The following is a 124,462-nucleotide window of genomic DNA, read 5'->3' as shown; positions in this document are numbered from 1 at the left end:
GAAGCCTACTCTGAAGTAAGTCCCACAGAGTTCAATGGAACTTACTCTCAGGTAAGTAGAATTAGGATTCCAGCCCTATAGGGAAAACATTTTGAGGAAAAGCACAACAGCTGAGGGAAAGGGGGAGAGGAAGGAGAGAGCTATTTGAGAATCTGAAGGATCACAGTGCAAACCCAAAGAGGCCTACTCTGAGGTAAGTCCCACAGAGTTCAATGGAACTTACTCTCAGGTAAGTGAAGGAAAGCATAGCAAATCAGGGAAGGGGGGAGAGTTCAGCAAGTGAAGGATGACAATGCAAGCCAGAGAGGTCTGCTCTGAAGTAAGTCCCACAGAGTTCAATGGCACTTACTCTCAGGTAAGTAGAATTAGGAATTAGGCAAGACATGCTGCACAGGGGAGAAGAAAAATGTTAATTGTGTGCTTCACAACTGAAGTTCATGTAACACCCATGACCCACAGAACAGTCAGTGCCATTATTCCACAGTTGTTTATGGAGCTTTTTTTTCAGTGTTGCAAAGTGTTGCTGTACTTCACATATTCACAGAAACACAAGCAAAAGAAAATGATTTACTATAGGAAACTTCACTAAAATTGCAAAGTAAATCGAACATAATTCTTCCAAGCCACACAGGAAGTGGATTGGACTGTGAAAGACCAACCTAAATTGTGTTTGCACTTTGACAAATTTGTAGGGCAGGACAATATCTCAGGAGGTCAGGTCTCCTGGTCCCCTGGTGCATTCACTATAGCTGCCCAATTTCCCTGCTTTTTAAAGTTTGATAGCAGTATCAACTGGCTATAGGTATATTCTTAAACTGCAAGGTTTTTTGCCTATTAGTGAATATAAGAAATAAAATAAGTAATAAAGAAACTCTGAGGAGAGGATCAAAATTGGAGGGATGTGTGCCATGAGGTTAAAAAAATATTCCTTCCCACACTATTTGGCAGGTTTTGGAAGGAAAAATAAAAAGGATATTGTTGCGCACACCCCAGCCTCCAAGCAGTGAGAGATTTCCAGGGGTTCCAGGGCTTACCCAGGGTTCGGTTTCCTTGGAATGACATACACATATATACAACCTGAACACAAGATGGAAGGGTTCACAACATTAACACTGCAACAGATCTTGCTTCCTTATTAGGCTTCCAGGGGGTACCCCATAGCCATGGCTTTCTCTGTGTCTTCCCAGCTCCATTCATACTCAAAAACATACAGGTATCTCTTGCCCAACCTATACTCTGGACAAGAGGCTACTTGTGGACAGTGATAAAAGCTACTGTAAACACAGATTATGGAGAAATTGATTGGTTTCCCATCGGAAAGGGTGTGAGACTGGTGTATTTTATCACCCTATTTGTTTAATCTATACGCAGAACATATCATACGAAAAGTGGGATTGGACCAAGATGAAGGAGGTGTGAAAATTGGAGGGAGAAATATCAATAATTTAAGATAAGCAGATGATACCATACTCTTAGCAGAAACCAGTAATGATTTGAAACGAATGCTGCTGAAAGTTAAAGAGAAAAGCACAAAAGCAGGACTATAGCTGAAAGTCAAGAAGACTAAAGTAATGACAACAGAAGATTTATGTAACTTTAAAGTTGATAATGACATTGAACTTGTCAAGGATTATAAATACCAATTATCAATTAACCAAATATCAATTAACCAAAATGGAGACAATAGTCAAGAAATCAGAAGGCAGCTAGGACTGGGGATGGGCAGCTATGAGAGAACTAGCAAAGGTCCTCAAATGCAAGGATGTATCACTGAACACTGAAGTCAGGATCATTCAGACCATGGTATTCCTGATCTCTGTGTATGGATATGAAAGTTGGACAGTGATAAAAGCAAGTAAGAGAAAAATCAACTCATTTGAAATGTGGTGTTGGAGGAGAGCTTTGCGCATACCATGGACCGGAAAGATGACAAATAATTGGGTGTTAGAGCAAATTAAACCAGAACTATCACTAGAAGCTAAAATGATGAAACTGAGGTTATCATACTTTGGACACATCATAAGAAGACATGATTTGCTAGAAAAGACAATAATGCTGGGAAAAACAGAAGGGAGTAGAAAAAGAGGAAGGCCAAACAAGAGATGGATTGATTCCATAAAGGAAGCCACAGACCTGAATTTACAAGATCTGAACAGGGTGGTTCATGACAGATGCTATTGGAGGTCACCGATTCATAGGGTCGCCATAAGTCATATTTTCTTGACCAAGTCTTTAGACATGTAGATTGGGCACTTGACAGATCCATTAACTTAACAAAGAAACTGGCTTGACCAGTATAGCAGGTTTCTGTCATGAGCCATGCAGGAAGGAGGTGGATAGATGAGGGCAAAACAGAGCATGAGGATTTGGACTTGGATCCTGGGGTGGACTCACAGGACGCCCCAGCTCCTGTCTTTGACAGCTCAGCCCCCTCAGCTCCTCACCCCCCTGTGGAAGCGCCACCTGGTGCATCTGACACTCTCCAGCTGGACACGCCGATGACAGAGATTCAACCTTGCATGTCAGATGTTTTCCAGCCGAGCGCTACCCAGCTTCCCACACCCGAACTGACAGCTAGCAGCCCCCCTTTGTTGGAGGGGGAGGCTGAGATGAAACCACCTTCACCCCGTGCTCAGAGGCGCTTGAGGCGGGAAGTTCAACAGACTGAGCTGAGGCGGAGTCTCGGTTTGTGGGCACGATCCAAGCCTACTTAAGGGAATTTGGGGGAGAGGACCCAGTTGCTGAGTCAACGACTTAGAGTCATGAGGTCATGCTTAGTCAGTGTTAGAGTAGTGTGCAGTTCCTAGAAAGAGTAGTTAGGTTAATGAGGCAAACTGCTTTGGATGTATCTATTACTTTAATAAAAAGAGAAAAAGGCAGAGCTGAGCCTGATTTCCTCGACTTTGGGCAGGACAGTTTGTTTGCTACTACTCCATCTATACAGATTCATGCTGGAAGGGAACCCAAACACATCATCTAAATCAACCCCTACCCCCTAATCTTGCAACAATATGCTTTTTCTTTCTCACTCTCCAAATCCCCCCATGTCCAATTATACAGCCACAAGAGTGGCTGTATACTATAGCCAGCATGGATTTTTCACATTCTGCCATATTAAATTGAAAATACCCCCATGCCATTCTGTTGCTTCCCATAAGCTCATTTCAAAACAAAATCACTTATAGTCCTGAACTCAGAAATGCTTGCTAACAACCCTCTTAAGTTTTCATGGCGATACACAAAACATTCAAAGAGAATCCAGACTTCAAATTCTGAAACACAAGAAAAAAAATCCAGACCTCTGTTGAATTTTTTTCTGTCAGTGGTATCAGAATTTATTGAAATTAATTAAAAATCAGCCATGTTCACAGAGTATGTGTAATACTATCACTAGCCTTGCCCCATACTATGACCTTCATCTTCTGCAGCTTAAAAGTTAAAAAAAATGCATGGCTGATTTTTAATTAATTTAAGAAAGTTAACATTGGAGTCTATGACAGCGCAGGCATGCTTAGTAAGAACCAACTGTCAGTGTTCTAAAAGCTGCTTGGTTAATCAGAGTGCCACACACCCACATCAGACAGTCATGGCTTCCCCCAAAGAATCCTGGGAATCGTAGTTTGTGAAGGGTACTGAGAGTTGTTAGGAGACTCCTATTCGCCTGACAGAACTCCAGTGGCCAGTCGGCCCGTTCCCAGAGAATTCTGGTGATTATAGCTCTGTGACGGTAATAGGGTGTCTCCTAACAACTCTCAGCAGCCTTCACTAACTGCACTTCCCAGGATACTCTTGGGAAAGCCATGACTACATAAAAGTGGAATAAATGTTTGGTGTGGATGTGGCTAGGGACAGTTTTGGTTTAAATTTGGGTAGGAGACTACTTGTGTCTGCTGTAGAATAAAAAGGTGGGAGAAACCTCCCAAAATAATGATACTGTTAACAGTGTTTTCCTTTTGGAAAGGGAAGGGGCTTTCTCTCTCCCCAGTGCCCACCTAACCAATCTCCTCCCCACCCTTTCACCTTCATCTTCCCTTCCTCCCTCCCTCCCAGATTCCTGTGTTACTACTGTTTCTACAGGAATTTTAACCTAGAAATTATATTTCTCTCATTATTCACCCTAGAAATCTGTGTCAAATTTAATTTCAAAGCCTTTCTATTGGTCAGTGCATATAATGAAGATAGCCTATTGCATTTCAAACTGGAGATTATAGTCTATTTCTATTTTTGTGCATTAACAGTTGAATCTGAAACTGCAGCACCGATGTAAAATTAGACTGATTATAATATGTTGCTATATAAGCAATTAATCTAGCTGTTGGAAAAAACAAACTTGGCCTGTCGAAGATGCATGTATTCAGCCTACTATGCTTAAACCACTCCACTTAAGGAAGGGTGAGTGTGACGTCCTTCCCTGGCTCTCCCTGTCAGGTTCCTACCTGCTTGTGGCTACTACCTTTCACTAGGCACCACCAGGGACTCCACCAGTCCGGACTGTCCTTTTTTATGGTTTCTCTCTCCGCTCTAGCATAGATCTCACTAGATCCCCCTGCTAGGCAGCACCACCAGTCACATCCTATAACCAATGTTCCCAGAGACTTTGCCTGAGTCTCTCTCTATCTGGTTACTTTTGTGACTTCGTGCTTATGCTGTTCCCAACCCCTTTGTATCTATATAGATAACTCATATAACTTGGGGTTGCTCTGGATACTTGTAATATTATTCTTCTCTTCACCGCTGCCACCATTCGTTACTGTTGCCCTTCAGCCTTGGTAATTACCTTGCCCTCCCTTCTGGTCTGTGAAAACCCCAGCCAAGGATCAGGCCTTCGGTAAACCAAAATAGTATTTATTAAATATCAGAAATAACAAGATTACTTTTATAATGGTACATAAGCATATGGTTTCATCTATCCCTGTGATACTTGACTTATTATTAACTAGAACTCCAATTCCCTCTTTCTCCACACTCTCCTAACATCCACTACCAAACACCTTCTTTCCCTCTCATTCACCACCTCTCCCACCTACTAACATCCGCCTCTATTAACATCCACCTCTATTAACATCCACCCAGATTCAACTGTCATTCTTCCATTTATACTCTCAGCCATTCAAACCCTCAGCCAATCATCCAGCATTCTACTGCTCATCTACTCCCCCCTCCTCTTTCAATCCACTTACCATGTATCTTCTATACAAACAGCACTTACCATATTTACATTAATACAGGAACATCACAGTGAGCATGGTCAATTAAAAACATAGAGCACACCTAGAAATTTGCTAGAATATATTTTACCCAGAGCTTGGAAAAGTTACTTTTTTGAACTACAACTCCCATCAGCCCAATCCAGTAGCCATTTTACCTCCCAGTGTTTTATCTTGTGCAAACTGCAATAGTCCTTGTGTCCATTGGAGACTGTTTTGTAGAATAGTCAGTGCCATTATTCCGCAATTGTTTTTGGAGTTTTTTAGTATGAATTATGCAAAGTGTTGCTGTACTTCACATATTCATAGAAACAGAAGCACTTCACAGAAGAGGCTTCACTAAACTTGCATAGTAAAGCAAACATATTACAAGTAAATATCTGAATTACACCAACTGTCTTAATATTGTTGCTTCCTCCCTGGTAAAACAAGATCAGCACAGCACATTTCTGTTATTTGGGCAGATATCAGGTGTTGCCATCACTCATCATATGCTCAGAGGCACATGTATCCAAATCCAAGCTACACAGGAAGTGATTGGACTGTGAAGGACCGACCCAAATTGTGTTTGCATTTTTACAAATTTATAGGGCAGTACAATATCTCAGATATGAAGTCAGGCCTCTTGTTTCCCTCGTGCATTCATTATAACTGCCCAATTTCCCTGCTTTTTAAAGTTTGATAGAAATATATATTGGCCAGCATATGCTGGGGGGTAAAGAAAGGCCAGGGATGGAACTGGCAATCCCACCCCATATATACGGTCTGCCTTGTAAACGTCGCAAGACGTCACCCTAAGAGTCGGAAAAGACTCGCACTGTAAGTGCGGGGTGTGACGTCCTTCCCTGGCTCTCCCTGTCAGGTTCCCACCTGCTTGTGGCTACTGCCTTTCACTAGGCACCACCAGGGACACCACCAGTCAGGACCGTCCTTTATATGTTTTCTCACTTCGCTCTAGCACAGATCTCACTAGATCCCACTGCTAGGCAACACCACCAGTCGCGTCCTGTAACCAATACTCCCAGAGACTTTGCCTGAGTCTCTTTGTGACTGCGTGCTTATGCTGTTCCCAACCCCCTTGTATCTGTCTCTATACTATACAACTCTGGGTTGCTCTGGATACTTGTCTTTGTTACAATATCTCCCTTCACCGCTGCCACCATTAGATACTGTTTCTGTTCAGCCTTGGTAATTACCTTGCCCTCCCTTCTGGTATGTATATTCCCCAGCCAAGGATCAGGCCTTTGGTAACCAAATAAGTATTTATTCAATAATACCAGGAAATAACAAGATTACTTACGATTGTTTAACAAGCGTATGGTTTCATTTAGTGTCACTCTTTATGTTGATGTTCATTTATATACTCTCTAAATATCAGCCAAATATAATCCAAACTTCCCTCAGAACTCTGCCAACCAACCCTCACCCAACGACCTCACTCCAACCAACTCAGCAACTTCTCCCCCCTCATCACTCACAAACCTCCATTTATACCTTCAGCCAGCCAGCCACTCAGCCAATCATCATCCAGCATACTTCAGCTTCTCACCCATGTACTCCCCCTTTCTCTTTCAGTCAATTACCATACATCACCTAATAGACACGCACTTACCATATTTACAGATGCTTAACCTACAGGAACATCACACGGGGACACCTTTACCTTTTTATATGTATGTTCTTAAACCGCAAGGGGTTTTTGCCTGTTGGTTGTAAAGCAATAAAGAAGAAAGTTTCTTGTTTTGCAAGAAAACATTGTTAATTCTATAACCCTGGAGCTACTTAGGGCCTATCTAGATAAGGCAACAAATTCCCCTACAGGAGCATTAGTTTCCCCCTAACAGCGCATATAGCAGCTTGGAGTGTGGTGAGGCCTTTTTTCACTGGGAAAATGGTATTGGCAGAAAACATTAAAACTCCCTTATTCACTGCTGTAGTCCTGATATAGATCATGGCCTCATAGCTGCTATTTGCTAAAGAGATAGGAGATCTGATCACGGATCTCCAATGTCTAGTCTGGTTTGGACCTCCATGTCAGATACAGAGCACAGATTTTGCTCTCACCGCAACATGATCTTTTTCTCACTGGGATGGCAGTATATTGACAACATTGGATGGGAGGCAAATGCTTTTCCTTGCTCTTAGTGACCCCCGCCATTAATAATCAAGCCTGCTTCTCTCTGCAATGTCCTATCCTGGGTGTATTTTCCCAATCATGATGGGCTTGTCCACATCGGAGTTTACTGCAGTGAAATGTGTCTTAAAGTTAGATACAGAGTAAAGAAATAGTTAACTTTCTCTAGAGGGTATTACACACCCTAGGGGGTGCTAAACTGATTTAGTTAGTGTTGTGTGTGCTGGATGAGGCCTAGTACAGAAGAAGTCCAGATGTCTTATTGTTTAAGAATTGTCAAATAAAGAAGCTCTATTTTATTGTTGGCCTCATCCTGATCAATATAACATGGTGTCAGAAGTTAAGAAATCCTCATAGTTTCTCCTGGCACAACTGAAACAAAAAGAAAAACAAAGGAAAGCAATGGCAAGATTTTCCACACCAGAGGCCTTTGATTTCCCCAGGCCCGTGGCATGGCCAGATAGAAAGCAGATGCATTCCAGATACTGCATTGCTACAAAAGTAAAAAAATTCAGGTATGCTCCTTGATTTATGCCATGGGCCAAAAAGCAGAATATATACTTTAATCATTTGAGTTTGCTACTGTAGAAGACCAGGATGACTATCTCCTAGTCCTGAGGAAATTTGAAGAATATTTTGTGCCAAAAAAAAATCACATTCATGAGAGGGCATGCTTCCACCAGAGAAATCAGAAACCAAGGGAATCTGCAGAGGCCTACATAAGATGGCTGCATAAGAAAGCTGATAAATGTGCTTTTGGGGACACCAGGAGTGAAATGCTCAGAGTCCGATTGGTAGTGGAAATTTTGGATAAAGACCTGTCCCAGAAGCTGCAGATGGAATCCAATCTCACTTTGGAGAGGGCTGTGGAGATGATAAGAAACTCAGAGCTTATAAAGGCCAGGTCCAAGATCAGGGTTTTTTAAAAAGGCTGCAAGAAATAGCCAAAAAAACCCCTGCAGAAATGGAAACCCCAAACTCCAAAATACCAGAAACAAATATACAGCCAAACATCTAATGCTCAAATAGAGGCCCTTAGATGCACAAGAAGTGGGAAAGGGCATACACAAAGAGCTGTCTGTCCTGCAAAGGCTGCAGAATGCCACAAATGTAAGGAGATAGGTCGTTTTGTAGCCGGGTGCTGCACTAGAATGGTGAGCGAAACTGTGGAGCAGCACAAAACTCAAGAACAAGTTTTTCTGGGTCCAGTCACATGGCTGGAAAATTCCACAGATCCTTGGGAAATATCACTACAAATCAGTGGGCTCTCTATAAAGTTTAAAATAGACGTTGGTGTAGATGTCTGCATAATTTCTGAGTCTCTTTACAAATCTTTTTCCTGTCTCTAGCAGGCAACAGCAGTTTTAACTGGTCCTGGAGGACAGAATCTAAATTGCATGGGATACTTCATAGCAAGAACCTGTTACAGAGACAATGTCTATGACTTTAAGGTCTATGTGATCTGTGCAAAGACCAATAACCTCCTAAACTGAGATGTTGCAACTATGATGGGGCTGGTGCAATGTTTAGATGAGCTTTCCACAGAAATTCCCAACACAGTTGGAACTTTGAAGGCACCACTAGTACAGATAAGGCTCAAAGAAGTGGCTGTACCTTATGCTATGCACACTACCAGAACAATATCAGTTCCACTGCTACCCAAAATAAAAGCAGAACTGGATAGAATGGTTTGCTGTGGAGTCAGAACCTATCACAGAATCTACTGATTGGTGTGTGCCAATGGTTCCAGTACCAAAGAAGGACAGAATAGTACGCATATGTGTGGATCTGAAACAGCTAAATAAAGCTGTCAAGAGGGAAAAGCACATTCTTCATACTATGGATGATATCCTGCCACAGTTAGCAGATGCCTGCATATTTTCACTGTTTGATGCTGCAAGTGGATTCTGGCAGATCCGCCTAGCTGCCAACACTGCTAAATTAACTATGTTCATCACTCAGTTTGGTAGATACTTCTTCAAGAGATTGCCATTTGGAATTTCAAGTGCACCTGAGCTGTTTCAGAGAGAAATGTCAGAGCTGTTACAATACCTGGAAGGCGTTTCAGTGTTCATGGACAATGTGTTGGTTTATAGTGCCACAAAAGCAGAACATGATGAAAGATTGGCCAAAGTTTTAGCAACAGTAAAGATAGCAGGGTTAAGACTCAATAACAACAAATGCATCTTATGCCAGAAAGAGCTTACATATCTTGGACAATGCATAAATGAGGATGGTGTGAATCTAGATCCTAAGAAAGTAAAAGCCATTTCCACAATTAAGCCTCCAGACTCTATCACAGGACTGAAAATATTTTTGGGCATGGTACATTATTTAGGATGCTTCTCACCAAATTTGGCAGAGAAACTACACCCATTAAATATACTTTTGAAAGTACACAGCACATTGTGCTGGGGTCCAAGCCAAGAAAAGGTGTTCTCAACAGTGAAAAAACTCTTAACCGAGGCTCCAGTACTCGCTTACTACGAAGTTAACCAGCAGACTATAGTGAGTGTTGATGCCAGCAGTTATGACCTGGAAGGTGTACTACTCTAAAATCATGATGGAGAGTTGAAGCCAGTGGCCTATTGCTCAAGAATGCTAACAGAAGCTGAGACCCGGTACACTCAGATAGAAAAGGAATGTCTAGCTGCTGTTTGGGCTTGTGAAAAATTCTCAAAATATCTCTATGGGCTAGAATCATTTATACACTATACAGACCATAAACCCTTGGTACCACTGATAAATTGCAAAGACCTGGATCAAATACCAGTACAATGTCAGTGACTCCTTTTCTGCATGACGAGGTACAATCCTCAAGCAGAATACAGACAAGGCAAGACTCTTGTTGTAGCAGGCACACTGTCAAGAACTCCACTGGGAAACTCCAGACCCCAAAACAGCCTAGTTAGTTGAGGAAATCAAAGTCTATGTAAATCTTCTACAAGCTTCTAAACCAATATCTGCCACACACCTACAACACATTCAAGCAGCTACCAGCACTGACCCAGACCTTTCAACAGTACTGAAATTGATCAGAACTGGTTGGCCATTGTACATGTCTGAAATGTCAACTAACCTTAAACCTTTCTTTGCAGAAAAGGGAAGCCTTACAGAGTTGGAACAGTTCTATTTGGTGATAGAATTGTCATTCCTGCTACAATGCGACAGGCAATATTGGAAAAATTCCATGAAGGTTGTCAAGGAATCACTAAGTGCAGAGAACGTGAGATAATGACTGTTTGGTGGCCACAAATAGGGCAAGACCTCAAGGCAATAATAGCAAACTGTGAGTTTTGCCAGTCAAATAAACCTTCACAACGGAAGGAACCACTCATTATCACTCCATTGCCAGATAGACCATGGAAGAGAGTGACAGGAGGCATCTGTGAGTTACAAGGACAAAAATACTTAGTCTCTATTGAGACTATTATTTCTCCAGATACTTAGAGACAGCATACATGCCTGATTCAAAAGCTCTACTGTTATCAGTTATCTGAAGAACATCTTTGCCAGATGGGGATGCCAGATGGAACTGGTAACAGATAATGGACTGCAATTTGCAGGGAGTTTACTTTGTTCACAAAGAAATATGACTTTTGTCACATTATAGCCAGTCCCTACTACCCACAAGCCAATGGGGAAGCAGAGAGAGCAGTCCAAACAGCAAAGCGAGTCTTGTAGGGAAGATCCCTTCCTAGCACTGCTAAGCTTCAGAGCAACACCTATCAATGCAACGAAGTGCAGTCCTGCACAACTGATAATGGGAAGACAATTAAAAACACCAATTCCAACCTTAGAAGCACATTTGTATCCTAAGTGGCCTGATTTAGGAAAAGTGTATGTCACAGACAACATGGCTAAAAGAAACTACAGATATTACTATGACAGACATTATGGAGTGAAGACACTTCCAAAATTACAATCTGGTTCACAAGTAAGACTGAAACTACATGACCAGAAAGGATGGTCTGAATCCCAATTCCACTCGTAGACCTGCAGTTCCAGGAGTTTCCTGGGAAAAGGGATTATTAAACCACTCAAGGAATTGTTGCTCTCTGAGGTGAACAGAGGCCTCCTAACAACTCTCAGCACCCTTCACAAACTACAGTTCCACTGTTTAAAGTGGAATGATAGTGGAATAAGTGTATGATGTGAATGTGGCCTTTGTTTAGTATTTTGGGTTTTTTTTGTGATCTTGCTAGAGAGAGAAAACAAACAACAGTGAGTCTCTTTGTATAATAAATACCTATTTTTTATTTATTCATTCTGCATTTACTTTTGTTAATTGGGGAACTGGGAGGAGAAATAGTGGGTGGTTTGTGTTGCAACAGACTGCATTGACTGTTTCCCTACATTCACTCATTAAAAGCTGGGTGGAGCAAGGCAGGTTACTCTGAGTCACTTGCAGTTCCAAAATATTTTTTAGCATACTTCCAGAAAACTTGCGTGGATCTGGGTGCAACAAGCCCCTCACCTAGCTTAAGTTCAGAATATTTTCAATGCAGAGTAATGGAGGGAAATGCTGGTGCTATTATTTCTAGCTGTGTGAGTTTTGTCAGTAATTTTTAAATTAAAAATTTTGAGCTCTGTGCCTGTCTGGATATGACTCCACATCCCCCCCCCAAACTTGGAAGATATTCTTCCTAATCTCAGATGTAACAGAGGCTAATTATGATTAGTATGGTGGGATGTACTCTCTGCACATGAGCAGAGACATTTTCAGGCTGAGCCATGCATTGCAAATATGTTCTGCTGTGCTCTGGTGTGCCCTGGCTCAAATGAAACATGTTTTTGTCTATTTGTTGGAATACTTTGTTCTTTTAATGTCGAGGAAAGTGTTTAGGCTACTGAAAAGTTAAATTGATTTGGGGGGAGGAAAACTTCATTTATTTATTTTATTTATTTAATTCAATTTTTATACCGCCCATAGCAAAGCTCTCTGGGCGGTGTACAACAATAAAAATATAAATTTACATTTCAATTTTAAAACCACATAATCATCAAATCAACAATTAAACAAACAGATGAAACATGTAACTGACATATACAACAATAATACAGATACTACAATACTAAAATATTAAAAATATTAAAATGCCTGGGCAAAGAGGAAGGTTTTCTGGCTCTTTCAGCAGGCCTTCGGGGTATCCGGGGAGGGTTAATTGTTATAACTGTAATGCCTCCTGCCCAGTTTTAATATTGTTGCTGCAGATGTATTGTTTTTATATTGTATTATTGTATTTTATCAATTGTATTCTAACAAATTTGTAAGTCGCCTAGAGTGGCCATTGGCCAGATAGGCGACGAAGAAATTAAATTTATTATTATTATTATTATTATTATTATTATTCACCTGGCGCCGAAAGGATAGTAAAGTAGGCACCAGGCGTACCTTGTCAGGAAGGGTGTTCCATAGTTCGGGGGCCACTACCGAGAAGGCCCTCTTTCTTGTAGTCGCCTTCCGGGAGTCTTTCTGAGTAGAAACCCGGAGGAGGGCCTTCGATGTTGAGCGTAGTGCACGGGTGGGTTCGTATCGGGAGAGACGATCCACCAGGTATTGTGGGCCCATGCCGTGTAAGGCTTTATAGGTCAAAACCAGCACCTTGAATTGGGCCCGGAAACGTATAGGCAGCCAGTGCAAGCGGGCCAGAATTGGTGTCACATGTTCCGACTGCTTGGTCCCGGTTATTAATCTAGCCGCTGCATTCTGCACAAGCTGCAGTTTCCGAACCGTCTTCAAGGGCAGCCCCACGTATAGTGCGTTGGAGTAGTCCAATCTTGAGGTTACCAGAGCATGGATAACTGAGGTAAGATGTTCCCTGTCCAGATACGGGCGTAGCTGGGTGTGATGCGTCCTTCTCTGGCTCTCCCTGTCAGGTTCCTACCTGCACGTGGCTACTGCCTGTCACTAGGCACCACCAGGGACTCCACCAGTCCGGACCGCTCTCTCTTATGGTTTCTCTCCCTGCTCTAGCACAGATCTCAACAGATCCCCCTGCTAGGCAACCACCAGTAACGTCCCAATACTAGTATTCCCAGAGACTCTGAATACTGGTATTGTTATTCTCTTCACCGCTGCCACCATTTGTTACAGTTCCCCTTCAGCCTTGGTCATTACCTTACCCTCCCTTCTGGTCTGTGAAACCCCAGCCAAGGATCAGGCCTTTGGTAAACCAAATTAAGTATGTATTACAGATAACAAAGCTAACAAGATTAACAAGATTTCTTCTTAAGGCACATAAGCATATGGTTTTACTCAATACTAATCTGAACTCCACCCCCCTCCTTCTTCACTCTCTCCTGGCAAACAACTCTCTCAAACCCCACCAAGCAATCCACTCTTTCTCTTCTCCCCCCAGATTCCACAATTCACCACCTCACATTCACCCAGATTTACCTGTCATCCTTTCATTTATACTGTCAGCCATTTTCAACATTCAATCAAGCATTCTATTGCCCATTCACTCCCCCTCCTCTTTCACTACTTACCATGTATACTCTAAACAACCAGCACTTACCATATATACACTAATATATAGGAACATCACATTTCCCCCCCCTTAAACAACGGCAGAGTATTATTCCTGTTCCAGGATTTATACGTCGCGTTAACAAATAAAAGTCTCTATGGGGAAAATGTCTTTCTTTGTTCCTCTGTCTGGTCACGTCACTGCAGTCCCAGCCACTTGCCTGGAAAGTCCATCGGCCAGTACATTGTCCTTGCCTTTGATGAACTGGAAGTCCACTTGATAGTCCTGTAGGGCCCAGGACAACCTCTGCAGCATAGTGTTATGGTTTTTCATAGTCTGCAACCATAACAAGGCCCGATGATCCGTAGTCACTGTGAATCTTCGTCCCCACACGTATGGGCGCAACTTGTTCAGTCCCCACACGACCGCTAGGCACTCCTTCTGGACCGACGAATAGTTTTTCTCCCTCGACGTCAGCTTGCGACTCAGATACGCCACTGGATGTCTGGTGCCTTCTCTCTCCTGCAGCAAGACGACTCCCAGCGCGAGGTCTGACGCATCTGTAGCCACGATGAATGGTTGCTCATAGTCTGGTGCTATTAATATGGGTCCTTGGCACAAGGCTTGCTTCAGTAGATCAAAAGCCTTCTGACATTCATCCGTCCATACCACCCGCTCAGAACACTTCTTCTTGGTCAATTCATGCAAGGGGGTTGCTATTTCCCCAAAATTTCTCACAAACTTCCTATAAAAACCAGCCACACCCAGAAATGCCCTTACTTGTTTTTTGGTTAAGGGGATCGGCCACGCTTGTATTGCCTCTACCTTGCTCCATAAGGGGGTGATTTTTCCACTCCCCACCTTATGTCCTAAATAGATTACTTCCTTTAGTCCAAACTGGTATTTCTTAGCTTTTATTGTGAGGCCTGCTTTTCTTAAGGCCTCCAATACTGTTGTCAGGTGTTGGACATGCTCAGGCACCGACTTGCTAAAAATGGCCACGTCATCGATATAGGCCACTGCAAAATCTGACATGCCTCGCAACACAGTATTGATTAGCCTCTGAAATGAACTTGGTGAGTTCCTTAGTCCCATGGGTAAGGTCACAAACTCATATAACCCATCTGGTGTACTGAAGGCAGTTTTGGCTCTGGATTGCTCGTCTAGTTCCATTTGCCAAAATCCTTTACAGAGATCTAGTGTAGAGATAATGGTTGCTGCCCCCAATAACTCTAACATTGCGTCTACCCTAGGCATAGGATACGCATCTGGGACAGTAATTTTATTGATTAGCCGATAATCAATGCAAAACCTTGTCGTTCCATCTTTTTTCGGAACCAGGACAATACTTGAGGCCCAGGGACTGATGGATTCCCTGATCACTCCTAATTCCAGCATATCTTCCACCTCCTTTTTGATCTCATTCAAAACTTTCCCATTCGCACGGTACGGAACAGATCTGATTGGGGCATGATCTCCAGTATCAATGGAATGTATAACTATACTGGTTCGGCCAGGTTTGTTGCTAAAGAGATTCCTATAGGTTTTCAAAACTCTCAGAATCTCTTCTTTTACTTCCTCCTCTACCTCCTCTGACCATTCCACTTGATCTACCCCTCCTTTGTCTTTGCTTTCCTGTACCAAATCTGGAAGTTCAGGCCCACTTCCCTCAGGGAATAAGGTAACTTGCAACACCTTTGCATCCCTGGTATGGTAAGGCTTTAACATATTTACATGAACCACTTTGCTTTTGTTTAATTGGTCTGTGGTGATTACATATGTCACTGTGTCAAGCCTTTCTCTGATGGTATATGGTCCTTCCCAGTTAGCCTGTAATTTGTCATGTTTCCTGGGTATGAACGCCATAACCATATCTCCCACATTATACACACGTTCTCTGGCTGTTCTGTCATACCAGTAACTTTGCTTCTGCTGAGCTTGACTCAAATTCTCTTTCACCACTTCCATCATTTGTTTCACTGGTTCACATTCACCCTTTCTCTCAGCAGGCATCCACAGTCTATATAAAATCCCATTCTCACACACAACTTGATTCCTCAGTTTGTCAGTGAAAGGAATCTGTTGGGTCAGGGCTTGTTCCTTTACCTGCTTCAAACTGATATCTTTATGCAGCTCTTCCCTGAATTGCTCTGCTTCTTCCCCAGAGACCACTTGATACAGTTTGTCTTCTTCAGCAGGCCTGCTAGTGGTTGCTATGGTGACCTGAGGCTGGTTAACAGATTCCACCCTGTTTGTTTCAGCCCCCCTTAATATGGCTTCTTTTTCTCTGCCAATTTGCTGTCTGGTCACTACATAGATCTTTCCTTGGGCGCCCATTACATCCCTTCCCAGTATTACTGGTTCTTGTTGCTGGGCATTAATGCCTACTTTATATCGGCCCTCTCGGCCTCTCCAAGTCATTTCCACCAGGGCCACAGGCAAACTTTCTGGTTGACCCCTCACTCCTTGGATAGTCACAGTTTCCTGAGGTAATATTACCTCAGATTTTATTAAATCTGGCCTCAGTAATGTCTGAGCGGCACCAGTATCAAGCAATGCCCAATAATTTGCCCCTTGTACTCTCACTTCCTCTCTCAGACTTGAATCAAGGTCTGTTACTTCTGTCCAGTTTATCTGGCAAAACTGAACCTTTTTCGCTGCTTCTAAAGCCTTGGGCTCTGTTTTCACTGCCCTTGTCTGAGCAGGATTACTAATGGGGTTGGCAACCTCACATTGAAAACGTAGGTGCCCTGGTCTACCACATTTATAGCATAATTTCTCCTCACTTTTAGGGTACACAGATCCACTCTGGGGTGTCCTGTGCCCTTCAGATTTTAATGGAGGACTCACTCGCTGTGGTACCACATCCCTTCTGCCAGCACTATATGGTCTGGGTTTAAACTCTCTTGATGTTTTCCCCACCCAGCCAGTTCTATTAGAGGCGAAGTGATCTGCCATCTCTGCGGCCTCCTGCACAGATGTAGGGGAACGGTCTTTGACCAGGAGCCTTATTTCTGGTGGTAACTGATGGTATAATTGATCCAGTATCATGAGGCTTTTCACCTCTTCCACTGACTGAGCTTTGGCACTACTCATCCACTTTCCAAATATATCCATCAACTTTGCTCCCAGTTCCACAAAAGACCTCCCTGTCTGTATCTGGCAGTTTCTGAAAAGCTTTCTAAAATAATCAGGCCCCAGTCTGAATCTTTTAAACACTGCTTCTTTGAATTCAGCATAGGTGACGGGCTTGTCTGAGGGGAAATATTGGTATACCTCAGCCAATTCCCCTTTAATCAGGTTTGATAAATACTGCATGTATTTATCTTCAGGTAGCCCCCACAACTGAGCTGCTTTTTCAAAGGTGCTGAGGTAAATTTGAGGATCTTGACCAGGCTCATAGACAGCAAAGTCCTTTGGAGTAATTTTTATTTTTGCTCCATCTCTCTCTTTCCTTGTCTCCTCAGAGTGAAATTTCTCTCTATCAAATTTTAACTTTTCTACTTGTAATTCAGCATCCAATGCTCGTTGCTTCTCCCTCTCCTCAAACCCCAATCTCATTCTCTCAATTTCCAACTCCCTCTGTTTTTCCTTCTCTGCACCTTCCATCCTCAATCTCTCAGCTTCCAACTCCCGCTGTTTATCTTTTTCCTCAGCCTCCATCCTCAATCTCTCAGCTTCCAACTCTCTCTGCTTGTCTTTTTCCTCAGCCTCCATCCTCAATCTCTCAGCTTCCAACTCTCTCTGTTTTTCCTTCTCTGCACCTTCCATCCTCAACTTCTCTCTCAAGTACTCTATATAAGCGGGATTGCTTAAATATCCTTCTGGGGTCTCTTCTCTGACAGGTTGTTTTTGCTGGGCAGTTGCAAATCCTATAAGTGCTACCCTCAATTCATCTACCCCTTTACCCTCATGAGGTAAATTGGATGTTATGCACTTCTCCACCAGCTCCTCTCTTTTCATTTTTATGTATACAGCCATGGTGTTTGAGTTCATTCACTCTTTGCCACACATTCTTTGCCAGTCACTCTCACAAGAAATCTTGTTTTGTTATTTCTGTTTGCCACACAACTATTAGGGATTGTCTAGTATTCGTATCTCACTGCTACAGCCAACACCTGTGACGTAGTCTCCTTTGTCACCATGTGTCTTTGGGACTCTCTTTGGTTCGTATCTGGATTCTCTGTTGTTCGTATCCCACCGCTACTGACACCACATGTGATGCGTCCTTCTCTGGCTCTCCCTGTCAGGTTCCTACCTGCACGTGGCTACTGCCTGTCACTAGGCACCACCAAGGACTCCACCAGTCCGGACCGCTCTCTCTTATGGTTTCTCTCCCTGTTCTAGCACAGATCTCAACAGATCCCCCTGCTAGGCAACCACCAGTAATGTCCCAATACTAGTATTCCCAGAGACTCTGAATACTGGTATTGTTATTCTCTTCACCGCTGCCACCATTTGTTACAGTTCCCCTTCAGCCTTGGTCATTACCTTACCCTCCCTTCTGGTCTGTGAAACCCCAGCCAAGGATCAGGCCTTTGGTAAACCAAATTAAGTATTTATTACAGATAACAAAGCTAACAAGATTAACAAGATTTCTTCTTAAGGCACATAAGCATATGGTTTTACTCAATACTAATCCGAACTCCACCCCCCTCCTTCTTCACTCTCTCCTGGCAAACAACTCTCTCAAACCCCACCAAGCAATCCACTCTTTCTCTTCTCCCCCCAGATTTACCAATTCACCACCTCACATTCACCCAGATTTACTTGTCATCCTTTCATTTATACTGTCAGCCATTTTAAACATTCAGCCAACCATCAAGCATTCTATTGCCCATTCACTCCCCCTCCTCTTTCACTACTTACCATGTATACTCTAAACAACCAGCACTTACCATATATACACTAATATATAGGAACATCACACTGGGCCACCAGCCTAAGTTGGTAAAAAGCACTCCATGCCACCAAGGCCACCTGTGCCTCAAGTGACAAGGACGGGTCCAAAAGGACTCCCAAGCTACGCACCTGCTCCTTCAGGGGGAGTGTAACCTCATCCAGAACAGGTCAAACATCCAGCTGGTCAGGGGATCCATTTACTAACAGCATCTCAGTCTTGTCTGGATTGAGCTTCAATTTGTTCGCTCTCATCCAGTCCATTATCACGGCCAAGCATCGGTTTAGGACCTTGACAGCCTCACCTGAAGAAGATGAAAAGGAGAAGTAGAGCTGCGTATAATCAGCATACTGATGAGAGCGTAGTCCAAAACTCCTGATGACCGTACCCAGCAGCTTCATATAGATGTTAAAGAGCATGGGGGACAGAACTGATCCCTGCGGGACTCCATATTGGAGCACCCAGGGTATCGAGTAATGCTCCCCAAGCACTACTTTCTGGAGACGGCCTGCCAGATAGGAGCGGAACCACTGCCAGGCAGTACCTCCAACTCCCAAATCCGCAAGCCTCTCCAGAAGGATACCATGGTCGATGGTATCAAAAGCCACTGAGAGATCAAGGAGAATCAACAGAGTTACACTCCCTCTGTCTTTCTCTCGACACAGGTCATCATACAGGGTGACCAAGGCTGTCTCCGTACCAAAACCGGGCCTGAAACCCGATTGAAATGGATCCAGATAATCGGTTTCATCCAAGAGTGCCTGGAGCTGGGATGCAACCACCCTCTCTAGAACCTTGCCCAGGAATGGCACATTTGCTACCGGCCTATAGTTATTCAAATTATCTGGGTCCAGGAAAGATTTCTTCAAAAGCGGTCTCACCACCGCCGCCTTAAGGCAGTGCGGGACCACTCCCTCACCTAGTGAGGCATTAATCACTTCCTTGGCCCAACTGGCAGTGCCCACCCTTCTAGCTTTTATTAGCCAGGAGGGGCAAGGATCTAACACAGAAGTGGTTGCACGCACCAGTCCAAGCACCTTGTCAATGTCCTCAAGCTGTACCAATTGAAACTCATCCAACAAAATATGACCAGACTGTGCTCCGGAGACCTCAGTTGATTCCACTGCTATAACTTTGGAGTCTAAGTCTTGGCGAATGCAAGAGATCTTATTCTGGAAGTGCTTTGCAAATTCGTCACATCGAGCTTTAGAAGATTCCATCACGTCCTTAGGGCCAGAATGTAGAAGCCCTCTGATGGTTTGAAACAGCTCCGCCAGACGGGAAATAGAGGCTTGAATAGAGGCAGTGATATGTTGTTTCTTTGCTGCCCGTACCGCCCCAAAGTACGTCTTATTATAAGCACTCACCAGTGCAAAGTTGCATTCGTCAGGAGTCCGTCTCCATCTGCACTCAAGCCGTCTCCTACATTGTTTCATCGCCCTCAGCTCCGGAGTATACCATGGAGCTGTATGAGCTCTACAAAGGAGAGGGCGCACAGGTGCGATCATGTCAGCTGCCCGGGTCATCTCCGCATTCCACAGATCGACCAGGGTGTCGACATGAGCGCCAGCCTTATCAGCCGGAAAATTCCCCAGGGTTTTTTGAAAACCATCAGGATCCAGCAGCCTCCGGGGGCGGACCATCTTAATAGGTCCCCCACCCTTGCAGAGGGGGAGAGTCGTTGTGAGTCTAAACCTCAACAAGCAGTGATCTGTCCATGACAAGGGAGTTGATGTAAGGCTCCCTATACGCAGATCATTATCATCATGTCCCGTAACAAAAATCAGGTCCAGAGTGTGACCTGCCACATGAGTTGGGCCGGTGGTATATTGGGACAGCCCCATGGTCGTCATGGAGACCATGAAGTCCTGAGCCGCCCCAGATAAGGTGGCCTCGGCATGGATGTTGACATCACCCAGAACCAACAGTCTAGGGGACCTCAGCAAAACCTCCGAGACCACCTCCGTCAGCTCAGTCAGGGAGTCTGTTAGGCAGCTGGGTGGGCGGTACACTAACAGAATCCCCAATCTGTCCCTCTGGCCCAACTCGAGGTGCAAACACTCAAGGCCCGTAGTTACGTGGACATGGTGCTTGAAGAGGGGGATGGAACTCCTATAGACCACAGCAATCCCCCCTCCCCGGCCCTCAGATCTACTGTGATGCTGCACTGAGTATCCAGGTGGGCATAGCTGAGAGAGACCAACACCTCCCCGCTCTCCCACCCAGGTCTAAGTTATGCATGCCAGATCGGCTGCCTCATCCACAATTAAGTCATGGATGAGGGCAGTCTTATTATGTACCAATCTGGCATTAAAAAGCAGCATCCGGAGATCAGACAGCTGGCTGATAGGACATCCCGCATACCTGTGGGTGTGTGGAGGACCGGAACACGGGACAGCCGTCAGTTGTCTGGGCCGCGTTCCCCTCACCTGGCCTGTCTTCCACACAGTGTGATATCTCCCTTTACCCGTCACTACGCCTATTGGGGCCCCCGCACATTCCTCCTGATTATAATTCCTCTCCCAAGCACATAATAAAACGTCCACACACACTTACAGCACACAACGAACATTAGACAAACACTCACCACATACACACACAGTCAGCAACAGAACAACCAAAAGCCAGTCTGCAGCTAAGAAGCCCTCAGTGATGGAAAGATGAATCAAGCAGCGTCGTCTCAGCTATCCCTCTCTCCGTCCAGAGTAGTACCAGCCGGTCAACATCGAAGACAAACGCCAGCCGAAACTCCTGCTCGCAGACCACAGTAGCGGATGTAAACAGCTCATAAATCCACGTCCACGCCAGCAGACAGGGTAGTAACAACTGTGAGCTTTAAAGTGTGCTTCCAATTGTTCATAAGCAAGAAAGGTTTGCTGTCACTGCCAATCACAGACTGATGCATTGTGGATTGCTGTCTCCAGGCACTGACTATTTTTTTGAGGCCAGATGGATCCTATGCATCTGCTATTATTTGTACTGGTGATGTTTTTTGGGACTTTCCTGATTCTTGATAAACCATGAGATGTTCAGCTCAGTTGCTACAATGCATGCCTTGATATTGCCATGAGGTGTAACTGTAAGTAAGTGTTCCTCACATTTTAAAGGTTTTTGTATGTGTTTTTAGTTTTTTTGGCAATGGATGTGCAGGTGTAATCAGTACCTGAATTAAAAATGCCATGTGGTATGGCTTAATTTCTAAATCAGAGGTGTGGAGTCAATCTTGTCTGAAAATCATACTTGGCCCTCTTACATGGAAGCTCTTCCATCGTCCATAGATGGGTAAAGAATTGATATATATTTTAGTGAGGAGACAGTGGCATTCTGCACAAGACACACTTTTCTAAATAAGTGCTGTACAAGTCTTACTGTGATGACAACAGCAAGGTTATCAATTGCAGCCCTACCAAGTCAAAATATTACCAGTTGCCCCTGAGTGGAGATATTCAGGTGGGCAGAGGGAGCATTGAACTGAGGGGGCAAATTGTTCCCCAAGCTTTCTACAACAATAACTGGGAGGGGGGCATCCCCCCTGTAATTTGTGAGCTGTGGTGAGTTGAAACGTTTCAGGGACTTTGCATCCTAGTAGTAGAAGGCTGTGTGCCAGAGAACAAGTTCAGAAGTCGGGGTGAGATGGGAGCAGTGGCCTTGAGTCCCCATCACTTCTCTTGTAAATAGCAGCATCCCCCAAATGGTGCCTTCCTAATGTTGTTGGACTCCTATCAGCGCTAGCCAGCATAGCCAATGGTTAGGCATAGCGGAGCTATAGTCTAATTATCTGGAGGGCACCAGTTCAGGGAGGGCTGGTGTTAAATTAAGGTGAAGAATTTTTTTAAAAGGTTACTGGCGGGTGCAGAGCAACTACCTGAAGATGGGTTGTGAAGAAGGGCGTGTTTTGCAAGGCGGTATTTGCTGGGGGCGGGGCGGGCAGGATGGGGAGGCGCGTTCATGAAAGGCCTTTGAAAAGCAGAGCCGATCCTTCCTTGAGTTTCTTCTCGCGCCGTCGCAAGGGGCAGCAGCGGTGTTTACAAGGGCCCGCAAGCGGGGCGGAAGCAACAGGCCGCTCATTCCCGCCCACCACTGTTCAACGGAGGCGAGGGCCTGGCGCAGCTGCTCTTACTTCCATGTCTCTGGGGTTCGGTTCCCCGGAGCTGAGATGGCCCAGGTGAGCGGTCTGTGGCAGCCGCGGGGAGAGACTACCGAGGCGTCCCCGGAGCAGCCCGAGACCTACCAACTTCGCCAGGAGAACGAGCTGCAAGTGCTGGAATCTATCTACGGGCGGGACTTCCAAGATTTGCGGCTCGGCCAGCCGTGGAAGGTAAAGTGACGTACACTGGCCTCTCATCGGCAATTTCCTGCAGATGATGACTTGAGTGTGTGGAGTTGGAAATTTAAGGGAGCTTCTCAAATGGGAATTGGGGGCGGGGGAGGTAAAGCCCCATTACCAGATTGCCTGGCTAGTCCTTATTTTCTCATAGCGTTTCTTGTGGTTGTCTATTCGAGTTTATTCTGTAACTTAACCTGTTTTAAACACCTGGCCCTTTTGCATTCACAACGGGGAAGGTTAAAAGAGTGATTGTATTTAACTTTTCGACGTATACGTTTGGGTACGTTGTGAAATTTAAAATCTATGTTCCACTGCATGCAGAACAGCCAGCCTGTGTTTGCTGGGAATTACACTCATATGGGAGGTATGCCAAGGGCGGGAAAGAAGTTTCACGTATTACCATTCATTTCATATGAAATGGATCATAAGCATTGTGTTGGAGGTGACAATCATTACAAGTTAGCTGTCACAGAGTAAAAAAACAAATTGTGTGTGTCATGTAAGGTTTAGGAATACTGCCTTATATCAAATTAGCTGCCTTATATCAAGTTAGACCATTGGTCCATCTAGCTCAGTTGATGGCCAAGGGCTCTCCATAATTTCAGACTGGATTCCTTCCCACTTGGAGAGACGCATGTAAAGCTTGCACTGTACCACTAAGGTAAGGGCCTTCCCTAGTTGTTTTCTGATTTTGTTAGATGACTTATTCTTCATATTATTTTTGTAAACTTCCCTGGGAATCCCCTGGGATCATTTATCTATTGCGCTCTGGCAATCACAAATTTTAACTGGCTACCAAAACCAGACAAAACTTGTGGACCACTGGTCATATGCCTTACATTTTAAAAACATTGTAAATAGCATAGGAAATTGTGTGTGTTTTACCGCAAATCCTTTTTTTATTATACTGTCTTGTTTTAGCAATGTTCTAAAATATTTGACAGCTTTTGACTTACCAGTGTACTGCCAATTACTCTGTTTGGAGATATCTAGCCACATCACATAGTCAATATATGCACATGTTCAACATTAGAGTTTCTTTCAGATACTTCTCAAAACTCAGATTTATCACAAGGTTGCATAATCTGTGATCTACCAAGTTGAATGTAGTTAACCAGTCACCTATTGTACTTTAGGATAATTATCACCTAGAAAGCCTATTTGCTCTCATAGGCAGACAGCAAAAGCAGGAAATTAACTGAAATCCTAGTTGACCATTTGGAGTTAGTTGATGGGCTGTGTTCAAATTGGTGGATCACAAGTTGTGAAGACCTAGAGTAAAACAGGTTTTGGAACCTGCCTGTTCCAGAACATTTACCATGAGTAAGTACTGTTAAATGTTACAAAATTCCAAGAAGATGAGGCCTCTTGGACAAAAGTCTGTACGCAAAAGAATGATCTTCACAAAAAGTTTCCACAGATATAGCCATCTGAACCATCTTTGTAACTTTTTGTTAGGGGTGACCACTTTCTTCTAGATGTTTGCATCGCTCATTGCTGAGCCTGACGATACTAAACAACAGTACTCTAGGATTATCATCGTTAGGGTCTCTTGTTTTGCAGAATTGATTATACAATGATAACTTTATCTAAAATTGTCTAGTGTGCAGAGCCGAGCATCTTCTTTCTTTTCCTTCTTGCTTGAGATACTCCAATGTATGGCTATTTCTAGATGTCATTTCCTTTCTCCCAGAGTGAGTAGTGAGATAATAAGAATCCAAGGGAATTGCTCTTTTTTCTTCTCCCAAGTGCTGCTGCTAAACTGTGAAGCATCTTGTATGTATTAAAAATGAATATCAGTAATTTCTCTTGCATGCTGTGATGTTAGGAATAATTAGCAGGTTTGTTATTGATGCTAGTTTCCCCAAAGACTATGCTGCCTGCCCCAAGACATTTATGTGTGACACTTGAGACATGTGCTGTTTAACATGATCTGCCCATGATCTCCCTTGAATGTAAACTCCAAGTTATTAAACAACTCCTATATGTGTGTGTCAGGAAATCGTGTTGCATCCTATAAAGAAAATTCTAATGTTTCCAAGACCACCTGCTAATAATAACCTAATTCTGAAGCACTGTAATTCGACATAACTTGTCCCTTCCATGAAAAGAAATGGCGTAAGGAAAAAATAATTTGGAACCTGAACTTAATGAGCACCTATTTATAGGGACATCAACCAGTTTAAAAAATCTGTCAAATTTTTTGGATTGGTTGAAAAAAACTTGGGAGACAGTATTAATGATAAAAATGACTTATAATAGAAATGCAATGAATTATAACCATCAAAATAAATTTGTAGAGAAATGGGCTTTATTTATACAATTCTGGAATGATAAAGTGATAGGTGAAATAGTTCCATTTAATTTATTTACCTCTATACAGGAAACTGTTGTATTATATTATTACGCATAAATATGAAGGGGTAAGAAGTTAACCTTAATAATTACCTATTATTACTTTTGTTCATTTCATATTTTGTTTTTGTTGTGGTTTTCCAATCGAATTGGAACATTTTGTACTTTTACTTTATCTTGAATAAAATTTTTTTAAAAATCTGTCAGACTTTTAAATGATTGATTAATTGCTTCAATTTATGTATTTCATATCCTCAATGAAGATATGCTTTTGAGCCACATGAATGATGAGGATAATTTATTTTAGGGCATATCCTTCCTCCCTTTATGCCCTACGTGTCATAATGACAGACATTTTACTAGTTAATCATAATTTGCTGCTTTCATTGGCATGGACTGAGTATATCTGTACCTGTAACACATGGCTCAATCCCCAAATCAGTTAAAACACTCAGATTATAGAACTTTCAGAGTGGTTAGTCTCTTCCAGCAGAAACAATCAAAGTGTCTCAAGGCGCACCTTAAAGACTAATTTATAATGGTTTTCCCCTGGCACCAGTGGGATAAACAAACTAATGATCATTAGCCAATTTTAAGCCATGGTTTGTTATCTTGCAGATTATGGCTTCAGGGAGCAACAAACCATGATGCCTGTTCACTTCTCCCCCCTGGAAGTAGCAGGATAAACAAACCAGGAAGCCTTGTCTTCTTTTTACATATGAAGTGGGAGCACTTATTCACTGTGTACAAGCATGCTGCTCATTCACAGTAAGCCACAATAAATTTATCTGATGTCAGACTGCTGGCAAGTTCTACCTGTGGGCGATTCTTTCAGAGAGAGAATACTTCTTGATGCTGCCTTTGAATACTTCTTGACGCTGCCTTTGCCACATTAAACCACCTTAATGTGATGATTCTGGAAGTTGCGTATGACCTGCCCTGATTTTTGGCGTGTCTTCTAACTGTACATAGATCCCTGGTTGGCAGCTAATTTTTTACGAGTTATATTTTGCATTGAACAAAGGCTGAAAAACTAACAACACAGACAATGCTTGCTGACCCATCCATCTCTCTTGGTTAAAGGAGTTCTTTAATGACAACTTCCTTGGTGTGACCAAAAACAGAGACTTTGGCAGAGCCCTTCCTTTGTTATGTTCCTCCAACATTCTTTACCTAGAAACAGGCAAAGGCCTGACATGCATTTTAAAAAGGAGGACTCTGTCAAAGTCTCTGTTGTTGTTCCTACTGGGGAAGGAGGAATTAAATCCCTGTGTCTCTGGATCAATCAACACATGAAGGGCAATAGGTGGACAAACAGCATGTAGGGAAATGCTTGAGCAGCCTGTCCCACTATCTATTCCCAGTTTCAGCCTCTTATGGCTGCTTTTCGGGCAAATTTGCCTATCATGTGTAGCTTAGCTTTCTGTGTTGAAGAAAGCAGCTGAGGCTGATTAACAAGAAAGCAAGAGACTTGGTATCTCTTCTGGGAACCATGAAGGCTTCACTGAACCCCCAGGCTGCCGACTGGTTTTGCCTAATGTAATTGCTAATTTTATTTATTTATTTTTAAATGCTTCAGGTACAACAGGCTCCAGAAATCACTCTAATTTTGCGACCTCAGGGCTTGACTGGTGACCATGAAGTCCATGCCAAAGTTGACTTGTGGGTAAAGTGTCCCCAAACCTACCCTGATGTGTAAGTATTTAGCAAATCTATTCTGTACTTTCAGTAATAATAATTTTGTTGTAACTTAATCAGACATTTGTTATGACTACTAGAATGAGAGGTGAAGGTTGGCTTTATCTGCAATTTTAAAAATGATTCTGAGCTTCATATGCAGGTTGCAAGTCAAAGTGACTGAGGGCATTGAGATTACAACAGTGCTTTGTGTCAAACACATGCTCAAAACCCTACATGCAATAGTACAGTAACTAGTATGTAGTGACAAACAGAACTATTACAATAGTTATTATATAGAAATAGAAGAGGATAACAAAAAAGATAGAACAAGAGCCCTATTCCAAAAGATTAGAGAAATTAAGGGAAACTTAAACCAAGAGTAGGGATGTTGACTAATCAACAGGGGAACACACTGACTGATCGAGATGAAATAAAAGGAAGATGGAAGCAATACACTGAAGAACTCTATAAAAGAGATGCCAGGATGACAGATTCATTCATGGAGGAACCGTATGATGAAGAACCAGAAATTTTAAAAAGAGAGGTGAAAGCTGCTCTTAAAATACTTGGAAGAAACAAATCACCAGGAACAAATGGCTTACCAATAGAGTTGCTAGAAGTTACTGAGACTGAATCTGTCCAAATTTTGTCGACAAATATGGAAAACTAAACAATGGCCCACAGATTGGAAGTGTTCGATATATATCCCAATTCCAAAGAAAGGGGATCCCAGGGCATGCAGTAATTATCAAACTATTGCCTTAATATCCCATGCAAGTAAAGTAATGCTCAAGATTCTACAACAAAGGCTCTTACCATATATGGAAAGAGAACTGCCAGATGTCCAAGCTGGATGTAGAAAAGGAAGAGGTACCAGAAATCATATCACAAACATACGTTGGATAATGGAACGGACCAAGAAATTTCAGAAGAAAATCACCCTGTGCTTTATAGATTACAGCAAAGCCTTTGATTGTGTAGACCATGAAAAACTATGGAATGCTTTAAAAGAAATGGGGGTGCCACAGCATCTGATTGTCCTGATGCGCAACCTGTACTCTGGACAAGAGGTTAGTGTAAGGACAGAATATGGAGAAACTGATTGGTTCCCCATCGGGAAGGGGGTGAGACGGGTGTATTTTATCACCCTATTTGTTTAATCTATATGCAGAAAACATATATGCAAAGCAGTATTGAACCAAGATGAAGGTGTGAAAATTGGAGGGAGAAATATGAATAATTTAAGATATGCAGATGATTCCATACTACTAGCAGAAATCAGTAGTGATTTGAAACGAATGCTGATGAAAGTTAAAGCACCATAAAAGCAGGACTACAGCTGAACATCAAGAAGACTAAAGTAATGACAAGAGAAGATTTATGTAACTTTAAAGTTAACAGTGAGGACATTAAACTTGTCAAGGATTATCAATAACTTATTTATTATTTGATTTATATCCCACCCTTTTTCCCAGCAGGAGCCATGGCACAGTCATTAACCAAAATGGAGACAATAGTCAAGAAATCAGAAGAAGGCTAGGACTGGGGAGGGCAGCTATGAGAGAACTAGAAAAGGTCCTCAAATGCAAAGATGTATCACTGAACACTAAAGTCAGAATCATTTAAACCATGGTATTCCTGATCTCTATGTATGGATGTGAAAGTTGGATAGTGAAAAAGACAAATAATTGGGTGTTAGAACAAATTAAACCAGAACTATCAGTAGAAGCTAAAATGATGAAACTGAGGTTATCGTACTTTGGACACATCATGAGAAGACATGATTCACTAGACAATAATGCTGGGGAAAAAAGAAGGGAGGAGAAAAAGAGGAAGGCCAAAGAAGAGATGGATTGACTCTATAAAGGAAGCCACAGGCCTGAACTTACAAGATCTGAACAAGGTGATTTATAACAGATGCTATTGGAGGTCGCTGATTCATAGGGTCACTGTAAGTTGTAACTGATGTGAAGGCACACAACAACAAAGAAGTGTACAGGCTCTAATAGCATCTCTTCTGTTGGGACTTGCACTCCACTTCTCTAGAATCCCATCCTGTATCCTCTCTGAGTTGTTTTATCACTTTTGCTGCAGTTTATACTTAGGAATGCAACATGCATTGGTAGCCAATATGGTGGAAGTAAAACTAATCTTGTTTGAGTGTGTGTATTACTAATAGAATGCCAGGGTAAGTTCTTTTAATATGTCAAGACATGCATACAAAACTATACACTTTCAGATTATGATTTGTTATTTGGATGATATACAGTGATAGAACGGTACAATGCAATAACTGAACTTCTGCTAGCATTTGTAAATCTCATCTCTTGCAACTCTTTTATCTCTTCTAGTGTTCCAGAAATTCAGCTAAAAAATGCAAAGGGTTTGTCAAATGAAAACATTAACTTGTTAAAATCCAGGCTAGAAGAATTAGCAAAAGAGAATTGTGGGGAGGTAAGCATGTTAATTTTGCACTAGCTATCAAGCAAAATTATCACTATAACGAATGTCTTTTCAGTTGGAATGCGGCATGTGGGGTATGTGTGTGTGTATGTCTTTATTTGTTTGGTACTGATGCACGCTTCTAGCCATTTTGGTAGTATTCACATGTTCACACTTGCAAAGCATGAAAATAATAATTTTCTCTCCCTGTGATTTGTCTTAGCTAAAACATATCTGCCTGAATCATTCAGAAGAAATGTCACAGGTTATGGGGTGGTGGTGCTTCAAGAAATATGTAGGCCTCTCTTTATCCTCGCTCACCAACCTTTTTGGGGCTGTGGGCACATTTGCAAACCAGAAAAACTGTTGTGGCCACCATTTGTGAACTACACCCATGCACTTATTCTCTCTACTCCCTCCCATCAGCAACTGGGCTGGGGAAAAACTGTTTTCACTGTTGTTTTTAAGCCTAATTGGGAGCAGGGGAATGACCTTCCTGGAAGAGTGCAGCCGGAAAGGCAAGACATAACTTTCCCTGTTGGTATGCCATCTGTTCTTGGTGCTTTGTTTCTTCCAAGTATTTTAAGAGCAGCTTTCACCTCACATTCTAAAATTTCTGGTTCTTCATCATACAGTTCCTCTGTGAATGAATCTGTCATCCTCGCATCTCTTTAATATAGTTCTTCAGTGTGTTGCTTCCATTTTCCTTTTATTTCATCTCAATCAGTGTTCCCCTGTTGATTATTCAACATTCCTACTCTTGGTTTAAATTTCCCTTCATTTCTCTAATCTTTTGGAATAGGACTCTTGTTCTTCCCTTTTTGTTGTCCTCTTCTATTTCTATACAATAACTATTGTGATAGTTCTCTCTGTCCCTATGTACTAGTCGCTGTATTATTCCATGTAGGATTCTGACCATGTTTCTGTCTCCTTTTGCTTTTGCTTTCCTTCTTTCTTTAACCATTTTAACAGTTTCTTTACTCATCCATTGAGGCCTTTCTCTCTTTTTAACTAGAGGTATTGTGTTTTTGCATTCTTCCCTGATAATGTCTCTGACTTCAATCCATAGTTCTTCTGGTTCTCTTTCAGTTGGGTTTAAAGCCTGTTCCTTATTTGATCATTATATTCTTCTGGGGTGTTATTTAAATTGTATTCCGGTTTTATGATTGCTTTGTTGTTGTTCTTTAACTTTACTTTGATTTTTGATATGACCAGTTCATGATCTGTACTGCAGTCTGCTCCTGGTCTTGTTTTTGAAGGAAGTATGGAACTTCTCCATCTTCTGCTCCCAATTATATAATCAATTTGATTCTTATATTGACCATTTGGTAATGTTCAGGTGTACAGTTGTCTTTTCAGTTGCTCAAAAATTGTGTTTGCAAGAAACAAATCATTGGCTTCACAGAATTCAATAAGTCTTTCTCCTGTTTAATTTTTCTCTCCTAGGCCCCATTTCCCCACAATTCCTAATTCTTCTCTGTTCCCTACTTTTGCATTCCAGTCCCCCAAGATTATCAGCACATCTTGTTTTGGTGTGTGATCAATTTCTTCCTGTACTTCTGCATAAAATCTCTCCAATTCCTCTTCTGTGTTTGCCGTTGGAGCATAGACTTGGATGATGGTTATGTTAATAGGTTTCCCATTTAATCTCATTGATATCACTCGCTCAGACCCTGTGTTATAGCTCCTAATTGCTTTTGCTACATCTCACTATTAAAGCAACCCCATTTCTTCCTAATTTCTCATTTCTTGCATAACATATTTTGTAGTTGCCTGATTGAAAAAGTCCCATTTCTGTCCATTTTACTTCACTCACGCCAAGTACAGGCATACCCCGCTTTAATGTACACAATGGGACCGGAGAGTGTACTTTAAGTGAAAATGTACTTAAAGTGAAGCAATTATCTTCACTTGTACTGCACGCAATCACCACTAGATGGCAGCGGTGTCATGCCAATAAAGTGTCCATTATTGCGAAGCGCATGTACTTTAAGCGGGGTATTGTGGAGTTTGGAGCATGTACTTTATAGCGAGGCTACTTTAAGTGAAGCTACTTTAAGCGGGGTATGCCTGTATTGTAATGTTGATGCGTTTTATTTCTTCTTCCATTTCTTACTTGCCTTGGTTCATACTTCTCACATTCCATGTTCCTATTGTGTATGTTGTACAACTCTGGACTCTCCTTTCGCATCTGTGCGCATCAGCCTCTGAGCTTCCATTTGGCTTTGACTCAGTGGCGACATTAGTCACAGCGCTACTCATACTTGTCCTTTGTTCTTCCCCAGTAGCTTGATGAGTGCCTTCTGACCTGGGGGTCTCATCTTCCAGCACCATCTCGTGTTTGTTTATTTATTTATTTATTTATTTATTTATTTATTTCGTTTCATTTTTAGACCGCCCATAGCTAATAGCTCTCTGGGCGGTGTACAAACAGGATTAAAATACAATAGTATAATAAAATCAATAACACATAACAGCAAATTAACTAACAACGTTAAACATGAAAACATTAAACATTAAAATGCCTGGGAGTATAGCCAGGTCTTAACCTGGCGCCTAAAAGAAAGTACCGTAGGTGCCAGGCGTATCTCCTCAGGTAAGCTGTTCCAGAGTTCGGGGGCCACCACAGAAAAGGCCCTAGATCTAACAACAATCCTCCGAGCTTCCTGATGAGTTGGTACCCGGAGGAGGGCCTTAGATACTGAACGAAGTAGACGGGTAGGTTCATAGCGGGAGAGGCGTTCCACAAGGTATTGCGGTCCCACACCGTATAAGGCTTTATAGGTCAAAACCAGCACCTTGAATCTAGCTCGGAAACAGATGGGTAGCCAGTGCAGGCGGGCCAGGACAGGTGTTATATGCACAGACGGATGGGTTCTCGTCAACAGCCTGGCTGCCGCATTTTGCACTAGCTGGAGTTTCCGAACAGTCTTCAAGGGCAGCCCTACGTAGAGCGCATTACAGTAGTCCAATCTAGAAGTTACCAGAGCGTGAACAACTGAGGCGAGATCGTCACTGTCCAGATAGGGGCGTAGTTGGGCTACTAGACGAAGATGGTAAAACGCATTCCGTGCCACCGAGGCCACCTGAGCCTCAAGCGACAAGGAAGGGTCAAAAAGGACCCCCAAGCTACAAACCTGTTCCTTCAAGGGGAGTGTAACCCCATCTAGAACAGGATGAACATCCATCATCTGGGCAGGTAAAGGGCTCACCAACAGTGCCTCGGTCTTGTCTGGATTGTTTCAGTTTATTAGCTCTCATCCAGTCCATTATCGCGGTCAAGCAACGGTTCAGCACATCAACAGCCTCACCTGAAGAAGGTGAAAAGGAGAAGTAGAGCTGCGTGTCATCAGCATACTGATGACAACGCACTCCAAAACTCCTGATGACCGCACCCAGAGGCTGCATGTAGATGTTAAAAAGCATGGGGGACAGAACCGACCCCTGAGGGACTCCACAATGGAGAGTCCAGGGTGTCGAGCAGTGTTCCCCGTAGTGGGGGGGGGGCAAAAACAGACGGGCTGAGAGACGGGCTGAGAACAGCACCAGTCGCAAATACAGACGATGGCACAAACCACAGCGGCAGGCAGACAGGGCAGACAGGCAGCGAAGGGCGGAAGCCCAACCACAACGGCACCGAAAGAGCGGGTCGACCCCAACGGCGACAACGGCCTCAGGTATGCAATAGCCCGTAATAACAAACAACAACAGGCAGGCAGGCAGGCAGGCAGATGAAATGATGTATTCAATAATATGTGATAGTATTTGATGGCATTAAAGTATATTTTAAAGATTGAACACGGAGCTCCCTTATATTTTGCTCTAGGCAAAATATAAAATATTGAATATAAAATGGATTGAGACTAGGTTAATCCCATTACTAATTTAGCATGAATCCAACCCATTATGTGGCGTTTGTCTTGAGAGGGTTAGAACAGCAGGTATTATGTCAGTGAGATAGTAGACCTACATAGTTTTCCACTGTTTGTAAGGGTGAGTCTGGGAAAGTTAGAGGAAGTGAAGCAGAGCTTTCTCCTTTGTTACCCTAATGTTGTTGCACTGTCTTTCCAATAAAACCTGTCTATACCAATTGCCATTTTAACTTAATTTGGATGCTTTGTAATTTGGTATTCTTATATTTTAGAACTGTGAGGTGTTTAGTGGTTTTGCATTGCTCTGCTAACTCCCTTCATCACATGGGTGGAAAAATGATATATAAATGTGTGGTATAAATTGTCACAAAGTAATAACTGGATATTGTTGCTGGAAGTATATTGCTTTATGAAATAAGCAAGTGGTACTAGCTTTCCTCATGTTAGGGCAGGAGAGGAAAATGCAACTTTTTTTGCTACTGCAAATTTTTTCACCGTCTCCATCCTACCTTTTTAGGATACAAAAATCAATTAAAAAATCAAAAGGTACACATTGGGGCCGATCTTTCTTGCAAGCAACTGCTTGATCATTGCTATAGCATGTGAAAGAAGCCTTCCCTATTAACAGCCATCTGGATTGTATTTAATCTGCTAAATTAGAAAATCAATTTTTATTGCTAGAGGAAATAAGCATTGTACCAGCTGAATGTTACTTTCCATAGCTAAGCAGAATCCTTGTCTTGGATCACCTGGATGCCCAGTTCATCTAAATGTTTTCAGGCAGTCAAAACCAAGGTCAGACGCTCACCTTACACTTAAAGGACATGGCTTCCCCCAAAGAATCCTGGGAACTGTAGTTTAAAGGTGCTGGGAATTACAGCTTTGTGAGGGGGAAACTGCAGGTCCCAGGATTCTTTGGAATAAACCATGTCCTTTAAATGTATGTAGATGTGACCCAAAGTAGTTCTCTACAGTTATAAATACAATCCGGTCAAAGAGAATGATAGTGGGATTTTAATGTCTACAATTACTATTTAGAGTGTTATATCTTCTACAGGAGAAAATGCTGACATTGACCTTGTACCTGGAAATTTTTTATTATCTATTCAAAGCACTTCAATACTATACGTAGATGAAGATGAATGCATGTTGAGATCATATTCACAAGTCAGACTGCATAATTTGTAAGGAATTTAATTACTGTGATTGAGATACAAAATTATCTCCTTTACTGATATGATTAGTGTTTATAGTGTCATTTTTAATTGCTGTCAGTCTGACAGAATATCATTGATAGTGTTCCACATACATTATCTAATATTAACATGAATGTTGTCAAGTGGTGATTGCTGATTAGATTAAAAAAGAGAGAGAACAATAGATGTGGCTTTTTTTCTATAGTGCCATTCTAAAACACACTGCTGAGAAATTATTGTGATGCTGCTACTTTACTGGAATAATTTAGGCATATATAAATGTAATGCCAGAGTGGTTTGTATGCATGTCTGTTTTCATTGCCAAGGTATGCTTTCAGCAGAAGCAGTTTGCATTTTCAGCACCTAAAATACATGAAAAAAAAGATGTGGGGGCTGTTTTGGTTGGTTTATAAGTTTGCTTTTGGCTGTTTCGCAGAGATTTTCTGTTGCTAATATTGAGTTACACTGAAATCATTAGTATTTGCTCACACGTAATTGAAAATAGTATTGGAACTTATGAAGACTTTGCTAAAACCAGACTTTGCGTTTGCCTTTCTTTCCCAGGTGATGATATTTGAACTAGCAGCTTACGTGCAGTCATTTCTCAGTGACTACAATAAGCCACCTTTAAAATCTTTCCATGAAGAAATGCTAAAGAATCAACAAAAGGAACAAGAAAGGCTAGCCAAGGAAGAAGAGTGTCGAATTCAAGACCTTAGAAGAAAAGAAGAACAGATGGTGAGAGCATGAATATATCTGTCCTGCCTTCCCATTTTATATAAATACTCAGACAGCCGAAGTCTGCAATCATGATCTATTAAAATCAGTTTTGTAGCTGAAATCAGCAGGGTGAAGATTGTACATCTCATTCACTGAGTACCTTTATTTAAATATTTTGGGTTTGTTGTGTTTCCAAAACAGCAACATATCTGAAGCTGCTTTTGAATCCACCAAGATTCAAAAATGGCTTGTTGGGGAAGATGGATGGTAGTGGTCCTGTTTGTTTTTAAAATGACAGCTGTGGCCTACTGTACCTGTAGATCTAGCCCACATCGTCTACATTCCTCTCTGCTGATGTAAGGAAATTAAACTTCAACTGACTTTCTGAACTTCATTAACATTTTGGGCCTAGTACTGTGTGTTGTTTTTGCAGTAGCCTGCCTTTTGCCTCTAAACTTAGAACTTATTTTTGTTATGAATCTCTGCTCTCTTAGTAATTTTTTTCCTTCCACTGTCTTGGCAGAGCAATTTTTTTTATTAGGAGCGTCTGTATCTGCAGTGGTTCAGCTGTTTAAAAATGTACAATATCTTTTTTCTATAATCTCTTTAATGAAGCAAGAATAAAGATAAATTCACTGCTGTATCATTTCAGCAACGTGAAATTCTTGATGAGATTCAGAGAAGGGAAGAAGAAAAGAAAGAGGAAAGAAAAAGGAAAGAAATAGCAAAACAGGTACTTTAAGCCTTCTTTTGTTGCAATGGTAGGTTATAAGGAGTATGTGTATTGTGCTTTTGTAATCATTGGAATTTTTTACAAATGACTTCAAAATACCTTGTTGGCAGTTTCATTTTGGAGCTTGCAGACACCAAAATAAACCATGTATTTCTCTGTATCAGAAGGGGAGAGCAATGGGATCTCCACGTTTTGTAGACATGACTCTCATTCCCCTACCCCCAAAGTTTTTGTAAAACAAAACAATTCATTCAGTTGATTTAAAAACCTCCAAAAAGGGGCGGTGGAGTGTGTGCATGTGCAACTGTCTTGTGGCATGATGTCATCTGCTTTGCATCTTTTGGAAATTCTCAGAAGTGCTCATGTGCAGGTGAGTGATTCTTGCTCTGGTGTTTGGGGGTTTGTGTTGACAGACAGAATGCAAGTAGCGTGACCTTTTCTACCCTTCCTCCCCCCCCCAATATGCTGCAGAAACAGAGTGTGTATCGGGATTGCGGGGGAGAGGAACAATGTTGTTCCTAGTCCCTATTGAGCACTACCTGTTACTTTACTTTAAATATACGACTTAATTGAGTAGATATTGCACAGTGTAGATTCTGCATCTATCTATCCATTGCTTCAAGTCCCCAAATGTTTCTGGTGTGCATTGCTCTCATGCTGCATTCTCGAGTGTTACACAATACTGTTACTTATATGATCCCCTATGCTGCTGCTGCTGTTATTTATTAATTGCCTTCCACATATATCCCAAGATGAAGTACAAAAATATAATAAAAACAGTTTGAAATAGCAGAAGATGAATTTAAAACCAATACAAAATGGACACCCATGGCAGAGACCCATTCGTCCAGCTGGAGAAGCTTGTTGGAACAAAAATGTCTTCAGTTGTTTCCGGAAAGTGCTGATAGTGGACATCTGTCATACCTCAACAGGAATGCTGTTCCACAGAACAGGGGCAACCACCCTGAAGGTCCTGCTCCAAGATAACCCACATCTATGTCAGCTCTGCAAATATGCTTCCACATCAATCTGCATCATCTCCCGTTTCTTTCAGTCTACAATGTAGCAATACAGGAACATTCCTCACAGTATCCATCCGGACATCATGAGCAATATTGCAGGGGAAATATTGCTTTAAGTAGGTGCTGACCAACCTGTGCTCCCAGCAAACCCAAAGTGGAGGTTCACAGGGACACTGTATGCTTTATTTTAAGGATTGGGGTGCACTTAAGAGCTTCTTCCCCCTTCTGTCTTTCCAGGAGCGTTTGGGAAGTGCTGCTTTAACAAGCCAGGAAATCTCTACCAGCAGAGATGCTATAGGGAACAAAATAATTTCCAGTTTAAATGAAGGTGCTACAGAACATGGAGGGAACAATAAATATCGTACAAATTCCACAGGGCGTTCAAAGTATGTATTGGTGTTCCTCTGAATGGGATTGGGAGTGTTTTAGTAAAAGTGTGTGTCTGTGGCACTGTTACAGGCACACATACATAGTTACCAGGTATAATTTACTTTTGATTTGCACTGTCTTCTTTATAACTTGTTAAGTAGTAATATTGTAACAAGTATAGGTAGGAAATGTGAACTCGTATTTGCTTTACAAATAGTTTGTTTGAATTTGTATCAGGTAGGGTTTTTACTGAGAACACGCAGCAGATCAAACTGCTGTCTTGAAGGGCAAAAAATACTGTAATTTTAAAATTAGGTTTCCCCTTTTAAGATAGGGGTCAGGAGTCTCAGGACCTAATGAAGAGGTTCTGAGGCTCCAGCTAGTATCAGCACAGGTACGTCAAAGGGGTTTGCATAATTCACATCCTGCCTGGTGGAATATAAAATTGGAAGCAGTGTCTCTGGCATTCTAACCCCAAGCCATTTAATTACTGCCTTTGCAAACCTTTAATAAAAGGCAAAATGTCATTGTGACTTTTTTTAACGGCTTCTGTTCTGAATTTTTAAAATAATAATTGTAATTGCTACTGAACGAAAAGCTGTTGAAAGCACATGGACTTGCTATTAAGACTGCTCACTTGTACTACTACAAGTTGTCCCAAGTGAATTAAAGGGCTTTCACTTGAGCATATATGAGCACTTCAGAACAAAATTCTGTTTGATTGTTTTGTAGGAGAGAGTGCCAGCTTTCTGCTTGCAGTAATGAAGATTCTCCAGGAACTTCTGAAGTCTTATATTTCAATATCAGTAGTATTGGTCAACTTAAGGTACACAAAGGAAAGTGTATAGGTAAGCAGAACCACTGCCATGCATTGAGAACTTTTAGTGCATTCGCATTTTTTCTGTATAGAAACGATGGAGCAATGAAAACTATATTTAGTTTATTCAATGGTAATAGGGAGTAAAAGCGGGTCAGGTATGTGAAACAGCATGTAAATAGTAGGATTACATGCTTTTGTTGATTTTTTAGAAATCAGCTAAACATTTAATTGATTTAATCAGTAAGAGCACATACTTTTGTCATACTGTTTTTGAATTTGGGCTCTGTTGTCTTGCTGTAATCCAGTAAAACAAATATTAAGTTGCAATTTAAAAAACTACTACTTCAGTTCCTTCAGTGATTTGTATCCAGCAGTGTTTTTGCAACGCCCTCCATTTCGGCCAATCCACCGCATTGTCAGCACCAAGTTAGGGCAATAGGGCTGTGATCTTTCCCCAGGATCCTGTGGTTCACAATACATCAAAATATATGTGCCAAGAGTACAGAGAAGGGAATGTAAGCAAGGGAAAGAGCATCTCATGTAGCCAGTGCTTTGCTGCTGCTGAAGTGACAAATCATTTAAAAATGAATAAATAGTGGCTTGTCCCTTCTGCATGGAAACATTGGCAATAATAGCCAGCAAAGCCTGGTGGTAGTTTTCTCTCTCCCTCTCTCTCCCCCCCCCTCTCTCTCAGAAAGAGAGTGAACATTAAGATCACTCCATGCAAGATTGTCATACATCTTTGCCCAAAGCATCTTAATTCTACCACTGGCATTATTGTTGAAACTCATACAAATGTTAACTAACCTCCTCTTTTTGTGTGGCTTTTTAACTATTTGAATGATTGTTGAAAGGGTGAACATAGAAGTTTACAACTAGACTTATTATAATGATCATAGGGAGTTTGCCTCAGGAGCTGATATTTTCCCCTTCATCTTTCTGTGTGCAGGCAAGGATGAGCAACTTGGTAAATCAGTCTACAATGCTTTGGAGATGTGCACTGGTAATTTTGTCCTGGTGCATGAATGGGTACTTCAGTGGCAAAAGAAAATGGGAAAATTTCTCACAAGCCAAGAACAGGAAAAAGTTGAAAAATGCAAGAAACAGGTAATAGCACGTGTGAGTGAGTGAGAGTGAAGTGAGGGGGAGAGAGAAAGAAAGAGAGAGAGAGATGGTCTCACTTGTCATCATTCAGTGCAAGTTGGGCACTTCTTAACCCTGAAAACTGAAATAGTTTTGCTTCATTGAGGAGTTAAAATGATGACCTCAATGAAAATGGTACATTGTTTGGCTGTCAAGCAGTTTATCTAGAAACCTGCATGGATAGGTTTGGAAATAATCTGGAGAGATGTAGGCATATGTTCTTGGTACTGGGTAGAACATCTGTACACCATACAAGTCCTGTGTCTCCATGGCAGTCACTCTAATTCTACCTTTCCTTCCACCATTCAGTTCCTGTTGAAGCGCTCTGCACAGAGGTGGGAAAGTCAACTGGGCTAAATGTTGAAGTATATCCAGAGCAACATGTGGCTTTTGATTTGCTTTCAGCAAATTGGCTCAGTTGACCCTGTACACTGCAATCTTGTATGGAATTCCTCTTCATGAATAAAACTTAAAAAGCTTACAAAAAGACATCTGGGGACATTTTAGTACCCCAAGCAAAATTCCCATGTATCTCTGGGTAGTAAAATACTTCAAAACAAATCATGTGTGTGATGTCTGAAGAAGGGCACATATATCTGCTTCCATGGCTCAGTTTTTGTTTGAAAAATTCTGTGGGGCTTTTTTTGTCCCAGTACATTACATTGGCTGAGACAAAAAGGCACCCCAGTGGCAAAAGTCAATATACTGCTTTGGATTTCTCCCCCAAAGTTCTTTGGGGGGGAGAAGAGACTCAGAAAGAAACCTCTGTGTATGGACACTTAAATCTGCTGCTCTGGATCAGTTTTTGCTGTAAAATATTCCCCAACTTGTTAAGATGGCTAAGAGAAAAAAAGTTCCCCAAATACAAAATCAGTTGGGATCTTTTTTTGGGCCCCAGGTGCTTTTTGTGTACAGAAGGAAAACCATAAATGGTAAGTGGCTGAAATGTGGGGACATCGTCTTCTGCACAACAGTAAACAATGTCCTAGAAGGACTACATTGTAGGTCTGCTACTTCTGTGTAAGTGAATTTTGCAGTGAAAAGTACACTTGGGATAGGGTTTTGCCCACTATCGACCAGCAAGGTAAATGAGAGGTGATACAATGTATTTGGCCAGTGCTCACTGATATTGTTTCTTTTGAACAGATTCAAGGAGGAGAAGCAGAGTTCAGTTCTCTAATGAAGTTAAACCATCCCAACATAGTCCGTTACCTATCTATGACCTTTAAAGAGCACAACGACTCAATTGTGGTAGACATCTTGGTGGAATATATTAGTGGATCCAGCCTTTCTATGTACTTGGACAAAGAGATTCCCCTTCCTATGGATCAGCTGCGCCATTACACAACCCAGCTTTTGTCAGCTCTTGACTACTTACACAGTAATTCAGTGGTACACAAGGTCCTAACCGCATCCAGCATTCTGGTGGATAGTGAAGGAAAAATCAAAGTGACAGATTATAGTATTTCCAAACGCTTGGCGGATATCTGTAAGGAGGATGTTTTTGAACAAACCAAAGTTCGATTTAGTGAGGATGCCCTGCCGAACAAACCAGGGAAAAAAGGAGATGTGTGGCAATTGGGGTTGTTGCTTCTTGCTCTCAGCCAAGGGCAAATAACTAAGGAATATCCAGTCATAATTCCAAATGATTTGCCTGCTGATTTTCAAGACTTTCTGAAAAAGTACGTACACATCTAATTATTTTACACCCTTTGCTATCAAATATAAATATATATTTCACAAAAAGTCTTACAATTCAGAATTAATTAGTACAGGGATCCTGAGTGTTTTGTTCATAAGGTTTTAAACATGGACCCAAACATCTCAAACCAAAGGAACTGTTTCAGCGTCTAGGTCAGTGCTGGGGAACCTCTGGCCCATGGCCTAATGAGGCCTGCCCCATTTGGCCAAGCCATGCCCACCTGCCACAAACCTAACATGTAGGACACCAAGAGTGGGGCCGGTAAAGATGCAGCTGAACCAAAAGGGGATTTGTAGCACCTGCAAAGTCCTGATGGTGACACCTACAGAGCCCCATGAACAATGCTTTGTAAGCGCTGATGATCAGTAGACCATTGAGGCTTCTGTGCACAATGCTGTGTGAAGACAGCTGACCAGCTGATTGTTGAGGCTTGCAGAATGCATTCCACAGAGTTTCTCAAGCCCCAACAATCAGTTGATCATAGGGCTTTTATGCACAATGTAATCCTAAAAAGTTATGTCAAGTGACTGACAGATGAGCAGCCCACCCACCTGTATCAAACTTGGCCCACGGCAGGGGAGGGAGATAAGAATCTGGCAACTAGCCATATCCAGTTCCCCATCTCTGGTCTAGTGGAGACAGTACATCCAGGAACACATTCTTGGAAGATTTCTCCATAGAAACAGAAGACAGCTGAAGAGGCTGATTTGCTGCCTTTGAAATTGAATACTGCTTCTGTCAGTGGGAGCTCTGATGAATATTTCAAGGATTTTCTGCTAGCACTCTTGCTTTCTGTCCATATACTTGTAGAATTTCTGTTGATCGCAGCTATAAAAGAAATGTCTTTTATTGTCCAAGTTTTTGCTTGGTTGGGGGAAACTAATATGCAGTAATCCTACACTTCTCTTAGTTGTTCTTGCTCACTGCTTCAACTTGTTTGTACTCACATATGTAAGTCAGGGTTGCGGAACCTCCAGCTCACAGGCGAAATTTGGCCTGCCAGGGTTCCCTATTTGGCCGGTGAGGTCATTGTCCCCAAATCACACCCATCCTCCCCACATCTGACATCATATGTCAGGTGAGTGGCGGGTACTGACATGGCTTCAAAGGAACAATCGGGAGCTCAAAGTGAGCTCCTGATGGTTCCTTTGCTGGAACAAGGCATGCTCCCACTTTGGGTACACCTTGCTCCAAGAGGAGGAAGAAGTTTCCTTTTGCAAACAGCCCTGCACGGGGCTTTGAAGTCCTAACAATTGAGTCTTCAAAGAACAGCATCATCTGATATCATAATGACACCAGGTGATTGGCAACCCTACCCACCAGGCAAATGTGGCCCATTGGGGGTCAGGGGGGGAAAAGGATACTGGCCAGAAAAGATTACCCACACCTGATGTAAGTATTTCAGTGTACATTACCTTTTCTGTAAGTAGCATCACAGAGGGCTATAGTTTTGAATTCTGAGTCATTACACTCATATTCAATGTATACTGGGATGTTAAGGCACTCAAAATTTTGTGATTGGGCCACTGTCTGGATAAAGTGACACATTTTGACATTGTTGTCTAACTTTGCTCTTTCCAGAATACTGTAACCTTATTCTTGATAACAAAATCTGCATTGCTTAAATATTTGCATGCAGCTGAACTAACAGAGAGTGATATCCAACAATAGTCACGGTCAGTGTAGAACCTTTGAAATAAATGGATTGTAGTTCATTGATTTTCAGTAAGACTCCTTGCCTATTTATTTGTTAGAACCCAAATACTAATTTGTTGAACAATACTAGTATTAAACATATATTATTTTGGATTATATTCAGGTGTGTTTGCTTGGAAGACAAAGAACGATGGAGCCCTCAGCAGCTATCACAACATAATTTTATAAACCTACCACCACAAGTACCGGTAATGGAAGAAACCCCAGAAGGTAAATAGTCACTGGTTTCCAATATGCTTGTATTCTGCGTGTCACATTAAAAACACAAATGTCAATGTAAAAATGCACTGAGATAGCTCATACTGTGCTAAAGTATTAATCAAATTAATAAAATGCCTGTCAAGATTATTCAGAGCCAGTGTGGTGTAGGGGTTAAGATGCTGGACTACGACCTGGGAGACCAAGGTTCGAATCCCCACACAGCCATGAAGCTCACTGGGTGACCTTGGGCCAGTCACTGCCTCTCAGCCTCAGAGGAAGGCAATGGGAAACCACCTCTGAATACCGCTTACCATGAAAACCCTATTCATAGGGGCGCCATAAGTCGGAATCAACTTGAAGGTAGTCCATTTTCCCCCCAAGATTGTGAGGCAGTTTTTAAAGTCCTTTTGAAGTTTTTCTTCAATGGTGGCAACATTAAAATGTTCCCAGAGGCAGAAAGTAAAGCCCTAGGGATAGATAAGTCACCAAAGAAAATATATTACATGCATAAATAAGAATCAAAATATGTTTGTGGAATTACAACAGATAACATCTGAATATAGCTTGCTGTTGCACATAATCATCCCACGAAGTGGGAATCAGTGAAAGCTTGTGCTGTTTCAATGCAATCATTTTGGTTAGTATTAAAGGGTGCAATTAGATTCTCTTTAAGAAGTTTTCCAAAAATATTGGGCAGCATTTACAACACGCAAGCACTCAGGTACTGGAGGTTGCCATAGCAAATTTCGGTCGTTTTATGGAATTTGTTCACAAACAGTATTTGTTTCAATGGATTGCTACTCCTAGCACTTTTACCTTTTTGCCCTTGAGGATAATCTTTCTTCTTTTGTTTGATTAACTTGAAAATGTTGCCAGGCCACTGTGACAAAAACAGGATGGCCCATTTTGAGCCCTGAGTATGGAAATGTCTTAACCAGATAATGTTATATATTGTTGGAGCTTAAATATTCTTTAGATCTGCAAGTTTAATACAGCTGAGTTAAATTTAAACAACTTATACACAGAGCTAAGGAGGCTATAAAATATAAACCTCTACTTGGTTCTTACTGTTTCTTTTCACATACTCGTTTTGACTTGCCTTTTTTATTTTGATTGAAGTAGTTTGAGACATCTGCTAATGATTGGAACTCCAAACAGAGCATATGGAAAAGAGTAGACCTGCATTTCAACAGAGATTCTTTATGTCCCACATTATGCATGATACATACTCTTGATTATTATCATTTAACATTAAATTGCTTATTCGTTCTTCCTTTCTCATTGAGTATTTTTTGGTTTCAGATTCAGCAGGAATAGATGATATTGAAACTGTTATTCCCAGCAGTCAGATTGCTGGTGATGTATTCTTCACAGAAAAGCAGAGGCAATTTTCTCGTTATTACAATGAGTTTGAAGAGTTACAGTTGCTTGGTAAAGGGGCCTTTGGAGCTGTCATCAAGGTACATACAGTACATGGCTTGAGGCTAATTTTCTTTGGTGGAGTGTTCAATTGGGTGAGGGGATGAGGGGTTTCTCAGAAGTAACTTTTATGATTCTGATTGAAATAAGCTACAATCTATCTTGTACTTTTTATTGGGCAGGTCCAGAACAAACTGGATGGCTGCTGTTATGCAGTAAAGCGCATTCACATAAATCCCACAAGCAAGCAATTTCGAAGAATTAAAGGGGAAGTGACGTTGCTATCACGACTGAACCATGAGAACATTGTGCGGTATTACAACGCATGGATAGAGAAATACGAGAGGCCTTTGCTTAGTACTCCAGCATCGGAAACCACAGAAGGGAAAAAAGTAGCTGACAAGCTGACTCTGAATGGGAAGGGCGAAGAGGAGTCTATGGATGACATAGAAGCAAATGCTCCTCCTCCTGTTCTGACCAGTTCAGTGGAATGGAGCACCTCATGTGAGAGGTCATCAAGTGCCAGGTTCAGTGGAGGTGATCAGGAATCCAGTGATGATGACGACGATGACGACTGTGAAGGGGTATTTTCACAGTCATTCTTGTGAGTGGGGTGTTTTTTTTCCTTTGGGGCATTTATTGTCAATAGATTGGATCCTGAGTTGCCCTTGCATGAATGGAGGGCTCCTTCTGTTTTGCAGAAGGGACAGCAATCCACTGGAGACTCCTGCTGAAGGAAGGAGCAAGAAGAGCTTTGTGGATTTCCCCCAAACCTCTTCTGCAGATTTACAGGGTGTTGCAGGGGAAAGAATGAATCAGATTGATTCACCGCCTGTCTTCCACACATGAGAAAGATTTATTCACCCCGTTTTCCACCCATGGGAGTATCCAATGAGTGGAATTCCACTCACGGGAACTCTGGATCCAAGCTAACATATCCTACTCTGCAAGACTTGGATACTGGCTTGCTTATTCTATTAGCATAAATCTACCAATCTTTGAAATATATCAGAAGTCTCCTTAAGGTTAATTGACACACCTCTTGCTACCTAATCACTCAGTACCTTACCAGCTGTATTCTCTTATAAAGGATTGGGTTTTGAGGTGATATGAAAGTTGTGTCTGTAATGTTTTATTCCTAATGGATATTTCTGCACATACAATTATTCATTTGATGGTGAAGTCATTGAGTTACAAACATACACATGTTAACAGGCTTTGAAGGGGGGGACTTAAATGTAATTCTGCTTAATGTTGGAATGACACTCGGCAGAATCAGCACACCCTATTAGGGCAGGGAAGGCTTCATCCTCATTATAGCAGGACCCACCCTAGTTTTTGTGATGGTGTGATTTTAAGTTGTGTTTATTTTTTTTAATGATGTATTTTAAATTGTTGTAGCCTGCCCTGGGACCTCAGGGTGAAGGGTGGGTAATAAATTAAAATAGTAATAGCAATAATAATAACAATAACATCGACAACAATGGGAAGTGTGTGTTTGGATTTGGGGTTTGGTACACAAAGGAGGTGATCAAAAGTGTACTAACATATGGAAATGCTGTAACTACAACATTTATGTGTTAAAAAATGGATGAGGATTTTTTTTATTAATGACTTCTGGGAAGAGAAACATCACTTACTCTAATAAGGTAGAGCAAATGTAAAATTATGTCATCTTAATGAAGAAAAATTGCAGAGGTTTGTAATCTACCATAGTGGTGTGTGACCTCAATACTTGATTTTGATAGTTTAGTATTAAGGGGAGAATTATACAGCCACAAGAGTGACTGTATACTATAGTCAGCGGGGATTTTTCACATTCCGCAATGTTAAATGGAAAATATCCCCCCATGACATTCTGAGGCTTTCCATAAGCTCATTTCAAAACAAAACCTTACAAAACTTACAGTCCTGAACTCAGAAACTCTTGCTTAACAACCCTCTCTTTTCATGGCGATACACAAAACAGTCAGAGAGTATCGAGAGTTCAAAGTCTAAAAAGAGAAAAAAACCTCAGAGCCCTTTTGGACTTTTTTCTGCGAGTTCTCATAATCTGTTGAAATTCATTAAAAAACAGCCATGTTCACAGAGTACCTGTAATCCTAATACTGACCTTGTCCCATAATCTGACCTTCATCTACTGCAGTTTAAAAGTTAAAAAAATGCCTGGTTGATTTTTAATTAATTTAAGAAATTTTGGCTGGAAGCCTATTATAACGCGGGGCATGCTCAGTAAGGACCAACTGTCAGTGTTCTAAAAGCCTCACAGCTGCTGGGCTTGGCTAATAAGAGGGCCACACCCACACCAGACTTGATTTCTCTTGAGACAGTCATGGCTTCCCTCAAAGAATCCTGGGAAGTGTAGTTTGTGAAGGGTGCTGAGAGGAGACTCCTATTCCCCTGAGAGAATGGTTAACAGTCAGCCACTGTGATTGAAGGTCTGTGAGAGGAACAGGGTGTCTCCTAGCAACTCTCAGCACCCTTCACTAACTACACTTCCCAGGATTCTTTGAGAGAAGCCATGATTGGCTTTGAGCCATGGCTTTGAGAGAAGCCATGATAAATTCTTTTAAATTGTTTTTAAAAGATGTGTTTTTAAATGTGTATATTTGTTTTTAATGTTTGTAGTTATTGTAAACCGCCTAGAGAGCTTCGGCTATGGGGCGGTTGTGACGCCCTTCCCTGGCTCTCCCTGTCAGGTTCCTGCCTGCTCGTGGTTACTGCCTGTCACTAGGCACCACCAGGGACCCCACCAGTCCGGACTGTCCGTTTTTATGGTTTCTCTCCCCACTCTAGCATAGACCTCACCAGATCCCCCTGCTAGGCAGCACCACCAGTCACGTCCTATAACCCATATTCCCAGAGACTCTGCCTGAGTCTCTCTATCAGGTTACCTCTGTGTGTCGGGAGGATGAGCTGGGCTCCTGGGGGGTTGTCAGAAGAGGATTCAAATGGCTGGCAGAGGGAGGAGGGAGGAACTTACCCTCTGTGGAGCGAAGCCGAAACAGAGGACATGCCAGAGATAGGGTCGCCTAGCAACGGGGAGCCTGAGAGCCTTGAAGTTTTAGAATCCCCCCCAGACATTCCCAGGCCCTCCCTTCTCCGCAGCTCAGAGCAAGAGGGAAGGCTGATCACAGCAGAAAGGCGGAGAGATGATTTACCCTCAGCTCCTCCTTTATCACCCATAGGGAAATCGGACACTTCAGAAGAGGAGGAGGTGATGCCTCCCCCCTCACCACGCACACGCAGACGGTTGAAAAGACAGGAGAGAAGGGGGGGAAGGCGGACAGTACCTGAGGGGGAGTTAAGGAGGAGCGAAAGGTTGCGTGCCCGTTTAGCCCCTTCTTAAAGAACAGGCGGGAAGCAGCCCCTTGCTCTGTCAACTTTCTCCCAATGTCGCAGGACCTGTATCCCTGTATTGCTTCATGAGAAAGCGCAGTCTTTGTTGGACATTACTCTAATAAAACACGAATTAATTACAACCTCTGGTCTGGTTCCTGAGTCGCATCCTGGGCCTGACAGCTTGACAGAGCCACCTAAATCACCCTCAACGCTCTCTTCACTTGACTGGGACAAGATGTCAAAGGGAGCAGCGGGGGGGACGAACCCCACTTCTGAGACGGAAGAAGTGAAACTCTTGAGGACTAAGGTAGCTGAATTGCAGACGGATGTCCAAGCCCTGCTAGCAGCAGTCAAGGCGCTGAAGACGGATAATCAAACCTTGAAGGCCACGATAGACCAGATGCAAACAGCCCCTCCAGCTGCCGCAGTAAAGGTTCCCATTGGATTGCCCCCAAAATACGCGGGACAAAGTGATCAGTTGGCAACTTTCGTGGCTCAATGTGAGTTATATCTGGATGTCAGGCACATGGAGTTTCCAGACGATGGGGCTAAAGTGGCCTTCGTGATTAGCCTCCTGGAGGGAGAAGCTGCAAAATGGGTGACTCCGTATCTCGTGAGAAAAGATACTGTCTTAAGAAGGTACAGAGGATTTATACAGGAGATGACCGAGATGTTCCAAGACCCGCAAAGAGCTGAAACAGTAGCGCGGCAACTAGGCGCTCTGAAGCAAGCTAAAGGGACTGTTTCCGAGTACACTAACCCTTGTAAAATTCTGTCCCAGGAAACTGTTTACAATGATGCCGCCCTGAAGTTTATGTACCGGAGTGGATTAAATGCTGAAATCCTGGATGAGTTGGCCAGGACCTCCCCCCCCCCGCTGACCTACCAGGGCTCATCCGGCTATGCCTACAGATAGATCACCGGATGGAAGGAAGGCGCCTGGAAAGGAAGCAGGAGGTCCCGAGATACTCAGCCACGGCATCTCGCAGCAAGACCCTTCCCTCTGCAGGAATGGCAGGTAATGCAGCTGAGGGACAGGGAGGGGCTAGGCCAAGAGTGTCGGAAGAAGAAAAGGAAAGACGCCGCCGAGAACGTTTATGCTTTTATTGTTCAAAGCCGGGCCACGTGGCCAGAGACTGTGGACTAAAAGGGGGGAAAGCTGAGCCGTCGGGAAACTAGAACACCCAGTCCACGTGCAGGCCATGGACTGGGGGCAGCGTTGTATAAAGGCCCCCCAATGATCCAACCTCCCTCAAAGGGGGTGTTGGTCTTGCCTATTCGGATTACAACTTCCAGAGGAGTGGTGTTTAATTCCACTGCCTTAATTGACAGTGAAGCCTCCACAAATTTTATTGATGTAAAGTTAGTCAAGCGTCATGGAATTTCCCGGTGGAAACTGAACGCTCCCCTAGCTGTGGAGACTACCGATGGGAGACCCCTGAAGTCAGGAGGGGTGACACAAGCCATGGAGGAAGTGAAACTTCAAATCCCCGGGCATGAAGAGTTCATTTCGCTATACGTGTCAGATCTCTCGAACTTTGAGGTGATTCTGGGAATGCCCTGGCTAGCAAAGCATGAACCCACAATAAGTTGGAAGGAGGCGGTGGTGTGGTTCACCTCACAGTATTGCCAGGAGAACTGTCAACCTGAAGGAATCAAGAACACCTTAGCGGGGGCAGTGCAAGAGATCGAGCAAGTGACCCTGCCGCCAAAGTATGAAGAATTCAAAGATGTGTTTGATGAAAAGGAGGCAGAGACTTTACCCCCCCACCGCCCTTACGACTGTGCGATTGATCTAGTGCCAGGAGCCAGCATCCCATCAGGGAGAATCTACTCTCTCACAGAGATTGAGAGGGAGGCCCTGAAGGAATTCCTGGATAAAAACCTGAGACGAGGATTCATACGCCCCTCACAATCCCCTGCTGGAGCGCCACTATTGTTTGTGAAAAAGAAGGGGGGGAACTCAGACCCTGTAACGACTATCGCGCATTGAACCAGATCACCATCCCCAACAGCTACCCGCTGCCCCTGATCTCAGAGTTGTTGGACCGACTGCGCTCTGCAAAAATCTTCACGAAGTTGGATTTGAGAGGAGCATACAATCTGATCAGGATGAAGCAGGGAGATGAATGGAAAACAGGGTTCTTGAACGCTTACGGACAGTATGAATACCTGGTCATGCCGTTCGGGCTTTGTGGAAGTCCAGGAATTTTTCAAAAATTCATGAACGACGTGTTTAGAGACTTGTTGGACACGTATGTAATCTGTTACTTAGATGATATCCTGGTGTTCTCAAAGAACCAGGAAGACCACGACCAGCATGTGAAGACGGTGTTGCAGAGGCTGAGAGAAAATCACCTGTATGCTAAATTAGAGAAATGTGGATTTGACCTCAAGTCTCTAGACTTCCTTGGATATCGAATCTCAGCGGAAGGCGTGGAGATGGACCCAGGGAAAGTAAGCTGTATATTGGACTGGGGCCAACCTGTCACCAAAAAGGATGTACAACGGTTTTTGGGGTTTGCCAATTATTACAGAAAGTTCATTCCAGGGTTTTCCAAATTGACAGCTCCTCTGACTGTTTAAGGGGAAAGAAGAAGTTTGAATGGACAGAGAATGCCACCCAGGCCTTTGAGGAGCTGAAGAGAAGGTTCGCTTCCGAGCCCATTCTGCACTTTGCTGACCCGACCCGCCCTTTCATCGTGGAAGCAGATGCTTCAGATTTTGCTATCGGGGGGATCCTTCTGCAATTAGACCAAGAAGGAAAGGAGCTGCACCCCTGTGCGTACTTCTCTCAGAAGTTAAAGCCTGCAGAGAAGAATTACACAGTTTGGGAGAAGGAGCTGCTGGCCATCAAGGACTCTTTTGAAAACTGGAGACAATACCTAGAGGGGGCCCCTCATCAGATCGAAGTGCGCTCCGACCACAAGAACCTGGAAAGCCTCCAAACTGCCAGAAAGCTGAACCAGAGACAAATAAGATGGTCCCAGTTCTTCACCAGGTTTAACTTCAAGATCACTTACCAAGCCCAAGCCAAAAACCAGAGAGCTGATGCCTTATCCAGCCAGCCACAGTACAAAGAAAGTGAATCCGAGGACCAGCCTCAGTACGTGATCCCGCCAGATAAATTAATGTTGGGATCATGCCAGTCTTCGTGGGAAGAGGAACTCAAAAAGGCACAACAAGAAGATGCAGACGTACTAAAATATGGGCAGGAGACGGGACAAAGTCAAGACTCAGAAGTAACCTTTCACTGGAGGAATGGACTATTATGGTTCAAAACAGCCAGATATGTGCCAGAAGGAGAATTAAGGCTCAGAATCCTACGCCAGTGCCATGATTCCATCACAGCGGGACACTTTGGGATTTACAAGACCATTCAGAACGTGGCCAAGGACTTCTGGTGGCCTAAAATGCGTAGGGATATTGAAAGCTATGTAAAGTCCTGTTCTGTCTGTCTGCGGACAAAAACACAAACAGGAAAACCAGCAGGACTGTTACAACCGCTATCTGTCCCACATGAACCCTGGAAGGATCTCTTCATGGATTTTATAACTGATCTACCCAAATCCCAAGGAATGACAGCCATTTTAGTCATGGTAGATCTACTCACCAAAATGGCACATTTCCTCCCTTGTGCAGGGGCCTTAGAGGCTAAGGAAACGGCCAAGTTATTCATCAAAGAAGTCTACCGACTGCATGGGTTGCCAAACAGTGTAGTCTCAGACCGAGGAACTCAGTTCACAGCCAAATTTTGGAGAGCAATGTGGAAACAGTTGCAGACGGAATTAAAACTCTCCTCCGCCCATCACCCCCAGACAGATGGGCAGACGGAACGCTTGAACGCCGTTTTGGAAAGATATTTAAGAAGTTATGTGTCCTATCAACAGACTGACTGGGTATCATATTTGCATTTTGCAGAGTTCACCTACAACAATTCTCTACACTCCAGCACTCAACAAACCCCATTCTTCGCGAATTATGGATTCCATCCTAAAGTCTTTCCAAGCAGCTGAGAAGGAATGCTGGTACCGGCAGCTGAGGACTTCCTAAAAGAATTGCAAGCGGCGCAACAAACACTGAAACAGCAGTTAAACGAAGCCAAAACAGAGTACAAGCGAGTTGCTGACCTGCACAGGAAGGAGGGGGCCCCCCTTCAACCAGGAGACCAGGTATGGCTGTCCACCCGTTTCCTCCAGATGCCGGGCAAATGTAGAAAATTACAAGACAAAAGGGTGGGTCCTTTTGAAATAGAAACTCAAATTAATCCCGTGGCGTACCGGCTGAAGCTACCTGACACGTTTAAAATACATCCTGTGTTTCATCTATCCCTCTTGACGAAAGCTGCCCCTCCCAGTGAGCTGCGGCCGGAGGAGCCTCCTGGGTCCCCACTCCTGATAAATGAGCAGCTTGAGTTTGAAGTTGAGGAAATCTTGGATTCCAGGATCAGACGCCACAAGCTGCAGTATTTGATTCACTGGAAGGGCTATGGAGTGGCTGACAGATCATGGGAAAATGCAGATGATGTGCATGCTCCAGAGTTAGTAAAACTTTTCCATCAATGTTTTCCTCACCGCCCCAAGCCAGACAGGGGGAGGGGGGCACAGCTTGAGAAGGGGGATGGTGTCGGGAGGATGAGCTGGGCTCCTGGGGGGTTGTCAGAAGAGGATTCAAATGGCTGGCAGAGGGAGGAGGGAGGAACTTACCCTCTGTGGAACGAAGCCGAAACAGAGGACATGCCAGAGATAGGGTCGCCTAGCAACGGGGAGCCTGAGAGCCTTGAAGTTTTAGAATCCCCCCCAGACATTCCCAGGCCCTCCCTTCTCCGCAGCTCAGAGCAAGAGGGAGGGCTGATCACAGCAGAAAGGCGGAGAGATGGTTTACCCTCAGCTCCTCCTTTATCACCCATAGAGGAATCGGACACTTCAGAAGAGGAGGTGGTGATGCCTCCCCCCTCACCACGCACACGCAGACGGTTGAAAAGACAGGAGAGAAGGGGGAGAAGGCAGGCAGTACCTGAGGGGGAGTTAAGGAGGAGCGTGCCCGTTTAGCCCCTTCTTAAAGAACAGGCGGGAAGCAGCCCCTTGCTCTGTCAACTTTCTCCTAATGTCGCAGGACCTGTATCCCTGTATTGCTTCATGAGAAAGCGCAGTCTTTGTTAGAAATTACTCAAAAAAACCACGAATTAACTACAACCTCTGGTCTGGTTCCTGAGTCGCATCCTGGGCCTGACACTGTGACTGCGTGCTTAAGCTGTCCCAATCCCTTTGTATCAATGCAGATAATCCTGGTTTGCTCTGAATACTTGTGGTGTTATTCTCTTCACCGCTGCCACCATTTGTTACCCTTCAGCCTTGGTATTTACCTTACCCTCCCTTCTAGTCTGTGGAACCCCAGCCAAGGATCAGGCCTTTGGTAAACCAAATATATTTATTAAATAACAGAGATAACAAGATTACTTTATAAAGGCACTTAAGCATATGGTTTCATCTATTCCTGAGGTACTGGTCTTAGTATTAATCCGAACTCCACACTCTCCTCACATCCACCAACTCTCCACACAATCTCCTCTCAAAAACCCACCAAAACAACCCACTCACGTTCACCGTCCACCCAGATTTAACTGTCATCCTTCCATTTATACCCTCAGCCATTCTAAACACTCAGCCAATCATCCAGCATTCTACTGCCCATTCACTCCCCCCTCCTCTTTCATTCCACTTACCATGTATCTCCTATACAAACTGCACTTACCATATATACACTAATACATGAACATCACAGCGGTATATAAATACACTAAATAAATAGATAAATAAATAATGATTGTCCAAAGTGTAATAGAGGCCTGGTGTGGATGTGGCCAGGGACAGCTTTGTTTAAAATTTGGGTGGGAGGTAGGGTTGCCAGGTTCAGGGCCTGACACTGATCCTGTATCTAGGAGAAGAGAAAGTCAGCCAAGTGCTGGTGTTCTTGCAACATTGTAATGGAAAAAACCACAAGGTAGAATTGTCCCTTTCCCCTGCCCAACTTTGAAAGATACAGAAGACGTCTTGGTTGGCAGGCCCAGCCTGGTCAGTTTTACCTATCCTAATCATGATTGCATAGGAGTATATCCGATTCAACTCAATAATCACACAAATGATCAGACCTGCCTTTTCCCTCCTTCCCCTTTCCTCTCCCTTTCTCCTCCCCTCTTCCTTCTTCCGCCTTCCCTGCCCACTCCAGCCCTCCGTCCCTCCCCCCCAGTCAGTTTTACCTATCCTAAGCATGATTGCACGGGAGTAAATCCCACTGAACTCAGTAAACATGCAAACGACCACATCTGTTTTTCTCCCCTCCCCCTCCTGCTTGCTCCCCTCCCAGTCCTCCCCTCTGCCTTTCCACCCCTCCCTTCTCCCCCTCCTCCGTTCCCCATCCCGTGTGGTCAGTTTCACCTATCCTAAGCATGATTGCCTGGTGTGTGTGTGTAAATCCCACTTAACTCAATAAGCATGCAAATGATCAATCCGTTCTCAGCAAACTTGCACAGGATCCCATTTCTTACCTCCCAGATTAAAAAGCAGGGAAATTCACTAATAGGCAAAAAACCTTGCGGTTTAAGAATGTATCTATAGCCCACAGATATTTCTACCAAACTTTAAAAAGCAGGGAAACTGGGCAGCTATAGTGAATGCACCAGGGGAGCAGGAGACCTGAACTCCTCTCTGAGATCTTGTACTGCCCTACAAAGTTGTCAAAATGCAAACACCATTTGGGTTGGTCTTTCACAGTCCAATCCACTTGCTGTGTAGCTTGGAAGAATTTGGTAACGTGCCTCTGAGCATATGGTGAGTGGTGGCAACAATCAGCCCAAATAATAGAAAGAAGATATGTCCTGTGCTGATCTTGTTTTAGCCGGGAGGAAGCAACATTATTAAGACAGTTGATATAGTTCAGATGGTCACTTTAAATATGTCTGATTTACTTTGCAATTTTAGTGAAGTTTTCTATAGGAAATCATTTTCTTTTGCTTTTGTTTCTATGAATATGTGAAGTACAGCAACACTTTGTAAAATTTATACTAAAAAAACTCCAGACATAATTGTGGGATAATGGCACTGACTTCTGCAAAATAGTCTCCAGTGGACCTCAGAAGTGTCTCAATTTGCACAAGATAAAACAGTGGGAGGTGAAATACATTCTAGCAAAATTCTAGGTGTGCTCTATGTTTTTAATTGATCGTGAACACCTTGCCTTAAATAAAGTGGTTTAAACATAGCAGGCTGAAAACATGCACCCTCTTTTTTCCAACTAGAGTCATTGCTAAAGTAGCAGCATATTGTAATCAGTCTGATTTTACATTAAACTGCAGTTTCAGGTCCAACTGTTAATGCATCCAAAATAGAAATAGACCATAACCTCCAGTTTGAAACAAAAAAGGCTATCTTCACCATCATATGACATTGACCAATAAAAAGGCTTTGAAATTAATAAAAATAAATTTGACACAGATTTCTAGGATGAATAATGAGGGAAATAAAATTTTCTAGTTTAGATTCTCTGTAGAAACATTAGTAACACAGGAAAGAAGCAAAGTAAGAAGAACACCAACAAACATACAAAAATATAATTCTCCATCTTTGGAGATGGCAGGTGTTGCCACCACTCACCATATGCTCAGAGGCACATGTTACCAAATTCTTCCAAGCTACACAGCAAGTGGATTGGACTGTGAAAGACCAACCCAAATTGTGTTTTCATTTTGACAACTTTGTAGGGCAGTCCAATATCTCAAGAGAGGAGTTCAGGTCTCCTGCTCCCCTGGTGCATTCGCTATAGCTGCCCAATTTCCCTGCTTTTTAAAGTTTGGTAGAAATATCTGTGGGCTATAGATACATTCTTAAACTGCAAGGTTTTTTGCCTATTAGTGAATTTAATATTAAGGCTGCAATATTATGCACACTTACCTGGAGTAAGCTACATTGAACACACTGGGGCTTGCTTCTGAGTAAGCGCACAGAGGATTACACTGCAAGTTGTTTATGCTTTCCTTTTCACCTACTCCTTTTCTGTTTCAGACTCAGCTGCACTCTTACCCTACCTTCTGTTGGGCATAGGTTCATCCTATTTTATTGTTGATGGTGGACTGTGATTTTTCTTAAGACAAACTCTTGAAATTACTGATAGATAGGGTCAAAAACTCTTGTAAATGACTCAGTATTTTACGTGAACTTGTTTTTAATGTCTGGTTTTTATCAGTAATTTATACTTTATGTAAACCATTTAGAGTAGGGATTCCCAAACTGGTCCATGGATCACCAGTGGTCCATGAGCTTTATTCATGTGGTTCATGACATGTCTGCAGATTTGCGGTTGACGCATCCATTGTATTGATTATACTGATTTTTAATTGTATTGTTATTGCATCTTTTGTTTAGCATATTGTATTACAATTTTAATTCTTTGAAACTACAGTGCTACAACAAGCAGAAAAATCATTAAGTGGTCTACCAAGACCCTCACCATTTTTCAAGTGGTCTATTGGGGAAAAGGTTTGGGAACCACTGACTTAGAGGTTTTTATGATTAAGCAGTATGTAAATCCTGTTAAAATTTAAATAAGATATTGTAATTTCATAATACATTTTTCCAGGGTCTAAAAAACCCTCTTTGATGCTGGGAAGTATCTGCAATGCAAGACAAACTGTATTTTAGACATCATGGGGAAGGCCTGTAGCTTATTGGTACAGCATCTTCCTTGCATGCAGAAGGTCCCAGGTTCAATCCCTGGCATCTCCAGGAAAGACAAGGAATGCCCCCGGCCTGAAACCCTGAAAAGCCACTGCCAGTTAATGTAGACAGTATTGAGCTAGAGAGACCAATGGCCTGACTCGGTATAAGGCAGCTTCCTATGTTGTCTTCCATAATTTTATTGTTATTTTATTTAAGGAATTTGTATACTGCCCTTCATAATGTCTAATCCAGGGCAGCTTTCAGTACAGTTAGAACAAAAGCACAACAATAAAATATACAATAATACAAAATCAATAAATGTGTATTAAGACAACAGAGTGAACTTCAGTTCCAATGTTTCATTGCCAAATATTCCCTCATGGTACACCTGATAAGGTGGAAAAATGGGAAATTGTTTTGCAAAGACTTTGATTGTTTCTCCTTTTTATTTGTTGATTTAGGCCCGCAGCAGATTCTGAAAGTGATATCATTTTTGATCATGAAGATGACAACAGTAAAAGTCATGTTATGGTAAATATTAAAGTAGTTGTAACAGAAAATGTGTCTTTTGAACCTCTTACAAAACTATGTGCTGGAAGGCTGATGTTATTCATTAAGTACAACTATTATGATGCAATAAGCCAATGCAGCATCCAGTGTTTGATTTCCATCACTGTCCCCATTTAGCATTAAAACCTGCATATTACAAAAGTAGCCAGGTTTAATTAGAAGCAGTTGTTGGGCCATTCACATCGTCCTAGGGTTAGCATGGCAGTCCATTGACCATGATCACTTTAAACAAATTCTGTGAAGCCCAGAGTGCTGCCCTGGGCTCCTACTGGGAGGAAAGGTGGGATAGAAATGTAATAAATAAATAATGCTGCTATGTATGTAGCAACTTACCTGTTCTGTTTCATTAGAACATAATTTGTTAACACAGCTAGAGTAGCATAGCAAAGCTTCTGCTGTAGGCTTCCTGCTATAATTTCAGGCATCTCCAAATAGGAATAGGCATTAGTGGCAAAAGTCACTGTTTTTCTTTTTAAAATTAACACTAGGCTGTTCTGGTGTTTTAGGATAAAAGCCAAACAGAAGACTGGTTCAGTGTATCATTCACTTTATTTATAGAAACATTACTTAACATTGTTACAAAGTTGCTGTTCATAATTTAAAAGTTAATCTATTTGGTTCACAACAACAGTTTGTTTATTTTTCACATTTTGACATTAACATCCTCTCAGCAGTTCACAAAAAAAGTAAACAAAAAAAACCACAAAGAGACAAAAGAAATATGGTCAATGTAACCATCCACATAAAGCCAACACAGGCAAGCATAAAATCATACCAACACAGCATTAAAATGGGCTGAAAATTTATTTATTTTATTTATTTAATTTAATTTATATACCGCCCTAAGCCAAAAAGGCTCTCTGGGCGGTGTACATAAGAGATAAAACAAGCACAATATATAAATACAATAAGTATAACAAAATCAAAGATCAAAACAAACAATAACAAAGAACCAACAGCGTCAAAATACAACAATAATGAAAATACTGATAAAATACACTATAAAATACAATTTAAAATACACTTTAAAATGCCTGAGAGTATAAAAAGGTTTTCACCTGGCGCCGAAAGGATAGCAGCGTCGGCGCCAGGCGTACCTCATTGGGGAGACTATTCCACAGTTCGGGGGCCACTACCGAAAAGGCCCTAGTTCTAGTCACAACCCTCTGGGCTTCTCGATGGGATGGCACCCGGAGGAGGGCCTTAGATGTTGAGCGCAGTGTACGGGTAGGTTCATATTGGGAGAGGCGTTCCACCAGGTATTGCGGTCCCATGCCGTGTAGGGCTTTATAGGTCAAAACCAGCACTTTGAATTTAGCCCGGAAACAAATAGGAAGCCAGTGCAGACGAGCCAGAACAGGTGTTATATGAGCAGACCTTCTGGTCTGCATCATTCTGGACTAGCTGTAGTTTCCGAACTATCTTCAAGGGCAGCCCAACGTAGAGCGCATTGCAGTAGTCCAGCCTAGAAGTTACCAGAGCGTGAACAACTGAGGCGAGGTCGTCACTGTCCAGATAGGGACATAGCTGGGCTACCAGTCGAAGATGGTAGAAAGCATTCCGTGCCACCGAGGCCACCTGGGTCTCGAGAGACAAGGAAGGATCGAAAAGAACTCCCAAGCTACAAACCTGTTCCTTCAAGGGGAGTGTAATCCCATCAAGAACAGGATGAACATTCTCCATCTGGGCAGTGAAGGCACTCACCAACAGCGTCTCGGTCTTGTCTGGATTGAGCTTCAGTTTGTTAGCCCCCATCCAGTCCATTATCGCGGCCCGGCAACGGTTTAGCACGTTAACAGCCTCACCTGAAGAGGATGAAAAGGAGAAATAGAGTTGCGTGTCATCAGCATACCGATGACAATGCACCCCAAAACTCCCAGCGGCTGCATGTAGATGTTAAAAAGCATGGGGGACAGTACCGATCCCTGCGGGACTCCACAATGGAGAGTCCAGGGTGTCGAGCAATGTTCCCCAAGCACTACCTTCTGGTGACGACCCACCAAGTAGGAGCGGAGCCACTGCCAAGCAGTACCCCCAACTCCCAACTCCGTGAGTCTTCCCAGAAGGATACCATGGTCGATGGTATCAAAAGCAGCTGAGAGATCAAGGAGAATCAACAGAGTCACACTCCCCCTGTCCCTCTCCCGACAGAGGTCATCATACAGGGCGACCAAGGCTGTTTCAGTGCCAAAACCGGGCCTAAAACCGGATCAAGATAATCAGTGTCATCCAAGAGCCCCTGGAGCTGGCCGGCAACCACCCGCTCCAGGATCTTGCCCAGGAACGGAACATTCGCCACAGGTCCATAGTTGTTCAAGTTGTCTGGGTCCAAGGAGGGTTTCTTCAGGAGTGGTCTCATCACCGCCTCTTTTAGGCAGTCAGGGACCACTCCCTCTCTTGAAGAGGCATTTATTACCTCCTTGGCCCAGCCGGCGGTTCCGGTCCTGCCAGCTTTCACCAGCCAAGAGGGGCAAGAATCCAGTACAGACGTGGTCGCCCGCACCAGTCCAAGGATCCTGTCAACATCCTCAAGCTGCACAGACTGAAACTCATCCAATAAATGAGGACAAGACTGTGATCTGGATACTTCATTAGGTCCAACTGCTATAATATTGGAGTCTAAATCCCGGCGAATGCATGCGATCTTATCTTGGAAGTGCTCGGCGAACTCATCACAGCGGGCTACAGATGAATCTATAATATCCCGAGGGCCAGAATGTAAAAGCCCTTGCACAATTTTAAAGAGCTCCACTGGGCGGGAGAGTGATGACTTAATAGTATCAGCAAAATATCTCTTTTTTGCTGCCCTCACCGCTACTATATACTGCTTAGAACAAGCACTTACCAAGGTGTAATTGCATTCATCGGGAGTTCGCCTCCATCTGCACTCAAGCCTCCTTCTCTCTTGCTTCATCGCTCTCAGCTCCAAGGTATATCATGGAGCTGTATGAGCTCTGCATAGGAGGGGGCGCATGGGAGCGATCGTGTCAACCGCCCGGGTCATTTCCGTATTCCACAGTTCAACCAGGGCTTCGACAGGAGCGTCAGTCTTCTTAGTCGGAAAAACCCCCAGAGCCCTTTGGAAACCCTCAGGATCCATAAGTCTCCGGGGGCGGACCAATTTAATAGGTCCCCCGCCCTTGCAGAGGGAAAGGGCTGCTGTGAGCCTAAACTTCAGCAAGCGATGATCTGTCCATGACAAAGGAATAGATGATAAATCCCCAACCTCCAGATCACCATCTCCATGTCCAGTGACGAAGATCAAATCAAGGGTATGTCCCGACACATGCGTCAGGCCAGAAACAAATTGAGACAGCCCCATGGTTGTCATGGAAACCATGAAGTCCTGAACCGCCCCAGATAAAGCAGTCTCGGCATGGACGTTGAAGTTCCCCAGTACCAATATTTCTCCCCCCTCAAGAACTAAGATATACTGAAGCATAATTCTAAAAGATTTGGAAGAATAAAAATGTTTTCATCTAGTGCCAAAAAGATATTAATCTTCCATCCCTAAGTGGTCCTTAAGATCCTGAGTATGGAGCTGTCTCTCTCAACCACACTTATGTGGTCTGCTTGCCCACAGCATCCGTATGTGGTCAGGGCTCTACACAGCATTATTTATGCTACTTGTGCTGGAGCTGAGTCAAATCTTTGTTTCCCTGTGAGAGCAGCAGTTGTGCTTTCCTTTGAATTCCAAACGATAGAACATTTCAAAGGGCTGGTATAGAAAGCACCTATTTTTAAAAAACCTTTATTTGATTGCCATTTAAATTGCTGCCTGTACGAAGAAAGAATGTAAGCATTCTGCCTAGATCCTTGTTTGACAGCTCATGTTTCTGGCACACTACTTTGGATAATCTGGGGAGATGGGCGAAACTTCCTCCCACAGTGGCCTGCCAACAAGTCCTACCCAACCCTATTGTCACCAATGTTTTTACATTATAGCTTTTCTTGGCATTTAAACTTTAATATTTTCAGATTGATTAAGGATCTTTCCTTAAGAAGGTTTCCTTAGTATTACAATATACATTGCAGAATTCTCCAGCTATGAAGGTAAATAAGCTAGTGGTCCAGATCTTAGTGATGATAGAATGCTTCATTCAAGTTTTGCCTGCTTGAGAGTAGATTTGGACATGCAGTTAATATTCTGAATCCAGGGGGTTGCCTCCCCCCCCCGGTATATTAATTGATACTACAAACAGGCTCACGTGGTCGCATGGCTCAATGTGCAGGTAAAATAGAGTGAAAAACCAATTTGGTGGTGGTGATGCATGCTAAAATAAAATTCAGCCCCATTATAATAAATCTGTAGATAGAACACAGTTTGATTTGGCATACTAACAGCATACAACACCACTGTGATTTTAAAAAGTAGTGGTTGGATTTATTTGGTTCATAAATCTGGCTAGATGTATGTGGCTGGAGAATGTTTATCTTGTCTTCTACTTTTGTGTTTACGTGACACAGGATGAATGCTACAAAGGAAAGGACAGTCATAGTGGAGAGGATGGAACAGCAGTGATTCAGACTGTGCACCACCTGTACATTCAGGTTAGAAACTCTATGACATTTCGTTGTAGAAGTCTGCATTCTAATTACATTATGCATTATGTGAACAAAGTTTTTTTTGGGGGGTCAGAAATGAAATTAGTGTATTTAGCATTCAAAGTTTATTTATTTATTACTTGATTTATATCCCGCCCGCCCTCCCAGCCGGAGCGCAGGGTGGCAAACAGAAATGCTAAAAACACTTTAAAACATCATAAAAACAGACTTTAAAATACATTAAAACCACAACGTTAAAAACATTTTTTTAAAAAAGCTTTAAAAACATCTTTTTTAAAAAGGGCTAAAAACATATTTAAAAAACACATATTAACAAGCAATTCTAACACAGATGCAGACTGGGATAGGTCTCAACTTAAAAGGCTTGTTGAAAAAGGAAAGTTAGAAGCTTGTAAGAAATTGCATCACTGGTGAAATCCTAGGCACTATGGTCATCTCTGCGTTCATGGTAAACCATTAACCGTACATTATTGTGATGTGTGAACTGGGCCTTTGTCTTATTTTATTTATTCTTCTAGCCAAATGGCCCATGGCAGGTTACAAAAAGATGATAATTTAAAAACAAGTTACATTAAAATAATAAAATAAGTCCTCAAAGACAGAATAACAGAGCAGCAACACAAAACAGCAGTGCACAGCAAAAAGCTGAAGGCATGAGAGATGGTTTCATAGCGTGCCTTCCTGCAGTCTCTATTGTGAAGAGGGATGAATTCACAGAGTTGTTGCTTTTTAATCGCTGCATTCAGCATTAATTTGATGGCAATAGTTTTATAAAGTAGCCAGTTAGTAACAAATATAAAAATCCCACATGCCAGTGAAAAAGGTAGGCTACAAATTTGAACAATAAATATATATGAAGTACAATGAGAAATGTGTTCAGTACTAATCATAACCACCTAGTGAACTCAGTTTCCTCTTTTTCAACTTTCTCCATCTTATATCTGAAGATGGAATATTGTGAAAAGAGTACCTTGCGAGATACCATTGACCAAGGCTTATATGAAGATACCAATCGCCTATGGAGACTTTTCCGGGAAATTTTGGATGGGTTAGCTTATATCCATGAAAAGGTGAGCGGTGTTCATGCCAAGCACATTTAATTCAATTTACTTGTTTTCTGTTCCCATTTGTTCTTTACATCACAAATTACATTTACCCTGCTCTTGCTTTGAAGTGTTCAGGGCTCCATAAATGTTATTCTGCACCAGAAACTTTAGAGATGAGACAGAATGACTAGTGCAGCCTTCCCTAACCTGGTGCCCTTGAGGTGTTTTTAGACCACAGCTCCCATCATTCCTCACCATTCTGGAGGTGACTGATGGGAGTTGTAGTTCAAAACGTATGGGAAGCATTAGGTTGGGGAAGGCTGGACTAGCACTGGTCACCTATCAAGCTTCATGACAGAGTGAGAATTTGACCCTGCATCTCCCAATTCTACTCTGACTAGCCACTGGCTCACATTTCTTATTCTTACATAGTTTGGGAACAATATTTTATTTAATCGGCATATGTTTTTCATTAGTTACTAGAGACTTAGTTCATGGTTGGGAGTTTGCCAAGTAGTGGAATACCTCATTAAACTGCATTTTAATTAGAGATACAAGCATCCTTTTTTAAAAGATGCTTTTTTGGGGGGGAGCCCTTTTAAATGTCTGTGTTTAGCACTGCCTGCTATGAAACAATTGCAGATTCTGGGAGAAACTGAAAAACTTGACTGAACACAGTGGAACTTAATCATCATGAATAGGATTACACTATCTACTAAGAAGTCCCTTGCCTTCTACAACATCCCAACAAATCATGCTTCCTATCACTGTTGGGATGCAGAGAAAAGCATCCCTTGCAGAGTTTAACATGCAAGCAGACTTATATGGTGGGGGGAATACAGTTTCTTAGGTATCCTGGACCCAGAGTTGTTCCATGTGGTCTAGAGATTAGTTACCCTGGATTCGGGAAGTGGATCTCTGGAGCACATGGTGACTAACTGTGAACAGCTTGCAAGACACTTTAAGATAAAGCCGCTTAACTTTGTAACAACCTAAATGCCACTGCTGTAACAAATCCAGTTCGAGATGTCCAGTTCTACATCTGACCCAGTGCTATGGGATTGTTTGTCATTGATGTGGACAAGATATCGGAGGCACTCTACTAGAGTGGTTTTGTTCCTACCTGTGCAGTCAGCTCCAGTGAGTCGCATTGGGGAAATGTGCTGTGGTCCTCTGGGACGTATGCTGTGGGGGCTGGGAGGACACTAGTTTGTTCCCAATACTATTTTAACATCTATGTGAAGCCATTGGAAGCAGTTATTAGCAGTTCTGGAGCACCATGTCTTCGGTAAGCTGATGACGTGCAGCTCTCTTTCTCCATAATGTCTGAATGAGGAGAGGATGTGCAAGTCCTGGATGAGTGCCTGAATGCAGTGGTGGATCAGATGAGGGCCATTTAGCTGAGTTTGAATAAAGGGAAGATGGAGACTTTGTGGGTAGATGGTTCTCATGTCCAGAAGATAGGCCAATTGCCTGTTTTGGATGGGGTTACACTCCCTTTGAAAAAGCAAGTATGTAGCTTGGGGGTACTCCTGGGTACATCTTTGTCATTAGAGGTCCAGATAACCTCTGTGACTAGGACTGTCTTTTACTAGCTTCGTCTGGTACACTAGCTACAGCTGTATCTTGATTGAGATAGCCTGGCCATTGTAGCCCACACATTGATGACCTTGAGGCTGGACTACTACAGTGCACTCTCTCGGCCTGCACTTGGGCCTGATCCAGAAGCTCCAGCTAGTACAGAAAGCAGTGGCTAGATTGCTGACGGGAGCAGACAGCTGATAGCATATGACACCTCTGCTAAAATGTTTGTCCTGGCTGCCTATATGCTATCAGGTCAGATTCACGGTTCTTGTATTGATATACAAAACCCTAAAGAACTGGGGTCCGGTATACCTTAAGCCCTTATATCCCAGCTAGATTATTCAAATCATCCAGAGGAGCGCTGGTAGTTGTCCCCTGTGTTTCAGAAGCCCAGCTGGCTTCAGCTAGAAGTCTGGCATTTAGCGTAGCTGGTCCCATGTTGTGAAATATTCTTCCAGCAGAGATTCAGCAGACATCCTCGCTGCCAATCTTCAGATGTCCCTTGAAGACTTTTTTAATGTCAGCAGTTGTTTAAACTTTTAAAAGATGAACCAGTAATCTTCTAGGATTCTGTATTGTTTTTATGGTGATTTATGGTTTTTGCACTTGTAAATTTTGTCATACACTGCATTGATATTTTATGTGAAGGGTGGTCTATAAATATTTTTATAAATAAATAAATAAAGATTGAGATGTGATCCATGTACATGCTAATTCTTTCATATCGAACTTTGTTTTATTTTCTAAACAGGGAATGATTCACCGAGATCTGAAACCGGTCAACATTTTTTTAGATTCTGGAGATCATGTGAAAATTGGTGATTTTGGTTTGGCAACAGATCACCCAGCATATGCAGTAGGTATTTTTTAAAATGTTGAACCCTAACATGTATAATGTAAGCCATCTTGGGAAATAATTATTGCTACATAACAAAAAACACATATTAGTTTTAGCTTATATGAACAGTAAAAGCCTTATTTCAGTAGAAGAGATGTTAACCATAATGTTGCACTGCACATTTTCCCTATGAGTCCGGCCATCACAGCGGGTATTAGCTCCACCTATCGTGCGAAGGCAAGAATGTCTTTGAAGTCAAGACTAGGGGCGTCAGGCCCCTCCCACTCTCCAGTTCATTCTTGCCTTCGTACGAACAAGATTGGATCTTAAGCGTAGCAAGTAGCTTTTAGCTAAGTTTCGCGTATTTGTTTGAAGTCCTTCCTTTCCCTGTTTGTGTTTAACTTTCCATTTAAGTTTGAGGGTTCCCTCAGAGACCGCGGCTGCGGTTCTCTACGTTTCTTGGCCAATTTTAAGCCTTTTATTTTTTGAGCCTTTATTTCAGCTTATCTCCTTACTTGTTTGAGGCTTGTTTGAGGGTCCCCTCAGAGACCGCGGCTGCGGTTCTCTTCGTTTTTGTCCGCTTTTGAGCTTTCCCCCTGGCTCTGTTGCATCCATCGGGAGCTCGCGGCTCTATTTTTTCCTTCTGCTGGGCTGTCTCAAGCAGCGCTCTGAGGAGCTTTTGGAGAGACCGCGGCTGCGGTTCTCTCCCAGGTAGGAGCTTGCGGCTGCGGCTTCCAGCCCTCTCTTTCTCCCTCTCTCTCCGTGACTTTAATTTTCGCCGCGGAGAGCCCTTTACTCGGCGACGGCGGCTTCCCTCCTGCTGCCTTTCCCGACACAGGCGTCTCTCGGCAGTCTCCTTGTGGGGTTTTTTAGAGCCGCAAGTGCGACTATCGACCCCGCGCCTCCCCCTGCGAGACTGTGCTGGGCAGCCCTTCCCCCAGTTCGTTACCAGTCGGCCGCCATTGCTTCTTCCCCCTCTGCCATTTTCGGATCATTTTTTCCCGCTCTTTTTTCTGGGCGCCATTTTTGTTGAATTCAAATTTCCCGCCTTTTTTGTTACCCCTTTATTAACCATCGGATACCTTCCCTGCAAGCTATCTGTATGTGTGTTGTCTGTGTGTTGTAGACAGAGTTACACAGGGCTTCCTCACACACAAAATTACTGTGACTGTATCATCAAGGCTGGAGTTTTAATACAGTGGCTGACTTGTACTAAATTTGAATTATATTCAGTACCATCAAGGCTGGAGCTTTAAATCAGTGGCTGACCTGTACTAAATCTGAATTATATTCAGTATTATCAAGACTGGAGCTTTAATATCAGTGGCTGACTCGTACTAAATCTGAATTATATTCAGTATTATCAAGGCTGGAGCTTTAAGATCAGTGGCTGACTTGTACTAAATTTGAATTATATTCAATATCATCAAGGCTGGAGCTTTAAGATCAGTGGCTGACTTCTACTAACTGAATTATATTCAGTACCATCAAGGCTGGAGCTTTAAATCAGTGGCTGACCTGTACTAAATCTGAATTATATTCAGTATTATCAAGACTGGAGCTTTAATATCAGTGGCTGACTCGTACTAAATCTGAATTATATTCAGTATTATCAAGGCTGGAGCTTTAATATCAGTGGCTGACTTGTACTAAATTTGAATTATATTCAATATCATCAAGGCTGGAGCTTTAAGATCAGTGGCTGACTTCTACTAACTGAATTATATTCAGTATTATCAAGGCTAGAGCTTTAATATCAGTGGCTGACCTGTACTAAATCTGAATTATATTCAGTGTTATCAAGGCTGGAGCTTTAATATCAGTGGCTGACTTGCACTAAATCTGAATTATATTCAGTATTATCAAGGCTGGAGCTTTAATTTCAGTGGCTGACTTGTACTGAATCTGAATTATATTCAGTATTATCAAGGCTGGAGCTTTAATATCAGTGGCTGACTTGTACTGAATCTGAATTATATTCAGTATTATCAAGGCTGGAGCTTTAATTTCAGTGGGTGACTTGTACTGAATCTGAATTATATTCAGTATTATCAAGGCTGGAGCTTTAATATCAGTGGCTGACTTGTACTGAATCTGAATTATATTCAGTATTATCAAGGCTGGAGCTTTAATTTCAGTGGCTGACTTGTACTGAATCTGAATTATATTCAGTATTATCAAGGCTGGAGCTTTAATATCAGTGGCTGACTTGTACAAAATCTGAATTATATTCAGTATTATCAAGGCTGGAGCTTTAATATCAGTGGCTGACTGGTAATAAATTTGAATTATATTCAGTATCATCAAGGCTGGAGCCTTAATATCAGTGCTGACTTGTACTAAATCCGAATTATATTCAGTACATCCTGCTCCTTCTGTGGCCGTGTACCACGCCTGAAATCCAGCCTACAGCTCTAATCTGAACTATATTTTGTACATCCTGCCCCCTCTGTGGCCGTGTACCAAACCTAAAATACAGCCTATATTATACTAACGCTGATACCACAGTGCATTCTGCCCCCTCTGTGGCAGTGCACTTAGCCATCTGCCAGTGTATTCTACCCCCTCCGTGGTCATACGCTGTGCCAGTTCGGGTCTTTACATCCTGCCCCCTCCGTGGCAGTGTACTGCACCCAAGTTAATATAAGATGGCAGAACAGCCAGGCATGTCACAATCAGCCAATATGATGCCAGATCAGCCAGGCATGTCACAAACAGCCCAGCCACAACACTCCAAGGTGACTAAGACAAAACATATTTCCAGCCATAACAAACCAAAGCGGCCACGCTATGCCTCTGTGCCAACCACCACCTCTACCACAGCAACTCAGGCACACATAAACGATATACTTCATTCCCCTGCTGCTTTCTCTGACGAGGAGGTTTTTTGCTGGCTTTTCCACTCAGCTTTCACCTAACCAGCCTCCCTCCGTTTTACCGCCCCAAACATCTGCTCCAATACCGGCTCAGGCACAAACATCTGCCACAACCGGGCTGCAGCTGTCCCCTGATTTCTTCTCCCAACTTCAAGCCATGCTGGCATTTATCACCCAAATGCAGTCACTACCACAAGTTCCGGCCATACCTCAACTCAACATGGACCAACGTGCGTGTCATGAAGCTCATCCTTCCTGCTCACCAAATCCCTTCGATATAGCCAGAGGCAGATGTATTGACGAAGCCTCGTATGCGGAGGAGTCAACCTCCACTGACCACGTTGAAGGAGATGACTGGAGCGATGATTCAGATCATGAGGAGGATACATCGTATCGCTTGTTTAATGCCTCAGACTATCAGCCCCTGGAACGCAGGGTAGTTAATACCCTTGGTCTACAGACTGCGCCTTCAACTTCTTCCGCACCAGCCATCAAAGGGGCCAAGGTTCTCAAATCTCCTGCACTTATTGAACACTACATCCCGGTGCCGGACCCAATTGCCAAATTGGTATCTGAAGAATGGGCTCAACCATTTCAATCTCGCCACTTCCAGAACCTGGCTGACAGGCTTTACGCCCTAGCTCCAGACTTTGCCACCAAGTTACACGTCCCTGGCATAGACGAACCAATCGCTCGCCTTGTTTCACGATCCCTTTTGCCCAGGAAAGGGGAATCCCAACTAAAGGACACTACTGAGCGTCGAATAGACTTCACCCTCCGCAAAAACCACGAGGCCGCTGCCCTATCCACGCGTGCCTCCGCTTCAGCCTCCATTTTCTACAGAGCAGCTATGATGTGGCTGGATGGTCTTCTAGAGGACACTAACCCTGATCCTGTTGCCCTCAGAAGGTCACTGGTACAGTTGCGTAAGACAGCAGCTTTTGTGCCCGATGCCACCTTGGATGCCACTCATTTGGGGGCACGAGCCATGACGGCTCAGATAGTCGCTTGAGGGACCCTCTGGCTTCGCCACTGGCAGGCTGATTCAGCGGCCAGAATGAATCTGGCCAGGTCTCCTTACTCCGGATCGTTACTCTTCGGCGAGGAAGCTCTAAAGGCAGTGCTGGTTGATCCCAAAGACACCCACAAACCGGTTCTGGCCATTGTCCAGAACATCAACCATAGGCCTTCCAGGCGCTTTCCTTCCTTCCGTACTAACCAGCCCTTTCGAGGAACACGGCCAGGAGGACAAGGCCACAATGTCAGATTCTATGACCCCAATTCATACAGGGGCTCCTGGAACCGACGCTTCCAGGGCAGAGACCTACGGCTGGCTTGTCAACGTCGACAAAAGCCATCTCTAACCAACCCAACGCCTACTACATCTAGGGGCAATGTTGGATACCCTGCAGGCAATGGTATTCCTGGCTCCAGATCGCATCACTGCCATCACAAGCATCGCAAGGTCCCTGATGTAACAAACATCAGCAGACGTCATGCTTCTAGCCAGGGCGCTCGGAATGTTCATTTCTACAATCCATATTGTGCCATGGGCTCGAGCCCACACTCGGCATCTGCAATGGACTTTACTGCCCTTTCAACAGGACATTGCCAGCTCCAACCATTGCAAAGTTCGCTTGATCCCCGCACTGCGCCTATCATTCCGCTGGTGGACGAGGTCCCAACACCTCTCCAAGGGCACGCCGTTCAGAGAACCACACAGATCTGTTGTAACCACAGATGCCAGCCTCATAGACTGGGGAGCCCACTGCAACTCCCAGTACGTTCAGGGGGTTTGGTCCACCACGGAGCAGACTCAAAGCATCAACTGGCTGGAGCTAAAAGCTGTTCATTTAGCTCTAATTCATTTTCAGTCTCTGTTCCCTTTGGACCATGTCCTCATTCGAACGGACAACACGCGTGTAAAATCACATTTGAACAGACAGGGGGGCACCAGGGCTCGTCCTCTGCAGGACTTACCCTCCCTCACCTTCGTCTGTGCAGAACAACATCTACAATCCCTGAAAGCAGAACATCTCAGACGGATTTGGAATGTGACAGCAGACTGGCTCAGCAGACAACAGGTGTTTCCGGGGGAATGGAAACTTCACTCAGCCATTTTCCATCGTCTTCAGAGTCGGTTCGGCGAATGCTCAATCGACCTGTTTGCCTCCAGTCGCAATTGCCAGCTTCCCAGGTAGCTTGCCCGATACCTGGATTCAACAGCGGAAGCAATGGATGCTCTGACAATACCGTAGCCAGACGGTCTCTTGTACGCCTTTCCTCCCATACCATTGTTAGCCAAAACCTTGAGGAAGGCGTGAGCCGAGAGGGCACAGCTGGTTCTGATAGCACCATTTTGGCCACGCCGACCGTGGTTCTCAGATCTTCTGGCAATGTCGATGATGGATCCTTGGACACTTCCAATCAGGCCAGACCTCCTATCCCAGGGTCCAGTACTGCACCAGGACCCTACTTGGCTCAATCTAACAGCGTGGCGTTTGAACGGGGACATTTGAGGTCAGCTGGACTGTCTGACGCTGTGATTGATATTATTTTGGCCTCGAGAAGACCATCCACTACTCGTATTTATCAACATACCTGGGTGGCTTTCTCCAAGTGGTGTCAGTTCCACCACCATGATCTATCCCAGGCCACTGTGCATCAGGTGCTGCAATTTCTCCATAGCGGCTTTATGATGGGACTTCGACCCAACACTCTACGTCGACATGCGTCCACTCTGTCGTCCATTCTCTCAGTGTCCTCCCCTGGAGCTCCTATTTCCTCACATCCGTTCATCAAACGTTTTTTGAGGGGAGTCGCCCCTCGCTCTCCGGCTGTTGTCCATCGGTTTCCCTCATGGAGTTTGCCGAAAGTTCTGCAGGCTTTGCAACGCCCTTCGTTTGAACCCATCAGGACTGTGCCCCTACGTATGCTGTCCTTCAAGGTCTTGTTTCTGATCGCAATCACATCTGCCAGACGCGTTTCAGAGTTGGGCGCATTGTCTTCTGCTCGACACCTCTGCGTCTTCCATAAGGTCTCTGTTGTGCTGAAGACTGATCCTTCCTTTCGTCCCAAGGTCGATTCAGGTTTTCATTGCAACCAGGACATTGGTTTTGCCTTCCTTTTGCCCGAATCCTACCCATCCTCTCGAGAAGTCTTGGCATTCGTTAGATGTCTGGAGGGCTCTCAAGACCTACCTGTCCAGGACCCAAGAGATTCGACGAACGGAGTCTCTGTTTGTATCCTTTCATCCAAGGTTTATGGGGCATAAAGTATCCAATCCTACCTTATCCCGTTGGTAGAGGGCATGTATTACTTTAGCATATGAGTCTCTGAAGCTGTTAGTTCCAGCTAGTATAACGGCTCATTCTACCAGGTCAGCTGCCACTTCGGCTGCTTTTGCCTCTAATGGTCCTGTTGCCGATATTTGTGGGGCTGCAGTCTGGTCTACCCCACACTCGTTTATAAGGCATTATAAAACTGATCGCTATGCCACTGCTGACGCATCTTTTGGCAGACGAGTGTTGCAACAGGTTCTTAATGAGGATTAGCATCCGGTCCCACCCTGTATGGGCTGCTTTGGTACATCCCGCTGTGATGGCCGGACTCATAGGGAAAATGGACCATTGGTCTCACCTGAAGGGTGATTTTCCTCTGAGTCCGGACATCACGACCCTCCCAGTTGGGGGATGACTATATATTTTCTAATGTGTTCTATATTACTGTTACGCTATTATATTTAAATTTAAAAGTGAAGTCAAGACTTCTAGTTCTGTTATACCGCTATGTTGGAGTCATGTTACTATGCATGGTACTATTGTGTTATTTTCCTGCTGCCGGGCCTGTTGGCCTTGTTCTTGTATTTTTAGATATCTCTCCTTAGACTCGCTGCGAATGAACTGGAGAGTGGGAGGGGCCTGACGCCCCTAGTCTTGACTTCAAAGACATTCTTGCCTTCGCACGATAGGTGGAGCTAATACCCGCTGTGATGTCCGGACTCAGAGGAAAATCACCCTTCAGGTGAGACCAATGGTCCAATCTCTTCATGTTTTGCTACTTCAGTACTATCTATTACATTTTCATCCTACCCTTCCTTTAAGGCACACAAGGCTGTGTACAAGGTTCTTTCACATTGTCCTCAGAACAACCCTTTTGAGGTAGTGCAGTCCTATACATACTGGCCCAAGATCAACAGTAAGTTTTATGGCTGAGTGGGGATCTGAGTCTAGTACACATTCTGTTGCATAGGTTTTGGAATAAAAATGTTTTGTTTTTTTTAAATTTTGAACCATTCAATGATCTGGGGAGGCATACAGTCAGGTTTTTCTGGGATTTGTTTTTCAGGCAGACACTAAACAAGAAGGAGTTTCAGATAATTGTTTGGCTAAAAGTGATCCTTCTGGTAGGTATATACAGATTCTTTATACTGACTGGTGTCTAGATATGTCTCTTGAACAATGACTTCAAGGATTTGTGCCTGCAATGAATTAATGCCCTTTGGGTTGCAGAATTAGGACCAAACTATCACTTGGCCACTGAAAGCTGACCATGTGAACCATATTGCAAGCTCCAGTATATTCCTCAACCATTTCATAATTCATCATCTTTCCAGGTCCAACCCTGTAGGAAACTGCCTTTCACAAACCCAAGGCTTTTTCTGTCTTACTTTTTCCTTCCCAAAGTAGTTCTGTCCGAGCTATTTTACTCTTTCAGAGGTAGATCCATAGGATTTTGTGCAGAATTTTGGGCTTTCATTTCAGCTTTTCCGGCAAATCCCACAGCCATTGTTTCTTTTAAAGATGTACTTGGAAGGGTAATCAGAGCTGCTTCCATAGAGCTGAAAGATAAAGCAATGTCTGCATCTAACGTTAACAAAAATGTGATGAGAGGCTGGAGTATAAACAGTTGTAGTGGAGATAATATTGAATACTGAATACTTGAATTCTAAAGGAACATATGACAGACTAATATAGTTCTGATTCCATTGTAGATGGGAACAAAGGCAATATTAATTGCTTGGAATGTGCTATGAGGGAGACTGAAAAGGTGTGGATTGCTAAATATTTGGGCTAATATCACAATTTGAGCAAATACTTTAAAGCAACAACTAACCAAATAACCAACTCCCATTTACAGAAAATTCTATAAAATGTCTAGATTTTTCTTTACTTTTACAATACTTCTGTGACATAGTTGATAATGATAATTAAATGTTGTCCTTAACAGGTAACTTAACAGGAATGGTTGGTACCGCTCTCTATGTGAGTCCAGAGGTTCAAGGAAATACTAAATCTACTTACAATCAGGTAAAAGTCCTTTTGGGAATTGTGTTCAAATCGGGGAAATTCCCCACATGTACTTATGCTTGGGGGAATCCACAAGGAGTGGGGGCTGGATCCAGGTCTCTGAGTTGGATCCAGAGAGCTTTGTGCACAAGCGAAAGGCACTTCTGCCTGTGCGTAGGGTGCCTGTTTGTTGCCAGTTTCCCCCACTGAAGTTCCTATGCTTTGCAAAAAGCTACTCCTGAATGTCAGGGAGCTCTCCATTATGACATTGATACAGTGCAAGGGACCTCAGCAAGGAAAAGGGATTGGCAATGTAGACACAGACACACTCCTGCACTTGTGGACATGCCTCCTTCATGCTCATGGGCATCTACAAAGTGTTACTTAGATGCGTCTGCAAGTGCTAGGATTACACTTGCAGTCATGAGAATTTATACAGCTTCAATATACTCCAACAAAGACATTTGTTTTTAGTTGGTTTGCAGTAAGGTAAAGCAAACAGATTAAGAGAGAGCGCTGTGGGGTTTTAGATTTCAGGAGCCTAGGGTCTGAGCTATATCAGTATGGTTGTAAAGTTAGGGAAATGGGCAGCAATACGTCCTTTCTGTCCCTTGCAACTACACTTACTTTATACCTTCAATCTTTTTCTAATAGAAAGTGGACCTCTTCAGTTTGGGAATAATATTCTTTGAGATGTCTTACCATCCGTTGATTACTGCATCGGAAAGGATCTTTGTTCTCACTCAGTTAAGGCTTGTATGTATGACTGTTTCATGATAATGTGTCTATCAGACATTACTTGGTAATTGAGATGAAATGTTCTCATAACGTGATAGAAGACAAAATTTGTTGCTTACGGCATACACAGATTTCTCCATGGATCCATCATTGAACCCATTGTAAAACCTTACCTCAAGAACCAAAAACAAACAGCTTTTTGTATATTGACTTTTTCATAGTTCATGAATAGACTTTGACACGTATGGAATACAGTGAATAATGAGCCTGTGTCTGCACTGTACCATGGGGATCTATGTGGGCTGCGTGATGGCATATATGGCCACTGACTTTCACTACCACTGGCACAATTGCTGGTGTGACTGCTTTGCTGATGATGAAAATTGGAAGGAATGTGGAATCCTCCACTGTTAAAACCCTAGAAATATATACCTATGGATTTGACTGAAGTACTTGCCATCTTAGAATAATTGTTCAGAATAATTGTGAATTTGTCCATGTTTGATTCTCATCTCCTTTATTCCTCAGCCTTCTACTGAATTTCCAAAAGACTTCGATGAAGTGAAAAATGCAAAGCAGGTATTCATAAACTTTTTAAAATAATTGCTGTGTTCTATGCTTAAAATTTAATCATAATTTTACCCTCTTTGTTTCATACATGCCCAAGCAATTACTATATGACACTTGAAACAAAGGAAAAGAAAATTTAGAAAGGGAAAGTAATAAATTACTGACACTGAAGTATGTTTTTCAAGAAATATTTGAATGCTCTGAATCCTACAGAGCTCATTAGTATGGCTCTGAAAGATTAATTTATCTTGTATTTTGGATCTTATGCCACTTATGGTGTATTGATGTTACAATTATTTACAGCTTTTAGTTTTTTATTAAAGAGAAGAATGATTTAAAAAAACCTTCCATTTAGGGATTTAAATTGTGGTTGTTGTGTGCCTTTAAGTCGATCACGACTTATGGCGACCCTATGAATCAGTGACCTCCAATAGCATCTGTCATGAACCACCCTGTTCAGATCTTGTAAGTTTAGATCTGTGACTTCCTTTATGGAATCAATCCATCTCTTGTTTGGCCTTCCTCTTTTTCTACTCCCTTCTGTTTTTCACAGCATTATTGTCTTTTCTAATGAATCATGTCTTCTCATTATGTGTCCAAAGTATGATAACTTCAGTTTCATCATTTTAGCTTGTAGTGATAGTTCTGGTTTAATTTGTTCTAACACACAATTATTTGTCTTTTTTGCAGTCCATGGTATGTGCAAAGCTCTAAATTAGGAAACCTTTTAATTAGGACTGTTTATTTTGGCTTGCTTTTTAGAAATTGGTTATTGCTTGGCTGTTAAACCATGATCCTTCAAAACGACCAACTGCTATGGAGCTGTTAAAAAGTGAACTTCTTCCTCCACCTCAGATGGAGGAGTCTGAACTTCATGAAGTGCTGCATCATACTTTAGCAAATGTGGATGGGAAAGCTTACCGGACAATGATGGGCCAGATATTCTCACAGCGCATCTCTCCAGCAATAGATTACACCTATGACAGTGATATCCTCAAGGTTCGTTTTAGATGTAATATGTGGTCTCCTGCAGAAAACAAAAAAAAACCCGCAGCTGCTGTTGGAATCTGAACTCTTATAATTTACTCAGTGATTAGGCTGAGCTATGCTGCACTCTAATTTATGTGAATGGCTTTAGATGTCACAGTGATGCAGACCTGAATGCTTTTGTTTGATATCATACACAAGGATATGTGCATTCACCTATGAAGACACTAGATTATGATAATGTGGGTGGATAAATGTTTTGATCCTGATTCTGTCCCAGAATGCCTCACACCAATGACAATTGCACACTGAGAATCCTAAAATCTATGAGCAGAACTCATCTTGTGTAATGGGATTTTCCCAGCTTCTCCTTCCCACTGCAGCCTCCTGTAAAGATGCTCCAGAAGATTGGAGGGCCCTCCAGAACAATACTGGATGTGCCACAGAGGGCAGTAGCAGCAGGGGCAAATTGGTGAAAAATCTCTTGCATATAACTTGCATGAACACACTAGGTCATCAGTGCATCCAAGTTTATATAAATGAAGCAGTTTGAACACTTCCCAATGTGTTGTATGAAACTAAGTAATAATGTTATTGCTTCTGATATCGGCATTACAGATGTCAATATCTATTTTTTCTATTATACCAAAGCACAGAGCATGCAGTTCTAACTACATGTGCATCCTTTTACCAACCTACATGGAAAATGAGGCACAAAATGTTCACATAACGTAAAGAAATGTTACTAAGGCATGTGTGAATGAAAATGTCTCATACTTCTAATTTTAGTACCTTAGTACACGATTGGAAGTGTGAAAAGCAGTGTTGAGAGGAGATACTATTTTCAGCAATTATGACTATTCTAACACCTGCACCGTGATTTCCCTTTATGTCCTGAGACTGACCTGTCTGTCTCTTGCCCTTTCTCCCAGTAGGAGCCCAGGGCGGCAAAACATCTAGCATCTCTTAATGCAGTGCTTTCCTTTCAACCCTGGAGCTCACAAAAGACAAAGAGATCCTGAGGCATGTTTCTGAGCCTAAACATCATATTGCCAGGAATGCTGTAATGGTTAAGCTGTAAATAATTGGTATAAAGGCTCCAACATAGTACAAACTTGCCAATATTAATTGAAAAGATCTGTTAATTAAAACTAATTTTAGACCCCATATTTGATGAGTATAACATCCATATTGCTTGATTATGGTGTGCTAGTATGGTTGTTCTGGTACTAGGTGGTATATGCTCTGAATGTTTTGTATGTTCAGAAGAAGAAAATGTGTATTCCTTATATTTAATTATCAATGTTGATTTTAGGGTAGCTTTTCGGTGCGGTCAGCCAAGATTCAGCAACATGTATGTGAAACAATCAGCCGAATCTTCAAAAGACACGGTATGTATGTTTATACAATTTGTTGTTGAATTTGTTTTAAACATAAATTGGGATTGTGAACTATCTTCTGTCTCAAAAAAGTGTGGCTGATGAATTACATGAACATTGATCAGGTCAAAGATTTTGCCTGTTAATGTTTACTTCTATCATACAAATTGTTTGAATAATTGAATACACTGATGAATAATAGAATATCAAATTGTTCACCTTTCCAGAGGCAGTCCAATAACTGTTGTGGGCCATTGTGGGTGTTTTCATTCCTCTACAACAACAGGCTATGATTTGGCAGGCTTATAATCGCCAAGCACACATGAGTTGCTTGCCAGTTTGACGTACTGGTAAAGACAGTTTCCTCTCTTAGAGATACTTGCACTATTCTTGCAAGGGGAGTGGAGGGAGTGTGCTCCATCATATGTAACTTGCTTGTCTATTTTGGTAAATTATCTTACACGATGTCAAGTAGTATTAATTGGCATAATATACTAGGATGGTCTTCTCTGCTGAAATGAACAGAATCTGTCCAGGATCCCATAATGCTCCCATTGAATGCTGTGCAAAGAGAATGTAAAAGTTGACCAAATATGAAATACATAAACAATCTGAGGAATAATCAAGCTTGTAGCATATTAGGGAGGCCTCATTCTCCTCTGCAACTATTACAGGGATAAGCACAATATCTCATATGTAGTCTTGACAACCCAACCATGAGCGTAATTTGGAAAAAAATGTTATGTACAATGAGTTGGCTTTCTGAAATCGTCTTTTAGTTCTCCATTTGTACTGCAGGATTGAGAATGTTTCAACCATTTTTGCACAGGAGCTATCAAGTTGCATACCCCCTTGCTAATGCCTAGGAACAGAAAACTGTATGAACACAATGAAGCTTCATATTTAATGGATCACAGTGGAATGCTGGTGATGCTTCCTTATGATCTCAGGGTGAGTACTAGTGTGGTCTCCAAAGATCTCTGCCCAGCCTTTTTTCCTTTGTTGATGCTAAGGGCTGGTTCAAACATTTAAGGTGGCATGTGGGATGGCCTTCCACATGACTATGCCATCTCTGAATTCTTATGAGTCATTACTTCTTTGCTAGCACTCTCCTCTCCCCCTTAAAACATTCTCTTGTGTGGAAACTTGACACAGAAGGGGAGAATTTTAGCATTTATAAAAGGTAGAAGATTAACTCAGGGTTGACTTGGCATAGTCAACAACACATTCTCAGCATAGGAAATTGGGGTCATTAGTGTTTTTATCACTATGGGGGGGGAACATTTGAAATGATTGTGTAGTCTGATTGAAAGAAAGAAATGCTTTAAAGCGTTTTAATGGCTGTGATCTTTACATTTCAAAAAGGAGTTCTGGCCGGTCGGTTACTTTTTACCTCCTTGTGTAAATTTTATTATTCATTTGTTTGTTTATTTCGTATATTTGTATGCCACTTTTCTTCACCAGGTGACCTCAAAGCTGCTTCTATAGCAAGAACAAAATAATATGATAAAAACAATTCAGAAATAATAAAACTACAATAGTATCAATAAATAATACCACAAAATATCATAAATCAAAATATCAAATTTTGAAATATCGAATCAATCTAGTCTGTAAAATCTAGATATAGATATAGATATATATAGATATAGATATATAGATATATATATGGAGCAGAGCTTGGAAGTAACTAGTTACAAGTAACAAATTACTTGTAATTCATTACTTTTTTGAGTAACGACTGGGTAATTCCTTTACATTTTGATTGTAATAAAACTAGGAGTAATTTTACTACTTTTGAGGAGTAATTGTAACATTTTCAGAATTACTTTTGGGCATTACTTTGGGGGGGAGCAGGGGAAGTCTGCTGCTCTGATTTGTGGATGAAAGTCATGTGCCTCAAACTGGGCTTCTGTGCAGTGTTGCTCTTTCCTCATACTCTGTGGGTGGGTAGGAGGCGACGAGGGAGGAAGAGGAGAGTGAGATGGGTGGAGTAGGGAAAGCAGTTATTTAAAAAAACAGATAGTGGTGGTGAAGAATGTAGTGGAGGGAAAAAGGATCCGGAGTTCAAGAACATGGATAAAGGAGGAGAAGGAGGCAGCAGCAGAATGGAGATAAAGAACTGTGGAGATAAAAGATGACAACGTGTGTGGGGGAGGGGGAGAGGAAGAGAGAAGACTGTTTGCACTTGGCACACAAAGTGGCCTCCACGACCCTCTCTGGCTACTGTGTGGCATTTGCAGTATTTTAACTTCTTTGCATCTCAGGGGAAAATGTTTGCTTGAGTGAGTGTCCCTTAGTTGGTGGCAGGGCAGGGTCTGCGAGGTGGTTAAGTGAGAGAGATTATGTTGGCTGGATGAGTGGGGGCATTGCACTTGGTTTGACGTACAAAGATCTGAGTAGTGGCCTCAGCCTCCCTCCCCACCACCCTTACCAGCGGAGAGACCACCATTGCTATCTTATGGATAAAAAGAATTATTGTACTACCTTTGTATGTGTGTGTTTATTTTTAATGTTGTTTTAGGCCACTTAGATGTGCAGCAGCCAAGGCCAGCACCTTGTAGGCGGGTTTTTTTTAATTAACTGAAATGTAATTGTAGTGATTACTTTGGAGGAAAAGTAAAGTAATCAGTCACTTTCAGAGCAGTTGTAATTGTAATGGTAATTACTACTTTTTTTGGCTCTGTAACTGTAATTTATTACTTTTTAAAAGTAATATTCCAAGCTCTGATATGGAGAGAGAGAACAAATTTACAATAGAGTCCCATCATTGCATAACAGTCCATATCCTTCAAAGAAGGCTGTAACAGATTCCTTGGTAGCAGTGTCTTCCCCCAGTGTCTAGATAGGCTTGCTTCCATCTCCACGTCCTGTTCCTTTGCAACCAGAACAGCGCAGGGAAATACAGCTGGTGTGTGGCTAGTGTAGGTGCAGGGAGGGTTAAGCTCACACACATTCCACTTCTTCTCTCAAAACTGACCTGCTGGTGTGTTTGCATGATGCTGACTTCCCTGCCACTCTGCTCCTCTCTCTTGATCAGCAGCAGAGACTCAAAACAAAATGGGCATTTATAATATGAAACTAGCAACAATTTCAAAGTTTATTATGTGCACACTATATTTAATAAATTCAGTTTCTTTAACTATAAAATAAAATGATTGTTTGAAGAATTTGCTGCCCATTTGCTACCGGACCAAGTTCAAGCTTCTAGTTTTGGTGTACAAAGCCCTATCCAGCTTGGGACCAGGATACCTGAAAGACTGTCTTACCCCTTATATACCCAGTCGATCACTGCGCTCTGCAGATGAGGGCCTCCAGCAGATACCATCTTATCAGGAGGTCCATTCTGCACAACCTAGGAAACAGATGGCGGCACCTACCCTGTGGAACTCCCTACCCTTAAATATTAGATAGGTGCCATCTCTGTTATCTTTTCTGTGCCTATTGAAGACCTTCCTCTTTTAACAAACCTTTTAAGTTGAGACCTTATCCCAGTCTGCTTCTGTGTTGGAATTGCTTTTTAATATGTTTTTAACCCTTTTTTTTAAAGATGTCTTTAAAGCTTTTTTAAAAAAAAGTTTTTAAAGTTGTCTTGTTTTAATGTATTTTAAAGTCTGTCTTTATGATGTTTTAAAGTGTTTTTAGTGTTTTTGTTTGCTGCCCTGGGCTCCTGCTGGGAGGAAGGGCGGGATATAAATCAAATAATAATAATAAAATAAATAAGAATTTCTGCAATTAGTTAAATTAGAATGATGGACTGTTTCTGAAATATCTGTAGGCAAAACTTCTTGAAATGGTAGAGGCACTGGATATATTGGTGTAAAACTATGAATACTTTTGGAATTATAATGAATTTTTGACAACTATGGAAATCTGTTCTGAAGTACTATAATTATAACCTAATTGTATAGTGGAACACCTAATTTTCCTCTTACTTTATGAAGTAGTATGTTCACTGCAAAATAATTTCAACTTTTTTGTTTTATTTGATTATTTTTAATGTATACCCTGCTTTTTAATCTTTTTTTTTCCTTCCCAGATTCCTTTTGCAAGATTTGTAGCTAGAAATAACATAACAAACTTGAAAAGGTAAGGGAGTGGCCCAGGTATTATCCTTCAAATAAGTCACCTGCATGTCTATATTTTGGACCTTTTTAAAAAGAAACCTGATCTATAAGGGAGGGACCATAGCTCATGCTTTACACGCTGTAGGTCCTGGTATCATTCCCTGGCACCACTGAGTAGCACCACTGAGAAGTAAATAAATAGAGATGTCTCTGCTAATTCCAACAAGGAAAAAAGGGGGGAAACAACAGAAGAAGCCAATGTGCTTCACAAAAAGCTTAGAGAGGACCTGAAAACAAAAAAGGACACATACAGAAAGTGGAGGGGAAGGCCAGGCCACAAAGGAAGAGTACAGGCAGGTATTACGGAATTGCAGGGATGGCGTCAGGAAAGCTAAAGCTGAGAATGAGCTGAGGTTACGTGAGAGATGCTAAAAGCAACAAAAAAGCTTTCTTCAGGTATGTCCATAGTAAAAGTCAGAGAAAAGAAACGGTGGCACAGCTACTCAATGCTCCTAGTAATCTCTGCATTGTTTTCAAGGTGCTTACAGATTGACTGCTTTTGCTCCAGAGTTTTTCCAGGGATTGATGTTAGGCTGACTGGTCTGTAGTTCCCCGGTTCCTCCTTCTTGCCCTTTTTGAAGATAGGGACAACATTAGCTCTCCTCCAGTCATCCGGCACTTCACCAGTCCTCCACCATTTAGCAAAGATAATAGACAGCGGTTCTGAGAGTTCTTCAGCCAGTTCCTTCAATACTCTAGGATGCAGTTTATCGGGCCCTGGAGATTTGAACTCATTCAAAGTGATTAGGTATTCCTTGAACGTTTGTCTATCAATCTCGAGCTCCAATCCTGACCCTTCTACTTCACGTTTCCCGGGAGGGTCATAGATCTTTTTGGGAGAAGACTGAGCCAAAGTAGGAACTGAGGACTTCTGTCTTTTCTTTGTCATGTGTTATCATTTTGCCATCCTCAACATGGATTTATGAAGAACAAATCCTGCCAAACTAATCTTACCTCATTTTTTGACCGTGTAACCTCCCTTGTAGACTGTGGGAATGCTGTGGACATAATATACCTCGACTTCAGCAAAGCTTTTGACAACGTGCCCCATGATATTCTGATTAGCAAGCTAGCTAAATGTAGGCTGGATGGAACAACTATCAGGTGGATCCACAGTTGGCTCCAGAATCATACTCAAAGAGTGCTTACCAATGGTTCCTTCTCAAACTGGGCAGAAGTAAAAAGTGGGGTACCACAGGGCTCTGTCCTGGGCCCAGTGCTCTTCAACATTTTTATTAACAACTTGGATGAGGAGGTACAGAGCATGCTTATCAAATTTGCAGATGATACAAAATTGGGGGGCATAGCTAATACTGTGGAAGATAGAAACAAAATTCAAAGGGACCTTGATAGGCTGGAGCATTGGGCTGAAAACAACAGAATGCAATTCAACAGGGATAAATGCAAAGTTCTACACTTAGGAAAAAGAAACCAAATGCACAGTTATAAGATGGGGGATACTTCGCTCAGCAATACGACATGTAAGAAGGATCTTGGAATTGTCGTTGATCACAAGCTGAATATGAGTCAACAGTGTGATGTGGCTGCAAAAAAGGCAAATGTATATTAGGCTGCATTAACAGAAGTATAGTTTCCACATCGTGTGAAGTACTAGTTCCCCTCTATTCAGCACTGGTTAGGCTTCATCTTGAATACTGCGTCCAGTTCTGGTTTCCGCACTTCAAGAAGGATGCAGACAAACTGGAACAGGTTCAGAGGAGGGCAACAAATTTATTTATTTTATTTATTATTTATTTAATTGCATTTCTAAACCGCCCTATAGCTAACAGCTCCCAGGGCGGTGTACAACACGATAAAACCACAATATTTAAAATACAAGCAAGTGTGTATTGTGCATACAATTATAAAACATATTTAAAAACAGAGTAAAAGAAAATAAACATAAGATTAAATTAAAATAAAAAGCTTAAAATGCCTGGGTGAAGAGGTGGGTTTTTACCTGGCGCCGAAAAGATGACAAAGAAGGCGCCAGGCGTATCTCATCTGAGAGGGCATTCCATAATTCAGGGGCCACCACCGAAAAGGCCCTAGATCTTGTTACTGTTCTCCGGGCCTCTGTATGAGTTGGGACCCGGAGAAGGGCTTTAGACGTCGAGCGGAGTGAACGGGTAGGAACATAGCGAGAGAGGCGTTCCATCAGATATTGCGGTCCAGTGCCGTTAAGGGCTTTATAGGTAAGGACCAACACTTTGAATCTGGCCCGGAAACGTATTGGAAGCCAGTGCAGTTGGGCCAGAATAGGTGTTATGTGGTCGAATTTCTTCGTCCCAGTAAGAACTCTGGCCGCAGCATTCTGCACTAACTGAAGTTTCCGAATCGTTTTCAAAGGTAACCCTACATAGAGAGCATTACAGTAATCCAATCTAGAGGTTACCAGAGCGTGAATAACTGAGGCTAGGTTCTCCCTGTCCAGATAGGGTCGTAGTTGGGCTACCAGCCGAAGCTGGTAGAACGCATTTCGTGCCACCGAGGCTACTTGGGCCTCGAGTGACAGAAGCGGATCTAATAAGATCCCCAAACTACGGACCTGTTCCTTTAGGGGGAGTGTAACCCCATCTAGGGCAGGTCTGACATCAACCATCTGAGCAGAGGGCCCCCCAACCAACAGCATCTCAGTCTTGTCAGGATTGAGTTTCAGTTTATTAGCTCTCATCCAGTCCATTATCGCGGCCAGGCAGCGGTTCAGTACATTGACAGCCTCACCTGAAGAAGATGAGAAGGAGAAATAGAGCTGCGTATCATCAGCATATTGCTGGAAACGCACTCCAAAACTCCTGATGACCTCACCCAGCGGCTTCATATAGATATTAAAAAGATGATCAGGGGACTGGAAACCAAGCCCTATGAGGAGAGACTGAAAGAACTGGGCATGTTTAGCTTGGAGAAGAGAAGACTAAGGGGAGATATGATAGCACTCTTCAAGTACATGAAAGGTTGTCACATAGACTTCCGGGAAGGGTGACTTCGCTTGTGCCTGCTTTTGAGACGGGCTCCCGCCTCAAAAGAAGCTTATTCAGATATAAATCAGTCAGAACATTTTTTTTTTGACTGATGAAATTTCTCCCGGGCAGGGAGAAACGTAGAGATCAACCTCAAAAGCCTGTTTTTGTTGGGAGGACTGGATTTCATTAATTTATGAGAAAAGGTCCAGCCAACAATGCCGGACGGACTTCCAAACTTTTGCTCTATCTGTTTAATGCGATACGTTTATCTTTTCTTCAAAGAGAAAACCGACTAACAGGCAAGCACCCTTCTTTCTATTATTTTTCTTACTTGGTTTAAATTGTTGCAGCAAAAGGAGATTTGTCAGATTGATCGGCTTTGAAGTACTTCTGGGTGAGCTATAACTCTTCTCTGTTATTCACAAAATTAACAGCTTATCTCTGTTTCTGTTGCAAAAAGCTGTCCTGGAAGTGCATCCTAAAGATATAAACAGAAGAGGGATTTCTATTCCGAGGAATGTTATATTGTCTGGGACTATTCTCTTTTTGGTCTATTTTATTTCGACGAATCTGCTTCTTCACGACGCCACTAACTGTTTTGATGCTGGGAACCAAATTTGTTTTGTATTCTTGAACATAGAGAGATAAGGCAGGCTGCTCTGTTTATACTGTGATGTCATCAAGCCTGGAATATTAACCCAATTGTTGCTGAAATAAGAAGTGGTTCTTCTTTATTTTTGTTTTGCTTTGTTTTCGTGGTTTTAAAAATGGCAATCAAGAAAGTGGCTGAGAATCTGGAAGTAATTATGTTTCAGAAAATAATGGATGAGATTGAGATAACGAAACAAACCCTGCGACAGGGCAGTAAGGAGCTGAAAATTGAACTGAGCAAAATGACGCAGGAGTTTAAAGAAATAGGGGATCCTGTGAGAGAGGAGAATGAGATCAGAGATGAGAAAAGAAAAAATAAAGGGAAGATACAAGCCCTGGAGATTGGAACAAATGTGGAATTGGAAAAAGATCTGGAGTTTATGGATATTAGAAATAAAATCTACTGTTTGGAATTTAACGTTATCTCTGAAGAAATTAATGAAGATATTAGAGATAAAGTTATCAATGGCTTGGATAATCTTCTGGACTGGAATGACGTGATGGAGTTTGATATAGTGAAAATCTATGGAATTAACTGCAGCCATGTGACAATGGAAAAACTCTCAAGAGATGAGCCAGTGCATTTTGTAAAAAAGAAGAACAGAGATATGACTTTACAACAGTACTTCAGCAACTTATTCAGAATGGATGGCAAGAAAATATTTGGGATAGAGGAAATTCCCATCAGACTCTTATTATATGACTATGGCTATGACAGCAAGATTATTATGGAATAGTGATAATGGAAGATTGGACACTGAAATTACTGGATTTAACAGGACTATTGAAGATGGAAGATGAAATTAATATGGATAATGGAATAATGGCTATTGAAATTATTGGACCTAACAGATTTTGATGAGATGGATTAATCGAAATGTTTATTTGGAGAAAAATTGATAGATATATTTCTTAAAGAATTGAAACCTCTCTTTGACTTTTTGTGGAAAGAATAAAGTAATGTTTATGAGATTTGATGATTAATTAAGATAACTACTGGAGGAAAGTGATTTTATAATATAATTTAAGAGACAGGATTGTTATATATTGTAGACCTATAACTGATTTGATCTGTGACAAATGGGAAGTCAATATTTTATTCTTTTGTTTAATCATCTTTGTTTTGTTTTGTTTTTTGTCTTTGAATGTTTTATGATTTTGTTTTGTATGTTTTATGAAAATTTGAATAAAAATTATTGTAAAAAAAAAAAAAAAAGGTTGTCACATAGAGGAGGGCCGGAATCTCTTCTCGATCGTCCCAGAGTGCAGGACACAGAATAATGGGCTCAAGTGGCAGGAAGCCAGATTTCAACTGGACATCAGGAAAAACTTCCTAACTGTTAGAGCCATATGACAACGGAACCAATTACCTAGAGAGGTAGTGGACTCTCCGACACTGGAGACATTCAAGAGGCAGCTGGACAGCCATCTGTCAGGAATGCTTTGATTTGGATTCCTGCATTGAGCAGGGGGTTGGACTTGATGGCCTTATGGGCCCCTTCCAACTCTACTATTCTGTGATTCTAATCGAAGTAAACAGCACTGGGTAGATGAGCCAGTGTCTAGCGCTGTAAAAGACACTTTGATATCTGTTTGCCTAGGCTTTGGGGGATGTGTAATGACTATTGGTTTCTACACATGATTTTATTGGCTGATTCTTTGTTAACTGTTTGTCTATATATTGTATGTTATATATATGTAGGGGACCTTTTGGTGAAGGACAGGTAATAAATATTCCAAATAAATATGTTTCAAAATTTAAATATTCACATTCCCCCCCCCTCCTCCAGATATTGCATTGAGCGGGTTTTCAGGCCTCGGAAATTAGACTGCTGTCACCCAAGAGAGCTCTTAGAATGTGCATTCGATATAGTAACCCCTGCTGGCAACAGTTTTTTACCTGTTGCAGAAGCAATCTACACAATTTCTGAAATAATCCAAGAATTTTCTGTGCTGCAGGTAGGTGTTCTTCTATTGCAATCTTTCTAAAACATGCAAGGTGTTTTGTTTTTGTTTACTTTAAAATGAGCCGTTTCTTTCTCCTCCTGCCCCAAACGCCTTAATGTTAGGTAAGAGGCGCATCCAAAAGACTTTCAAAATTTGATACTGTTCAGTTTTTCTTGCTCCTCTGCCCAACTTTACACATTTATGCCAGACTTCTCATGTGTATATGTTCAACTTCCCCTTCAAAAACCTCAAAACATTTAAAGAATTCTCTGAAGAAGAGAAGCAAGATTACGAACACTGTGAAACTGTAGGGAACTTGCACTAGCTAAGATTATTAGAAAATCACTAAGAAGGTAGTTCAGCACAGCATAAACATAACATGCATTTTGATATATTGAAGCGTTTATGTTAAGGTAAACATGATTCTACAAATATTATATTGCAAGTGCCAATTTAAATAACTGGTTAGGATGCCAAGAGCTGTTCAAACTTATGCAGTGAATTTGCATTAGTTGAAAAAGTTTGTGACATCTTCTGACCCACACCCCAATACTATATTTTAAGCTGTTTTTGAAACTGCTTGATTTTTGCCTTGCCTGGGTAGGGGGAGAAGGCTTCTGTCCCAGAAGGACAAGGCTTCAGCCCCCTTCAGCTCACTGAACAAGTTTCATGTTTCTTTAGATTTTGAGCACTGTTTTCAAATTGTACACAGCTAATATGGATAAAGTACAGTTTCAAATAAGGGTCTCCCAACTTTAAGTGTACCTCACGTCTGAAGTATCAGACATAATGGTATAAATTAGGAAAGGAAAAGATTAAAGAACCTTATTGCTGATTGATGGATAAAAGCTAAAACTTAATTTTTCTCTTTTATTAGGAAAGAAACTATAGCATTTTCTTGAATCACACTGCCTTACTGAAAGCTATCCTTCTGCATTGTGGAATACCTGAAGATAAGTTCAATCAAGTTTACATCATTCTGTATGATGCTGTGGTAAGGCATTCACTTGTTCATAATCCATAAAACTATTTTGTTGGTTACAGGATAGCCAGACAAGATGCATAAATCGTTGTAGCACAACTTCTGTAAATATTTGAAGGAGTAACGAAAAGAAGAGGGATGGGTAGTTTTGTTTTTATAGCATCATATATTTGTTTTTGTTTTTTTGTAAGTCATTTGGAGACCTTCGGGTAACAAGCGACTAATAAATCAAATAAATAAATAACAGTTGTTCACCAGGGCCACACTGAGGAAGAAAATACGATGTGTTCAAGTAGCAAGGCAACAACTTTAAGGTCAACATTGGATAAAATGTCACAACTGCCTTGGGCTGTGATACACTAGCTGTAGTTACCGGCCATTACTCAGGAAAGGAGATCCACGTACAGTGCTGTGGATTGAAACTGGGACCTTCTGCATGTAAAGCAGGTGCTTTCCCACTGAGCTTCAGTCCTTCCCCTAAAGCGTGACCATAGAAAGACGAAGTTCAGTGTAGATGTAACACCAAACTGTAGCATTTACGTTCAGACATTCCTCCAAGGGCACAGACAGAATGGTTGGGTTTCAAAGGGCAAGAAATGTATGGCTGTTCTGTATCATACACATAGCGGTAATGCGTGACTGTAAGCATGCCTCAAAACTCCTTGAAGACTTTATATATCCAAGTACTTGACTGTTGATACCTGCCTCTCTCACTCAGTGGTCAGCTTTGAGATGCTTACTTGGAATTTTTGTGGGGATTTTTACAAAAAAATATTTGCAAATATAACAAAAAGTTACATGCCATGGTGATCATTTGTGATAATTTCATAGTGGGAAATAATTACTTGGAGGGGATGGGAGCCAGTGCGGTGCAGTCATTAAGGATGTCGGACTGGGACCTGGGAGACCAGGGTTCAAATCCTCCCTTGTCCTGAAGCTCACTGGGTGACCTTAGGCCAGTCACTGTTTCTCAGCCTAACCTACCTCACAGGATTGTTGTGAGGATAAAATCGAGAGGGAGAGAACCATGTTATATGCCATCTTGAGCTCCTTGGAGGAAAGGTGGGATATAAATGTGGTGGTGGTGGTAGTAATATATAAACAAATGTTTATATCATTTTAGTTATTATTGATGTATGTTTTTAACATTTATTTGTTTACTGTGTAAATCACCTTGAGACCTTTGGTTATAAGGGGGTGCATAAACAAGGTTCAATAATAGTAAGCCAATGTGGCATAGTGGTTAGAGTGGACTACGACCCGGGAGACCAGGGTTCCAGTCCAATCTCTCATCCTTGGAGGAAGGCAATGGTAAACCACCTCTGAATACCGCTTACCATGAAAACCCTATTCATAGGGTCGCCATAAGTTGGAATCGACGTGAAGGCAGTTCATTTTTTCAAAAGTTAAACATTTTATGGGTAATAGAAACTCCAGTGTCACATTTTAACTTCCTTGCCGTTTTTTTTTTAAAAAACTGGGAATAAGGGGATATCAAACAATCTATAAGTTGATCATTTATTTTGCTGCAGACTGAAAAGCTAACTAAAAGAGAAGTGGAAGCCAAGTTCTGCAACATTTCTCTGACATCAAACAGTGTAAGTAATTTGAAACCACCATAGTTGGTAGTTTTAAATTTTATTTATATTTTTATATTTATATATATATATCTCCACCCCACTCTTGAATCTTGAAGGATTCTCAGGACGGTTAACAATGAAACCCAATATGTTGAATTTTATTTCTTTCACAGTATCCTAGGGATTTAAGAGAGGGCAGGTACCTCCCTGAAAATTTATCTGATCTTTCCTTGTATTCTTCCTCTTCTCATTTCACAGCCTACCGTAGGGCATAACTACTTTCTCCTGATAGTGCAAAGTCCTTTCCATTGGTTTACTTTGACCCATTTATATTTTATATTTTTCTTAGTTGTCTTGAGGTTTCTCTGTTGGAAACGGACAGGATTTAACATCTGTCTGAAACAGCTGGAAGCTGTCATCAGGTGATGTGATTTCACCAATATGCAGATACCCAGTGTGCGCTCTCTCTGACAACTTCCCCCTATCTGAATCAGGAGTTGAGGTGCTAGGCCAGTGCTTGGAAGCAGTAATGGGCTGGATATGTACCAATTAATTGAAGCTCAATCCTAAAAAGGCAGAGGTGTTATGTGCCAAGAGTTCTCAAGTCTGGGAGGTGGGGAGACTGTGTGTTCTGGGGGTACTCCTGGATCCAACCTTGTCACTGGAAGCTCAGGTGGCCTTGTTGGCTAGGCGTATTTTTCCAGCTCCAGCTGGTTCCCCGACTATGGTCCCTTCTGGACAGAGATGACTTGTCCATTGTACTCCATACACTGGTAACTTTGAGACTGGATTATTGCAACACATTCTATGTTTGGCTACCCTTGAAGATAACTCTGAAACTTCAACTAATCCAAAATGCAGCAGCCAGTATGCTGGCTGAGGCTCCATTTAAAACTTACATAACTCCTGTTATAAAATGGCTACACTGGTTGCCAGATAGTCTCCAGATCCAATTCAGGGTGCTCACACTAATGTTTAAAGCCCTAAGTGACTTAGGCTCCAAGTATCTGAAAGGCTGTCTCCTTCTCTATAGACCTTTTTGGCTGTTAAGATTGGCAGACGGGGCCCTACAGAAATTTGTGGGGTAGCAGCCTGGGAGAGAGCATTTTCTGTGGCAAACTCTCATTTGTGAAATTCCCTGCACACTGATGTATGTCTGGCACCATATTATGTAGTTTTCATTGTATGTTGAAGATGCACTTCTTTATCCTGGCCTTTCACACCAGAAAGATATATTTTAGGACCCACAGAATTCTCCTGACTGTAATTTGTTTTAACCATTTTTAATATATTATTTTAAATGGTTGTAACCTCCCATGGGACTTCATGGTGAAGGGCAGGTAAGAAATTAATTAATAATAATAGAGAGGGTTGTATCCAATGATGTCGCTCAGCTGATGGAAAGACTTCTGTTGACAGAACAGGGAAGGAGGCAATATTTTCTGTAGCCCTCCCCCATGTGCTCCAGAGGGTTGGGAGATCCTCCAGAGGAGATTCAGGGGGGAGGCAGAATTACTGAAAATTACTTCCCTCCCCTATTCTGCTGACACAGATTCTACTGTCAGCTGAGTGACACCATTGGATAAAACTCGTCATAAATAAAATAAAACGTTATCCCAGTCTTTCTGCTATGCTGTCTGCTTTTGTGCTTTTAAGTCCAAACCAACATGTAGCAGTTCATACATATGTGCTTTACTTATGCCCATCTTTTACTTTTCAGCTTGTTCAACTCTACAGATTTATTGAGCAAAAAGGAGAGTTGCAAGATTTAACCCCATTGTTAAACACAATGTTAAAGCAAAAGACTGGGGTCACCCCCTTGGTGAAACTTGGCATGAAAGAGCTTGAGGAAACAATAGGTCTGTTAAAGAAACTTTGCATAAAATTTCAGGTTTGTAAGGGTTTAAGTCAAATAAAATGGATTAGATCGGTGTTTCTTGTGGGTCAGACTGCTGATTAATTGTAGCATGGGATTTTCCAACTTTAAAGGCCATAGAGAAGAGTGTGCACTGAAGCTAGTAATCTTAAGTGAACAACATGTAGAATTTTACAATATGTAGTATTGGGAACTTGAGGGATGCATCTTGTACTGCACAAAAACATGGAGAGATCTGACCAGCTTCTTTTGGTCAATTTCAGTCAGAATTCTATACTGTTGCAGAGGTTAAGCTTAAGATAGGTGGGTGATGATAGGTCTTGTCCCACCCTAGCTAGTGGAAAAACCAGCCAGGAGGTGATAGATGTTGTGTTCTTTAGGATTACTGCTACCTCAGGAAATTATAATTATTTTAGTATGCAAATTATTTTTTCTTATTATTTTGAACATTTGTATTATTTCTGTTTGTAAAGTGTTTGTGCTGTTTGTTGTCACCTAAGGCTAAGATAAGAAAATAAACTAAGCATTTTACCTTACAGGTATCCATAAATTTGGGGCTGGTTTATAAAATACAGCAACACAATGGAATTATATTTCAGTTTATTGCATATATTAAACGCAGACACAGGATAGTTACTGACATTCTTGCTGCTGGGGGTAAATATGATCATCTGGTGAGTATTTATACATTTATACTTTTTAATTTAACAAAAAGATATGATTGATATTTTTCTAGTATATCTCTGCCTTTTGTCTCCTCAGATTCCACAGTTCAGGGGCCCACAAGCAGTTGGTCCAGTTCCTTCGGCAGTTGGAGTCAGCATAGCTATTGACAGAATAAGCTCAGCAGTTTTGAATATGGAGGAGCCTGTACGTTGGCATTCCTGCATTACGTTTAGTCCTTTCAAGTAAACTCAGTAAAGAGCAACAAAGATGAGGAAGTAAAATATTGTCAATTACATGTAAAGATAGCACATAGCCTGCTTCAAACTGCATAAAAAAGAAATCCACATAAAATGTTTCAGATGAAAAAAATGTATAAGCTTTTGCTTCATATAAGGCTCTGTCAACCTTCCCAAATTGTTGTTTGTGGTCTCCCCCCCAGTAAACAGTGTCCTATACACATTTTTATGCAGTCCAAAGCATACATTATCGTTACTAACCAAGAAGATGAACAATATTTAGCAGCCAAGAATGTATTATCCCTATCAGAGCAAGATTCATTACTGTTCTGACTTAATAGTTTAAGAATCAAAGATGGGGCAGTTCCTCAGAGATTCTAACCTGTTGCTCCCCTTCCTTTTCTTCCAGATTACAGTGAGCTCTTGTGACCTGCTAGTTGTTAGTGTTGGCCAGATGTCAATGACAAGAGCTATTAATATTGTTCAGAAGCTCTGGGCTGCAGGAATTGCTGCTGAAATCACGTATGACTGGTCCCAGGTAAATCTTCTTTCTAATATGTATTATCTTGGGGCTAACTTTAAAATTATTGAAACCTTATAAAGCTTACAGACATACTTCGTATGAGCACTGCTCTTAATATTTGACCAAGCAGAGAAGACTTGGTCAACTTGGTACATTAGCCTAGTATGAAAATTTAATCCATTCATAAATCTTTCCCTTCCTTCCTGAAAAGTTAGGGTAGTGTACATGGTTCTTCCCCCTCCCCCCTGCTATTATGTGAGGTAGATCAGGCTGAGCTTTGAACCCACCTCTCCTTCGTTCTAGAACAGCACTCTTAACCACATACTGGCTTTCTATGTGTCTTTCCAGAAAACAGCGATGTAAAAACAAATCTCTTGTGTGTGTGTGTGTGCAATTTGTAATTGTTTTAGTCCCAGGAGGAATTACAGGAATATTGTCGATGTTCTGGGATCACCTATGTAGCCCTCGTCTCCGATAAAGAAGGAAACCATGTAAAGGTAAAAGTGTTTGGCTTGTATCTCTCCCACACCCTCTTTCTTCTCTAGGACTCCTGTTTTATTTGCTCACGCTCCCACCTATTGCAGTGCTTGATTAAAGTATGGTCTGGGGGAAGATGATGCAGACACCTTGCTGATGCAAGTTACAGGAAGCCAAAGTTTGGTTGAACATCAGGAAAGACTTCCTAACTATTAATGCGGTACACCAATGGAACCAATTACCTGGGGAAGTGGTGTGCTCTCCATCACTAGAGGCCTTCAAGAGGCAGCTGGAGAGCCCCTTGTTGGATTCCTGCACTGAGCAGGGGCTTGGACTTGATGGCCTTACAGGCCCCTTTCAACTCTACGATTCTATGCTAAACAGATCTAGGTCTGGTCAATACCTGGATGGGAGCACTATAATGGTAATTTGAACATAATAATTTGTATTTTTATAGGTGAAATCATTTGAGAAGGAAAGGCAGACAGAGAAAAGGATTTTGGAGTCTGATCTAGTAGAACATCTTGCTCAGAAACTGAGGACCAAATTCTGTGACGAAAGAAGTAACAGGTAGCTGTAGCACACAATAATTTGGGGAGTAAGATACTATATGTTGTTGGGAAGATACTTTTCAAACTCCCATCTTCCTTTAAATTGACACGTTGGTTGAGGGTTTCTCAAGTATTCTTCCTTAAAGATTATGAGCAGTGCACCACATAACCATTTAACTTCCATTTCTAATACATTTTCAGTTAAGTGCATTTTTCCTTGTATCTACAAGTTGGGGCTACAAGTTTTGGCTGAAATACTCATTATGCCTACTACATGCTGAAGTTCAAAATATTTTGTTTCACAATCAAGATGTGCGAGCAGTATAAGATGTAAGCTAGCACATGCACACACGTATGTGTAAATAGATAAGTTGATTGCTTGACTGTCTATATAGGTATAAGGTTCTATCCAGTGGTGTCACTCAGCTGGTGGCAAGGGTTTTCGTCAGTGGAATGAGAAGGAAAGCAATTTTTGGCAATTGCACTCCCTCCCCATCTGTTCTTGATGGTTCCCTCAACCATCTGGAGCAGATTTAGAAGAGGCTGTAGGGGAGAGGAGCAAGTAACCAAAAATTGCTTCCCTCCCCAGTTACTCGGGTGGAAGCTTTGACATCATCTGCTTAACACCATTGGATAACAACCCATAAGGCTCATCATTTAGAATCTTAGGAATTCAAAAATAAAAATTAGGTTACTGCCTCATTTTAGTATTTCTCAGAATTGCCACAAACAAGTGCCCATGACCCCTGCTTAAAATCTACCCAGATGGGGTCTCTCCGCATGTAGCTGGTTGGTTTTGAGAATCATGTGCTACATGATGAGCCAGGTTGTATTGCACATAATGTCTGTAGCAACCTGACGCTTAGGCAGGTCCGTGGTGTGGCACCCAAATAGAAGAGTTCTATTAATGGCCTGAACTTGACAGGTATGTCACCACATGATGGGAACTTCTGTGTGGTCAAATGTTGAGGTGGCCACTAAACACCTGAGCTTTGTCTCATCAACCCACTATTACTTATTATATAAAGAATATTTTCTTAACAGTAAAGGGTGGCAGCTGAACATACAGTAGCTGAGTGCGTGAGTAGGGTTAGTTGTTTTCAGCAATACCAGGCATAATCCACCCAGCACCAACTCAGCACTGTTGACATTCTCTGGTGCAACTCTGCCCAGGAGACTTACTGGTTGATTTTGCCAACAGCTCAGGATAAATAAGTGCACACTGTTTAAAGTAAAATGTAAAATCCAGAACAGTTTTCATATGTTGAATGATGTAACCATTTATCAATTCACTTTTGATTGATTATACATTTACAGTACAATTCTAAATGGGGATGGGGGGCAGAGTGATGGATGGACTACTTCTAAATCCCTGCTGATTCACATTCGCCAAGGCAAGAGTGGGGGGGGGGAGCTGCTGCCTTCTCCTCCCCCTGCACAGATGCTAGTTTTGTTTTTTAATTTCTTCCCCACCCCTTGGTTTATTCCTCCCTGCCAGATGTAGGGGGGTGGGCAATCCTGGGACATATCCTATGAATCAAGGGGGCCTAGATCCAGTGGACTGAAGGCTGCCTTTGTCCCACCCCAGAATACCCCATTTTGGGTCCTAACACCAGCTACCACCACTGAAAGAGCTGCCAGTAGTAGATCTAAGCCTGTGGAGCTATTCAGAGGTCTAGCTGCAGATCTTCCCCTCCACCAGTGAAGGTAGTTACTGCCAACAGAAATACGCCTGTACTCTGTAGCCCTTTTCACCCAACAAATCTGGGAGCAAGATTGCTCTGTTATTCACTAACAATAAAATGTATTGAGGAAGGGGAACTGGCTACCCCCATTTCTGATTACCTTCTTAAATTACTTAAGACTGTCTTATTTTCATATAATATTGAAGAGAGCAGTTCATAATAACAAATCTTATGTTATTATAAGTGACCTATTTGCTTTCTTTTTATTGTAGAGAAACATTGGATAATCTGCCAGTACAAAATCTAAAAGGTTCATTTTCTAGTACTTCAGGTATGTAACTACTAAAGTATTAGACTATATATTAATCTAGTAGCGTTCATTACACAGTTCAGATAAATTGCAGCAGATGGTGCTCATTAAACTGTATATAAAGCATACTTAGTTTTGTGTTTTAGGAATGTTTTCCATGGAAAATGCAATTATTTGGCATCTGAGATATGTATTTTTAAGACTCATATTCTGTTGACTGCAGTTTGTTTTAACTGAATTTAATATTGCATTTTTAGACTTTTAATGCGCTTTGGGACCTCTTGGTAGAGGGTGGGTAATACATCAATTAATAATCATAGTAGATTTAATTTTGAGTGTCTTTTCAGCTTTGTAAGAAACTAAATGGCTGTGTGTACCTCAGCATCAAAATACATTCAGGGACATGGCATGCTACAAACGTGAAGATTTTTAATAGCATTGTTTCTTTTAAGTTTGCATGTATAAGAAAGAAGAGTTTCTAAATAAATCTTTGAACTATTATAGGTTTGTCTGAGCAACATGGAACTGTAGTAATACCAAATGTCTGTATTGTACCATCAGAGAAGTTGTCTTTAAGTGCCAGGCGACGTTACGAAATTCAGGTATTGTAGATATAGCTCTCCTTTCAGTAACCACATTGATTGGAATTTGCCATAAGAAACCTTACCTGCCAATCTGCTAGTTGTTTTAAAATGCCGGGCGGCAATCTAATATATTGGGTGGTATTCAGTGCTATTCCTACTCAGAGTAAACCCATTGAAGTTAATAGACATGGCTAACTTGGGTACATTAATTTCAGTGGGTCTACTCTGAGTAGGACTTAGTTGAGTGCTATCCATAAGCCCAGTACTTTTGATGGGTTTAAGCACATTTAACTCTGTGTTGGATTGTGGCTTCTGTATAGGGTCCCTTTATTGGAAGAAATATTGCCTGCAAGGGGCTTCACACTCTTTCCAGTTAAGTAATGATCAAGCATTACTGGCCACATACTGTTTGAAACCTTTTGTTTTAAATCATTTTGAAGAATAATATTTATTTATTATCATTATTTTTACGCCGCCCTTTTTCCAAAACTGGAACTCATGGCGGCTTCCAGATAAAAGCACACATATAATTAAAAACATACAAAAGTCTAGATTAAAATCAAATTAAACAATTTACAGTATTAAAACCATTCATACATACAGTTAAAATAATTCAAACTCAGTTTAAAATAATCAGTGAGGGTGTGTGCACTGAAATGTCCATGATTCTGAGAGCCATGCTGGCGGTGTTGTATTATCTCTCCCAGCCCGAGTTAAAGAAATGGTTTGCAAACTTCTTCTGTGCCTTCCGAAAAGATACTAATCTTCACATATTGAGGGAATTGTTTTTCTCGTAAGGATTTATACTCTGTCCTTCAATTAAATTCCCAGGCCAGTTTAGAGAAATACAGCTGTTGATGCACTTCTGCTTAGCTCCTTTTCAGTTTAGCACAACACCCGATATATTGTTGTTACTAAATATTGGAGGGAGGTATGAAGTTTTTCACGTTTCTTCCATGCCCATAGACCCCATTCCAGCTGAGATTTGGATTAAGACTGTACTCTAGGCTCATTTTCAACATTTAAAAATCCTACATTTGTAGATTATAATGTGTGGTTGACTGTGCAAGTGGATATGCAGTACACCCCTTGCACACCTAGTCATCATGTGCTTGATTTACAGGTGGATTTTCATTTTGACTATTTTGTGTGAGAACGCTCTGCAATGCATAAAACGGTTGAAAGAGAGATTGGCTTGGATTATACAACTTTAACAGGATTACTTGTTTCTGTTTTAATATGAAAGGAAATTGTCAGCTTTGTGCATATTTGTGTGTGTGTGCATTATCTTAAAATACAAATGTAATTTCCAGGTACAAAACAAACTTCAGACCTGCATTGCTACTCTGCAACAGAAGACGAGTGAAGTTGAAATTTTAGCAGTAAGTCACTTTCATCTAAAGGCCAAATTAAATGAGAAACTCCTGTTGGATAGCTGGAGTTGGTGTGGTCCTTTTTCAGTGAGATGGTTGTTTTTGGTAGTTGTTTATAGAAAACTGCAAACTGCTTGTAATGAACTCCAAGATACAATTTACACTTCAGGAAGGAGTGATTTTGTTGGCAGCAACATCACCCAAAGGAAAATGTTTACATTTTCTTAATCTTAAATCTTAATTCTTGTTAATGTATGGAACCTGCTGCACTGAACACTTTTGTTTCTTGCAAAACACTTAAAGATTTTGTTACAATCAAACACCATCTAGGTTTTGTTAAATAAATAAATAAATAAATAGTGAGTCTTGCAAATTTAAGCTACTTAGGATCCACTAAAGTTTAGGTGGCTTTATGGAACAGAAATTTGTCAGTTGAACCTAAGGATGCTATTGGGGATTTTGGAAGTGCTTCTGACACTGTTTCTTCAGCTACCTCTACAAATTAAGGGATCGCAGCAGCCTTATAACTTTCTAACCAGGTTTATGCCAGCTGGGCTAGTAAGCATTCAGCAGGCAAGGGAAATAAGAGAGACAGATGAATGCTGTTGCTCAGCAGCTGCCTAAAAAGAATCTTCTAATAATTCCTAAAGTCAGAAAGAAACAGAGTTTCTCCTCTTACCCTTTACTGAATGCAGTCAACATGAAGGTGGCAGAAAGGGTCAGGGCCATCTTCATTTCGGAGGTGGGTGTGGGTGGGGAAAAGTAAGAAATAGACGGTGTACCTGGCACTGGGCTAGTCTGCTTATCAGTCTAGTTTTCACCACTGGTGTAATTTTAAGACCTCGTCTATATGGCAGTTTCAAACTTTCAAATTTAGGTAGCTACCAGGATAAGTTCAAGGTTCTGGTTTTGGTGTATAAAGCCTTATACAGCTTGGGACCAGGATACCTGAAAAATAATCTCACTCCTTATACACCCAGTCAGTCACTGCACTCTATAAGTGAAGGTCTCCTGCAAATGCCATCTCATCAGGAGATCCGTTCCGCACAACATAGGAAGCGGACCTTTAGTGTTGTGGCATCTACCCTTTGGAATTCCCTCCCCTTAAATATTAGGCACCATCTCTGTTATCTTTTTGGTGTCTACTAAAGACCTTCCTCTTCCAACAAGCCTTTTAACTAGATACCTTTATCCCAGTCTGCATCTGTATTGGAATTATTTTTAGAATGTTTAAGATGTTTTGTTTTAACATGGTTTTAAAGATGGTTTTAGTGTTTTAGCATTTGTTGTCTGCTGTCCTGGGTGCCTTCTAGGAGGGAGGGCAGGAGATAAATTTAATAATAAATAAATTAAAATAAGTTTGGTGCTTTAGCAAGCAACATGTAAGTTGGGAACTGTATCTGGACAGTGCACTATCAAACAGGCAGTAGAACACTATCAACTAAGACAGTGATTTTTCTCCAAACCTAAGCAATATAACAAGAGCACTTCTAGGAGAAATGGACTGAGCAGCTTCTCTCTTCCCCTCCTCCCCTAATAAATCCAACCCAGGGACTCTCAGCTTCTAATGTAGGGGGCTGCCAACGCAGCACCCACCAGTGCAGATGCACCTGTCAAGACCTTCCCTGCTGCCTACAGTGACCCATTCTCCTCCCACCCTCCTTCTGAAATTAGCCTTGAAAGAAGTCTTCTGTTGGAACCAGCAGAAGGCATTGTTCAACTCAAATTCTGGGGAGAGAGGTATCTCCCTGGAGACTGTAGCTGAGGAGGGAAGGTTAACTTGTCTTCTTCTGAACTGCACTCTCCAAGATCACCTCCTCTCCCCAATTTAGGCCTGGAAAAAAATGAAAGCACCTTTTTCCGAGCCTAATTGCTGGCAGGCTATAGTAAGTGTGGTGGGTGGAGCCCATGATAGTTTCAGTTTGCAGATATGCTGACAGGCCTCAAAAGGTTGGCAACCCCTGACATAATTTTAGCCTTCTTTCTTTCAAACACAGCCTCCACTCATTCTCTCAGTTTGCCCTTTCCCAAGAGCTGATGGCAGCCCCATGTTAAGAACCTTCAGCTCTTAAGAACAAACTATACCCAAAGACCCTGAAATAAGTTTCCCACACTCTGGCATTGTTGACAATCAGTAGAAACGAAAGGGTACACTGCTAAAATTATGCAGGTTGGAGTAGACCATTTCTTTTAATTGACTTTATGACTATACCAAAAATTGGAGGGAGAAACTGTTCAAGAAGAGATTTCCATTTTCCATTTGCACATTTACATTTTAATTTTGTTTCTTGGAACAGAGTGTTCCTATTCATTTTGAGTGGCAGTCTTTAGAATCTAAAATTTAGGTGAAAGTTTTTAGAAGTTTAGAGAATGAATTTTGAAATGTTTTGAGAACCTTTGTTTCAGACAACAGTGCTCTAGGATTAACTCAAGGCACAAATGCAACCTATTTTTAATGATATCCCAAACTTAAAATGACTTGATTTTTGTGTTTTGTTTTGCAGGTAGATCTGCCAAAAGAAACTATAGTACACTTTTTATCGTTAGAGGTAAGATTATGACTTTATCTAGTCATTAATAGAAGCCACATGTTAAGTTGAACAGGCTTGAAAGCCCTACTTGCTAGATAACGGCAAGGAAAATATATATCCTGGTGTAGAAGCTAATTTTTGCCAATTTGAAGAGCAAGGCATCTAAATCAAAAGCATGACAGCACAGAAGGGTTGTGGGTGATAACTACCTGTTCCCTCAGTCTGTTCTCCTTTCTCCAAGTTCTGTATTGAAACAGACCCAGACTCTATGCACTACACTGCTTGAATAGCTAAACAACTGATTTCAACATATTAGGCATAGAGCTATCCCTATTCCACAATAAAATGCTTCTTTTCCCTTTTCAGTGTGATGCAGATGATCAAACCTTCTATACAACTGTGAAACAACTGATGTCACGATTGCCAAAACAAAGATACATTGAACTAATTTGTGATGAAATCTACAATATTAAAATTAAAAAAAGGTAGAGTACTTGTAACATAGATAGATGATCTGGCCAGATGCAACAGTGCACAGGACAAGTTCACAAGTCATTTTGCAAATTTCATGAAGGTTCAGACAGCACAGAGGTGAGAGAGTCTGTCATACCAAAAAGGAACCTTCATTGTAGGATGGGCAGATACAAGATTGTGTGGGAATCAGTAAAAGGACATGGGGCTGATTCCCATGAATGCTGAACGGTAGTTTAGTGCTACATGAACAAGTCTCGGCGAGACAGAGCAAAGTGGCTGGCTTGAGTCTCTCCTTCTCCTGTACAGCCAGGCAGGCTTCTTCACAATTTTCTTGCAGTTTCAAAGGATCTCACTTTAGTATTATGTGGGAACCAGGAATCCTCACTTCCAACAGTGGTAAATTGGCTTGTTTAGCAACTAACCAATGGGTTGTATCCATTGATGTTGTCCCATTAGCGCAACGACTTCTGCCTGTGCAACAGGGCTTCCTCTTCCAATGTACACACACCCAGACCTGCTTGGGAGGGTTGGGGAACGTTTGGAAGATATGGAGGTGGGCACAGAAGGAGAGGATGGCCTGTTGTGCAGGTTGAAGTCCTTCCACTAATGGGGCATTGTTGGATATAACCGTGTGTTCAAGGATTCCTGCTTCAAATACTAAGCTGTCATTCAGTGAAACTGAAGGTAAGTTTGGCAAAAGTGCTTCTCCTTGCTGTGCAGGAGAGCATGTGATCCCAATGGTTTGCTCATACTCATCTATATAGTGCATAGTTTTGCATTGTGTAAAGCAGCCCTCTGCTTGTGACAAAACCTGGACCCTCCCCATAGCCACCAGAACCGTGATTTGGACAGGGAGATAAAAGTGCACAATGCAACTTTCATCCATACACGTTACTATACATAGACTTAATTCATCTAGTACCATGTTGTGTGTGAGACTACAGTGTGTCAGCCACTGAAATTAAGGAGTCTGCTTTCTCTTGTAAGAGCTGACTATGGAGTTTTCTAAATGATTGGGAGTAATACTGCTGTTTTGCTTTTGCTTTCTTGCAGAGTGCCCGTGCTTGTCCTCTACACTTACAGAGATGACTATTACAAAATTATATTTTAGTAATGAATGTTTAAAGACACACACAATTTACTGTACTGGAGTGCTACCTGGAACCAATACATGCTTCCAGTCATGTTAATGTAAAGGAACATTTTGCACACTTGTTGCTGAGACAAATTCTGCTGAGAGGAAGACCGGGACAATTACTACCTTTTGAAGTATTAAGAATCTAGCTCCTTACTCATAAGTTTACTCATAGCTCCTTTGCATACACTCTCTGTTCTCTAATGCTGTAAATCTTGCCAGAATGTATTGTACAGTAGCCATTTTTATAAAGGCTTCATTTGGATACCTTGGTGTATAGTTATCTCTGTTTGAAGCAAAATGAGTGGGTGGAAGTACAAGTCTTCAACCAATTATTTTTTTAAAAAGACCCAAAGCACTAAACCCAGTATCCAGCCATCTTCTCCTTTCGAAGGGGTCTTCAATCCTTAAGAGATTGCTGCAAGCTATAGTGACAGAAACCTCCTCCCCAAAGTATTAGGATCTAAATTGCTTTCTACTCTTCAACTGCTTGCTGGAATGTAACTAGTGGGGATGAATAAAGCGGCATTCATTTACTGCAGGAAGTGGTGAAGGCAAGCAGCAGTCCTGTCACCTGTAGGACCAATTCCCCTCTTCCATACACTCTGTATACACCACAGTGAGCAAGCAAAGCACGTCTCACTCTTCTAGAGCTAATCAAGACAACTTCACTACCTATAGTAGCTAATTTATGTTAATGGAACAGTTGGATATATTCATTGGGGTGACATCAGTGTTGACAAAGCAGGCTTCTACAGTAGGGCCCTGCTTCCCGGTGCTTCGCTTTCCGGCGTTCCGCTAATGCAGCGGCTTTAATTCCCCTTTTTAAAGCAGATTTTTGTGATTTTGCGGCATTTTTGTGCGATGGGCCCCATTATAATCAATGGTTCTGCTTTACAGCGATTTCCGCTTTAAGGCGGGGGTCTGGAACTGAACCTGCCGTATAAGCGGGGCCCGCCTGTATTAGGGAAAAACACTTTAAAAAGTATTTTGTCCACTAACTTATTTGAGAACAGGTGAGGATTACCTTTGAACAAAGTTAAAATTGTCTACAGCAGGGGTCACCAACCCAATGAGCACAATGGTGTCCCCAAACGCCTTCTTGCGTATCACTAGAATGAACCATAACCCCCAGATTCAGACCTTTCATTGTCTACAAAAGTTGTAGCATTTTTAGTACCTGAGATGAGGCAAAATGTACAGATACCATTCTTCTCACTTTTTAGCCTGCTCTACCCTTTCAGCGTTTTACTTTGACACACATGGAAAAATTCCTGCAGATGCCCATATGTGTGAGTGAGTGGGGGAGCAGGGGGGAAGAGTGTAATATATCTGGGGCCTGGGTGTGAGAGTAGTAGATAAATGTGTGTTTCCTGGTACTGCAGATTAAAAACTACATTATTAAACAGCAACTGTGTGTGAGAGAGAGAGAGCAGTGTTGTATCTCCACAATCGGGACCAGAAAATCAAAGCTGACTTCCCATTGTAAGCCTGAGTTTGGCAGGGAGGGGGGTACTGGAAAACAGCAATGAATGTACTGTCTCTAATTTTGTGTTATGCATGCCCCCCCCCACCAACAATTTTGTGATCGGTGCCCACTGGACTTTTTTGTTAAAAATATATTTATTGGCTTAACTTACTGAATATACATCCAATCAGAACGTCAAGAAAAACTTGATATATTCTCCACAACTTATTCATGCCAATGTTTTGCATTATTTTGGATAGCTCATGTGTTTTATTAAGCGCTAACATTTCCTCATACTTCTCTGCTAGCTTGAAGAACATAAGAACATAAGAAGAGCCTGCTGGATCAGGCCAGTGGCCCATCTAGTCCAGCATCCTGTTCTCACAGTGGCCAACCAGGTGCCTGGGGGAAGCCCGCAAGCAGGACCCGAGTGCAAGAACACTCTCCCCTCCTGAGGCTTCCGGCAACTGGTTTTCAGAAGCATGCTGCCTCTGACTAGGGTGGCACAGCACAGCCATCATGGCTAGTAGCCATTGATAGCCCTGTCCTCCATGAATTTGTCTAATCTTCTTTTAAAGCCGTCCAAGCTGGTGGCCATTACTGCATCTTGTGGGAGCAAATTCCATAGTTTAACTATGCGCTGAGTAAAGAAGTACTTCCTTTTGTCTGTCCTGAATCTTCCAACATTCAGCTTCTTTGAATGTCCACGAGTTCTAGTCTTATGAGAGAGGGAGAAGAACTTTTCTCTGTCCACTTTCTCAATGCCATGCATAATTTTATACACTTGTATCATGTCTCCTCTGACCCGCCTTTTCTCTAAACTAAAAAGCCCCAAATGCTGCAACCTTTCCTTGTAAGGGAGCTCCATCCCCTTGATCATTCTGGTTGCCCTCTTCTGAACCTTTTCCAACTCTAGAATATCCTTTTTGAGATGAGGCGACCAGAACTATACACAGTATTCCAAATGCGGCCGCACCATAGATTTATACAACGGCATGATGATATCGGCTGTTTTATTTTCAATACCTTTCCTAATTATCGCTAGCATGGAATTTGCCTTTTTCACAGCTGCCGCACACTGGGTCAACATTTTCATTGTGCTGTCCACTACAACCCCGAGGTCTCTCTCCTGGTCGGTCACCGCCAGTTCAGACCCCATGAGCGTATATGTGAAATTCAGATTTTTTGCTCCAATATGCATAATTTTACACTTGTTTATATTGAATTGCATTTGCCATTTTTCTGCCCATTCACTCAGTTTGGAGAGGTCTTTTTGGAGCTCTTCGCAATCCCTTTTTAACAACCCTGAACAATTTAGTGTCATCAGCAAACTTGGCCACTTCACTGCTCACTCCTAATTCTAGGTCATTAATGAACAAGTTGAAAAGGACAGGTCCCAATACCGATCCTTGAGGGACTCCACTTTCTACAGCCCTCCATTGGGAGAACTGTCCGTTTATTCCTACTCTCTGCTTTCTGCTTCTTAACCAATTCCTTATCCACAAGAGGACCTCTCCTCTTATTCCATGACTGCTAAGCTTCCTCAGAAGCCTTTGGTGAGGTACCTTGTCAAATGCTTTTTGAAAGTCTAAGTACACTATGTCCACTGGATCACCTCTATCTATATGCTTGTTGACACTCTCAAAGAATTCTAATAGGTTACTGAGACAGGACTTTCCCTTGCAGAAGCCATGCTGGCTTTGCTTCAGCAAGGCTTGTTCTTCTATGTGCTTAGTTAATCTAGCTTTAATCATACTTTCTACCAGTTTTCCAGGGACAGAAGTTAAGCTAACTGGCCTGTAATTTCCAGGATCCCCTCTGGATCCCTTTTTGAAGATTGGCGTTACATTTGCCACTTTCCAGTCCTCAGGAACGGAGGAGGACCCAAGGGACAAGTTACATATTTTAGTTAGCAGATCAGCAATTTCACATTTGAGGTTTTTTTTAACTCTCCGGTGGACGCCATCCGGGCCCGGTGATTTGTCAGTTTTTATATTGTCCATTAAGCTTAGAACTTCCTCTCTCGTTACCACTATTTGTCTCAGTTCCTCAGAATCCCTTCCTGCAAATGTTAGTTCAGGTTCAGGGATCTGCCCTATATCTTCCACTGTGAAGACAGATGCAAAGAATTCATTTAGCTTCTCTGCAATCTCCTTATCGTTCTTTAGTACACCTTTGACTCCCTTATCATCCAAGGGTCCAATTGTCTCCCTAGATGGTCTCCTGCTTTGAATGTATTTATAGAATTTTTTGTTGTTGGTTTTTATGTTCTTAGCAATGTGCTCCTCAAATTCTTTTTTAGCATCCCTTATTGTCTTCTTGCATTTCTTTTGCCAGAGTTTGTGTTCTTTTTTATTTTCTTCATTCGGACAAGACTTCCATTTTTTGAAGGAAGACTTTTTGCCTCTTAGAGCTTCCTTGACTTTGCTCGTTAACCATGCTGGCATCTTCTTGGCCCTGGCGGTACCTTTTCTGATCTGCGGTATGCACTCCAGTTGAGCTTCTAATATAGTGTTTTTAAACAACTTCCAAGCATTTTCGAGTGATGTGACCCTCTGGACTTTGTTTTTCAGCTTTCTTTTTACCAATCCCCTCATTTTTGTGAATTTCCTCTTTTGAAGTCAAATGTGACCGTGTTGGATTTTCTTGGCAATTGGCCATTTACATGTATGTTTAATTTAATAGCACTGTGGTCACTGCTCCCAATCGGTTCAACAACACTTACATCTCGCACCAGGTCCCGGTCCCCACTGAGGATTAAGTCCAGGGTTGCTGTCCCTCTGGTCGGTTCCATGACCAACTGGTCTAGGGAATAGTCATTTAGAATATCTAGAAACTTTGCTTCTTTGTCATGACTGGAACACATATGCAGCCAGTCTATGTCCGGGTAGTTGAAGTCACCCATTACTACCACATTTCCTAGTTTGGATGCTTCCTCAATTTCATATCTCATCTCAAGGTCTCCCTGAGCATTTTGATCAGGGCGACGATAGATCGTTCCCAGTATTAAGTCCCTCCTGGGGCATGGTATCACCACCCACAACGATTCTGTGGAGGAGTCTGCCTCTTTTGGGGTTTCGAGCTTGCTGGATTCAATGCCTTCTTTCACGTATAGAGCGACTCCGCCACCAATACGTCCTTCCCTGTCCTTCCGATATAGTTTATATCCAGGGATAACCGTATCCCACTGGTTTTCTCCATTCCACCAGGTCTCCGTTATGCTCACTATATCAATGCTCTCCTCTAAGACCAAGCACTCCAGTTCTCCCATCTTGGTTCGCAGGCTCCTAGCATTAGCGTACAGGCACTTGTAAGCAGTGTCTCTCTTCAAGTGTCTTTGGCACTTGTGGTTAGGCCTGTGGTAATTTTGCTCTTCTGAATTTATATCCTGTGCCCCTGCTCTCACAATGCCTACTTCTAGGCCTACCCCTTTTAAAATTTCATCATTTCTTTGGTTTTTATCCCAGGGGGGAGGTTTATTCCGAACCGGACCTTTCTCAGCTCCTGTCGGGTTTCCCCCCTCAGTCAGTTTAAAAGCTGCTCTGCCACCTTTTTAATTTTAAGTTCCAGCAGTCTGGTTCCATTCTGGTTCAAGTGGAGCCTGTCCCTTTTGTACAGGCCCGGGTTGTCCCAAAATGTTCCTCAGTGCCTAACAAATCCAAAACCTTCCACCCGACACCATCGTCTCATCCACGCATTGAGACTGCAAAGCTGGGCCTGTCTGGCTGGTCCTGCGCGTGGAACCGGTAGCATTTCAGAGAAAGCCACCTTGGCGGTCCTGGCTTTCAGCATCCTACCTAGCAACCTGAATTTTGCTTCCAGGACCTCACGGCTGCATTTCCCCATGTCGTTGGTGCCAACGTGCACCACGACCACTGACTCCTTCCCAGCACTGTCTACCAAACTATCTAAACGACGGGCGATATCCGCAACCTTCACTCCAGGCAGGCAAAACACCTTGCGGTCTACACGCCCATCACACACCCCACTGTCTATGTTCCTAATGATCGAATCACCCACTACAAGGATCCCTCCACCCCCTGGAGATATATCCTCGGCACGAGAGGATAGCTGCTCATCCCCCAAGGAATGGGTCCCTTCTAAGGGATCGTTTCCCTCTTCCTCAGCTGGATGCTCTCCTTCCCCGAGACCATCGTTCTCCATGATAGCAAGAGACCTATCATCGTTGGAGTGGGACACAGCTATAACGTCCCTGAAGGCCTCCTCCACACACCTCTCTGCCTCTCTCAGCTTTTCCAGGTCCGCCACCTTGGCCTCAAGGAAATGAAGTTCCCGGAGAGCCAGGAGCTCATTGCACCGAGAGCACACCCACGACTGCTGTCCAACAGGCAGATAGTCGTACATGCTGCAGGCGGTGCAAAACACTGGAAAGCCCCCCACGCCCCTGCTGGCTTCTTACCTGCATAGTTTTGTTTAAGGTTTATTACGTCAATGGGTTGGAGACTGCGGTTTAGTTGAGGTCAGGGAACAGACGGACAGAATGGGGGGCCCTGGCCTCCTCGCCCTGCTGCCGAACTCGCTCTGCTGCTTAACTCGCTTTGTCAGCTGGGGCTCCCTCTAGCTCGTGGAGCAGGCTCCCTCACTAGGGTGCTCTGACTTTATCTGTGTGGCTGGTTCCTCCCAGCTACTGCTGCCAGCCAATGATGTGTTGAGGCTGATGGCTATCAGCTGGGGCTTAACTCCTTAGTATTCTCTCAGGCTTCCTTCCTTCCTGAGCGAGGGGCGGGGCTGTTTAAGCTTTTGGCTGCTTTTAATCTAATCAAGGGGCTGCGCCTTCCAGGCAAGTCTTTTGTGTTTTCCCACCTAGAACAGCCTGACCTTTCTTTAACCTAGGGAAACAGAGCTTGTGGTTGTGTTTCAGGAAGGCTGAAGCTGCCCTTTTTAGCAAGGACTGAGCAGACTCTCTCCCTGTACGTATCGGTGGAGTTTCCTTTTCCCCCTTCTCTCCGACTGGAATTTAGCCTTGTTTACAGTGTCCCCTGAAGCTTTCCTGCTAGGGTGGTGTTGAAAACTAGCTTTCTATACGCTTCCTTCTCCTAGGATCTGTCTCCTAAGATATAGGTTCTTTCAGGATTTGGCTCCTAGCTCAGGGTGACCTTGGGCTGCCCTTATTAGTTATTGCTCTGAGCTGTTTTACTTCAATTAAATAATGGAATAAATGGGAGCTACTTACCCTCTTTTCGCTCTGCTGCTTAACTCACCTTGACGCTTTGTCAGCTGGGGCCTTGACGCTTCGTCAGCTGGGGCTCCCTCTAGCTCGTGGAGCTAGTTTGAATGTTTTCAAACAGAACATTTAAACTAGGGTTGGGTCAGCCGTGGTCCTCCAGCTGTTGGACTACAGCTCTTATCCTCCCTGACTATTTTGGCCATGGGAGTTAGAATCCAACATCTGAGGACACTAGGTTAAGTAACCCTGATTTAGACACCAAGAACTGCTAGTAACATAGCTCCAGCTCACTGAGAAAATATTTACATTAAAGGCTGAATGCAAAGTTCATCAAACTGCAATCCAGCAATCTCATAGTTACAGTACAGTGTGTGTTTCCAGTTATGTTTTCTTCACATCTTACCTACACATAATCTCTGCCTAAACACAATTAGAAACCAGTAGTGGAATGTTCTTTCTAAGTGAGCATTTAGAGTCACCAGTAGTTCAGCAAAACTTCTTGTGTTATGTACGTTTTTCAGACAATGTAGCTTGACCTAATAGAAGCAAGCTAAGCTTTTGAGGCATCTTAAATCTGAATTCACTGGGCAGTATTCAACTAAATAATTACCATTTCCACTTGCACAACAGGACTTCCACATGCATCCCATGCCATCTCCAATTCTGCTTCCGTGGGTTGGAAGAACCCCCATAACAGATTTAGGGGATATACAGGAGAGGGTGAGAATGTTTCATTGTGCAAAGAAAAATCCTTGCACCAACAGAACATTTGCCTTAGTACTACATTGAATACAACTGATTGTTCCCCTTACGCAACTAGCAGCACCAGCTGAAGTTAGCATTTTGTTGTTATCACAAGCGGCAGTTATTCCATTGCAATGCAGGATCGCGGTCTCTACTTCTAAATTTTACCTGCCATGCCACAATTAAGCAGCAAAATTAATTTGATGCAACTGACCCTTGCCTTGCACCATGCTGCACAGAAAAATCTTGTCAATGCAGCACATATATGGAAAAATTGTGGAACCCAAGCATACTAACTGCTTAGAACACAAGATTCACAAACCAATTACAAACATGTCCAAATAGTATTGACCTCCAACTTCAACTATTAAAACCTTGCAGCTCTTTATAAGCAGAATAGCAAACCTAACACCAAAGCCACTTTTTCCAAGTAGTTTGTTTTTATTGTAGCTTTTTTGTACACCAGGTCTCATTTGATCAGTCTTAAGAAAGGTAGGCAGTAAGTTTCAGCATCAGAGGACTTCAAATATTAATCCTTTATTCTCCCTAAAGATAGGTTTTCCTGACAGGCATCCTCCAAAACAAAACCAGGGCAGATACAGAATTAATCAGCAGCTGCAATATATGCCTTGTGGACTTTTCTGCATATCACAATCCAGAGACAACTTTTCAGTTTAAGATGTTTACATTCCATTTATCAGCTAGAAGATCAAAAGTTGAGTAAGAAAAACAAAATATCACATGCTGGAATTTAGATCCACTGCAGGAATGAAAACATTGTGTTGAATCACTATGTTGCTTTGCTTTTTTTAGTTTTGCTTTTCTTGTCTTTCTTCTTTAAACCGTCCATATTAGCTCTGAGCAAATTTGAGTAAGCCTGCAACCAAAACAAACCAAACATTTAAGAAAACACATTCAAATACCATGAAATGATTATGAATGGCAGCAATTAATTTGTGGAATTAAAAGCATTAATGTGCTTAGGATTGCCCATCTTTTTCAGTGTGCTGCACTTAATTTAAATGATTAATCCATAAAATGTTCTGCTATGGAAGTGAAACCAATATAAAAACTTACCATCTGGAATTTGTTGACTTCCTTTGAACTCACCTATAAAAAAATTAGCCATGTTATCAAAATTTTACGAAATGATTTAATGTCAAAAACTTCTTCAAGAACAAGGTCCAATGACCACCACTTTTGGCTGAATACTTCAAGAACTATTCTAACAAGGGCTATGGCATCTTAATATGCCTTTGATTTACTGCAGAACGGAGAAACTTGCTCTTCAAAGAGCTTCACACAGCAACTTGAAAGATTTATAGACTTGGAAAAAGACATCCCTTCTCAAATGACTCTTCAAAAAAAGTCTCAAACTTTAAACTGCCATCTACTAACTCCTCTTTTTTTATGTATGTAGTGCCTTGGATTGCAATGATGAATGACGTTTGCCAGGTGTGGGGAACCTTTGCTCCTTCAGATGCTGATGAACTATGACTCCCATCAGCCCCAGCAAGCATAGCCAATGGCCAGGGATGATGGGAGTTGTAGTTCAAGAACATCTGGAGGGGCAAAGGTTTCCCATACCTATTGTAAGCAAAATGTTGTCCTGCTGTGTTTTGTTGTTGCTGTTTTGTTTCCAGGTAACCTTCTAGAACAAGGGATTCAACAAACTGCTAATTTTGTGTGACCTTCCCAACAGAATTGAGATTTTTAGGAATTGTATTTTAATCCTTATTATAGTGAACCTTATAATCTCTAGGATGAACATAGAGTCTACATGTACACTTTTAAAATTAGGTTAATTAAACCTAGACACAATCAAATTTATAACAATTAACAAAGAACTTCTTACGCACTCTATAAAGAGCCTTCCTTTTTACCATCAAGTATGTTAGCACCCAAATGAGTAAGCACATCATATTTCATCAAAGAGTACCTACCACTGTGCTTATCTTTTTCTTCCCGTCTGTTGCCCTAAGAAGACATTTGTTGTCTACAGGTTCAAAACCCTCAACATGGCCTTTTCGTGGGATGGGTCTTGTCCGACCATCATCTATATTAAGCAGAAGCATTAAAGTTACATACTTATACAATGTCCAAGGATGGTAAGAGAATGCTGAAAGGAGGCTTGCACTTTTACAGCTTTGAACTTTGCACCAAAGATTAGAATTCTGAATGTAGAAACTTAGAAACAAGAGCTTTGCTATGTTTAAATTGGGCACAATTAAATGTTTTTAAAAGTGCTAAGCATACGATGGCTATTCACTAGAGGCAAACAGATTGCCATCTCATCCCACAACCCTACTAACGCTGCCTCCCCTTCTCTTCCCAGTCTGTTCTTCTCTGGCCAGCAGGAATTAGCAGGATTGAGGATGTGATAGTGCATCCACTGCTCTTCACTTCTAGTCCCTCATTAGGACTTCTCTGCCCATCTTTCTAGCAAAATCAAAATACATATTGTAGAAGCTGAGAACTGCAGAAACTGTTGTGTTATTTTTTTCAGTTCTCATACATAGATTTCAGTGTTATTTCAACAATGTAATTTAATCAATTGGCTGAGGACAGAAGAGTTTTCACTCCTTTCTTTTTCTTTCAAAGGGACGATGCTGAAGAAAAAAATGAATGTTGAAAAAATATGAAAGCCAAACACAAAGGAAAATGTACTACTTCCAACTGCTGAAACACTTAACATAATACTTACATTTCTTTAATGTTATATAGACACTTCCTGTGCTCCTGCATTTCTGAAACAGTCTTGTAAGCTCTGTTAAAAACTGCAAACAAGAACACCGTTTCTGTTTAAGAATGATCACAGATAGTTTAAAAACATTTATGGACTTCTTACCCAACCTTAGCTAACAATAACCAATTTTCATAGCAGCTTATAGTGGTGCCATCCTATTACAATGGCTGCATTTAGATATTTGTCCAAAGCTTCATAAATGATAATTTATGAATGCTGAGCCAGTGTGCTCCCCCATCCCTGGCATGAAGATCCTGACTTCTACTCATTACATCGGAGCCAGGAAACACAGGCTTGATGTTGGCTACCAAGTCAGAATAATACAACAGAACTGGATCCTGGTTTATCCTGATTCAACAACTGACACTAAGCCAGAGTAACTGGGAATTCTGAGTCAATGTAATGTAATCCTCTTTTGAGGATTTTCTGTGGAGATCCTGGCATACCTTTAGTTAGAAAATTTTTGTGCCAGGTAATAAAATTGTCTTCAAGTAATTAGCTTATTTATTTAAAGTAGTTCTGTATCTTTTATTACAAAAGTATTCCAGATGATACCAGATAGCCCAGGTTGACTAATCTGTGAGGCCTTCCAGATGTTAAACTCCCATCAGCCCCAGCAAACATGGTCAGTGCTCAGAGAGGAGTTGTAGATCAAGATCTGGAGGACCCCCAGCTGCCCATCCCTGGGTTAGAATCTTCACAAAACCCAAGCCACGGAATTAAGGTCAACCTTTTCAGTGGTGGTTTGTTTATTATTTTATTTATGTATTAAATTTACATCCCGCTCTTCTTCCCAGGAGTCCAGATGTTTCCAGCTTACCTCTGTAGCACTTGCAATTTTACTGCCCGTGTGAACGAGTAGAAGGGCTCTGACAGCTCTTTCAAGGTGAAAAGCGGGACATAATTTTTAAATAAATACATACATACAGAGCATAGTAATAAGATCGAAGTGCTTCCTGAGAGGGTAGAGTTCACGCCTGCGTAACCAGGAGCGATTAGTAGGAAAGGGTTTCTGCAGCAAGCAATGCCGCCTCTATAGACTTTTCAGCATCGAGAGCTCCCTTCCCGAGGTCTCGTCAGTTTGTGGGGGGAAAGCGATAGAGAAAACACGGGCGCCCCTGTATAGGTAAGCCACCACAGAGCGCCGCTATCCCCCATTTGTAATTCACCACCGCTTCTACTCTACACAGCGGGGCGAAGAGGCTACTATTTACACCCATTGAGTCGCGAAGCAGCCAATACCAGAAAGCAGAATTTGAGACCCAAAGAACGACACACACACCCTCCCCACTCGGCAACGCCCGTCCTCCCCCCAGCTACTTCCCCACTCCCACCCCTGTATTCGCAGAACAGAGAATGAGAAGGTGTTGGGCCGCCGCACCTGCTCGCTCTCCAGTAACACCATGACGGGCTCACCCCAGCTTTCCGCCCGTTTCTCTGTCGCGTGCTCAACAACGGCGAGTGCCCCGTCACAATTCCGAGTAACCGGCCCGGAAACGGAACTGCTTTCGGTGCCACACAAGCCAGAGAGGTGGTGAGGCTAGAGAGGAAAGCCCATTTGGTTTGCCTCTGCCCCCGCAAGGCTACAGCCGGACACTGCAACCAATTCTATCCCGCTCTTCCGGCCACAGCTCGAAACAAGTTGAGGTTTAAAGTTGAGCCACCCACGATCCAGTCCCCGAACCTGTTTTATTTTAATTACCTATAGGACCGGCTCCGGCGGCGGGATTTGAAGTTGCTCCTTCTGGTCTCTGGTTTTACTCTGGCAAGCTCGGGCGCTGCCTTGTAGAAAACAATGTTTATTAAAGATAAGTAATGAAAATGTGCTAATTTGAAGCTTACATATATATTATTAAAACTCAACAGTGACAGTGTTTTTAAATTCTCTACAGACAATACACCCCCTTATTGCCTGCACCTGGGACGAACCACTCCCACTGCTGTGCCCTTGGTATGCCACTGATGTCCACCCCTGCACTATAGTATTATATCCTTATGTTCTTTCTTTTCACATTATGACATAATGCAATCTTAAGCAAGTCTTACCGGGTACAGCGGTTTGCTCCCAAGAAAGTTGTTCCAATGAGGAAAAAGGAACACAGACTGTGGCAAAAGAAATGCAAGCAGCCAAAAAGGGAACCAACAACTACATAAGAATTTGAGGAGCACATTGCTAAAAACATAAAATTATTTAAATGCATCAGTAGCAGGAAAACGGGTAGGAAGGCAGTTGAACCTTTGGATGACAAGGGTTCCAAAGGTGTACTGAAGAAGAAAAATGAGATTGCAGAGCAGCTGAGTAGGAAGATATGGCTACTAGCCATAGAGGATATGATTTACCTCCTCTGTCAGACGCATATGCCTCTGTATACCAGTTTATGGGAATCACAAGTGGGAAGACTGCTCTTGCATTCATGTCCTGGTTGTAGGCTTCCCATGGGCATCTGGTTGGCCACTGTGAGAACAGGATGCTGGACTAGGTGGGCCTTTGGCCTGATCCAGCAGAGCTCTTCTTGTGTTATTATGATAGAGAAGTACTCACCCAAGTCATCCCCAGCATGTATCCAAAAGAACATGTAAATATTTGTGTACCCTGACTCGTGAAAAAGACATATAGTATGCACTGCCAGGCTATCCCATAAATTTCAGCATATGCTCATCTTCCAGTGATCTTCCAGCCTTAAGGTCCATTACTTCCCAAAGCTTTTGGTTGGTTTCATTACTCATGCACTGTAAAGCTGGAGTTACAGATCTCCGCTGCAGCTATTTCCCAGATCTCCAAAGAGGTAGAATGTACTATCCCCACATACTGAAAGTTGCAGCAGCTGAGATGTGTGAGACTAAACTCCTTTACACTGTTCACATAAGTAGATGACTCCTGTGAGTAGGAGTGCTTTCACCTATACGTTTAACAGCAGCCTGAGACAAAAATTAAATTGGTGACACTTTTCCTATAATTTTATCTCCGTGCAGGGAAAAGCTTCACCTGACACACATTTCTGTGTGTCAGGCTATTTTTAAAGGCACTATGGCATAAGGGCCAGTGAAAAAACAAAACAAAAAACAGTGGAACCAAGTGGCTTAATGTAACTTTTAAAGGAGTCTCAACATCTTCCCAAACTACATCTTTGGATATATTTATTTATTTTATTTATTTATTTTATTACATTTTTAGACCGCCCTATAGCAATAAGCTCCCAGGGCGGTGTACAGCATAATATATAAGATATTATGGATATAAGACTGACTTTCAAACACATTCCTTTGATTTCACATCTCAATATAAGAAGCAACCCTGAGCAGTTTCTTCAGTGTTTTCTAGACAGTCCTTTGAAATACCAAACCTTCTTGGAAGTATTGCACTTAAACATTCCCTCCACATGTAGAAGAAAATGTGGAGACTGGGGTGGACTGCACCTGTTGGCCACACCTCCAACATCACCATGCCCTATTGGCCCCACCTCCAATGGTCACACATTCAGTGGTATGTCTAAAATAGGCCACTCGCTGAAATAGGTGCTCCTTATGATCAGGAATTCTGACTACTCCAGGTTCCCATCTTGATAAGCACCTGCACATATGTAAGGATCTCTTTTCAGATATGCTGCTAAACACAAGTGAGTGGGTGCAGCCCCCTATTAAACATGTTGTTTATGTATGGAAGGAATAACTGAAAGAGGTAATAGCTCTAGATGATACGTACACAAGGTTTGCTTAGGTCTTCATGCACCTGCCCAGATTCTAAGATCCTGGCTTTTCGAGGTGACCTTGCCTCATGAGGTGAGTGGGTGGTGACCAGAGCATGGACCAATTGTTTCCAGCTCTCCCACTAGCCAGGCACCTTTTAGCCTGCTGCTGTTTTGGTGTTTTATTGTCACTTTACTTTTTTATTGTTTTATTGTGATTGTTGTGGTTGTGGACTGTGTGATGTTCCTGCTTATAGTGTAAATATGGTAAGTGCTGTTTATATAGAAGACATATGGTAAGTGGAGTGAAAGAGGAGGGGGGACTACATGAGCAGTAGAATGCTGGATGATTGGCTGAGCATTTGAATGGCTGGGAGTATAAATGGAAGAATGACAGTTGAATCTGGGTGGATGTTGGGAGTGTGGAGAAAGAGGTGTTTGAGGGTGGAGGTCAGGAGTGTGGAGAAAGAGGGAGTTGGAGTTCTGATTAATAATAAGTCAAGTACAAAACAGGAATAGATGAAACCATACGCTTGTGAAACATTCTAAAACTAATCTTGTTATTTCTGATATTTAATAAATACTTATTTGGTTTACCAAAGGCCTGATCCTTGGCTGGGGGATATACATACCAGAAGGGAGGGCAAGGTAATTACCAAGGCTGAACAGAAACAGTATCTAATGGTGGCAGTGGTGAAGGGAGGAATAATAACAATTCAAGTATCCAGAGCAACCCAGAGTTGTATGCGTTATCTATAAAGATACAAGGGGGTTGGGAACAGCATAAGCACGCAGTCACAAAAGTAACCAGCTAGAGAGAGACTCAGGCAAAGTCTCTGGGAGTATTGGTTATAGGACGTGACTGGTTGGTGCTGCCTAGCAGGGGGATCTGGTGAGATCTGTGCTAGAGTGGAGTGAGAAACCATATAAAGGACATCCGGACTGGTGGTATCCCTGGTGGTGCCTAGTGAAAGGCAGTAGCCACAAGCAGGTGGGAACCTGACAGGGACAACCAGGGAAGGACGTCACAGACTGCCCTGAGAGCTCAATTTTGAGCAGAAGGGTAAAATATTAAAATTTAGAAATAAACCAGTAAAGCCATAATCCTGTATATCTTTTCAGATACGAGTATGGCTTGCACAACTGTTCCTATTTTAATTTCTCTAAAAATATAGTGTGATCTCAAGTCAGGTGCCTGCCCCAGACGCTGAACAGAAATCGGCATGCATTTTGCCATCATAAGCAGTAGGAGGCACTGTGGCTGCATAAAGAAACTAAAGTTAATTCTACTCTGTTGTTTCATGATGTACAAGTAAAAAAAATTAAATTAGCTGATCTTTTGTTGTGACTTAGATCAATTTATAATATTTAATACAACAATGCCATAGGAGGAATAATGACAAGCAGACATAATTTTTGAAGTTGTCTAAGCAGGAGCATTAAAAGTAGAAATATGTTTTTCTTTAAGATAAACATTTTGTAGAGGGCCTTTTCCAGGGACATACAATGTGCCATGAATACTTCTGGAACTGCAAGGTACTTAAATTATTATCCACAATCATTCTGGCAATGTTATTCTAAAGTAATGGTGCTGTTGATACATTGGGATACCTAAGACCTCACCCCTTTGTGCTAGTTATTATAATCACTTCATTTTCCATTTTCTTCTCATTATGAGTAGGAAGTCAAGCAAGGAACACCACAATCTTAGTTGGCTTTGCTATTGTTGTAGTGTTTTTTAAACAAGCTGTTGTACATTATGATTTCCAAGTGGACGCTGAGACCCATCCTCATGGTCTTAAAACTGGGATGCCTTCTCTTGAATTCTGGCAGGGCTCTTGTGCCTTTAAGTTGTACAGCACCAGGATAAGAGGGGGAGCGTTTCCTGACACGCACATACAGGGGTAAAAAAAGCCTCCATTGCTGAATTTCTCCTTGCCATGCAACTGTTAAAAGCCTTGCTAGAGAGAGAGAAAATGTTGACAAAAGTTTTGTAGGTCAATTGGCTGGATACCAGAACCTGAAGCTAGGAAACAGCACAGTGCAAAGCAGCATTGCTAGGGGTGGGTGAGAAATTTAATTCAGTTTACATTTCAAGCTGAATCTGTCAAACTGACACTTTCCAAAATAATATGAGAACCAAACCACAGCCATCCTTCGAAATTCGCACTTATTCGAATTTTGCAATGCAGTTCACCAACCAATCAATGTTTACAAAAATACGTATGTTAGGGGAAAGCGTGCATAAAACAAATATATGAGTGAAAATTATTTATTTATTATTTATTTATTTATTAAATTTATATACCCCCCCTTCCTCCCAGAAGGAGCCCAGGGCGTCAAACAAAAACACTAAAAACAGTCTAAAACATTATAAAAACAAAATACTTTAAAACATATTAAAACAAAAAATCTTTAAAAACATCTTTAAAAGCTATTACGACACAGTCTGTGATAAGATGTCTCCTTAAAAGGTTTGTTGAAAGAAGAAGGTCTTCAGTAGGCATCGAAAAGATAACAGAGATGGTGCCTGTCTAATATTTAAGGGGAGGGAATTCCACAGGGTAGGTGCAGCCACACTAAAGGCCCATTTCCCATGTTGTGCAGAATGGACCTCCTGATAAGATGGTATCTGCAGGAGGCTCTCACTGCAGAGCACAGTGATCTACTAGGTATATAAAGGGTAAGATGATCTTTCAGGTATCCTGGTCCCAAGCTGTATAGGGCTTTGTACACTAAAACCAGAACCTTGAACTTGGCCCAGTAGCTAATGGGCAGCCAGTGCAATTCTTTCAGCAGTGGGGTGACATGTTGGCGATACTCTGCCCCAGTCAGCAGTCGTGCTGCTACATTTTGCACCAGCTGCAGCTTCCAGACCAACCTCTACCACCTATGTAGCCCCACATAGAGTGCATCACAGTAATCCAGCCTGGAGGTTACCAGTGAATGGACAACAGTGGTCAGGCTACAAAATGTATTATATAAGAAATTGCTTCCAAAAATGTGTATGTTAGTCAAAACCATGTACAAAAATTTGTTCATTAGGAGAAATTTGCACTAAAATGCTGGAGAATTTTTGTGAGGATTTTTTAAAAAACCACAAATTCCTGCAGAAATGTGGAGAAATTTCTCAATTTGAGATTGGTGCATCTCAGTGGATCAGGGCAGACTGTCTTGCTTGTGTTGCATTTTGGAAGTTAGCCCCTTAGTGACCTCTACCTTGCTTGTGACTTGAACTGAAAGAACACGTTCTCATGACTGCAGAGATTACAGCAGTGGTATCTTGGCAGCAGTAAGGAAGAACTCCAAATTTAATATTAATGGATTCCTTTAGGATAATTCTCTCTTCAAATGAACAATGGGACTGGTTCAGCTCCATTTATAATTCTTTAGAATCTATGAGACAAAGTTTGTTTCCCCAACTACAAGAATTTACCCCATACATTTCACCAAAGATCAGAGCTTGGAAGTAATTTGTTACAAAAAACATATTACTTGTAATTTATTACTTTTTTGAGGAATGAGCCAGTAATTTCTTTATGTTTTGATTGTAATAGGAGTGATTTTATTACTTTTGAGGAATAATTGTAATGTTTCCAGAATTACTGTTGGGTGTTACTGGGTGTGTGTGTGTCTTTTTCTCTTCTGATTCATGAATAAAAATCAGGTGCCTCAAACTGGGCTTCTGTGCAGTGTCACTCTTCCCTTGTGCTCTGTGGGTGTCTAGGAGGTGACAAGGAAGGAGGTAGGGAGAAAGACAAGGTGGAGTGGAGAAAACAATGGTTAAAAAATGGACAGTGGTGGTGAAGAATGGAGTGCATGGAGAAAGGAGCTGGAGGGCAAGGACATGGATGAAGAAGGAGGAGGAGGCAGCAGCGGAATGGAGATAAAGAACTGTGGAGGTGAGAGACGACAAGGAGTGTGTGTGTGTGTGTGTGTGTTTGCACTTGGCACACAAAGCAGCCTCCACTGTCCTCCTGGGCTACTTTGCTGCATTTGCAGTGTTTTAACAATTTTGCACCCCAGGGGAAAATGTTTGCTTGGGTGGGTGTGCCTTAGTTGGTGGCAGGGCAGGTTCTGGGAGGTGGTTGAGTAAGAGAGATTATGCTTGCTGGCTGAGAGTGGGGGGGGTTGCACTTGGTTTGACCCACAAAGATCTGAATGGTGGCTTCTGCCTCCCTCCCCGCCTCCCTTACCAGTGAAGAGACCACCACTGCTATCTTATGGATAAACATAATTATTCTACTACCTCTTTGTGTGTGTTTATTTTTAATGTTGTTCTAGGCTACTTAGGTGCACAGCAGCCAAAGCCAGCACCTTACAGGCACTTTAGTTTGTTTTTTAAAGTAACTTAACTGTAATTGTAGTGATTACTTTTGAGTAACAGTAAAGTAATCAATTCCTTTCAGAACAATTGTAATTGTAATGGTAATTTATTTCTTTTTGGGGCCATGTAACAGTCATTGTAATTTATTCCTTTTTAAAAATAATCTTCTAAGCTCTGCCAAAGATATAAAGTATAATCTTTAACATATCTGATATGAAGAAGTCCCAAAATTACAGTTCCAGGGAATTCTTTCATGCCCCTTCTGTCATGGAAGGGACCATGGAAGGGATATTTCCAGCTTCTCCACCGCCCCCTGCCTTTGAAAGCCTTATAAGAAGTTGCTACCAGACTGGGACTCTGAGCAACATCATGGGATTTCTAGTGGGTTACGAGGAGCCAAGTGAAACTGTCAACATTCTCTTCTTATTTTTGCTATTGCCAGAAAGTGTAAGGTTGCCTGCCAAGAGATATAATGTTGCTGTGCTCATGATATTGAAAAGTTGTTTTTGTTTGCTGTTACATTTACTGTTACATTACTGTTTTTTATTTTTTGTTGTTAGGAAATTGTTTTTGCAGTTGTTTTTGAGATGTACTTCTGTTCACCTCATTGTAAGCCACTTTGAGCACAATTGTTTTGTGGAAAAGTGGCATACAAATAAAATGATGAATGAATGAATGTCAGCACACACACCCTTCTTTCCATATACACCTCTAAGACTAAAATGTTAGAAAAAGGGATAGGTTTTAGCCCATTCAGTCAGTCATCATTTTCTGCATCATGCTTCATCATCATCATTATTACTGCAATCAGCACCCACCAGATTGAGATGCTCTGAGATAAGAAACTTCTATTGAGGAGTTTTCATCTCTGGCTGCCATCCTAGAACTCAGATCAACTGCACTGGCAGGGCTTGTGAGTTTTCAGAGGAAACTTACGCATGGAAACTCCTGATCCTAACCTCTGGTGTTGGTTGCACCATACACTTACACTCATACGTATACACTCAGGCATACTCATTTGCACATCACCATAATATGCATGCTATTCCTGCAATGAGCATCTCAGCAGACCAGTTTGGAGATGAAGAGTTTTATACCCTGATTTTCCTTCATCCTAACCTAGAGCAACTATAGGGCTCGTGAGTCCCTTAAGGAAACTCTAGGCATAGAGATCTTGGCCTAAGCTACTTGGTTCTGACTGCTACACATACACATGACATCATTAAAAGCAGCAAGAGCCTCTCCAGGCACAGGATAAGTAAAAATATTGCAACTTTTATCTATTTTCTAGGAGTGTCATAACTCCACTGCTTTATTTCTGTTGTAGATTAGAGTCTCTTATTTCTTTAGATTAGGGGTATGAATAGGTCAGGATATTAAACTGAACATACCCGTGCTTGGTTTTTGCTAAATCGCAAAGTTGCACTGCATTCATGTGAAATTATTTTCTGTAATAAAAATTCTTGCTCTTTACATATAATTGGCATAATCATGCCTTTATGGGTGTTGGAACTGTTTTAAACACATTTTTGGAACAGCGCATGTTTGAATCCTGCAAAGTTCCCACCTCTGATAAGTGTGTTTAAGGGTCATGTGTGAAGTACACACACACATGCATGTCCCTGCACATGTAACAAAGGCTACATTACTTTGTTTGGATTCACTAAGTAAAAATGTTCAACAACTATTGATCTTGTAAGTTCCTAATACATGTGTTTGCAGAAAGACAAAATGAAAGACTGCAAGAATTGCGTAATATAATTCAGGCAACACCATAACTACAGCTATTGCTTCTCAAAGAAGAACGCAAGGAGTGATCTTGCATTAGGTCTTGCTTCTCTCAAGGCCCTTCATTCACATAGGAATGACAGTCGCTCCACCCACTTTGCTAAGGCTATCAGTGGCTACAAGTCATGGCAGCGGTATTCCAGGATCCAGGATCAGAGACAATATGCCTCTGAATGCCGCTCCCTGGGGAACAGCAGTAGCTGATGAGAGCTATTGCACTCCTGTCTGCTTGTGGGCTTCCCATAGGCACCTGCCACTGACCACTGTGGGGGAAAGCAGCATAGTCCTTTGATGTGATCCATCAGGGCTCTTCTTATAGCCTTATGTTCTTATGATACCTCACTGCCAGACAACATGCAGTGGGCCAGAACACAGGAGTGTAGAAAAATCTTCTTCTTTTTTTTTACAATAATTTTTATTCAAATTTTCATAAAACATACAAAACAAAATCATAAAACATTCAAAGACAAAAAACAAAACAAAACAAAAATGGTTAAACAAAAAAATAAAATGTTGACTTCCCATTTGTCGCAGATCAAATCAGTTATAGGTCTACAATATATAACAATCCTGTCTCTTAAATTATATTATAAAATCACTTTCCTCCAGTAGTTATCTTAATTAATCATCAAATCTCATAAACATTACTTTATTCTTTCCACAAAAAGTCAAAGAGAGGTTTCAATTCTTTAAGAAATATATCTATCAATTTTTCTCCTAATAAACATGTCGATTAATCCATCTCGTTAATAGTAATAATAATCTTATTGTCATAACCATAGTCCAAATAAACATATCGATTAATCCATCTCATCAAAATCTGTTAGGTCCAATAATTTCAATAGCCATTATTCCATTATCCATATTAATTCCATCTTCCATCTTCAATAGTCCTGTTAAGTCCAGTAATTTCAGTGTCCAATCTTCCATTATCAGTATTCCATAATAATCTTGCTGTCATAACCATAGTCATATAATAAGAGTCTGATGGGAATTTCCTCTATCCCAAATATTTTCTTGCCATCAATTCTGAATAATTTGCTGAAATATTGTTGTAAAGTCATATCTCTGTTCTTCTTTTTTACAAAATGCACTGGCTCATCTCTTGAGAGTTTTTCCATTGTCACATGGCTGCAGTTAATTCCATATATTTTCTCTATATCAAGCTCCATCACGTCATTCCAGTCCAGAAGATTATCCAAGCCATTGATAACTTTATCTCTAATATCTTCATTAATTTCTTCAGAGATAACGTTAAATTCCAAACAGTAGATTTTATTTCTAATATCCATAAACTCCAGATCTTTTTCCAATTCCACATTTGTTCCAATCTCCAGGGCTTGTATCTTCCCTTTATTTTTTCTTTTCTCATCTCTGATCTCATTCTCCTCTCTCACAGGATCCCCTATTTCTTTAAGCTCCTGCGTCATTTTGCTCAGTTCAATTTTCAGCTCCTTACTGCCCTGTCGCAGGGTTTGTTTCGTTATCTCAATCTCATCCATTATTTTCTGAAACATAATTACTTCCAGATTCTCAGCCACTTTCTTGATTGCCATTTTTAAAACCACGAAAACAAAACAAAACAAAAATAAAGAAGAACCACTTCTTATTTCAGCAACAATTGGGTTAATATTCCAGGCTTGATGACATCACAGTATAAACAGAGCAGCCTGCCTTATCTCTCTATGTTCAAGAATACAAAACAAATTTAGTTTCCAGCATCAAAACAGTTAGTGGCGTCGTGAAGAAGCAGATTCGTCAAAATAAAATAGACCAAAAAGAGAATAGTCCCAGACAATATAATGTTCCTCGGAATAGAAATCCCTCTTCTGTTTATATCTTTAGAATGCACTTCCAGGACAGCTTTTTGCAATAGAAACAGAGATAAGCTGTTAATTTCGTGAATAACAGAGAAGAGTTATAGCTCACCCAGAAGTTCTTTAAAGCTAATTCATTTGACAAATCTCTTTTTGCTGCAACAATTTAAACCAAGTAAAAAAAATAATAGAAAGAAGGGTGCTTTCCTGTTAGTCCGTTTTCTCTTTGAAGAAAAGATAAACGTATCGCATTAATCAGATAGAGCTTGTTCGGAAGTCCGTCCGGCATTGCTGGCTGGACCTTTTCTCATAAATTAATGAAATCCAGTCCTCCCAACAAAAACAGGCTTTTGAGGTTGATCTCTACGTTTCTCCCTGCCCGGGAGAAATTTCATCAGTCAAAAAAAAAAATGTTCTGACTGATTTATATCTGAATAAGCTTCTTTTGAGGCGGGAGCCCGTCTCAAAAGCAGGCACAAGCAAAGTCACCCTTCCCGGAAGTCCGAGTGTAGAAAAATCTTCAAAGGTGAGGACAAAGACACCCAAAATGGAGAGACAAGGGAAAAGTAACTTTGCTGTTGTTGTTATGTTCCTTAGAGTCGATATGACTTATGGCGACCCTATGAATCAGCAACCTCCAAGAGCATCTGTCATGAACCACCCTGTTCAGATCTTATAAGTTCAGGTCTGTGGCTTCCTTTATGGAATCAATCCATCTCTTGTTTGGCCTTCCTCTTTTTCTACTCCCTTCTGTTTTTCCCAGCATTATGGTCTTTTCTAGTGAATCATGTCTTCTCATGATGTGTCCAAAGTATGATAACCTCAGTTTCATCATTTTAGCTTCTGGTGACAGTTCTGGTTTAATTTGTTCTAACAGCCAATTATTTGTCTTTTTCGCAGTCCATGGTATGCACAAAGCTCTCCTCCAACACCACATTTCAAATGAGTTGATTTTTTCTCTTATCTGCTTTTTTCACTGCCCAACTTTCACATTCGTACATAGAGATCGGGAATAGCATGGTCTGAATGATCCTGACTTTGGTGTTCAGTGATACATCTTTGCATTTGAGAAAAAATAACTACTAGAAGGGAAAGGGG

The 124,462-nt window shown here is 41.9% G+C and overlaps 2 protein-coding genes across 2 annotated transcripts; one reads left to right on the top strand and one right to left on the bottom strand.

Annotated features, from left to right (window-relative positions):
* Positions 1-22,685: 22,685 nt before the first annotated feature.
* On the top strand, positions 22,686-101,867 carry EIF2AK4 (eukaryotic translation initiation factor 2 alpha kinase 4). The gene is made up of 39 exons (XM_061611457.1): positions 22,686-23,032; positions 26,976-27,091; positions 29,428-29,530; positions 35,151-35,324; positions 35,959-36,039; positions 37,299-37,447; positions 38,163-38,278; positions 39,200-39,357; positions 40,540-41,075; positions 42,915-43,021; positions 44,315-44,472; positions 44,614-45,035; positions 56,949-57,018; positions 61,525-61,608; positions 62,571-62,693; positions 65,005-65,109; positions 72,315-72,372; positions 73,197-73,276; positions 73,910-74,011; positions 74,522-74,572; positions 75,326-75,562; positions 76,866-76,941; positions 77,759-77,880; positions 80,969-81,018; positions 86,461-86,629; positions 87,495-87,611; positions 89,132-89,197; positions 90,900-91,070; positions 91,595-91,729; positions 91,818-91,925; positions 92,367-92,495; positions 92,891-92,977; positions 93,415-93,527; positions 95,466-95,524; positions 96,008-96,105; positions 97,401-97,469; positions 99,965-100,009; positions 100,358-100,476; positions 101,519-101,867. Exons 1-39 carry the CDS (start codon positions 22,871-22,873, stop codon positions 101,574-101,576), a joined length of 4,983 nt encoding a protein of 1,660 aa, XP_061467441.1. The 5' UTR covers positions 22,686-22,870; the 3' UTR covers positions 101,577-101,867.
* A 7,554-nt stretch (positions 101,868-109,421) lies between these two features.
* Positions 109,422-113,294, bottom strand: SRP14 (signal recognition particle 14). Its single transcript, XM_061613206.1, has 5 exons — positions 113,128-113,294; positions 111,705-111,777; positions 110,944-111,056; positions 110,078-110,110; positions 109,422-109,877 (listed from the first exon to the last, which is right to left on the bottom strand). The coding sequence occupies exons 1-5, from the start codon at positions 113,149-113,151 to the stop codon at positions 109,791-109,793; spliced, it is 330 nt and encodes a 109-aa protein (XP_061469190.1). The 5' UTR covers positions 113,152-113,294; the 3' UTR covers positions 109,422-109,790.
* Positions 113,295-124,462: the final 11,168 nt, after the last annotated feature.

The sequence above is a fragment of the Rhineura floridana genome, chromosome 2, assembly GCF_030035675.1.
Source record: "Rhineura floridana isolate rRhiFlo1 chromosome 2, rRhiFlo1.hap2, whole genome shotgun sequence".
Taxonomy (NCBI): domain Eukaryota; kingdom Metazoa; phylum Chordata; class Lepidosauria; order Squamata; family Rhineuridae; genus Rhineura; species Rhineura floridana.
This window is presented reverse-complemented; position numbering and strand designations above follow the sequence as displayed.

Excerpts from the sequence above, each read along its gene's own strand:
- SRP14 (XM_061613206.1), bottom strand. The coding sequence starts at position 113,151 with ATGGTGTTACTGGAGAGCGAGCAG. Across the intron at positions 111,778-113,127 it reads TGTTACTGGAGAGCGAGCAG|TTTTTAACAGAGCTTACAAG; the intron begins GTGCGGCGGCCC and ends TCTTGTTTGCAG. Across the intron at positions 109,878-110,077 it reads AAGTCAACAAATTCCAGATG|GCTTACTCAAATTTGCTCAG; the intron begins GTAAGTTTTTAT and ends TTTTGGTTGCAG.
- EIF2AK4 (XM_061611457.1), top strand. The coding sequence starts at position 22,871 with ATGGCCCAGGTGAGCGGTCTGTGGCAGCCGCGGGGAGAGACTACCGAG. Across the intron at positions 44,473-44,613 it reads CCTTTGGAGCTGTCATCAAG|GTCCAGAACAAACTGGATGG; the intron begins GTACATACAGTA and ends TTTATTGGGCAG. Across the intron at positions 72,373-73,196 it reads GGCTAAAAGTGATCCTTCTG|GTAACTTAACAGGAATGGTT; the intron begins GTAGGTATATAC and ends TGTCCTTAACAG.